A 144,179-nucleotide genomic window follows, 5' to 3' on the forward strand; every position below is an offset into this window, starting at 1 on the left:
TGTTCTTTATTCGTATATTTGCTTCCCTTCATGTAAAGGTTTTTGTATTTTATTACATATATATATTATTAAGTATCTGCATATGTCATACACTTATAGTTTTATCAAATTGGTAATGTATTTAAAAAAAACGTAAGTCTGTCCTTATGTATTTAATTTTGACCTTTATAGAATTGCTTTGGTTTAAGAAGTAATATTTTCCATTATTGAATCAATTAGCTTCAACAATGCTCTTGACTATAAATGCATACATACATAACCAGTGAAGAGTGAGATATCACCTTATCTCGACTACCGTTCCAAAAATTCGAATCACAGAAAATTCAGAACCTGCTTCTAAAACGAGCCAGGCATTAATTCAATATATTTTGAAATAGCAGCGGCTATATGAAAAGCATTCTGAGATGGAACGTTTCTGAACTGGCTGATGTGTTAGGGTGATTTCTACTCAACAGTCGATATCGTCACCTAAAAAGCAAAAAAACGCAGATATCATTCTCACATATTTGGTTTTTACATTGTAGTCTGTCATTCCATGCTTTTATTTATCTAGTGATTAGTATTTGTGAAGAAGTTCAAGACTTCAGTGACGATGGTTGATTCACCCATGCATTGAAAAACGATACAAATATTAATCTTTGAAATGTATGAAATAACTTTCTTTTCAAATTTACTTATTAAATAAATAAATAACAAGTAAGGAAGGTTAATTTCGTGTGTAACCGAACATTACATACTCAGTTGAGAGCTATGGTGACAACATAAGGGAAAATAACCATGTAGGAAAATGAACCGAGGGTAATCCTGGAATGTGTTTGTATGACATGTGTATCAAATGAAAGGTATTAAAGAGTATTTTATGAGGGAGTGGGCCATAGTTCTATAGGTGGACGCCATTTAGGGATATCGCCATAAAGGTGGATCAGGGTTGACTCTAGAATTTGTTTGTGCGATATGGGTATCAAATGAAAGGGGTTAATGAGTATTTTAAAAGGGAGCAATCCTTAGTTCCATAGGTGGACGCCGTTTCGAGATATCTCCATAAAGGTGGACCAGGGGTGACCCTAGAATTTGTTTGTACAATATGGGTATCAAAAGAAAGGTGTTAATGAGTATTTTAAAAGGGAGTGATTCCTAGACCCATAGGTGGACGCCGTTTCGAGATATCGCCATAAAGGTGGACCAGGGGTGACTCTAGAATGTTTGTACGATATGGGTATCAAACGAAAAGTGTTACTGAGCATTTTAAGAGGGAGTGGGCATTAGGTCTATAGGTGGACGCCTTTTCGAAATGTCGCCATTAGGGTGGGCCAGGGGTGACTCTGGAATGTGTTTGTACGATATGGGTATCAAATGAAAGATGGTAAGGAGTATTTTAAAAGGGAGTAATCCTTAGTTCTATAGGTGGACACCTTTTCGAGATATCGCCATAAAGGTGGACCAAGGGTGACTCTAGAATGTTTGTACGATATGGGTATCAAACGAAAGGTGTTACTGAGCATTTTAAGAGGGAGTGGGCATGAGGTCTATAGGTGGACGCCTTTTCGAGATATCGTCATTAGGGTGGGCCAGGGGTGACTCTAGAATGTGTTTGTACGATATGGGTATCAAATGAAAGGTGGTAATGAGTATTTTAAAAGGGAGTAATCCTTAGTTTTATAGGTGGACGCCTTTTCGAGATATCGCCATAAAGGTGGACCAAGGGTGACTCTAGAATGTTTGTACGATATGGGTATCAAACGAAAGGTGTTACTGAGCATTTTAAGAGGGAGTGGGCATTAGGTCTATAGGTGGACGCCTTTTCGAGATATCGCCATTAGGGTGGGCCAGGGGTGACTCTAGAATGTGTTTGTATGATATGGGTATCAAATGAAAGGTGGTAATGAGTATTTTAAAAGGGAGTAATCCTTAGTTCTATAGGTGGACGCCTTTTCGAGATATCGCCATAAAGGTGGACCAAGGGTGACTCTAGAATGTTTGTACGATATGGGTATCAAACGAAAGGTGTTACTGAGCATTTTAAGAGGGAGTGGGCATTAGGTCTATAGGTGGAGGCCTTTTCGAGATATCGCCATTAGGGTGGGGCAGGGTGACTCTAGAATGTGTTTGTACGATATGGGTATCAAATGAAAGGTGGTAATGAGTATTTTAAAAGGGAGTAATCCTTAGTTTTCTAGGTGGACGCCTTTTCGAGATATCGCCATAAAGGTGGACCAAGGGTCACCCTAGAATGTTTGTACGATATGGGTATCAAACGAAAGGTGTTACTGAGCATTTTAAGAGGGAGTGGGCATTAGGTCCATAGGTGGACGCCTTTTCGAGATATCGCCATTAGGGTGGGCCAGGGGTGACTCTAGAATGTTTGTACGATATGGGTATCAAACGAAAGGTGTTACTGAGCATTTTAAGAGGGAGTGGACATTAGGTCTATAGGTGGACGCCTTTTCGAGATATCGCCATTATGGTGGGCCAGGGGTGACTCTAGAATGTTTGTACGACATGAGTATCAAACGAAAGGTGTTACTGAGCATTTTAAGAGGGGGTGGGCATTGGGTCTATAGGTGGACGCCTTTTCGAGATATCGCCATTAGGGTGGGCCAGGGGTGACTCTAGAATGTGTTTGTACGATATGTATATCAAATTAGAGGTATTAATGAGGGTTTTAAAAGCGAGTGGCCCTTAGATGGTTATGTGAAGGCGTTCTCGCGATATCGACCAAAATGTGGACCAGGTGATCCAGAAAATCATCTGTCGGGTACTGCTAATTTATTTATATATGCAATATCACTAACAGTATTCCTGCCAAGATTCCAAGGGCTGTTGATTTCGCCTTGTAGAACTTTTTCATTTTCTTCTACTTAATATGGTAAGTGTCACACCCATTTTACAAAGTTTTTTCCAAATTTATATTTTGCGTCAATAAACCAATCCAGTTACCATGTTTCATCGCTTTTTTCGTATTTGGTATAGAATTATGGCATTTTTTCATTTTTCGTAATTTTCGATATCGATAAAGTGGGCGTGGTTATGGTCGGATTTCGGCCATTTTTTATACCAAGATAAAGTGAGTTCCTATAAGTACGTGGGCTAAGTTTTGTAAAGATATATCCGTTTTTGCTCAAGTTATTGTGTTAACGGCCGATCGGTCGATGAAAATGGGCGGAGGCACGCCCATTTTGAAATTTTCTTTTATTTTTGTATTTTGTTGCATCATATCATTACTGGAGTTGAATTTTGACTTAATTTACTTATATACAGTAAAGATATTAAATTTTTTGTTAAAGTTTGAATTAAAAAAATTTTTTTTTTAAAAAGTGGGCATATTCTTCATCCAATTTTGCTAATTTTTATTCAGCACATATATAGTAATAGTAGTAACGTTCCTGCCAAATGTAATCATGATATCTTCAACAACTGCCAAATTACAGCTTGAAAAACTTTTAAATTACCTTCTTGTAAAAGTGGGCGGTGCCACGCCCATTGGCCAAAATCTTACTAATTTTCTATTCTGTGTCATAACGTCAACCCATCTACCAATTTTCATCGTTTTAGCCGCCTTTGGCAATGAATTATCGCATTTTTTCGGTTTTTCGAAATTTTCGATATCGAAAAAGTGGGCGTGGTTATAGTCCGATATCGTTCATTTTAAATAGCGATCTGAAATGAGTGCCCAGGAATCTACATACCAAATTTCATCAAGATACCTCAAAATTTACTCAAGTTATCGTGTTAACGGACAGACGGACGGACGGACGGACGGACATGGCTCAATCAAATTTTTTTTTGATACTGATTATTTTGATATATGGAAGTCTATATCTATCTCGATTCCTTTATACCTGTACAACCGACCGTTATCCAATCAAAGTTAATATACTCTGTGAGCTCTGCTCAACTGAGTATAAAAACATAAATAATATATTGGCCTTAAAAATATGTCTTTAAATTACTTTCGCTTGCCTAAACTAAACTAGACTAAGCTTAACTTTTACTTGTTTTATAGATAATTCTTTTGCTAAATATTTATCGATTCGGAACCCTAAATTCTTGAGCCGCCTACAGCAGAAAGCATTGAGAATTCAATTTGTATTTTTTTTTTTATTATTTTAAAAAACTTAATTAATTATAGTCGTGGCTATGTTAAACTCTAAAACTGAATAGATTTTATTTTTTAAATTCCATGGATAATTACAGTGCGAATTTCGTAGAACTCAAGTTTTTTCCTTTGTTGCCAACAAATGCAGCGCTTTTTCAACTCGCGAGCCAACATTTCGACATTCATCATCGCAATTTATGCCGTTGCTTTCCCCTATTATGTTGCCATGGCCAATGAGGAGTGGCCCGTTTTTATTATATTTCTTGTTGTAACTCCAGTCACCGGTGAGGTGACAAGTCTCACATTGTTTTTGTGCACTACTAGAGCAAAGAAATTTCTTACTCATCTGTCTACTGATTTTAAAGTTTGTTAACGGCTGGTTGTTGTTAGTAGTCGCCACATTGTCGAATGTCGGGGTTGTTGCTTCAGCTGCCTTTACGTACCTGCCGCCTTGCACCCGCTGTACAATGTACCGTTGTAACGCCGATGCAATAATTTTCATTAGGATAATAAATGCGGTAAGTTTGTGGTGCCAGTGTTGTACGAAAAGTGTTAGGAAAGCGATTACCCACTTGTATTGGTCTCCCACTTTTTTTTTGCTGCTTACACCAGAAGTTATTGCCGAAGCAGAGTATTCGCCTACAATCAGATGACAAAAAATTCAAAATGTTCATAAACAAAGTATGTACAAAACATAATGAGAAATGTACAATTAATCCTAAACATCATCCTAAATATGGTAAAATAAAACGAGCAATTATAAACCTCGCCAAAAACCATATTAGTAAATACAATTAAATCCTTTCCCTTCAAACAAAATTTTAAGCAACTGATTCAAAGTCAAAAAATTAAATTTATTTTCATTTCATTGCTTAGGTATCGATTAGTCGAGAAAAGAAATCACTTTAGGAGGTCAAGATTATCGGGTGCTATAAATTAAAGAGTGAACAACAAAGTGGAAAAATAAATCAGATCTCTAGTCTTCCCGTTTTTATTAAGATGTATTAAGATAATAACCTACAATGGAATAGCAACTTAATAAAACTTAATCCTACGGAATGGTCCAAAATAAACAACTTAAGGGCTATGTGCCACAAATTATCTCAGAAATTAATTGAAGTACTAATATAGAACCACACGAATTTCTCCTCCAAAGGTAATTATTAGCTTATTTTAGTAGAACGTTACGCTTGGATTTGTTAAAAATTTGTTGGGGTTTTTAAGACATTTGCCCTATTTTATTTAAAATTTAATGCACTTTGCATATGTTTTCACTACCATCTTGTGAAGCAAATCATTCAATATTATATCAACTTGCCACTCAAAATATGAAAAACGGCCTTTGTTCTAATCAGTTCTAAGAAATGGAGAACTGGCTTTTCTATTCTTCGATCAGAGTATCACTTAAGTAAAACTTTAACTTGCATTCGAAAACCGACAAACAATTTATTTCATTACGCAATTAACCAGGTGCATTGTATCTCTTAAATTATGGTCTCGTTATGGTCTGTTCCTACCTACAATAGTCTGCGGATGCTATATAAGCAACTATTAACATTCCATTAGAAATAATTATTCCTTTGACTGCAGTCCTAGAAGATTGCAATACATTTTTGTTGGTCCGTAATAATGAATAAAAAATTTAAGTCATTATTCAGAAAAAGGAACATGCCACTTATATTCGGGGTGCAGTAAAAGTTTCTTTCGATGTAACATGAAAATCCAGGAGCAAACAAGATCAGGAGAAGTATTTAAAATATTGACCTGACAAAATTAAACTAAAAACACAAAGTAAAGTTTTTCAGATTTTCCATGGTATTAAAAGAATGATATGAATTTGCATATCTAATAAATCAAGCTCAAACTATTAATATTACGAAACTAACTAAGCTTAATTATGTATGAATTATGTATGAATTACGTAAAGTGAATTTAACAAAGGAAGATTGACAGCACGGTTGCCACACCACGTTTTCATTTGGGACCAAAATTGAAAGGAAAAAAAAAAAGGACCAAATTTTTGTTTTATTTTATTTGCATATAAAGAGCTATGCAAGAGTGTCGTATTCGTTGTAAAAAACTTTAGGATATTTCCATGGTTTCCTATATAAAACTTTACTAGACAGTAAATACTTTGCTTTAATTCAAGGAGCAAATAAAAATAAAATGTAGTTCATGGTATTATATTTTCACATTTCTAGAATAAGTGGTTGTCGTTCACAAACCTCACGTTCTGAAGCTAGTTTTGCTCACAAAGCTTTTAGTTCCGGTATTATGTTGTTGATTGCAATAAAATAAAATGTATAGCGCAATTAAGCTTTAGTAAGGAACGGTTCAAAAATTTGCATTCTGGTCAAAATATGTGGAAAATTCAGTAGAGCATAAATGAAACTAAACAATTTTGTTAGTTCTATTTCTATAGACGCTTATCTACTTTTTCTCTTAACGTTTAAACTTTATATCATAACCTAGATTCAGTAAGTGTGAATTTTGATACCAGGCCTCAGGGGTTAAAGGGTTCTGCTAGCACCTACGGGGATAATTTCACACAAAATATTTCTACCAAAATGAAATCTCTTTTGCATTTGCTTTAAAAGCTGAATATAAAAATAAATTTTTTTAATCGCATTCGTTGTACATTTATAGACTTATCGCCTTCAAGAATAATTTCTTTTTTCCAGTTAAAATATTTCTTGTGCCAAGATACTTAGTTTTAAAGTACCTTGCGTGGCTTAATCCAACAAAAGTCCTGGAATTCCTTGAACTCATTGAGCTGGGTGAGAAAGATTTAAATATCGACGTGCCTTCACAAACTCTCAATATCTCTCGGTATGCTTGAATTAAGTAAGCGGCAAGTACACTTAATATAAAATAATTTAGTTTCATTCTTTTACTTAGTTTTCAATTCATTAAACTTCACGTTTCATCAGTTGCAAGCCTAGTCCAATTTCTTAGAGGGCACGTGCATTTGAAATACATACTTTTGGCTCTACCAGTGACAAAAATCTTTCACTAGGTGTTTAATAACCGATTGAAATATCTAGTCATTATTATTATAGATATTAAACAAGAGTTTTTTCATAAGCCGCTTTTTGCTATACCACAGCAAAATTATTTACCATACAATGGTGTATTTTACAATCCCTGTTTGAACAGTCGAATCAGTTATTTTAGAAATTAGAGCTTTGAAAATGCTTCTTAAGATTTTAAGTAAGCTAGGCGGCCGCCGTGGTGTGACGGTAGAATGCTCCGCCTAGCACATCCAAAACCCTGGTTTCACGCCCGGGCAAAGCAACATCAAAATTTTAGACACAAGTTTTCTCAATTAGAAGAAAATTTTTCGAAGTGGGGTCGCCCCTCGGCAGTATATGGCAAGCACTTCGAGTGCATTTCTGCCATGAAAAGCTCTCAGTGAAAACTCATCTGCCTTGCATATTCCGTTCGGAGTCGGCATAAAACAAGTAGGTCCCGTGCCACCAATTTGTAGGAAAAATTAAAAGAAGCACGAAACAAATTGGAAGAGAAGCTCGGCCTTAAATCTCTTCGGAGGTTTTCGCGTCTTTCATTTTTTTTTTTATAAATTGAGATTTTGCATGCGTGACTTCAGCATATTTTGCTTACATGATTCCATCTTGGGCCGTTTTACTTTCTGAGAACATAACAGCAGTATATTTCGGGTATCTCTCCCAATCCTTTTCAATAATTTTAGATAGCATTTATATTTTTTTAATTTTCATATTTAAATCTTTCATGAATGAGAATTGACTATACAGCCTTTCTCCAATTCCCATACTTCGCTTAGTTAATCCTCAATAAATTATATAGGCATCGATAGCAAGCGCCGAATAAAAGATGTTCCTTTATCTTTAAGAGGGTAATAGGAGATTTTAAAATAAGGGCTTCGTTGAACCCAAAATATTGGTTTTAAAGTTGCTTATAATAATATTAATAAAAATAAGCATAACAAGGCCTAACGGTTTGCCCTCCATCCCACACAACCGACATGTCTGGCGCAGATAAATACTTTTCTATATAACACGTGGCACCGCTCCTTAATTAAAAATGTCTCCCCATTTCCTCTTACAATAAAACTTGATAAGTGAAATATCATTGATTCAAAACTATTTTTGCTAAGTTATAGCTTATTATTCTAGTCTACGACCAATTTAAACTTGTTTTATATCTAAATTGCCGTGGTCTTAACTGACCCCTCCATTTTTACTAGAAATATTTTCTGCTATAAGAAAAATATGTGTACACAATTTCAATACGATATGTTAATTTTTCTTCGAGTTATGGCCCCCGAAACATAGAAAATTTCTTAGTCATCACAGGGGCGGTGCCACGCCTGTTTTTATTTAATTTGAAGTTTTTCCTATTTATTGTTATAAATCCACTAGCGAAATGAAATACCACTAATTTAAAGCTCTTTTTTGCAAGTATATAGCTTTTTATTCGCCCACGACCCTTTTAAAAATCTTTCATATAAAAGTGGGCGTGGTCCTTAACCGATTTCGTTAATTTTTCTTCGAATCTTCCTTATAGTAAAGGCAACCTCTCTGCCGAATTTTGATTTATGATTAATAAGTAATATTTGTAAAATTTTAAATAAATTAAAAAAAATTTTTTTTCAAATTTGTATCAAGAGTCTCAATATCAGTCCACATTTCAACATTCTAGGTGTATTAGTTACTAAATAATTAAGTTTTTTGTGTTTTCCAAAATGTGTTGTATATAAAAAGTGGGCGTGGTTATCATTCGATTTCGCTCATTTTCTATACCAATCTATTCTGGGTCCAGATAAGCTCGTGTACCAAATTTGGTGAAGATATCTCAATATTTAATCAAGTTATCGTGTTAACGGATGGACGGACATGGCTCAATCAAAATTTTTTTTTTTCGATATTGATGAATTTGATATATGGAAGTCTATATCTATCTCGATTCCTTTATACCTATACAACCAACCGTTATCCAATCAAAGTTAATATACTCTGTGTGCAAAGCACGCTCAGTATAAAAAAAGTTTTTTTTTGTTTATGGTAAGAAGCGATTCCGAAACATAAATTGTGCGTGGTTGAATTGTGAAGTCCTTACACAAGCACTAAAAAAGTGAATTTAATTATAATTAGCCCTGCATTGTTTAAGAATGATAAATTTAAAATCTGTCGAAACTCCGATAGGCACATTACTTCTTTCAAAAAAATGTGGACATAAAATTTATTGGAATAGTTTAGCCATAAATATTACATCTATCATTTCTTTTCCCTGGCAAGGGATAGAAGATTACTAAGCTCTAAACAGAGTTGGGTCGTTTCGTTCTGAACTTGTTCAATTAACCGGGTATCTCAACTGAATAAGTGAATTAGATCTTCGATTTCGATTCTATTTGTTCTTTTAGTCCGTTTTATCTAATCTGAGTCTTTCTCTCTTCTCGTTCACGAACATTGTATACATATACATACATACATACTAATAAATTCACAGGGAGCACAAATGTCGATGATGCCAATTACACTAAAGATATGTGTGGCACTGCTACGAAAAGATATGTGTGCACTATTTATGTAAAACATCCTTTGCAAGAAACTAATTATTACATTTATTAAACTTGAAAAGTTCCTATTTAAAATTTGTGTCTGTACTCTTTCAACTTCCTAGATATTCCGAAATTTGTAACTAACATTTAAATATACCTACACAAAGCATTGCTGCATACACACCCCCATCTACACTTGTTGACTTTTTTCGTTGGTGTGAGCTGCAGCGAACAAATTTGTTTGAAAAAAAAGGAACTGATGAACAAAAAGTACAACTTGTTCGTTCATCAGAAAAAGGATGAAAGAACCGAATCTCTGAAATGAACGAAAAAGCACAAGGCTTTTCATGGCAGAAATACACTCGGAGCGCTTGCCAAACACTGCAGAGGGGCGACACCGCTTAGAAAAATTTTCTTCTAATTGAAAAACCTTATTTCTAAAATTTTGATGTTGCTTTGCCCAGGGTGTGAACCCAGGCCATACGGTGTGGTAGGCGGAGCTCGCTACCATCACACCACGGTGGCCGCCGAATATATAGAAACAATTTTATTTAAAGGGATCAAAAATTGAGGATTAACGGATTTGTATTTCACAGAAGCTTACGGCATAAAAAAATTCGCCACCACTTTCAGCAGATAAAAAGCCTTTAATGTTGTTACAATCTTACTTTGGTTATGCAAGTTAATTTAAAATGTCATATTATTATTGTGCACGTAAACAGATAAACGCACATAAATATGTGTGACCTTTACATGTGTCCAAAAGAACATACATAAATGGATAGATATGTGCATATGTGTTACACTCATTTTTTTCCCGGTGTATAAAAAATGTATGACTTTTTGCCTTCTAAAGTTATTTTCCGCGGTACATTCAGTATTGCAACAATTGTAAAAGTAATTTGATTTCGAAAATTTTTTCCTTTATCAGTTAAAAGCATCGATGCCTACATGTACATATGTATACGTATGTATGTGCTACCGAAACTACCCAACAGGAAAAGAAGCTAATTACGAGCTAACTACAAGTTGGTTTCTAATTAGCCAACGTGCACCATTATCTTCTTATTTGCTTTGAAAAAACTTACAGAGCATATGGCGATGGCCGCAAAGTAGTCCGAAGTGGATATTTCTGCACTACTCGACAAATAACTAGTAGTCAACTAATTTTTGTCGAAATATCGGGGGTCATTCAAACTTTTATACGCAACTGTTAAATAAAAATACATGTCCGATATGCGATGCATCACTTACAAATTTGATCATTGAATCATATATTTTTCGCTGTTTTCAAGAAAACAATTTATCTCTACATGCTGGCGTTTGATTTACACATATATATTCTTATGATAAAATATACTTTTTTGCTAAGACTCGCGGAAAACTATTTTTTTTACATTTGACTTTGTATACAATTTTGTCCATACACAAGAATGGTGAGGTGATTTTTAATTTTATTTATAATTACGTTTTCAATAATATCACTGATTTTTAGATTATTGTATTGTCTATCACCGAATATCCAGGCTGTCCGGACTACCAGTGAAAATGGAATATTAGAATTTGTTTCCATGGCTCTGTTAGAGTGGTCGCTATGGCAACGGTAAAATGCTTTCCAATAAGTTAATACATACGTTTTTATAGCTCAGCAGAAGGCAGTCACCTTCTGGAATCACGTAAAACAAGCAAATAATAGTTAGATTTTTTTTCTGCATGGTACATACATCCAATATTCAAGCCCAGCGGGCATAGGGTTTTTTGTTTTTGCTTATTCGCAGAAGCTTGCGCTTTATTTATGCCACATCCAAGGACCAACAACAATTAAACAAAATATTTTATATACAGATACATGTATGCATATATTTTTAAATATATTCAGTATGTTGAACGACGTAGATGTGCGTAAATTTAATGTCAATTAGTGAGGGCTCTCTCTCATCCATCGGCTATAATTTAATATCTGCCAACGTTTTGTTTCTTTATCGCGCGTGACTTTTATCAACCACAACAACAAAAGTAGCACCAGTGCATCGATAACATTATTAAAAGTTGTTTTTAACTACAAGTCATAAATGTCACATAAGTTAACACGTTCGCTCAATGTACAACAATGGAAGCGTTGAAACGCAGGTGACTGCAATGACGTCTGGCAGTACGTCAGCTGATCGCTTATGAGTACTTTTATATTTGTTGGCGAAAATATGTTCAGCATCTACGTATGTACTCAGCAAACGTATCTATGCATTTAACTGACCTAAAGACCCCGAAGAGAAGTCGGAACTAGACCTAAAGTGCCAAATAAGTACTAGTTCGTTAGTAGCTGCATATGTAGATTTTCTGCAGTTATAAAATTTTCCATACCAGCTTTAAGGAGCTTTGACTATGGGTATGGCTTTTTTCGCCACACTATCACACGAAATCGGAACTATCGAAAAAGGGGATAATATCGTACTAGAAGCAACATGTAAAATTTCGGTCGGGTTCGAAGCCAACGAAATAGTACCAAGAAAATAACTAGATCTTAGATGTAAGTTTTTACACTTGCTCGAAACTGTGGGAAAAGTGCCAACAAGGAACTAGATTTATAGTGGAAATGTGTATCTAGTTCGGAACTAGTGAAGTGCAGCTTGGAAAATTCCCACCGCCAGTTGAAAGCATGTAAAGAGATAGATGTCGAACTATATAGTCGTGGTTCGGAATGCACTTGAAGGGCACCAGTTTTGAACTAGAGATTTTCCCTACAGGGGATATATATTTACACATAAATGCTTGTTCAGTTGATTATTGATTTATTTATTTTCCACACCAAGCAGCGGTTTCACTTAATTTTCTTAATGTTGTGGCTTTGACCTGAAATCTCATCATGTCCTCTACAGCTCACTCAACTGGAAAATTATTGTACAATAATTTATTCTTTAGATTTGTGTTTAATTATAATGTACTTATATGCTTCTTAAAAAAGAAATCCACAAGTAATTATAATTTGCATTTTGTTTCAATTCGGAAGAGCTTTTCTTTAGGAGCTGAATAAGATCATATATTTTCCGTTTCATAATTTTTTTGCTGCAGTCGCAATGACCAATAAAGCACTAATTCATGGTCCCATAATAAAAAGTTTCTGATTTTTACTAATAATTTTGAATATCCGTTTTCCTTGTTTAGTTGTATTAGCTCTGAAACGAGCTGACAAAATTTTTTGTCAGCTGATGCGAAATAAAACCGATGCGACAATTATGATGTGCTAAAGTAGACTGATAACTTTATTTTTGACTTTCAGAATTCATGTTCAAGTTCATACCTTTCGCATATGAGAATATATATGTATGCTTAGTACATAATTGGTAAATTTATTGTTTTACAAACTAATGACCGTTACCGTTATCGGTTGGCCTAATGCGACAAACTGAATTTATTTATTAATACCTTCAGCTGTTATAAGTGTGCCCAACAAATTGTATGATACATACATATGTACATATGTGCATACAGCAATGCATATAATGAAACAATAGAAATATAACGTTGAATGTGGCAAATGATGGGAGAGGATGACTACAAAAAAAGGTCGATGCACAGGCATATTTAACTTTCCATGGGCAGCAATGCTTAACCCTTAACAAGTTCCTATAGCTATTTAATATCTACAAATTCATGTGTTTATTTATGAAATTAGTTTTGACTTATCCGTAATAAGATCTGAAATGTTTTGGCCATAAATAAATTTTTATGAGTTCAGAATTATTGGCTTTTTACAGGTGTTTTAACATAACAACAAAGTCATAATTATTATTTTAAAAGGTTGATTTATTTGTGAGGTAATAAATTACATTTCGTGCATATGACACCAGCAGGCCGTTCAGCGGAGCAGATAATTGGTGAATTAAATACAAATTTGAATGAATGAGTAATTAACCAACAATTTGTATTTTTACTTGCGTTTATTTTTTTAATTTTTATATATACCGAAGGATTATTTAAATTTGCCGCAGGCCTTAATACCGACAATTATTTTAACCGTAATTTACAAAATCTGCTGCTTGCAGGATGTCACAATAGGAAGAGTTGTATCACCTGACGATGTTATGTTTGTTACATGCGCTTTTTGTAAATAATTCTGTTAAAATTTTAAAACAAAAAACATCTTCATCACAGCTGTTATTATGCTGTTAAGAAAAACCTTATGTTGCCTGTTTGTTCATTAAAAACATTTATAGGAACACACAAACAATTTTTGGTGTCAAAACCGCACTTTTTGGTGTTGTTCTATTTAAAAACCTAAATTTTTTTTTATATATTCCAGTAAATTGAGTAGCTTTATTTTAAAGGAAGTAAAATATATCTGCCTAAAAGATAGGACAGAAAGATAGCTGGCGTCCTTCTTCACCGTCTTACTCGTCACCTCTGCACATGGGGCCTGAGGGTGCCAATGATTGGAGACCTTGCGGCAATTGTCAAAAACTTAACGTATTCAGAACTTCAGACTATTTCGCAAATGCAAGACATTCCGAATTTTCTTGAGGACTGTATAACTTCCCAAAAATACATATTTGTGGGAGGAGGACATATACAGTGTTGGAAACTGTTATACGAACAATTTACTGCCAAATATTATCCCAATTATATCAGCAGTCATTCAATGTGTTTCTTGAAAAGGTGCACCCTATAAAAATAATAGTTAAATAATATTCGTTTGCAAGATATTGTATCCCGCTTATTTGCATTTTTGATCGAAAAACTAAACTAGTCCAAATTTGGATTGTCAAAATATTGGAGGATTTAAGAATGGCATATTTCTTTTACATTTTATTTGCGTTTTGGAGTTAGGTAAGGTCAAACTGATCCGCGAAGACCTAGACTGAGTCAATAGTGTTACCAGAAGTTTGCTGAAAGATTATGGTTTAAAATAACTCCATTCTCTTCGCAAATACTAGAAGCTTTCTGGGAATTATGCTGCCTGCTGCTTCAAGAACTGATAGCTGTGTCACTTCTTATCCTTGAGATCGCAGGGCTGGAGCACCGCTCGTTTCCTCCTCCAACACGCATTTCCTACATCTGATATTACTCGCAAGGCCTTATTTAAAAGCAGGTGGCGCCTGAGCATACAATCCCCTCTTGTTAATGATAAGAGTAACTTTGTTAGTCTAAGGTTATAAGGCCTGCACATTCTTCGGACGATTGGGTGGCTTTTGGAATATTTTAGAGAAAAAAATTCGGGACGGGTCATTTTCCGGTCCGTAGCGACAAATGATGTATCGAAGAAGGTTTAGGTCATTTGGTTATAGTACACGGAATAAAAGCCAAAATGATTCGCTTACGAATCGATTTTTTTTAAAGCAGACATTCGGAAACATTTATCGTGTTATGCTTAATTCAACCGGCAAAGTGTTGGTCTCGATTGATTCTCAATCAATCTAACTGATGTTTCTTTTATGACTGATTTAATTGGTCATTATGAATTGATTTCATTGAATATTTCGACAACCACCAATTGTCAGTACAATGCAACTACATCAGCCAAATTTAGAGGAAAACTTACGCTAACGGCACTAAATACGCCACAGAAATATATGCCTTATCAACAGTCCTCACTAATATCCTATTTGCGACGGAAATCTTCTATTTTAACATTAACTACTGTAAGTTTAATGGAGCTGTTGATATGGCTTTTTCATGATACTAAAATTTCCGTTAATTTGACTATTGAAGCAGTAAATTCAGAATGAACAATTTGCCCGAAGTCGACTCGACAGCTGCGATGGATAAAAATTGGTAGGCAGATCGGTTGAATTTACCCGTTATTCGGTTGATTTTGCCAGCTTTCCTTTCAGTGTAGGACAAAGTAGTAGATCTTCACTGAGTTGGGAGTAACAGGTAGAAGAAGTCCTGGACTCCCTTGGAGCGTCCAATTGGCGTCGATTATCGCGAAAAGGGAATTTTTGGCGTGACTTGTGACGCAACTTCTAAAATTGCCCATTTAAAAGTTCTAAGTTCAGGTAGACAATTAAAGGAAATACGAATTACAGGTCTCGTTTGCAACACTTTCGGTCGTAAGTATGAAGTCTGCGCTATAAAAGACGAATACTTTTTTGGAAATTACATATTTCAGAAGAAAAGTGCTGAGACGATTCTCTTGGTGAGGCATTACAAACCAGCTTCTAGGTAAACTAAATGCACATCGGTGCACTGAGATGTATGTTTTTCGGAAGGAACTGGTGAGGGGTTGTACCTAACGAAACGAAATCATGTTATGGCTCTTTAGACACCGACGAACCGCTTCTCTAAAGCTTTTATTTATACTTATTTCTCCCTCTCTTTTTCACCTGGATTATTTTGTCATATTAATTTTTGCTGTTTGTGATGTTTATGTATTATGTTAACCGAGAAATGTACGAAAGTCGTTCGTTCAGTCGATGTTTGTGGCATATTTAAGTTAAATTATTTAAATTAATTAGTTTATAACAGGCATGCTTAACGAACGAAACTATATCATTTCGTTACGATAATCAACGTTAATAAACGAAACGAAGTGACTTCGTTTCGTTTATTAGCGTTGATTATCGTAACGAAATGATATCGTTTCGTTCGTTAAGCATGCCTGGTTTATAATGTGTTGTAATGCAATTTTATTTAATATTTCATTTCTTGTCTGTAAAACACATTTTTAATTTGATTCGCATATCCGTGTAACATTGTTCGCATTGTTGATCTGGTTTGTTTTGTGGCTGTTGCCCGCATTGTTTCAGATCATTGTTAATATTTTTTTATACTCAGTTGAGCAGAGCTCACAGAGTATATTAAGTTTGATTGGATAACGGTTGGTTGTACATATATAAAGGAATCGAGATAGATATAGACTTCCATATATCAAAATAATCAGGATCGAAAAAAAATTTGATTGAGCCATGTCCGTCCGTCCGTCCGTCCGTCCGTCCGTTAACACGATAACTTGAGTAAATTTTGAGCTATCTTGATGAAATTTGGTATGTAGATTCCTGGGCACTCATCTCAGATCGCTATTTAAAATGAACGATATCGGACTATAACCACGCCCACTTTTTCGATATCGAAAATTTCGAAAAACCGAAAAAATGCGATAATTCATTGCCAAAGGCAATTAAAGCGATGAAACTTGGCAGATGGGTTGACGTTATGACGCAGAATAGAAAATTAGTACGATTTTGGACAATGGGCGTGGCACCGCCCACTTTTACAAGAAGGTAATTTAAAAGTTTTGCAAGCTGTAATTTGGCAGTCGTTGAAGATATCATGATGAAATTTGGCAGGAACGCTGCTACTATTACTATATATGTGCTAAATAAAAATTAGCAAAATTGGATGAAGAACACGCCCACTTTTAAAAAAAAAAAATTTTTAAATTCAAATTTTAACAAAAAATTTAATATCTTTACTGTATATAAGTAAATTAAGTCAAAATTCAACTCCTGTAATGATATGATACAACAAAATACAAAAATAAAAGAAAATTTCAAAATGGGAGTGGCTCCGCCCATTTTCATTTAGTTTGTCTAGAATACTTTTAATGCCATAATTCGAACAAAAATTTACCAATCCTTCTCAAATTTGGTAGGTACATAGATTCTATGACGGTAACTGTTCTCTGTGAAAATGGCCGAAATCGGTGGAAGCCACGCCCAGTTTTTATACACAGTCCACCGTCTGTCCTTCCGCTCGGCTGTTAACACAATAACTTGAGCAAAAACCGATATATCTTTACTAAACTTAGCCCACCTACTTATCTGAACTCACTTTATCTCGGTATAAAAAATAGCCGAAATCCGACCATAACCACGCCCACTTTATCGATATCGAAAATTACGAAAAATGAAAAAAATGCCATAACTCTATACCAAATACGAAAAAAGGGATGAAACATGGTAACTGGATTGGTTTATTGACGCAAAATATAACTTTGGAAAAAATTTTGTAAAATGGGTGTGACACCTACCATATTAAGTAGAAGAAAATGAAAAAGTTCTACAAGGCAAAATCAACAGCCCTTGGAATCTTGGCAGGAATACTGTTAGTGGTATTGCATATATAAATAAATTAGCAGTACCCGACAGATGATTTTCTGGATCACCTGGTCCACATTTTGGTCGATATCGCGAGAACACCTTCACATATACATCTAAGGGCCACTCGCTTTTAAAACCCTCATTAATACCTTTAATTTGGTATCCATATCGTACAAACACATTCTAGAGTCACCCCTGGCCCACCCTAATGGCGATATCTCGAAAAGGCGTCCACCTATAGACCTAATGCCCACTCCCTCTTAAAATGCTCAGTAACACCTTTCGTTTGATACCCATATCGTACAAACATTCTAGAGTCACCTCTGGCCCACCCTAATGGCGATATCTCGAAAAGGCGTCCACCTATAGACCTAATGTCCACTCCCTCTTAAAATGCTCAGTAACACCTTTCGTTTGATACCCATATCGTACAAACATTCTAGAGTCACCCCTGGCCCACCCTATTGGCGATGTCTCGAAAAGGCCACCTATAGACCTAATGCCCACTCCCTCTTAAAATTCTCAGTAACACATTTCGTTTGATACCCATATCGTACAAACATTCTAGAGTCCCCCTGGCCCACCCTAATGGCGATATCTCGAAAAGGCGTCCACCTATAGACCTAATGCCCACTCCCTCTTAAAATGCTCAGTCACACCTTTCGTTTGATACCCATATCGTACAAACATTCTAGAGTCACCCTTGGTCCACCTTTATGGCGATATCTCGAAAAGGCGTCCACCTATAGACCTAATGCCCACTCCCTCTTAAAATGCTCAGTAACACCTTTCGTTTGATACCCATATCGTACAAACATTCTAGAGTCACCCTGGCCCACCCTAATGTCAATATCTCGAAAAGGCGTCCACCTATAGACCTAATGCCCACTCCCTCTTAAAATGCTCAGTAACACCTTTCATTTGATTCCCATATCGTACAAACATTCTAGAGTCACCCTTGGTCCACCTTTATGGCGATATCTCGAAAAGGCGTCCACATATAGAACTAAGGATTACTCCCTTTTAAAATACTCATTACCACCTTTCATTTGATACCCATATCGTACAAACACATTCTAGAGTCACCCCTGGCCCACCCTAATGGCGATATCTCGAAAAGGCGTCCACCTATAGACCTAATGCCCACTCCCTCTTAAAATGCTCAGTAACACCTTTCGTTTGATACCCATATCGCACAAACATTATAGAGTCACCCCTGGCCCACACTAATGGCGATATCTCGAAAAGACGTCCACCTATAGACCTAATGCCCACTCCCTCTTAAAATGCTCAGTAACACCTTTCGTTTGATACCCATATCGTACAAACACATTCTAGAGTCACCCCTGGCCCACCCTAATGACGATATCTCGAAAAGGCGTCCACTTATAGACCTAATGCCCACTCCCTCTTAAAATGCTCAGTAACACCTTTCGTTTGATACCCATATCGTACAAACATTCTAGAGTCACCCTTGGTCCACCTTTATGGCGATATATCGAAAAGGCGTCCACCTATAGAACTAAGGATTACTCCCTTTTAAGATACTCATTACCATCTTTCATTTGATACCCATATCATACAAACACATTCTAGAGTCACCCCTGGCCCACCCTAATGGCGACATTTCGAAAAGGCGTCCACCTATAGACCTATTGCCCACTCCCTCATAAAATGCTCAGTAACACTTTTCGTTTTATACCCATATCGTACAAACATTCTAGAGTCACCCTGGCCCACCCTAATGGCAATATCTCGGAAAGGCGTCCACCTATAGACCTAATGCCCACTCCCTCTTAAAATGCTCAGTAACACCTTTCATTTGATTCCCATATCGTACAAACACATTCTAGAGTCACCCCTGGTCCACCTTTATGGCGATTTCTCGAAAAGGCGTTCACCTATAGAACTAAAGCCCATTCCCTTTTAAAATACTCATTACCACCTTTCATTTGATACCCATATCCTACAAACACATTCTAGAGACACCCCTGGTCCACCTTTATGGCGATATCTCGAAACGGCGGCCACCTATGGACTAAGGATCACTCCTTTTCAAAATACTCATTAACAGCTTTCCTTTGATACCCATATCGTACAAACATATTCTAGAGTCACCCCTGGTCCACCTTTATGGCGATTTCTCGAAAAGGCGTTCACCTATAGAACTAAAGCCCATTCCCTTTTAAAATACTCATTACCACCTTTCATTTGATACCCATATCCTACAAACACATTCTAGAGACACCCCTGGTCCACCTTTATGGCGATATCTCGAAACGGCGGCCACCTATGGACTAAGGATCACTCCTTTTCAAAATACTCATTAACAGCTTTCCTTTGATACCCATATCGTACAAACATATTCTAGAGTCACCCCTGGTCCACCTTTATGGCGATTTCTCGAAAAGGCGTTCACCTATAGAACTAAAGCCCATTCCCTTTTAAAATACTCATTACCACCTTTCATTTGATACCCATATCCTACAAACACATTCTAGAGTCACCCCTGGTCCACCTTAATGGCGATATCTCGAAAGGGCGTCCACCGATAGACCTAAGGCCCACTCCCTCTTAAAATGCTCAGTAACACCTTTCATTTGATACCCATATCGTACAAACAAATTCTAGAGTCAGCCCTGGTCCACCTTTATGGCGATATTCCTAAATGGCGTCCATCCATAGAACTATGGCCTACTCTCTCTTAAAATACTCTTTAATACCTTCCATTTGATACACATGTCATACAACCACATTCCAAGGTTACCCTAGGTTCATTTTCCTACATGGTGATTTTCCTTATTTTGTCTCCATAGCTCTCAACTGAGTATGTAATGTTCGGTTACACCCGAACTTAGCCTTCCTTACTTGTTTTAATTTCTCATAGCATAAATTATGAAAATATTTGCGCGGACATGTAACATAGAACACATGTATGTATGTATGTATCTGTGTTTTATGCACTAATATTTGACATTGTAATTGACAACGTATTTGATATTTAAATAAATTAAATAAACATGATCTCAATGACATTGCGAACATTATTTACTCGAAATATGCTCAAGTAATTAAATAGACCAAACTTCGTGTTAACTTTAGGGTACATGCTCTCAAATAAAGGTGGATAGCTAATTTTTGTTCTTTTTTACTCATATTAGAGAAAAAGTACAAAATTTGCACTCGACTACAGTTACTTGGACATGCTAGCTTTTCGTGTTAAACTCGAAATCCCCAACATTCATTTTTCATACCAGTGTAAAAGCAGATGCCTCTATCCACTCAGCCATTTGAATGCCCCAATGAACGATTTATAATATGTCTGTGAATATTGCCTTTTTGTTGCTATTTTTTAAATTTTTTTAGTTAGAAATTTTATGTATGAATATTTTTCTATTTTGGTGACTTCTGACGAACGCTTTCTCATTATCCCACAAATTTTAAGATATTCTTCACAGGTTTTTTCATATAAAAGGGCCTAGTTGGCTTTAAAACAAATTTAAAGGAGCAGTTTTTTATAAGCACCCTAGCAAATATCGATCAGCGAATTTTCAAAGCTAGTAATAATAAATATTTAGGCATATTTAAGTAACTGAGCTCATCATGTAATCAACTTATTTGAGTTAATCTATTTAAGCTTTGGACCAATTAAATAGTTATTTTCTTTTTTAGTCGAACAAGTCCGGCTCAAAAAACTACCTTAGCTGAAACTTTATGGGATCCCGGTTATACTCATCGCATTTTCATGACGAATCGTGCATCTTTTTTTATTTGTCGGACGTTTCAAAAAAAAAAAAAAAAAACTCCACAAATAAAAGTAAAATCCGGACAGTTATCTTGTAATCCCGAAGATAAAACTTGAATTGGTGCTTTTATTTTTTAAAAATAAATAAAATGTCGCCCCTAAAGCTGTGGAATAGCTTATCCAAATGAAAAAAATTTTTGTTGGGTTTTTTGCGATCAGTTCAATAATTTTTATTTTTTATGATTTGTAGGCTAGTCTGATCTAATTTATGCTGGTGCAAATAAAACGATTAATTCACCTTACGCCCGACGTTTCGCTGAATATTTCAGCATCCTCAGGGGCAACAAACAATATCGGACAATATTAACATTTACTTATCAGTACCACCTTGTGTGGTAGTCTTGTCATAACAAAAAAATGTTTACCAACAGATTCTTCTAAATGCCTAGATTTGAAATCCATTTGCTTATTTGAATGTTTTTGTTGATAATACCAGAAATCTGTTATAGTAAAACTAAAATCAACCCTCATAGTAGTATTCTTATACTTTTCTTTTCATCCAATTGAAATCTGATTACAGCTTTCTGTTGAAGCAAGAAGTATTCTGTATGAAAAAAATCGTCTCATTTGGATGAGCCGTTCCTAAGCTGCAGGGCCGGACCTCTATTCAGTCCCTAAGAAATAAAAGTGCGTATTTAATTTTTTTTGCGAACTTATAAAATAAAATTACAGATATAATAATTTCTTCCTGACTAAAACATTAAAGTTCCGTAAATAATTTTTTCTGAAGAATTTTTATAATAGAAGGAATAACAGTTTGGATGTCTGCATTGAAGGGATTCAAATAGTTTCTTAATTTAATAATTATTTTTTTTTTAATAAAGAGCGTAGATTGCTCGAATGCTGGACGAGAAATAAATAATTTATTGCATAAAGACTGTTCCGAGAGGAAAGTGCTCAATTTTAGTTTATTATTCCTGGAGGTGTATATGTCTGATCATTATAGGTAAAGCACTGTTAGCTTAGCTTCTTCAGCGATAGAGTTTTCACAGTTCTCGCTGTATCGCCAATTGAAGAACTAGACCATGAAACAAGTGTACAGTTACCTAAGCAAAGATTTTTATTGAGAAGCCGCTATAATTGTACAAGATGACTGGTAATTAATAATATATGTATGTAAAAGTCTGGCAATAGGCGTACGTTTTTTTCGAAAAAAAGAAAAAAATTGTTTCGAGGATAACGGGCATGAAGGAAGATAGGAAGCTTAATGCATAAAAATAAATCAATATCAGTACGAAGCTTAGCGAAATATCGAGAACCACTGACACAATGATAGAATTAGTTAAAAAAAAAGTAAGGACGGGACTGTCGGCTGTACCGAAGACTTCAGAGCTTTCTTGAATGGGGCTGAAAAATAATCTTATCGCATTCGTAGTATCCAAATAATTGGCTGTATAAGAAAAACAACAAGCACAAAAATATCTAGGAACGTTTCTTGAAAAAAAAATTTTTGTAAATAAGAACGGATAAAGCTACATAAGAATGAATGAAAAAATTCCAGCATTTTCCAGTTTTGTATCAAACCGACTGGTGACACTCTTTTCCTTCTAGTTTGAATAATTTGAATAACAAATTTGGTATTAGATGCCAAAGGAAAATATGGATAAAAACAGGGAGGGTGCCAGGTTAATTAAAACAGGAGAATCTACCAGACTTCCCAGAATTGCGCCCAATAAAATGCAGACAACATGTCCAAATAAAATTGAGTTGTCCACACTATCACAAAACTTGAAAAAAATATACGAAAATAAAAGATTTATTTTCTAGAAGCTTTAAAAAGCCGGTAAAAGCAAAATTGGATGAAAATTTAAAGAATTTTTGTTTTCTCTTTTCAATTTAAGTATCCTTCTTTTGTTATAAGAAATGTTGAGGAAAAAAATTCCAACTAGTGGAATAACAAGCAAAATAAAATGTCCACCTCCATTTCGGAACAGGCCTCATTTTAAAATATATATTTATTGATCTCATTGAGATTATCATACTATCTAGTCAAATAGTGGCTTAGTTCATCTCCAGTTCAGCTCGTCAGGGCTTATTGGCAACTTGAAGTTTGTGTATGTGTGTTTTTTTAGTGCATCGTAGTTCTAATGTGACAATCTGAAAATTTCGAATAGTAAAAACAACTCTGCTGTATTGTGAAAAATGAAACCACCATTTTAAATTTTCCATGGGATCTTTACATTACTTTTTCTGTTGGCTAGACTGAAAATTACACAATACAGCAAAAATCGAACTTTTTCTTGCAACTGAATAACCGAAGTACTTTTCAGGTCTCAGCTTTGTTTTTGTTTGCTCCTATAGATTAAGTTGTCACAATAGGCCTTTAGTCAAGTTGAAACACTTCTGGAAAAAATACAGCTTTGGTCCTAGAAAATATTTCTCCCATAGCGTGCTACCATTTCAATTCTCCACCGTTATTCCTTGCATTACTTTTATGCCCCAAAAGTAAACCTTTATCGAATCCTGGCAACTAGTTCTAGCGCTCGGGAAAAACTGGAAACAGTGCTGGAAGCAAAAATTATGATGCTTCCAAGTGCTAGTTTGACATATTATTTATTTTATAAAGACCAATATACTTTTAAAACCGAAGCTCAAGCACTTTAGGATACTGCACACAATGCCAAGAACTCTAAATGCAAATTAAAAGTAAACTATACGAGCTGGAATATACCTAAATTTGCTCAAAAAAAAATCAGAAAAGTAGCATGGCTAATTTGTCCCCTCTCTGGAGAAAGTGAATCGAATATTTTTTTTGCAAAATCGAATTTTAGGAACGCTGTTCGATCAAAAACTGAAGTGGACTTTGGTACCATTATCAATTTTAAAGCAACCTTTATTTACTCACATCAATCTTACAGATCATCACTTCAATCAAGGATTAATTCACTCCTGTGACACACATACATAGGTACAAGTGTATATATGTATATAAATATGCCGCCCCCAAATAGGTTATTGTTCTAGTTTTGTAACCAAACTTTGAATTCAAATTTTTTGTGGTTAACCTGCAGCAATGAAAGCAGTGTCCACGTCAAATATGCTCCAAAAATCTTCGATGACATCGAAATTCAAGTGACACCAAAACAACATGACATGTCATGCACATTTACATATGTATACAAAATATATTCAGACACATGTTTGTAGATATGTATGGGGTATTCCAACCCATTTTGACCAATTTTGAACCCAACCCCTTTAGAATTGGCTGAAAGTTTTTCTTCTTTTTCTAGCTTACGAAAGACGTTTTTCAGAATTTTTTCAAATTTTTTCATCCAACACAAAAAAGTTATGAATTTAAAAAAAACATCGTTTTTTGTTTTCAAAATACTATAACTTTTACAAAAATTGACCTTTCGGGATCTTTTTTTTTTTTAATTTGTTTTTAAATGTACTTTTCGGAAAAAATACAAAAAAAATTTTAAAGTTTTTTTTTTTGTAATACTTTGCCATATTCTCAAACCGGTACATATCATACAGTTTTTCGAGAGTCTTTTTCCATCCGATATGAGTTAAAGATTCATGAACACAATTTATAACCGACCATCTTAGGGTGCGAGGAAGGATTGACAAACACTTCGTTCTGCCGTTGCGTTGTATAATGCGATGTAGCACACCTGACCGCAGCTCATAGGTTTTGGATAAATTGTCGCTAAGCTTACCATTTTTTAAACCAGAAACTATTTTCTGAATTTCCTCAGCAATTAGTCAGTTTCCGGAAATATCCGCAATGTTGACTTCTTTCCTTTCAACTTTATCTACGTGATTGTTTAAAGTACATTGTGGGTTTCTTGAAAAAAAAAAAATCAACGTGGGCCATACGATCGCCATTCCTATGTATGATATCAAAATTAAATGATTGCAGAAATGCCCACCATCTGTGTACCCTAGGTGTCAAGTACAGCTTGCTACGTGCCGATTTCAGAGAATTACAGTCTGTAATTACAATAAATTTCCGACCATATAAGAAATGCCTAAGGTGCTTCAGAGCATTTACAACTGCGAGAGTATCCAGTTCATAAGAATGGTACTTTGCTTCTACAGGTGTGGTTCTCTTACTAAAATATGCCACAATACGAAGATTTTTGTCACTTCTCTGCATAAGGATTGCACCATATCCTAAAGCGCTTGCATCAGTATGCAATTCAGTAGGATTTCCTTTACTTAAACTCGTTAGGGCATATAAGGGCGACATTACTTGGGAAAATTTTGGAACGAATTGCTGAAAATATGAAGCTAAACCAATGAATTGGCGTAGTTGAGTCACCGTTTTTGGTGGAGGAAGAGTTACCAAAGCTTCTATTTTTTTGGATTGGTTCTAATTTGACCATCACTCACTTCATACCCAAGGCATTCTACCTTTCGCTTCGAAAATATATACTTCTTAATATTAAGCGAAAATCCAGCGTCGGTAATTATTTGTAAAACAATGCCAATCCGTTTTATACTTTGTTCAACATCTTCTGTTCCTAATACCAAAATGTCATCCATGTAAACTACCACATAAGAATGAGCTAGCTCCCCAAGAACTTTCATAACAGCCCGTTGAAAGACTGTTGGAGCTTTTCGCAATCCAACCGGCATGACCAGGTACACAAAGTGAACTTCTGGTGTTATGAAAGCCGTTTTTTCTACAGAATCTGAATGCACCGGTATTTGATGATAACCGCTAACCATATCCAAAGTAGTAAAATAATAGCTTCCATGAAGTCTATTAATTTGGTCTGATAGCGGCCACCGTGGTGTAATGGTAGCGTGCTCCGCCTACCACACCGGATGCCCTGGGTTCAAACCCCGGAAAGCAACATCAAAAATTTTAGAAATAAGGTTTTTCAATTAGAAGAAAATTTTTCTAAGCGGGGTCGCCCCTCGGCAGTGTTTGGCAAGCGTTCCGGGTGTATTTCTGCCATGAAAGGCTCTCAGTGAAAACTCATCTGCCTTGCAGATGCCGTTCGGAGTCGGCATAAAATCATGTAGGTCCCGTCCGGCCAATTTGTAGGGAAAATCAAGAGGAGCACGACGCAAATTGGAAGAGAAGCTCGGCCTTAGATCTCTTCGGAGGTTATCGCGCCTTACATTTATTTTTGTTTTTTTATTAAAGACAAAGGAATAGCATTATCATTTAATTGGCGATAATCTACACACATGCGATCTGAACCATCTTTCTTTTTGACCAGTAAAATGGGGCTAGCAAAAGGAGAGCAGCTGGGCCAAATTACTCCCACCCTTAATAGTTCATTAATATTTTCGCGAACAATGCCCTGTTCTTCAAAACTTAGTCTATAAGGCCGTCTACAAACGGTCTTGTTCGGATATTTAAGGCGTATTTGCATAGGAGTAACAGCAGTAGAGGTACAAGGCGTGCCTGCCGTAAAACTTTCTTTGAACCTGTTCAAAATATTCACCAATTTCGATTGAAATTGCAATGGAATATCAGTATTAAGGTCTTTAATACTGAAGATTTTTATTTGCTTCTTACAATTATTTACTGAAATTTCGACTTTACTAAAATAATTCCTTACAACTCATTTTGACGCACACGCCCTGGTTTAAAGTCTCACGACCTATCATGATATTGTATGACAAATGTTCATCTGACATTGTTAAAACGCTTACCGCAAAATTTTGAACCTATAGGGTCTTTCATAAGTGAACACTCCGCTCCAGAATCGTAATAAAAAGTGTATTGCTCACCTGACTGTCGTAAAATACCTGATGGCGACTTAAAAGCACAAATATCGACTCTACGATTTGCAATACCGCTCGATGTTTTGTTTTTAAAATTTTCGGTTGCATTTGGACATCAGGAGGCGTAATGCCCCAAACCCTGACAACGATAACACTTCACTGATGCCTTGTTTGGATTAAAAGAACTTCTATTTGGTAATTCCTTCTTGGGTGGTAATTGTGTGGCTTTATTCAATTTATATTTGCACATCACCGCTTTGTGTCCTGGTTTACCACAGATGAAACATTTGACAGCAAATGTAAGTGGGGAATGCTTCTGACGTTTGGTATCAATTCATTCACATCCACTGTTCATTGATGAAATTTTCCTCTTGATAAACGACATCGAATTTAGTTCTTGCTGTAAAAGCTGTCTTGTTCCCACGTTTTATGTGAAAGACAATCGATGAATACGAGGGTCGAACTAAGCTACAATTTTTCCATTTGGTCGATAATGACGTCATTATTGTTGCTGCATAAAATGCAAGGCACTTCTTTTGGTTTTTTATTACTTAAATTGATAAGGAAAGCAGAATTTGTCTCCGAAAAGTCGAATCTTGAAACGAAAATATCTCTGAACTCATTCCAAGTCATATCGTGGTACAAAATGTGTGTTAGCCAATTTGCAGCTTGTCCTTTTAAAGCACGACTAAGAACCAACATTAAAGATGCACCCTTTAAGGGCTTCTCTGCCATGCACATATCTGCGGTGGCTATCCAGGATCCTGCACTTACATTAAATCCATCTGGTTCAAATTCCGGTAGCTGCACATCACTATTTGGACTGGAAGTCGAACCAAATGTTTTTAACAACGAAACAAACTCTTTATTCTGTTGTTCGTATAATTTTTTCCATACACTATTTTCACTATTTAACTCTTCTGGCTCATTGCCCACTTCTGATGACGCAGGATGCGAAGTCATTATCAAAAGTCTAAGAGGAATTGACGCGCACGCACTTTCAATCAATAATAATTTTACTCTGCCTCATATTTTTTACTACTCAAATATTTTCATTATTGTTTTTCTCGCCTACTAATTTTTAGTATGTAAACTTACAACAAGTGTTTTATGAAACAGTGCGCGTCACTTCATCAAAGTATGTCCCAATACTCTAAACTTATTGACAGATCCGACATACATTTGGCTTTCTCAAAAGACTATTCTGAATCAATAAAAGCAAGTACATACAAAGATAGTATCCGAAATTTTTATACTGAATTTTTTGGGGGAACTGTTGCGAAATGACTTAAAAGCTACTTTTCACATTACAGCTTAATATAATTACAAATATAGAACATACGTATGGGCACACCCAGAAAAAATGCGAGCTTTTTATAAGTCAATATTAGCCGTGTTTTTTTTTTTTTACTTTTAGATACGTTTACGCTTAAACGTTATATGGACTGCTAAGCGACTATATTTAAATACACCTCTGAAATTGCTGCACATAAAATTCGTCCTACTAAATTTCTATACGCATAATACTCAGATGTAACTGAAATGTGTGTTTTTGTTTCACCCCCTACACTAATTCTATGTATTCTGTGCGTGTCCACAATTCATCGCAACTGATTCAGCTATATGTTATACACAGAAATACATCAGAGGGTTGTGTCTCCGCTTTTCGGTACATCCTGTGCTGTTATGTTAGTTATTTAACCACTGCCGCTAGTTGGGTCTCCTAAGCATTATCTAAGCGAAGATAGGCGTTTTTTTTCACGCGCAAACGAAACGTGTACGCGTGTAAAAAAAAAACACGGCTAATAATTCCTAGAAATAATAGCCGCGTTTTTTTTCTCATCTATATACGTTTACGCTTAAACTTTATATGGACTGCTAAGCTTTAAATACACCTCTGAAATTGCTACGCATAAAATTAGTACTACTAAATTTCAATACGCATTATACTCAGATGTAACTGAAATATGTGTCTATGTTTCATCCTCTTCACTAATTCTGTGTATTATATGCGCGTCCACTATTTATCACAACTGATTCAGCTATATGTTATACACAGAAATACAACAGAGGGTTGTGTCACCGCTTTTCGGTACACCCTGCTGCTGTACCTAGTCGTTTAGCCACAGCCGCTAGATGGGTCTCCTAAGCATTATCTAAGCGGGGATAGGCGCAAGCGAAACGTATACGCGTGTAAAAATAACGCGGCTATTATATGGTTAACATTCTTTTAGCATGATGTCTTAACTCTTAGAGTTATATCGGTTGTTTGGAACATCATTTATAAGACTTTATACACTGAAAGAAAAAGACTGGTAAATTCAACCGAAATTTCTGTCAATTTTTATCCATCGCAACAAGATGTTGAATCAACTGCGCATAAATCGTTGATTCGTAATTGACCGTTTTAGTAGTCAAATGAACAAAAAAGTTGTAAATAAATGTAAGGCGCGATAACCTCCATATAGATTTTAGGTCGAGCTTCTCTTCCAATTTGCGTCGTACTACTCTTAATTTTCCCTACAAATTGGCCGGACGGGACCTACATGTTTTATGCCGACTCTGAACGGCATCTGCAAGGCAGATGAGTTTTCACTGAGAGCTTTCACTTGGAGCGCTTGCCAAACACTACCGAGGGGCGACCCCGCTTAGAAAAATTTTCTTCTAAACGAAAAACCTTATTTCTAAAATTTTTATGTTGCTTTGCCCGGGGTGCGAACCCGTATGCCCTGGGTGTGGCAGGCGGAGCACACTACCATAACACCACGGTGGGTCTTACTAACCGAACGTCAATTTGGCTACATCAAATATGCTGGCACACATTAAACATTATACAATTTATTATTTTGTTTTATTAAACGCGCTTTCACCAAATTTTATATCCTATAATTTATTTAATTTACAGTTTTGAGCTTCGCTTTGCAAATAGAAATGAAAACAGTAGTCACAAAACTGATTCTCAATTCTTTCAGTTGCAGCTTAGCTCATTCTCAATTTTATCTCTCGCATGTAGTCGCCACACTTGATTGTTTCGAACAAAACTTGTAGTATATATATTTGACGTAACATTTTAAAAAGAGTACTTGTAAGTTATAGAAAAGTAAGGAATCAAATCGCAGGAAGTAACTTTACATGTAATTCGGCAAGTTTAATTTTCGTAACACTTTAAGTTGAAACGATTCCAAAACAACTCAAACTTTTATGTTGTCGGACACATCAACATTAAAAGAGGATGTTTTTTATTATCTAATTAAATTCGTTCACGTTAGTGAAAATTCTTAAAAACTTGAACAAAATGTTACTAACTTTGGAAAAATCCTGTTCGTTCAAACAAAACTTTTGCAAGAAGAGGGCGAAATTTTGCATTTCGCTTGGACGAGAAGTTGCAAAATTGTACCCGATAGATAGGTGTCCCGGTATCTCATAATTTTTGCACAGTATATTCAAAAAAAGGGTTTTTTGTTTTGTATTGATAACTGAAAAACTAGCTTTTTGCTGTTTTCCCATTTTGTGTGTTTTTTCGATTTGGTGGTTTTCTTATTTTGGTGTTTTTTTTTTAACAAATGGCACCATCGTCATAAGTACAAAGTAGAGAGCGCAGTGAGCGTAAAATTATCTTTGAAATTTGCTAATGTATTGACAGTTGATCGCCGTTGAAATGATCTGTAAAATCAGTTGTGTTAACAGAAAAATCAATTAGATTGACCAGGAATCTGTCAATTTTACAGAATTTTGTTAACTTAAGAGCAACAATTTCTCTTCTGTTGAAATGACTAAACTAATTCGATCAATTTCACCGAATCTCCGTTAAGTCAAGAACAACAGAACTGATTTGTTGATTTTACTAGCACCATTTCTTTCAGTGTAGTATCCGAATCGGCTGCATAAGAAGTGTAATATATAGAGAACTGATATACATAAACAACATTTTCGATATATATGAAATAAATAATATATCCGTAATCCTCAAACAAAATTTCACGTTTCTTGTTGCCTACATAAATGATCATGAATCTCTTATCTGAACAATAGGTTGTATGGGAAATGTAAAATATATAGACCGATTTTTTCAAACATTAATAAATGCCATGTACGTAATTTATAGTAAATTTGAAGCTTCTCACTGATAAGTTGAGGAAGATATAACGTTCGGAAAAATCGACTGTATGGGAGACGTAAGCTTTTGTGGTCCGATTTGACCGGTTCCGGCAAATGTCTAATCGTCCACCTGAATATACCCACTCACAAAATTTGTATCAAGATTTCTCAAAAATTTAAGGACGGGTGTGCGTTTAAACAGACAGGCGGTTAGACTGATAGACGGAGATGCTAAATCAAGCCAGACTGTCTTCACTAAGGCACTCCGGTTTACTGTCACTCACTGAAGTAAGTGAATGGTTTAACATACGAGTTTTGGTTCAGACGACAAAATATGACTCGTCGCTTTGCGTTACGTTATACATTATTTGCCATTTGTTGATATGATTTTCGAAGGCTTCCTGAACAAAAAGTGATATTTTTTAAAATTCGTGCTGTTTCGTTGGTCACTTGAACACAAAACTAACCGTACAGACTTTTTTAATTACTTCACGTCCACTTTTTAACGGCTACTCAAATCAAATCGGAATAACTAAACCTTTCAAATCGGTTATCGAACATGGCCAATTGATGAAAGAATTTGGGAAATGGCTGATGCCAACGTAAGATGATCTCGGAGACGCTTCCCAAGGCAGCCGGTTTTATGTACCTCAGCGACTCGGGGTTTTTCCCGACAAGGGCTGTCATTTCAGTGTAACGCCATTTAAGCACACATGGAAGCACCAAATTTCTTCGTCGCTCCTATTGGAGGGGGCGAAGCACTGCTACAACAACAACAACAATATGACCTCGGAGAGTTTTTAAGACAATCTAATTTGGAAAAATCATGGAAACAATAAAATAATTTAAAAAAAATTTTTAAGTTAAACGGTTTTATTGAAAACAATACTTACATGAAATAATAATAATACGAAAAGCTAGAAAATAATTAGGTAGGTCCTAGGTACTAGTCATCCCACTCCTTATTAATCTAGGGCGTTGATCAGACAATTAAATAAAAACGTTGGCCGCGTGAAATTCCTAAAAATGTGAGGCGTAGCATAACCTGATTAAGGTTCAGTTGGTTTTACTTATGACTATCAATAGAAATATGACGCGTCCAACGCTTTTATTTAATTGTCTGATCAACGCCCTAGATTGATAAGGAGTGTGATGACTAGTACCTAGGACCTAACTAATTATTTTCTAGCTTTTCGTATTATTATTACTACATGTAAGATTGTTTTCAATAAAACCGTTTAACTTAAACAATTTTTTTTTATTATTTTATTTTCAAGTTTTTAGTCTTTATTTAATTGCCTATTATTTCTCATTCTATTAATTTATTTACTTACTTACTTAATTGGCGCTTAACCGTCTAATTTAATTTATATTTATTTAGTGACTCATTATTACAAGGACTCTTTCCTGACAATTTGCTACAACCTAAGTCCTCAATACATACTCCTTCCAAAGACTTTACTCGACTCTGCGCCACGTATGCTTGTCCCTCCTCCAACTCCAAAATATTTTTATGTCACTTCTACTGGACTGTATGCAATATTTGTTCCAAATATGGACCAAATCAAATCGGACCACAAATATGATTTTTGTGAATACCTCGATCCTAGCGCCACCTAGCGGCGATTTTTTTTGATAGGTCGCTTTCTATTCTTGTATGTATTATGTGTTCCAAACATGAGCCAAGTCGGACCACAAATACGATTTTTGTGAATATCTCGATCCTTGCACCACCACGTTTTTTTTCATAAGTCGCTTTTTATTCTTGCATGTATTATGTGTTCCAAATATGAGCCAAATCGGACCACAAATACGATGTTTGTGAATATCTCGATCCATGCGCCACCTAGCGGCGATTTTTTCACATGTTGATTTCTGTTCTTGCATGTATTATGTGTTCCAAATATGAGCCAAATCGGACCACAAAAGCGAATTTTGCGAATATCTCGATCCTTGCGCCACCTAGCGGCAATTCTTTTCTTATTATTGCATTGTCATCGGGTTCTGAACTATATTCCAAGTTTCAAGCTTGTAGCTTATCGGGAAGTTACTTAAATTTCAATTACTAGAAACAAAACCGTTTAAAAAACACAAATTCTGTAGGTTCATCATAGAACATAGGGTACATGTGGGGTTCTAACACGGTAAATGGGGCTTACATATTGTAACGAATTTACTGAATTCCGCTTATTTGCAACATTCCACTAACGTTCGAATCACTAAACTGTTGAATAAATAACTCCACTATTCAATAATGCAAATTCGGCTTTATTAAAGTACTTCACAATAAACACTTACACTTCGCAACTGATTGATAGCTTGCTTAAATCAAACTGATTGTCGTGCCTCTACTGTTGCCGCTTTTATACTGTCCGGTTTTGTCGCCGGCATATTTCTAGGTGCTTCTATTTCCAGAATTTACTAGTTAGTTATCACCTATAAATTTCTCAGCTATAACTTCAGATGCATAATTTTTATAGCTTCTCTCATAGCCCTTGCGCGTGTATATGTGAGTAATACTTGCACACTTATTGCATACTTTCAGGAGTATCTCAGATATATGCATGTGGTTGTGCGTTGCTTCTCCGCTGCGTGTACGTACATATGTGTAGACATAATGATTAATTTGGTTATGTGCATACAAGACACTGTTCAGTATCGGCTTAGAGGTGATAGTATCCCTTAATGTTGCTAGTATTCGTCACAATATGTTCATTTATAAACTTTGAGAAGCGTCCTATTTCGCTGAGCACGATGTCTTTGTGTTACAGTTAAGATTATATGTATTTCGTTCATTACAAGACGTATGATGTGCTATATCTGTGGACGCAAGCGATAACAGCCTAAGTCGACACAAAAAATGCGCATAGCGCAAGGCTTACTTGTATAAAAAGCATCACGTTTTTGTTAAAGTTCGTTGTACTTATGTATATTTTTTGTTTTATGTGTTATTAAAAAATATTTACAACTTAAGATGCCATACCTCTTTGCTATAAAATCCTGCATTTAAAGTATTTTATTCTGAGTATTTCTTAAGTCGGCTTATGTGGTTATCGCTTGTATCCACAGATATTTACCTTATAATAAGGTTAATTTTTCAGCAGCGCAGCCATAATGTTCCTTATTGATTACAATCACTCATTCTTTTTTTGATGGATATAAAAGAAATGTATGCATACATACCTGGTTATAAAAATTGGTTGTGTATGTATGTATGGAAATGAAATGGAATGTAAATGCAAGCAAATTCAATTAAAATAGAAATTCAATCCAGTCCAATGCGCTCCACTACACAAGCAAGCACTAACGCACACACACGGACGTATATCATTCATGTAAACCAAGTGACTTTAGAATTGAGTTGTACTAATTTCTGTTTGACCCGATTAATTGAAAGGAAGTTATACTCGATAATGCCTCACGATAAATCAGTTGTTAGCCCCATTAGAAGATACAAGTTGAACAACCAATTTTGCTATCTTACAAATACTATTTTAGTGTTGTCTAATAAATTTATGATACCGTCGCAGTTTTGGCAATGGTAACTCCAATTTGCTTTATAAAAAATAGCGCAATATTGGTTTAAATGGACTAGTGAAACTTTACTCCAAATAAAAGTCCATGAACTTTGGTTATTTGACCTATGATGCCATCCAACGTTTTCCTAATAAAATCAAAGCATCACACAAAATAAAAATAAAAATAAAAATAAAAAAAACATGATGAAATGCATTTAATTCGATTTCTTTCGAAGATATGCGATTTGAACCAAAATAATGATAAAAAAAATAATCGTGATGAAAGTAGACCCAAAGTAAAAGCTACAAACAAGAATAAAAATACAAACTTGCATATAGTTTATACGTATGTCTATATGGGGTATTCCATCCCATTTCGACCAATTTTGAACCCGAAGTTTTTCTTCTTTTTCTAGCTTACGAAAGACGTTTTTCAGAAGTTTTTCAAATTTTTTCATCCAACTCAAAAAAAGTTATGAATTTAAAAAAAACCACCGTTTTCGTTTTCAAAATGATAAAACTTTTTCAAAAATTGACCATTTGGGATTTTTTTCTTTTTAAATTTCCTTTTAAATGTACTTTTTGGAAAGAATTCAAAAAAATTTTTAAAGTTTTTTTTTGTAATTTTTCAGTTTTTCGAGATTTTTCGAATTTCGCCATTTTTTTTTTCTCATCAAAAACTTCAATCAATTCTGCAATCATCCCCACTAATCCCGGAGTGGGCCGAGATTTTTTATTTTTTTTTTTATTTATTTGAAAAAAAAAAAACTTTTAAATTTTTTTTGTATTTTTTCCGAAAAGTACATTTAAAAACATATTAAAGAAAAAATGATCCCAAACGGTCAATTTTTTCAAAATATTTAAAACTTATTTTGAGTTGGAAACGGTGTTTTTTTCAAAATGCTATAACTTTTTCAAAAATTGACCGTTTGGTATCATTTTTTTTTTAAACATGTTTTTAAATGTACTTTTCTTCTCGGCCCACTCCGGGATTAGTGGGGATGATTCCAGAATTGATTGAAGTTTTTTTTGAGAAAAAAAATTGCGAAATTCGAAAACTCTCGAAAAACTGCAAAATTACAAAAAAAAAACTTTAAAAATTATTTTGAATTTTTTCCGAAAAGTACATTTAAAAACAAGTTTAAAAAGATCCCAAACGGTCAATTCTTGAAAAAGTTATAGTATTTTGAAAACAAAAACGGTGTTTTTTTTAAAATTCATAACTTTTTTTGAGTTGGATGAAAAAATTTTAAAAAATTCTGAAAAACGTCTTTCGTAAGCTAAAAAAAGAAGAAAAACTTTCAGCCAATTCTAAAGGGGTCGGGTTCAAAATTGGTCGAAATGGGATGGAATACCCCATATGTACATACAAATATATTGAATGAGTAAATTTCTGAATAAATTGTAATTTACCATTGAGCACATGAAGGACAACAGTTTTGGGCGCACTGTTGGAGGGGCTGCAAGTGTAATTGCCAGAGTCCTGCTTTTCCACCGATGGTATTATTAATGATGCCGTCTGTAATTGAAATTGAAAGATAAACATTGTACTAGTTGTTGTCGTTGTAAAGTATGTGGTATGTGGTATACATGTATATGCTGTTGTTGTCTCTACTCGTTTAGTTTAGTTTCGGAACTTTTGTTTTGATGGCTGAAGGGCGACGATGTGAATTTTTGTCTTTTAGTAATTTTGACTTGCCAAAAATTGATAGAAAAACAAGCAAATAACAGATGTTCAGATAAATTGCTACTCACTACAGTATTGCTGTTACTATCAATAAAGGAAATATATCATATTTCAGCGGGTTAGAATATACTCATGGTAGGTATGCTTGTCGAATGAGGTGAGTAAAATACCAAATTGATTCAAGGGGTTGTGTAGCGCAACCCTCTGAAGGTGTTTCCAGCGCAATATATAGATTCTCCAACCCAGTTTTCAACATCACCTACCCGTGGCGAATATTGTTTCATTAATAGCCGAGGTTCTGGCGACCCCGAAATCTTGATGGATCTAGGGGATGGGAAGTCGGTATGTCTTAGAAGGTTTCATGTGGTTATACCAAATCGTTCCCAAGATGGTCGGGCTAGTACCTTTATGGTGCTTGTTACCGGATAATACTGGATCTGCATCCGGCAAAGGAACATCAACATCGCTAACACTCCCAAAAGCCCTCGGGGAGTGTCCTTATCACTACAACAACAACAAAGCGTGCCAGGATAATTCACAATATTTTTTAAGTAATCACCAATCACACAAACAACTCTGCAATGTGCAAAGTGATGTCAGCTTCTTCTGATGTACGGCTTGCAAAAGTTTTAAACTTTCTTCTCCAAAATGTTGGCGGTACCGCGCCCTGTTTCCAAAATTTGACTTAACTTATATTTGCGTTATAAAGTTGCATGACTCCGCCAGTATCTGTTAATACATTGTCAAATTTCCCCATTTTTATACTCAGCTGAGCAGAGCTCACAGAGTATATTAACTTTGTTCGCATAACGGTAATCCGTAACGGCATAAACTAATCGAGATAGATATAGACTTCTATATATCAAAATGATCTGGGTGAAAAAAGAAATTCATTTAGCCATGTCCGTCCGTCCGTCTGTCCGTCCGTCTGTAAACACGATAACTTGAGTAAATTTTGAGGTATCTTGATGAAATTTGGTATGTAGGTTCCTGGGCACTCATCTCAGATCGATATTTAAACTGAACGAAATCGGACTATAACCACGCCCACTTTTTCGATATCGAAAATTTCGAGAAACAGAAAAAGTAGGTGAGTTGAACTTATGACGCAGAATAGATAATTAGTAAAATTAACCCTAATGGCGATATCTCGAAAGGGCGTCCACCTATAGACCTAGTGCCCACTCCCTCTTAAAATGCTCAGTAACACCTTTCGTTTGATGCCCATATCGTACAAACACATTCTAGAGTCACCCCTGGCCCACCTTAATGACGATATCTCGAAAACGTCTTCACATATACAACTAAGGGCTACTCCCTTTTAAAATCCTCATTAATACTTTTAATTTGATACCCATATCGTACAAACACATTCTAGAGTCACCCCTGATCCACCCTTAATGCCATATCTCGAAAAGGCGTCCACCAATAGAACTAAGGCCCACTACGTTTTAAATAATCATTAACACCTTTCATTTGATACACATGTCATACATACACATTCCAGGGTTACCCTAGGTTCATTTTGCTAAATGGTGATTTTCCTTTATTTTGCCTCCAAAGCTCTCAGCTGAGTATGTAATGTCCGGTTACACCCGAACGTAGCCTTCCTTACTTGTTTATACTGTAAAAGTTGGCGAGGTAGCTATCTGATTTTGAAAATTTGTAACACAAAAACATTTTAGGTTTAGACAAGCCTTGTGTACTAAATTTTTTGAAGGACGTACGGTTGGATGTGAACAGCAATCGTGGCTTCCAACCGATTTTTCTCATATATATTGGTAGCAGATTGTGTCATATAAACATTTCCTATGCTAAATTTCATTATGATATTTCGATTTTTGTTCGAATGTTATATAGAAATAACCAAAAAAAAAAAAATCACATTTTCAAACTTTTATGAATGTTCATGTTTTCCTAATTCATATCATTACTGAGAGGAAATACTTAGTAGATAATTTAATAATATACCGCAGAAAGTGTTGCGGTTTTTTTACCACTAGACTTTGAAAATAGAGAGTGTATTTATCCGAGGCTTGTTGGTATATTTCATTGGAGTATGGTTTTACGTGGCGAGTCCCAAGCCAAGCGCACAAACCGCTCAGCGGGGGTGAAAATGTTACTTGCACATTTATATAGCGAGCCGCTTGCCCCAAGACAGACGCCCGCTGGCAGCCGCACCTAGAGCGGTGCAGACGCTGCCGATAAGATCTCCGCGGCTAGCCCTTAAACCGGTTATATCAGAGTGGCCTAGCCAACTTGACGGCTTGTCACATTAGCTCACCGCCAAACGCATGTTTAGCGGCTACCCAGAAGATACTTGGCCGCAAGCGACCGGCAGTGGTAAGCTGCTTGAACCGCATGCAAAAGAATCGCTCTGGCCATTCCCAGGTGAATGGCGGTCAGGAGCTCTCCCCACTTTCGTGGACTTCTACACCCGGCTCCACCCACCACTGAAATCCAGCGAAGAACCAATCTTGCCAATAAATGCTACTTTGGAGTAGGTAGACAATTGAAAATTAAAATCCTCTCTCGGCGAACGAAGATCATACTCTACAAGTCACTTATCGCACCCGTCCTGCTATATGGGGCAGAAGCATGGACCATGACAACAGCAGATGAAGCAGCTTTGGGAGTGTTCGAGAGAAAAGTTCATCGAAATATTTATGGACCTCTACGCGTTGGCGATGTCGAGTACCGAAGAAGATTTAATGATGGGATCTACGAGCTATACGCAGACATCAACATCGTCCAGCGAATTTAAACGCAGCGGCTGCGCTGGCTGGGCCATGTTATGCGAATGAAAGATGATGCTCCGGTAAAGAATGTTTTTCTATCCGAACACGCCAATGGAAGCAGAGGCAGAGGGCGGCCCACACTCCGTTGGAAGGACCAGGTGGAAAATTATTTTAACTCCCTTGGTGTGGCAATTGGCGCCGATTGGCGGAGCGAAGGAGCGACTGGCGCGCCTTGTTGGACGGCCATAACCGTTTAGACGGTTAAGTGCCAATTAAGTAAGTAAGACTTTGAAAAAATGTTTGTGTGAATGGCCTATAAAATGTTAACCTAAATTACCAAACTCAATTTGTTTCTGTTCAACGAATAAATTTTACAATTAAAATTCTTTTAAGTAACTTACCGTTATTTGTCGTACCTCCACGGCTGCTAACGTTATACTTGTTGTTTTTGTTGTTGCTGGCCAACGCATTATTTTGGTTATGGTTGGCATCGCCGTTGACGTGGTAACCGCAGCTGGCACCATAGCCGCCAGCAATGGTAAAATGGTATTGCCATTTCCGAAGCCAACTGCAAACGAGCCATGAGTTGGTGCATTGACCAGGGATATTGTTGATGTTGTTGTTGCAATTGTCATGCCTTTGCCAGTCACAGTAGCCACCCCTGTTCCATTTTGTTGTATATACGTTTCGGCCTCTCCTTTCAAAGTATCGCTGTCAAAGTCATTTGTTCTTGTTGTTGCTGAAGTGGCCGTTGTAGCTGCTGCATTTACTTTTAATACAGTTGTTGGTGCCTCTTCAATTTGCTCTCTTGTTGGTTTTGTTGTCGTGGATACTGTCGTTGTTCTGGTTGTTTTTGTCGTTGTTGTTGAAGGATCTGTTAGCGGTAATTCAATGCGTTCGATTTCCGTACGCCAATCCCTTCGGCTATGCAAATAAATCTGCTTCTGATTGTGGAACCAATTAATAAAAAGTGGCGGCTCCAGTGCTTGGCTAATTATGCAACGCAGTTTCACTTGGCTGCCTGCCTTGACGTGACGTGTAGGCTCACCAATCAATTCCGTTCTTGGTTCTACGCCAACAAGAAGGCGGCGTTGGCAGTGAAGGCGGAAATGTTTTTGTTGATATAAATTTTCACGCGTCCCAGCGTTTTGCGTGCATTTGCATGTTTGTATTATTTTGTTTGTATGTATTTGTGTTTGTTATTGTGAATAATTTATGGTTGTTATGATTTTGTATGTTTGAAGGGTGTATGAATGAAGGTTAATTTATCGGTGTTTCCATTTGAAATTTATTCGATGAGTTCAGTGTTTGCAGAAGATAAAGCAAAATTAAGCAGGAAATTTAGATAATACCATTTGGTTCAATACAATTTGAATATTCTCAATAGCTTATATTAATTAAAATATACCCAGTAGGAAAATCTTTACTACACGGCTATGGAAATTAACCCATGGAGTTCGTGGTTAAAATTTTTAGTCACATTTGGAAACCCTAAAAATCACAAAATATTTACAAAAAAGTCATAAGTACTAAATTACGGTAATTCCTAACGTATTTAGATATTTGAATCGAGTACCGATTTAATAAGGATTGCGAAGTGGGAACCGAGCTATGTATTTATATTGGGTTTACTTTTGACTCGGCCTCAAATTATTTTAATACTTAAATTAGGGTTAAAATAAAGCTACATACATTTCTACAGGATTTCCGGTCATGGACAAGGTCGATGAGTTGGCAACAATAACAACTCCACGGTAGGTGCCTCAATCTGTGTTGGGAGAAATCAAAGGAGACAGAAGTTGCATGTGATTAATCAAGCAGGAATGGCGTGAACAGAAGAGCGAAGGTGCAAAGTTTCTAAGTTCATATGAAATTTCTACGAAATTTTTACGAGAGAAGACTTATAATGGGCATACTTTATGGGAATTGCCTTCTGGCGTCACATGCCTGTAAGTTAAGATTTGTCAGAGAAGCAGATGGTGAAAGTGCGAGCTGCAGGAAGAAATGGTTGAGCACGTTTCGTGTTCGTGTCCCGCGCTCGCCAGAAATGGACAAGGTGCTGCATACCAATAATTTCATAGAAAGTACTTCATGTAATCTGAAATGTTCACAGTGAGTTGCACATCCCGCTGAAACTACCGACGTTGCTTTTCGAAATAATTTAGCCCCGTTTATTCTTCGCAGCTCCCTCGTAAGTTGATATGTTTTATCCATTAAATATTCCCCATGAAGAAGGGTACAATTATCTACGAATTCGGCCCTTTCTCACAGTGTTCAAAAACGACATAATATCTGCTGAAATACTCACCAACAACGCGCAGTGTGACAATGGCACTGGATTTTGGTTCTGTGGATACTTGACACTCGTAAGTGCCTTCATCCTTAAGTTGGACATATTTGATTTGCAGTGACCAACGTTCAGGATTTGATGCATAAATAGATTGAAATCGCTGGTCGGCTATAAAAGTTGTCTGATCAACCGTCAAAATATGCCCGTCGCGGACTCGCAACCACGAAATTGGCTTCTTCACTAAATGCTTAACCTGCAGAAAAAAGAGAAATAAATAGAAAAACGCGCAGTCAATATCAAAACAAAAAACTGAACCAAAGACACAAAAAACTAAGTCAAAACAATTTATTTTGATTCCAATTAACTTTTTTTTATCTGCTTCTTAAATTGGTTTCTTACATTAAATCCTTTTATTTAACTTATCTCAAAATGTCGAAGATCAGATTATTTATGTATTATTTTAGCAAAGGAAAAAAATGTTTACAAATTTTATATAACTTTTTTTTCAACAGTTAACTGCTATTACGTTTCACACGTTGACTTCAACGGTTGTTATATACATGTACATTAGAGTGATATTGAAAAAAGTTTTGTGACTTTTCTTTTAAGTTTTGTTTGGTTTAAGCCATACAGCCGCCAGGAGTTTAGGGGCAAAGATAAAATTACTAAATAAGAAACTTGTCGTCGGATTCCACGTGATTCGAAGGCACGACAACAGCATGATGATTGTAAGGGCATATGAAGTTGTAAAGTAAAGTTTTTATAATAAAATTTATTTAAGTGAATTTATGGGATAGTCACCAGGGCATTTGGCAGATAAACAACTGCAGATCCCTTAACCATTCGTATTGATCAATATCAGTGTAAGGAAAAGGTGATGAAAATATTTATAATGTTATACTCCTAACAGTTCGAATTTCTTGCAAACGACCAAATTTGTGAATCTATAATTTGAACGGACGAATATAAAAATTGTTTTATTTGAAGTCTGGAAGTAAAACCGAGGTATCAAACCACTGGTCAATCCCTAAACTGTCAGCCTATTCAAAACTTTGTGAGAAAGTAGTAAAGGAAAAGCAGGCATTTGGTTTTAAAGGAATAATCGATTCATGTCAGCATGGGTCTGTTGCTTGTCGTTCAACAATGGCAAACCTAGATGTGTTTTCTCCATTCTATGTTTCCGCTTTTAAGGATGGGTATCAAGTTGATAATATATATTCAGATTTCTTTGAGGCATTTGATACAGTTTCACACAAAATGCTTCTTTGGAAAATTTAATACATGGGTTTCCATTCAATCTTTCTGTCATGGTAACAGTCAAAATGGAACATAAGCTGGGGAGCCGCAATGTAGTATTTTCGGTCCAATCTTATTTTTTATTTTCGTCAATGAAGTCGGCTTATATTTAAAGCACACAAATTATTAACTTTATGCTGATGATTTAAAACTGTTTACGCGTCTGCATTTGTTGCATTGCTCCAGCTGAAATATGTGAATGCTCTTATATTCTGTGCTCTTAATAATTAGCTGCGACTTTATAAATGTTGGCATATCATGTTTTCTAGATCTACTAGTGCGCTTAAACTGTTTTTTTGTGTTTTGTTCTTACGAATATTATTCACTCTCAAATCATGCCTATTTTTATTGCTGAAAGTTCATATCAAATATATTACCTAAGAAAAATTATGATTTTGGGAAATTAGGGTTCAGCTGGGACACCTAATCTTTTTTTAATAGTTCTGTAAAATTAAATATATAGCATATGTCCAAAAAATATCAAATATTCAAGAATTGGAAGCAAGCCTAATATAAAAATGTTAGTTAGAACAATATTGGTGCGCCTATCATGAACTTAATAATTACATACAAATATATCGCTTCTGTGATAATATATTGGCCAGTTACGTAAATGGTCATTTACCTAAATAGTATTTTAGCCAGTGCGTACATCAAATTCATGACCATAGATTTGTTTCATAGCAGCCATTTGTGTATTTTGCCCCACATCAGCCGCTGTACGCCACTCGGACCCTCGCCGCCATCGGTTGCCACAATGACAAAATGCTGCATTTAAGTTCATGAGCACACGTAGTGACACCCAAAGCCGGCCGGACGACACCAACACCAACACAAAAAACAACAACAACAAGCACATCCATTCATTGCTGCCAAAAATGGCAATAATAATTTAGAAGCAAGTTTTATAAAGCTCAACTATGCCAACAATTTGCCATCTGAGCTTGTATGTAGTATTATTTGAATTTGTGTTTGTGTGTATTTCTAGTGTCGTAGAGCACGAAGTGAATAATACAATGAAATTCATGGCGGATATAACTAACACATACAAAGCTACGAGCGAATAAACAAAATACGTGCTTGCCTGTGTGTCACACATAAATATACACACACACATGTATATAACGGGTACGGGTGAGAATACACAAGTAAAGAGAATTCTGCTCACTTTATTGGTGCCCTCTAGCGGAAGACAAAAAAGAAAACGAGGTCAAAATTCACTCACACATACATATATATAGTATATTATAAGGCGTCTCATCCAAGTGGCATGGATTCACTCTTTATTTTTGCATGTATTACATGACAGTGGCAGTGAAATTCAAAGCGTGACAGTAGATGACAGGCACATTGACTAGGCCGGTGTGAACGTTTGGTCAGATGCCCGCGTGGGTGTCATTGTTTGTTGGTCGTTACCTACGTTTAAACAGTTTGTCAATGGGTCAAATGATAGCCTTTCACTGTAGCGTTGTTGTTGGTTGTTGTCGTCTATTATATTGTTGGGTGTCGCCACTAAACGATGTCATGATGAGATGCTATAATCATTTGGAGTCGTTGCTTTACGCCGTTTTTGTTTTTCTTTTTATTTCTCAATGCTGCCAGGTATGCTTTTAATGTTCGAGTGGTTATGTGTGACTACAGGAAATCACATATGCACACATATGATTTTAAATGGGCTATCAGTAGAGTAGAAAACTCTCGATAAATTTTAAATGGTTGCACACAAATCATCTTACAAGTAAAGCAAATTTGTTGAAAACATGCTTATGATTAATTAAGCTTCTAAATATTCAGTAAATTGCCATGTTTGCTTTAAATCTTTAATGATAAATTATGTGGCAAAGTATTGAATTATTGCCTTTTGGCATCAACAGTTTTTTATTATTGATGTTGAAATTGATGATCAGTTGTTGTGGTGTAGCGGCAGCGTGCTTGACTAGTGCATAAAAGGTACCTAGTTCAAGGACGGAATATAAAAGTCGTAAGAGTCCTTCATCTGATTTTTATGAATTTCGTAAGTTGATACATTTAATAGTTAAGAGAATATTTGAAGGTAGTGTGCTGATCTACCAAATCGAAGGTACCAAATTCAAGTACGAGACAATTCACATCAAAATACTTAGGATCTCATTCTCTGTTACGAATCGAACGTTCGTTTCGCCTCAGAGACGAATCGCTAGCGTATGTGCACTATGTTAAACGATAGAAACATATCATTTGACAATTATTTTCGCCTCCCTCCATGTTTGATATAAAGTAAGACACGTATAGGTCGAACGAAAATCATAAATAATACCATTGCTAGGGGAAATCGTTTGGAGGCGAATCGTTCGTCTGACTAATCGTTAGCATTAAAGAATAAAGCCCTTAAAGACATTTTTTTAAACAGTTCGGCCCTTCAAAGTGTGTTAGAGAAATTTTATAAGGTCCTGCCAATCCTGAATCGAGAAGGCACCTATTTCCTTTATAAATGACTTCCAGTTACTTTTTGTTGGTGGTATTCGGGACAGTTGACGGCCGCCGTGGTGTGATAGGAAAGCGGGTTCACGACCCCTCCAAAATATTAGAACAAATTTTTCCAATTATAAGGAAATTTTTCTATGCGGGGTCGCCCCAGTGTTTCGCAAACATTCCGAGTGTATTTGTTACATAAAAAGCTGTCGGTGAAAACTCATCTGCCTTGCTAATGCCGTTCGGAGTCGTCATAAAATAAGGATTTAACGTCCCTCCAATTTGTAAGAAAAATTTAAAAAAAGCACGATACAAATTGGAAGAGAAGCTCGGCCTAACATCTTTTCAGAGGCAATCGCGCCTTACACTTATTTATTTATTCGGGTCAGACATACACAAATATACACCGCGGAGCAGAGTTTTGTCTGGTTGTGACAGTGGTAAAGAACTGTAACGAGACGGTGACTGTTGGGAGGGGATAGAGGCATATGATCAATGGATAGAATCTGGCTGTTGGTGAAATCGGTCGATAAGTATATCGGTTGATGGACATATTATCCTTGCTGATGGAGTGAGTGAACGGTGACTGAGTTTTTCAGTTTCCTATCGACCAGTAGAAGGATGTATTGGGGTTAAGTTAAGGGTTAAGTGACGATACACGAATTTCGATTTCCAAATAACCTATGGTTGGTGTAGTCGATCCCTGGTGACCCGTAAATGATGAATCGATGGAAACCGATGAATGAAATGTGGTGAAGCGGTGAATGGCAATGACACATACATATGTAGGTAGAACGGCTCTCCCCAGGAAACGGCCGTTTACGGAATCGATACCTGACGAGTCGCAAATGTCGAATCGGCGGATCGATTCCCAAGCAACCGATGGTTGGTGAAATTGATGGACGAGGCATGCCAGGTGGTGGGCTGATGGAAATATACTCAGGTAATTCATCTAGTGGTGGTCGAATGTGTATCCTGGAAAAGTGGAAGGCAGGTTCTTTCACGTCGAATCTACGGACACACCAAAAAGTTGAGGGTCGGTCACCTATTGATCAAAAGCGGGGGGCCTGTTTAAGATACATATTTTTACGTAGAATCTTAACTTTGAAGACTCCCCTTACCGTAGGTTGCGGTTTCGACTGTGCGAATGAAATGCTTGCAAGTGAATAGTATATTTTGTCTGTGCATTCTTGTTCGCTTAGTTATCACTTCCAGTAAAATAGTTGAATCCTTTGTAAGGTTTATAACTCACTAAGAATCGGGCTAACATAAGGCATTGCAATAAGGCAAGGTAAGGTAGAACAAGGTAAAAATGAAAGACGCGATAAACTCCGAAGAGATTTATGGCCGAGCTTTTCTTCCAATGTGCTTCGTGCTCCTTTTTAATTTTTTCGGAAATTTGGCTGGAGGGGACCTACATTTTTTACGCCGACTCTGAACGACACATGCAAAGCAATTTTTTTTTTCATTACACTCGGAGTTCTTGCCAAATAACTATCGAGGGGCGACTCCGCTTAAAAAAAATTTCTTATAGCTGAAAAAACTTGTTTCTAAGGGGTAGAGCACGCTACCATCACACCACGGCGCACAATGGCATTTTTGCTTGGTTTAGACGCGAAAAAGTAAACATTTTCTAGTCGTTTTTTTTTTTTATTAATTTGAATGCAGTTTGTTTTTAAAATGTCCACAGTATATAACGGTAATTATCATTTCTTATAAGTGCTGTTCTTCATTGCATAATCTGCTGTCAAACTGGGAGTTGTTGATGATGCGCTAAATATTGCACTTTACAGAAGAAAATTAAATAAAACTTTGTGGTGAAACAAAAGGTAAAATATTTTTTGGTTATTTAAAATCAACACGTAATTATATTATTTTGCAAGTCTTCAAAGTTTTTTCGTTGATTGTTTTTTACGAAATTAAGGGTTTTTAATGTGTATTATTTTTGTGCTGAAAATATATAAAACCGTGAAAAGAAGAGCCTGCCAAAAGTTTGAACCACGCTGCACCACAATAATTTTTGTATTTATGCAATAACAATATAACTCAAATGATTTTTCATCCCCGTAGGTGCCCGTTTTGATATAATGACGATAACAAAGAAGGAGTTTTGTGAGATGTGGGTTGCAGAACGTGGCCAAAAGCAAAAGGATAAAGCCGTTTTAGACCACGTGTGTACTGTTTTAGGCAGGGAGTAAATGGAGACGAGGGATTGTATGTTGAATGCAGCTGGAAAGTTCGAATTTTTTATCAAAGCTTCGTATGAAATGGATTCAAGTGAATTACACCAAAGTTAATTTTCTTGGAAAGTTTGCTTCATGGTTTGTAGAAGATAATTTTAGTTTAATTTTAATTTAATTTATTTGGATTAAAGTCGACATAGACAGAATGCGGTCGACTACTAAGATATACAAAATATAAAATTTATGTGACAATTAAAAATAATTAAATTCAACCATACTTATGAAAGAAAGTACAAAATATCAGGCCAGACGTGACAGTATTGAATTATTTAATTCGGAAAAAGAACATTCAAAACTGATGCAGTTATACAAGTTGTTGTAGTGCGAACACCAGCTTCGCAGTAGATTATTTTTGGCAAAATTTAAATATAGGTAGCCTTGTGAACGAGATAAGGCTATAGAACGTTTTTGTTTGGGGTTGATTAGAAATTTTGGGAGGGTGGTCCAACCGCACTCGATCAAAGTGCAAAAGCCTTTTCCTGCTCCACCTGTGCATTCTAATGGTGCTGTTGTTGCTGCTCACACTGTTACTTCGATTGCAGTATTGCCTGGTAATAATACTGGTTCTACTGATTTTGATACTAATGGTTTGTTGCTGCTGCCGCTCTTACTGCTTACTTACCGCCTGCTGTTAATACGTGTTTAACTGGTTCAGCTGATAACTCTAATGACGTTGCTGATGCTGTTTCCGCCGCGCCTGCTACAATTACTGGTTTGACTGGTTCTGTTTAAAATGAGGCTGTTACTACTATCGCGACTAATACAAAATCTATTATGCATGCGGCCGTTAACCATACTTCTAAATTTCTTTCTGCTGATTTATTAACTACGCCTTGTGCCGAAACTGGTTTGGCAAGTATTAATTCAGCTCCTGAAGAATCATCAGCTGATGGTGCACAGTGGTCTACTGTTGCGAAAAAACATGCAAAAAGGAATCCTGAACACAGGCGTCGCATAATTGACTCCAACGATGATACCGAGCTTGGCGTAAAGATTCGACGCAAATGGCTGCACCTATCATCGTTCCTGCCTAATGTTACGTCTGATGATATAATTGCTTATGTTGCTAAACATGCGAATATCGATAGTAATTCGATTTTGTGCTCTAATTTAATTAGTAAAGGTAATGATCCTAACAATATTAAATTCATAAATTCTAAATTTGGTGTTCCTCAAATGTATTTTACCAAGCTGTTGACCACTAATATGTGGCCATCAAACGTTGCTGTTCGTCCTTTTGATTTTTTTTTCAAAAAGCCGTTCATTTCCAGCCCAAAAAATAAATAGCTCCTACGCTACTGGTGGTAGTAAATTTTGTTTTTACTATCAAAATACTTCCAGCATCAGAACTTAAACCGAGTCTGTCTACATACTGTCCTCAGAGATAGACTATGATTGTTTCGCTGTTAATGAAACTTGTCTAAATGAGATTTTTTTTGATGCGGAGTTTTTCAATCCGGCTCTTTTTGATGTATTTCGCAAGGATAAAGACTATGCTAAAACTGGTCTTAGTAGAGGTAGTGTTGTACCCTTTCCTGCACGCAAACACCTTCGAGCTTCATTGTTTCATTTACATAACAAGGATCAACTATGCATTAAATTGCAAGGCGCTTGTGGTTTCCAGTACATTTGTGTGTCTTATATCCCGCACTGAAAGAGCCTGGTAAAATTAACCGAAATACGGGTCAATTCAACCGAAATTTCGGTTAATTTTTATCCATCGCAACAAGATGTTGAATCAACTGCGCACAAATCGTTGATTCGTAATTGACCGTTTTAGTAGTCAAATGAACAAAAAAAGTAGTTGCGACAGCTTTGTACGAAAGTACCTATGGTGCCATATAAATAAATAAATGTAAGGCGCGATAAGCTCCGAAGAGATCTAAAGCCGAGCTTCTTTTCCAATTTCCGTCGTGCTCCTCTTGATGTTGCCCTTACGAACCGAACATCAATTGGACTTACATCAAATATGCTGGCATTTAAACATTATACACTTTATTATTTTGTTTTATTAAACGCACTTTCACAAAATTTTATATTTTATAATTTATTTAATTTATAGTTTTGAACTTCGCTTTGCAAATAGAAATGAAAATAGAAGTCAGAAAACTGATTCTCAATTCTTTCAGTTGCAGGTCAGTTTATTCTATACACACTTGATAGTTTCGAACAAAACATTTCGAAAACAACACAAACTTTTATGTTGCCAGAAACATCAACATTAAAAAAGGATGTTTTTATTAGATTCGTTCGCGTGAGTGAAAATTCATAAAAACTTGAACAAAATGTTACTAATTTTGGAAAAATCCTGTTCGTTCAAACAAAACTTTCTCAACAAGAGGGGGCAATTTTGCATTTCGCTTGGAGGAGAAGTTGCAAAATTGTACCCGATAAATAGGTGTCCCGGTATCTCATAATTTTTTGCACAGTAAATTCCAAAAAGGGTTTTTCGTTTTGTATTGATAACTGAAAAAGTAGTTTTTTGTTGTTTTCCCATTTTGTGTGATTTTCGATTTGGTGGTTTTCTTATTTTGGTATTTTTTTTTTTAAACAAGTGGCACCATCGTCATAAGTATAAAGTAGAGAGCGCAGTGAGCGTAAAATTCTCTTTGAAATTTGCTCATGTATTGACTGTTGATCGCAGTTGAAATGACCAGTGAGATCAGTTGGGTTAACAGGAAAATTAGTTAGGTTGACCAGTAATCTGGCAATTTTACAGAATTTTGTTAACTTAAGTGCGAGAATTTCTCTTCTGTTGAAATGACTAAACTAATTTGATCGTTTGACAAAGAAATCGGTCGAATTAACCGTAAATCGATCAATTTCACCGAATCTCCGTTAAGTCAAGAAAAACAGAACCGATTTGTTGATTTTACTAGCACCATTTCTTGGTGCAGTGAAATAACTCCCAAATGGAATAACTCCCAATGAAATAAGTCCCAATAAAAATGAACTAACTCCCAACTTTAATAAATGAAATAACTCCCAAAAAAATGAAATAAATCCCAAATCAAAATTTGAAATGGTATGTTTATACTATATAATCAGTTAAAATGAGATTTGAAAAATACAGCAAACTATTATGTACATATGTAAAAGTTACAATTACAAGAAAACTTGAATAATGTCGTCGAAGTAAACGAAATTTATTTAAAAAAATCGCATTTTTTTTATGAAATTAACATAATTTATTAAAAGTAAAAAATAAATGGAACAAGTCTGCGTAGAAAACCTTTCTGCATAGGCGGTTTTCGGCCGCTTATGCAGAAAAGTGTTCTACGCAGAATTACTGTGCATCGCGCGATTTTTTATTCCAAATTTTCTATTTTTTTGTAAAATAAATAAATAGAGTTGAATGAAAAAGGTAAATTTTCCTCGTGGTACTATTTAAAAATTTTTCATTCCTTCGAACAATTTAAAGCATCTGGTAACACCAAGCAAGCAGTGAATTAAATAAAATGGCTGTATGCTTGTGTTCGCGGAAAGTAAACAAATAAATCATTAAATTTTACAATAATAAGCAAACTTAAACAAATGAAAATAGTTGATTGTGGTTTTATAAACATTATAAGGTGTACTTATATATAAAATTCTTGTGAAAGTGTTCGTATGTAGATAAAAAGTGATAGTTATACTATGGTAACTACTAATTACTAGTAAATTGTTAGTAACAATTAAAAATTACTTACTGATTCTCGTTGGGGAATTCCCTGGGAAGCTATGTGCAAAATTTCAAAGTTCAAACCCCTTTGGTTTACGAATAAAACCAATTGTTCCCTTAATGTATAGCCGACCCATAGAAACTGTTAGAAGAACGTCAAAGTTTGATAAAATTGTATTTTTAAGAAAATGAAATAATTCCCAAAAAAATGAAATAACTCCCAATGCCTGAATTACAAACAATGAAGTAAGCCCCAATAAAAATGAAGTAACTCCCAATCTCAAAAAATTATGAAATAACTCCCATAGACATTTTATTGGGGATTATTTCATTTGGGAGTTATTTCATTATGAAATAATTACCAGCAAAAATTATGAAATAAGTCCCAATGAATTGGGAGCTATTTCATAATGAAATAAGTCCTAATTTGTATGGAAAATATTTGGGAGTTATTTAATTTTTTTGTTGGGGGTTATTTCACTGCACTCCATTTCTTTCAGTGCGCCGGGTAGCTCTGATATAGCGCACGTGGATAATATATTGACTATGCATGATACAATTGGTGACAATCAACTTTGTATTCTGGGGGATTTTAATATGGGTAATATTTAATGGAGCTGTTTGGATGGTAGTGCGTCCTAACTCCATCGAATATTACTACTGTCTCTGAGTCATACCTTATTTATAACTTTCAATGTATAGAACTAGTACAAATCAATAGATTTTTAAACTTACTAGACAGGGTCTTAGATCTAATATTTGTGAGCTACAATATTAACCATAAGCTATCGGTAGCAGCTAGTTACATCTCCCCTCCAAATCAACATCATAGCCCAGTGATGCTGGAGCTTGAGTTTTATCAATATTTCGAACTACCAACTTGTGATAATAAAGCGGCCTTTAGCTACTCGCGATGTAATTTTAATGAGTTAAATATTTTGTTTAACTTGAATTGGGACAATCTTTTTGGAAGTGCAGATGTAACTGGTTGTTATGATAATTTTAAATCAACAATTTATGACATCTGTGTGAATAGCATCCCTGTTCATAGAGCAACAAAAAATAAACGTCCGTGGTTCTCCAAAGAACTCAAACGGTTAAGGAATTTAAAGAATAAGTTCTATAAAAGGATAAACGCTCTACCAATGCCAATGTTCGTGAGCGCTACATATTTTACAGAGCTGAATTTAATAAGCTCAATAATTAAGTCGAAAAGAATTGTTCGGATATTCCGACATCGGTCCACTTTAGAGGTGTTTCGGCCAACTCAATTTCGGAAGCGGCTGACTTATTCGCTGAATTATTTTCCTCGAATTTCGTTACGGATAATAGTAGTGGAGTTTCACCTGAATATCTGCCAATTGTACATACATCAATTTCGGGAAGCTATGCTTGTCTGACTTGGACATAGCTAATGGTATTGAACAGCTAAATATATCAACCACAATTGATGCAGATGGCCTCTCAGCTGTCCTGTTGAAAAGACGTTCATCTTTTATTTAGTAATTTGGGAAAAATTTAAACAACTTGACATCAGGACGGACAAGGCGACAGCCCTTTCGATTATACCTTGTAAAACTTTTCAAAGCATTTTCTCCCTCGAGTGGGATTTGAACCCGCACTCCTACGATGGTTGAAGTGTTACAAAATCATTCAGCCACGTCAAGCCTTAGCTTTTTTTAAACCTTATCCCAATTGCCTTCTTTGCATATTTTCCTTTTGCACTGTACATACTTCGTATGTAATCATGTGTTAAAGATATGCCTGTTGGTAAGGCGGTTTCAAAGAAATTTATAATTTATTTTGACATCATCCCGTTCATCTTTGATTGTTCCGTTAAGGCACATATTTAATATGTCACTATCAACCGGAGTTTTTGTTGATGCATGAAAATAGACTTTTATTACGCCCATCCTTTAAGGGTGGTAACGAAAATGATATCGAAAATTATAGGCCGATATCCAAACTTTCCACTGTATCAAAGCTATTTGAGTGTATAGTTAAGAATAAAATTTACTTCTCCGTGAAATATCTACTATGTCCTCAGCACCACGGGTTCGTTGCGGGTAGATCTGCCATAACTACTCGGGCTGTTTTTAAGGAAGACCTTTTGGAGTCCTTTCAAAAGGGCTACCAAATCGACGCGGTATATACTGATTATTCTAAGGCTTTCTATAGGGTATCGCATCGAATACTACTGGCATAACATGAATACTTGGGCTTTCACTCTGAGTTTCTGAAGTGGATCTCTTCTCACTTAGAGAAGAGAAGTTGTGTCTTTCGTCTAGATAATGTGTCATCTTTTCCATTCGTCCCAACTTCTGGTCTCCCCCAGGGCAGCGTTTTGGGTTCGCTACTATTTGTCATATTTATTAACGACATATCATCTTGCTTTTCAAGGTGTAAGTTTCTTCTTATGCGGATTAATTAAAAGTTTATCATGAAATCAAGTGCTTGGATGATTCTTTAATCTTACAAAATGAGCTTAGAAACTTATACCATTGGTGTGTCCGTAATCTTCTATTCCTAAATATTGGTAAGTGTCATTTTACCACTTATGCTAATGGTTCTGGTTTAGTTCCTACATCGTGTAGTATCTCATATGTTCAATTATAAAAGTTAACTGAAGTTAAAGATCTGGGTGTGTATTTTGATACCAAGCTTACTTTTACCACTCACATAAGCTATATAGTTTGTAAAGCGTACGCGATGTTGGATTTTATCCGCCGTAACTGCTCATCACTTTCAGATCCTTATACTCTCAAACTATTGTACACATCTTTAGTGAGATCGAGGTTGGAGTATGCGGTATTTGTTTGGAGACCTTTTCATGCTGTTTATGTCAAGAGGTTGGATTCTGTTGAGAGAGCTTTTGTGCGCTTTGCGTTGCGGTCGATGAACTTTGTAGACCCTGTTCCATCATATCACTCTTACTGTTTACTGATAAATTTTATATCACTAGACTCCAGGCGAACTCTGTTGTCAATGTGCGTTGTCTTTGATATCGTTTCGGGCTCAATTGACTGTTATGAATTGACTCATGAAAATTCGTTTTAATGTACCCTGTCGTAACTTTCGCTGTAACGATTTGTTTTATATGGGTGTAGCTGGAACGGTTTATGCAATGAATGTTCCCCATAGGAGGACACTTTCTCAATTTAATGCTTATTCCTATTCCTAGGCGTTTGATTTTAGTTGTAGTAAATTTATATTTGAGAACCAGATAATCAGATACTTGTCATAAAGTTAACTATACTTTTTATATAAGCTATGCAAACTTGAAGTTTTGTATATTAACAGTCTATAAACACCTTGTTTGTTGATTAAATAAATAAATATAAATATAAAAATGCCACTGTGCGGGCCGTCAGGATAAGGAATTGTATACCATATTGTTACCTTATTATAAATTTAATTGCATTTATAAAATCAGGCTTGAATAGGACCTATTTAATTCATCTTTATAATCACCAACACATTATTTAAGTTTAGACTGGTAATCTATCATAGAAAATTCATTTTCAGTTCCTACGTTAAAGTTACGGAAAAAGTAACAATAAAAATCATTTTTGAAAGTTGTCTTAAACAAGGTGATTCCGCGGCAGTGGTTCAGACATCCCAGCGTATATAAGCCATGAAAATATTCTGTTCAAAAATGCATTTGCAAATCAAATACAACTATTGGAGCCGTGCTATTTGCCCCAAGAAATTCTTAGGAAATATAAAAAGGCAGTTTACCGAAAACTTGAAAAAGGGCTGCTAAGACAAAGGGTTCTTTGAAAGGACAAAAATACATTTACGTATTGAAACTAGTTTTATCTGCGTTCCTATTTGTCAAATAAAAAGATAATCCGGTTTTCTTAAAAATATTACTAAGTTTATCGAATATAGTTAGGTTTTATTTATCATGTATCCCGGTTAAGTTTGGCCAAAATTTATTTTTTGCTTTTGTATTTGCTTGTAGCAATTGTAGCATTGTTGGCATTATTATAAGGTGTGCGAAATGCTATATTTACCTTAGACAGATGACAGAGAAACAGCTCTAAAATTTTCTAGCCCTATGATATCTTTAAGAATTTTAAATAAGAAATAATTATCATAGCTTTCTATCTTTATATTATGGGAACTCTTCTCGCTTCCACTCTGTCAGTAGCCTTCAGCCAGGGTTTATCTATCAGAAGTAAAACCAGTATTCCTTACTGCTTACAACAGCTTATAACGGTTTTTGCTGGACTATTTTAGTGGGGCTCGAAGAAGCTCGGCCTAAAATATCTTCGGGCGTTATTCGTGCCTTACATTTATTTTCTTTTATTTTATGGGGGCTGTATAGAGTTGTAGCTATAGGAATGTGGGGTTGTAATGCAACTGAAAGCTGCATTACAGCTTCAAAGGCTCCTATTACCGTTATTAGATCACTTCGGAGGTTATCGTGCCTTATATTTTTTTCTTTCAACTTGCGTCTTGCTCCAATTTTTCCTACAAATTGGCGGGACGGGACTTACATGTTTTATGCCGACTCCGAACAGCATCTGCAAGGTAGATGAGTTTTCACCGAGAGCTTTTTTTTCAGTGTGGTAGACGGAGCACGCTACCATCACACCACGACGGCCTCCGTTAGTTTAAGGTAGAAGTAAAAAAAAAGTATTAGTAATGGAATCGAAATTTTGTGCAATATTTCCATTTATGTTGTGGAAATAAGAAAACAATAAACAATTTGACAAAGCACGTGTTTTTGAAGCTGCGATATACTTTTTCGAATTTCCTTAAAATTTTAAGTATCAAAAACAAATATTCATACCGATTAGAATGGAAGTTATTCTACATTTCAGTCAATTTGCCAATACGAGTCTTAATCTACAAGATGATGGCAAAGCCAATTCAAATCTAATTCGCCGTACAATTGAATGTAATTTTAAAATAAAACTTATGTTAACTGCTTTTAAGTCGTAATGGAAACCAAAAAAACGAGCTCTCCTCCTAGCAGTCTGATTTCGCCTTGTAACCTATTTTAATTTGTGATTTATGTAAATTACGTATACGGCTGTCTTATAAAGACTGCTAGTGTGATATCCCACAGCAAACTGTTTGGGAATAACGCATTATGAGATAGTACCAGTACTTATTCTGATCCCTCGCAGTGCATTCAACATGACACTTTTAACATTGTGATGTCCCATAAAATGGCAGAACTTTAGAACGCGTACATAACCACAGTCGTAGGTTGTCCAGGCGCAATACTGCTTGGCAATCCTATATATAAGGGAGGGGAGTAGACGGAAGAGAAAAGACGGAAAGTGTCAAAACATACATTAAATTAGGATGCGAAGTTGTAGAGAAACCGAAGATGAGGTAGGACAATGAAAGGAAAACGGAAATGAAAACGCAGGTTTTTATGAACGATATAAATAAAGGGAGCGAGGAGAATAAAAAGATGGAGGAAAACGAAAAGAAGGCGGAAAGGCAGGAAGATAGAAAAGGAAGGGAGGATAATATTGAAATGAAGATCAAAACGAATGGAAGGAAAACTAAAAATTGGGAGAAGTGGAAACGCTGTGGAAGTCGAAATGGAATATTACAAGTATAATAAAATAAAGGTGGATAACAAAAGAAAGAGAGCGAAAGTTGAAATCTAATTAGAATATATTAAAAATTTTAAGTAGAAAAAATAAAGGAGTCGAAGAGAAATCACAGAAGAAAATAAAATCGGAACAAACGGACAGAGAAAGGAATATTCCAAACCAGGGAGAGTAGGAAGAGCAGAAAATTGTGAAAAATTTAGGTGCCGATGAAGAGAATGGCATAGCAAAAGGGAAGGGGATGTAATCAATGATGATCGCATTTAAATGGACCTAGAAACTTTGCTTATTAAACAAACCGTCTTATACTCGTACGACATACTCGGCTTATTATGTGGATATATTGATTGAACAGAGCAAAGTGCTGTAAAAACTTCAAAAGCTACCAGTAATTTCAGGTACTAGCTCCAATATCATACAATTTAGTTAGTATTACCAAGTGGCCTCTTAAAAATGTATTGAATTTGGAGTGGCATTGCCTCTTTTAAAGCATATTTATGTACGTACATAAAAATCATCAGAATCTAATGTATTTACCGTTCTCCGTAAATTTTTAAAAGAAACAAATTTACCTTAAACAGGAAGGCAAAATATTTGCTTCTCAATATCTTAACCACAAGCTAAGCCAACTTCTAAATGTTTCAAAACCATCAAATCTGACACACAAACACACATACACGTTGTGTGACTTATATGTAAATGCCCTGCATTGATGCTGCTTTTGTGTGGGAATGAAAGTATAGAAGGACAAGCAAAAGCATAAATGAAATTAAAAGTTTGCTGTGTGAATCTCATTTAGCAATGCAAATGCGATGAAACGTAACAAGAAAGCAAACTATGCTAGCAGTAACTATGCTTTCTATCCTCCCTTTTTATCTAAGAACTAACAAACGAATTAGATTTGCTTCATTCCCGGGTGAGTCATATAAAATGTGAGTATTGTTCTGTAATTAACGTCATATTTTCCTCACCACTTTTCTAATATTCCCGCTTCTGCTTCATCATATCTACACTCTGACCTCCTTAATGCTACTTTTTGTACTTGAAATGCTCAAAATGTTTAGTTTTTTTTTTTTGGGTCACAGATGATAAAATGTTGGCGAAACTTTTAATTGGAAAACGCTTTGCTTATGAAAATAATGAACTGGCAGCTACCAGCATAGCGTAAAACATATTTTTGGAGCGGGAAAACATTTATTATTTCATTCAGCTCAAAGTGCGTGTACTCTTCCATTTCCACAGCTTAAAGCGGCCATTTCTAAAGACTGCAGACTTTTTCTATTATTTTTGAGGTTAAAAGTGCCTAAATAATGCGCGGCAGAAACATAAATATGCCAAAAGGATCTTTATGATATTTGGCGCTAAGCAAAAGTTGCCCCTTCCAATCCCTCAGTCTCTACAGCCTTCGGTATTAATGCACAAAATATATAAACATACAAATTTCTTATGAGCTTAAAGGCTTTAATACATACAAAGTCAAATATTTGCTCACCTTAGCGGAAGGTTATTTCAATATACCAGCGCTTAATTACTCCAACTAAACTTTTCACTTTTCGTGTAAGGCTACGTTTATGATCGAGCGTAATCGCATCGCGCGATGCGACGAGAATCGCTGTTAGCGATAAATTATATAAGTGCATATGGAGATGTTTATGACAAAGCGATTTAGCGTAAAGCGAATTGAGCGATTACAAGCGACAAAAGCGAAAAAAATTTGCATTCAAAATATTTTGATTCAGTTAAGCGAAATTAGCGAAACAGTACGGATGTGTTTATTAAAAAGGTACCTGACAAGCAGTGTTTCTGGAATACATGTGAATGACGGAATTCATCACATTATTTTCTTTCCTTGGCGATTGGATGCACTTGAAATTTGTCTTATATATAATTTTTAAACATTTTTTTCGTAACAAATTGCTATTTTCTAATAATAAAATTTTACGAGTTAATGTACACATGTTGCTTTCTCTACACTGCCACAACGTGAATAAAAAGATTTTGAGTTTTATTGTTGGTCATTCCATCGCTTGCGATTTCGCTCTGCTATAAACACTCAATCGCCAGCGACAACGCTAGCTAAAATGTAAGAAGCGATGGAGCGTTTCTCGTCGCATAGGGTGTTGCGATTACGCTCGATCATAAACGTATCCTAAGGCGTGTAAAGGCCGGCGTTTACGTTAATGCAATTTCCCTTACAAACGCGAAAACAGTGAATTATAATTAAAAAAGAAAACTAAGAAGTGAAAGCGTGCATCAAATTGGGTGAGTGGAGCTTTGCAGTGGCGGAATTAAAAAAACAAAACATAACAAAATAATATGAATTGCAAGCAAAAATGTGAGCTGAGTACGCTGTGCTGCAATGAATCGTCAGCTGCGAAGCATCGAGACGGCAACAGCGCTCAAAATTCCTACCGAAATATTTTCAAATCCAAGCAACAGAAAAACTTTAATTCAAGCGTTTTTAGTTGGCCATGAGCATAATTTTATACGTGTTGATATACATATGTATGTATATATGTGTATGTGGATTTGTGTGCGCACGTTTGTGCATTCTGATGCGGTTACGGTGTTGTTGGTGGGGGCAGTAGTACTTTTATGCTCCGGATATGGGCCAATGTGGCGTACAGTCAAGGAAATTGATACTGTAAATACACTGACTGACATCGGCAACCAAGCGAGTAACCGCACGTGCATACATTCATATATACATATGTACATACAAACAGATGGGCACGCAAAGGTTTTGCTGTGTTTTGCGCTTACTTCTCAACTTCCGACAGTCGTTCATTTAATTTCTTCTCAAGTCCATCCTTCACCATTATGCACCCCTCTGACGTTGCTATAAGTGAGTGCGGTGACTTTTTGTTTTTGTTTTTCATTGTTGAGCAAAAAGTTTACTCGTACATTTTTGTGGCCAAGTTTATGCGAAAAGGATAGGAGATAAAGGATAAAGGAAAACACCATTCCATTTTCAGTTTTTGGTTGCAGATGTTCATAAATACGATGCTGACTGTTTATTTCGTTTTATTTCTTAATTTAATTTTTTTTTCTTTTTTTCAGTTCGCTTTTGCTTTGTTAACGCTTTGTGCGGGTATGTGTGGTGGCTTGCGTGGCTTTCTCGGTTGTAAGTTTGTTGAATTTAAAAGGATTTTGTGAATGATGTGAAAAAGCTCTTTTGAGTTATATTAAAAACACAAACAGTAAATGGTTGCCACAATATGCACTCTGCTGTTAAGCATTATTTAAGATTGTAACCAAATGGTTCTATTCTTTCTGAAAATTCCATTTACATTTCACTTGATCATGTTGAAGTGAAGTTTCTTGGGGGTCAAATCGTGGGTTAACAACACCTATTTTAAGCTTCGACATCTATAAAAGAGTATAAATATATTTCAGTGAAAAAGTGTTAATAATTTGCTTTTAAACTTGAAATTTATTTGATGTTACTAGATCTTGATTAATATCCTCAATTATTTTCAGTTAAGCCGATAACCTAAAACAATCCACGATTTTAGCAGAAAAAACGTTTAAGTAACTTTAACAGCAAAATCGCAACACAGTAACCAATTAATTATCTGAAAGGTGACATCCCACAAATAAATTTTTCTAAAGAAATTTATGGACTATTTAACGTAGTTTCCTTGTAACTTTCAATTAAACTGATCACAGGGTGTCCTTCGGCCATGCGTGCAGAGTCCTGAATTACTTAAGACTTGGTGCCTGAGGAACGTCAGCTCTTATAAAATAAGTAACATTTTATACTAACACTTGGAGACTTCATCATTTCTCCTTCCGCCAGATTTTCCATTTTCCAAGAGAAGCAGAAAAGTTGCTAACTGTTGTTGAAAAGGATTTACTCGACATTTTTACGTATGACATTTCTCAAATTGTAGGTCGTGTATACAAAAACTGCAAACAGAATTTCGAATCCACCCCCGAAATTTAGAAAAAGGGAGCCAAAAACTTACTCTCCATACGTTGTAGCAAAATTTGGCTTAAAATATTATTACTACATATTGCACGAACACAATTTTTTTTTATTAAAAAATCATATTTCGGCACTTCCAATGTGTAAATGTTTTTTCACGAATAGAATATCTGAGGAAAAATGCAAAATATACAGAAAGTTTAAATTTTTCTTGCAATTTTTCATTTTGAGTAAGCCTTTTTCGACTACTTTGTAGATTAAATTTGAATTAAGGACGAGTTCCTAGTCAATGTTGTTTCAATGAGGAAAGAACCTCAAATATTCTTTTAGGTTAAAATTTTGTTTTCAACTTTTTCATATCAAAACGAAACAAAAAGTAGTGGAAACGTCTACTTTGCCTTTTATACCCACCGCGCCCATGTAAATATGGCTATTAAAACTTCACTAGGATTACGACAGTACGTATGCTATAGAGGAATCGATATAGATATAGACTTCGTTATATCAAAATTATCAGAATCCAAAAAATTTTGATTGAGCCATGTCCGTGGGTTCGTTCGTCCGCTTTTTTCCGCACAGAAACCGCATGATAACCACGCCCACTTTTTCAATATTGAAAATTTCGAAAAGTGGAAAAAATGCAATAACTCATTACCAAAGACCGACATACTGAAGAAAATTAATATGTAGGTTGACTTTGTGGTAAGAAATAAAAATTAGGAAGTTTTTTTGGAAAACGGGCGGGGCACCAAATAGGAGAAGAAAATTTGGAAGTCTTCTAAACCATAAACCCTATTATACATCGAAGATATCATGTTGAAATTTGGCATGGACGTTTTTCTTATTATCGTACATACATTCACATTATGAAAATTTATAAAATCGTTTTGGCAACAACACTTGTAAAAAAGACATCGATATGGAAATTTCGAAAAATAGAAAAATAAATTATACCAACGACCGGTAAATTAATATTGATAAGTATGTGAGTTGACTTTATGACGATAGCCGAGGTACCGCCCAGACAGAATTAAAAAAAGAAAATTTAAAATTTTGCAAGCCATAAGTCAAAAGCCAATGACAATATTTGAAGATATTTGTTTTGAAAATGTTTGAAATCAAATATAAGGAACGCCTGCGTTTCAAAAAAAGGGAGAATGCATAGAAAAATACAACAAAACCTGGCAAAGTGATGCATTTGGGGAGTGAAAACTTTCATAAAACAAAATATAAATTTAGTAAGCTTTTGGGAAATGGGTGTGGCACTGCCACCACTTAGCAGAAGAATATTTAAAAGTTTTAGAGATTTGGTCAGAAAATTATATTTAAGGCAGTAGCTGTTTTATAGGTGCTTACGGATGTTCGTAGCATTTCTCTTTAAATTCAATATATCGTCGGCCCCTAACCAGAAGCATGAATATGAATGTGCAATTTTTCCGTTTTTGTGTTATAGGCCTCGTTATATTACCCTTTAGATTATCTAGGTTCTACTTGAATCTAGAGCTGTGCTAAATCTCGGAAAATAGAAGGGACGCGAGCAGATTAATTATCTCAGTTGAAAGAGCATATTGTGAATATAATATGTAGACACTTTTACATTAGAAGCTAATTCTTCTAAGTTTGAGGGAGCAATAAACTTTGAAACTGGATATTTCCCAACATTTTCATTTTGGCACATTCATGCTTCTGGCAAGCGCGCGACGATATGTATGTGTATATGAGTATATAATATTCGGTATCGCTAAGGCTTGCTTACTTGTTTCTATTGAATTGTGTGATATTTGTATAATGTTTGGTGCAGTAAAAATATTTGGTAGCTAGACCTGGTAAAAGTAAAATATCACCGACAAATTTCTTCTTAACAAATACTTTACTGTATACAATGCACAACAAAACAGTCCGTTATGAAAAACCAAAACTTTATGTATGTCTCTTAAAAAGTGTACTAAATATGTGAGTGTGCGCGCACATAATTCTAACACAAAAGTAACAGGTTAAAGTTGCCCGTTAAAACATGCTTTGAGTGGGACTTTCACCAAATCACATTATGCGACACATATATATGTATGTACATGTTGAATTAGATCGGTTGGTGAGAAAAGCCAGTACTTACTAGCATTATTTAACTACGGAAGTTATTTGTCGAAATGATTATTGACTGCTGAATAATATTTTAAGCTGTCAATAAAGTCATGCTGATAGCTGCAGGATAAGTAAAGTTTAATCTTTTCGTGGTTCAACCTGCAACAAATGAATAGCATATCGCACAAATAGATCTAAGCTGTGATCGGCATAAAAACTAAGGACCATAATTAAAGAAAACGGTGTTATGAACAACTTCGAAGCTTTAAATTTGAACCAATTGTAAGTTTAAATATATCTAGATGTGTGGATGGACTTTTGTAATTAACTCCAGTCATATACGTGGCATTCCCAATATACCTTTTCTAGTTTTGTATTTAAATAGCTCACATACAAACAAGGAATTTTTGCTGCTTTGAAATATTCTTCGAACTTTGTTCGTCCGAAAATTGTTTAACCACATATTTCCTTATCTTGTTGTTTTTTGAGGGGTTCATTTTATGCAATGAGAAAATCTGTCCGGTGTAATCAGTCTAGAAACATTCTAAAATAATACATTTTTTTGGCTTTAATTCTAGTCAAATGCACTTCGGCTCATATTCGTCGACTTTTTAAATTTTGCTACAAGTTGGCGAAATCTACACTGCCGCGCTTAGCAAAAAGGCAGTAAGTGGTAAACGTTAGATCAGAAAAATTAGATGTTTCAATTTTAAATTCGTTGTAGAGAAAAAATAAAAATTAATGGGTACTGAGTTTCCGATTTACATAATTTAGGATAGCTTTCATGTTTCACTGGTCTATAATTCGTTTCAGAGCCTAAAATAAGACACAAGCTGCCTTCATGGTTGGCAAACATAAAAGCAGTAAAATGTGATATGCAGTAATTTTTTTCCAATTTCATATAATTTTTTTAATTTATGGTTCTTTCCTGCCTTGTTTGTTTAAGTGGGTTATGCTCACTCATATATGTAACACTCCTATATTGCTAATAGAAAATGCTCGCAATGTTTTTAGAATTCAAAATCAAAACAAGACAACCTAAAAAACTTTTGTGATTGTAGCAGCATAAGTGTGACAAGAAAAAATTTAAATTTAGGTACATTCGATCATGGCGGAACGATACAAGGTGGCAGTATGGGACAGCTGATTATAAACTGTTTTTATTTGATTTGGTACATCAACTTCCGGCGCACTACGATTTTGACATTTGTCCATCGAATTTACAAAAGCAAAGTAGATGGAATTTTTATTTACATTTGTAGGTATGTCACCATGCTGCCACTTTGTATCGTTCCGCCATCATTCGATTATCGAATACAAAAACAAAAACGCTTAAACAGGAATATATAGGCACTCTGATGTTTGGGAATGTATCTAGCCTTTTGAGCAATACAGGAGTATTACATATATGTGCTCACTGCTTTTTTTGGTTGGGAAATTTAAGATATTCCAAATAAACAACAAAAAATTGTAAACGTTGTTTTGCTTTTGAAGAATTTTTTCTACACCTTTTACAGTTCAAGTTCAGAAAATTACAATTCAAGTTCAGAATTTCCAATTTTGATTTAGAAATTTAAAATTCAAGTTAAGAAATTTACAATTCAAGTACAGAGTTTTCAATTCAAGTTCAGAAAATTACAATTCAAGTTCAGAAATTCAAATTAAAATTCAGAAAGTTACAATTCAAATTCAGAAAATTACAATTCCAGTTCAGTAAATCGTGAATTCAAGTTCAGAAAATTGCATTTCAAGTTCACAAAATTACAATTCAAATTCAGAAAATTATAAGTAGGGTGTTATTTTAATTTTAAAAAAGTTATTCCAATTCATACTAAGTAATGTTGTCGTTGTTGTAGCGATAAGGTTACTCCCCGAAGGCTTTGGGGAGTGTTATAGATGTGATGGTTACAGACCCGGTACGCTCCGGTAAAACAGCTCCATTAAGGCTATCCCCCCCTTCCCATCTCCAAGTTCCATGAGGAGCTTGGGTTTGCCAGAGCCTCGTTTTTTAGTGAAACGGTATTCGCCGCTCGAAGATGAGGTTGACAATTGGGTTTGGAGAAGCTATATATTGCGCTGGCGACCTTAAAAGGTGGCGCTACACAACCCCTTGAATCTGGTATTTTATTCGCCTAACTAAGGCAAAGCCCGATTTTCCCCAGTGCTTTTCATTGTGATTGCTTTAAAGAACTTCTGGAAGCGAAGCAGCAAAAATTTAAGTAAGCGAGCGCCGTTAGCTCTAATTTCTGACTTCAAAGGCACTCATTTTTGTTTTGTTGTAATTGATTTTTCAAGGTCTAATGGGAGGTGTCCACTCTATTATTTTATGAATACATGAGCTTATACAAGTATGGGAGTAGTGTGCTATCCAGCCATATCGAATGTGGCAGGTTCATTTACTCATTTACTTAGTATTTTGCCCTTCGACAGCGGTTTGGCAAAGCCATTTAAAAATTTATTTGTGTCATGTAAACTCTCTCGTCTTCCCACCGTTCCAAGTCGGCATTAAAATTCTAGGTTCCACCGATTTGTAGAAAGAATTAATGGAAGAGCTGTAACTTTAATAAAAGTATATGGATAAGGGTGGGTCAATTTGTATGGACGAAAGTTAACCGGAATCGCGCCATCGATTTTTCGATAGGATTTGGGCTCAGGAAAAAAAGTTCCACTACGCATACCCAAAAAAATAATTTTCGAGGCTGCGAAATTTCATTTCTTTGACTTTTTTTCGACTTTGATTTTTAAGGTTTTTTTCATGACCTACTAAAAAAATTTTCATTTGATTGTTCGACCCAAAAATGTCCGCTAAAAACGTTGTCGATAACAGTTTTTTGAAAAAAATAATAAATTTTGACGAGCGTATTTTTTTTTTCAAAAAACTGTTATCGGCAACGTTTTTAGCGGACATTTTTGGGTCGGGCAGGGTATACATACGACAATTTTTTTAGTAGGTGATGAAAAAATCCATAAAAATCAAAGCAGAAAAAAAGTGAAAAAAATTAAATTTCGCCGGCTCGAAAATTATTTTTTTGGTTATGCGTAGTGGAACTTTTTTTCCTGAGCCAAATCCTATTTAAAAATCGATGGCGCGATATCGGTTAATAAATCGGCCCAACCTAATATGGATGCTCAATATGAGATCATCAATATTTTTAAATCACTTGAGAACTTATTCTTGTAAACAGACAAAAAAATTTGACTTACATTGCATGGCAAATAGGCGTGTGTACCGGCTTGACTGATGACAGTTTGATAATCGTCGATTGATGGTGTTGGACGTGGTGTTGTTGTGGGTGGTGGACGTCGTGTGGTTGATTTCATTGTTGTTGTTGTGACTGTGGGAAACGCCGAGGCATTAGTTGCGGTATTTCCGGCATCGTGCTCATTCATTGCTGCTGTCGTCTGTCCAACTACCGTAGAACCAGAGTTGATTTCCATTGTTGTAAGCGACATGTTGTTGGCGTCGTGTGATATTGCTGCATCCAATTTTTGTTTGTTTTCGTATTTTGTTGCCTTTGATTTATTCAAGTTTGCGTCGTTTAGTTTTGCATATTTATCGTGAATCAGATTATTACCAAAGGCTGGGAATATCGCAGCTGTTGTGGATGATGTTGCCAATGGCATCATTGCTGCTATGTGATAATGTTGTTTTTGCTGTACTTGACGAGCATATTGTGGGCGTGGCTGGTGTTGCAGCAATTGCTGTTGTTGATTACTGAAGTAATTGTTGTTGCTATTGTATAAATAGTTGTAATTGTTGTTGATGTCGCCGTTGCTATCGTTATTGCTTTTCTGTACTTTCGGACGTGGCAGTGGATTTGTTTGCCTTTGTTGTGTCCCTCGGCGTTGATGATACGAGCTACTTAAGTTTTTCCTGCCGGCAATAATATCAATTTTACTTTTGTCATTTTCATCGTTTGCATGTATGTTCCATGCAGTCTGATTATAACTGTAATTGGATACTTTGTTGTTGTGATTGCTTTCTGCCGCCAAGGCGTTAATTCCTTTCGTGAAATTTCGATAATTCTGTTCTGTGTATTCATCCCTTGAAGTCGACGCCCAAAGCGTTGTAGCCAACAATTGTACTGTAGATGTTGGTGTTGCTGTTGCTAGTGATGCTTTTGTTGTCACATCGTTCTGCGTTGAACTTAAGGCTGTGGGAATGGTTGAATATGCACCTACTATTGTTACCGGCGTAACTATTGTTCTGGCTTCTGCTGTTGGCATGTCAACCTTTGTTGAATCAAATCGACTTCCGGCTATCCGAGCATCTCGCTCACCTGTGGCACTTCCACCGCTGGTCAACTTTTCATGTGTTTGTGTGCAATTGAATGCTGCTTTTGTTCGCTTCATTGTCATATCAGTTTGTTTTGTTGTTGTTGTTACCTGCGCTGAACTTCTGCTCATATTTGCTGCTGTTTTTGTCGCTTTAGTTTCTGTAAAATCAGCTTGGAGTGTTGTTGCAAATGTTTCTTTCCTTTTTGTTGTTGTTTTTAAGCAACCAAACTCTATATCATCAATAGCAATTGTCGCTTCAACCGCCTTAGAGGAATCGCTCCGATCATTCTTAGCAATGTTACTTTCATCTCTCTGCTTCGTTGCTTCAGCCGCTTTTATAAATTCTATTATTGATGACTTAGTTGTTATTTCGGAACCCGCCGTCCCAGCACACCCCGCTTCTTTTGAATTAATTGAATGAATATTGGACGCGTTTGTATCATTGTTCATAGTTAATGGTAGTGCGGTAACTGTTGTTGTGAAGCTTTCTTCATTCAAAGTTAAAGCGAATATCTTCGTTGCCATTCCTGTTGGCAGTGTTTTCGTCGTTGATGTCGTTTTTGTTGTTGTTGTTGTCATTTTTGGTATGCTCGCAAATGACTTTGCTGTTGTCGTTATAGCAGCGCTCTCGATAACATTCAATGTCGAACCTACGACAAAATAAAAATGAATATACATAAATTAATTATACTCTTGGGGGAGAGCTTAGAATAAATAAAGAGGGGAGAATAAAGTGGCTGTCATTCCCATCGACCTCAAATACTAAAATATTTGGCTTGCCTAGCTTTCATTCCTTAAGAAAAATACATATAAATATTTGTAAATATAATAGGTCAGTTGACTCATGAAAGTCAATAATGATGTTAAAAAAAATGTCTGTTGCTGGAATGTCATTGAAGCTATGATAAGCAGGAAGAAATAAATGAATAAACTTTCTTTGAGGAAAATGTCTTGGGTACCCACTCTCATCTGGCGCATGTTGCTAATAATCTCTGATTTAATATGAAAAATGCTTTTGTATTAAAAGTTGAAGAAATAAATATGTGGCTTTGAGTTTGTGTTTGAATAACAAAAACTTATTTTATTTCAAAACAAAACATATCGCTATTTGTTTATATGTGTATATTTTCCCTAATAAGAGGAAAATAAGAAAAAATAATTTGTAGGCGGTAAAAATCATTGCAGAATAGACCTATTTCAATGACTTACTGCTTTCCTGCTGAAACTTAAATTTTTCCTCAAAATTCAGTAAACATTTTGGGTGAGTGCAACGGCGTGATTAAAGATTAAAAAACATATAACAAATAAAAAGGAAACCGCAATTTGTCCAGGTAAAATCTAGGAAAAATGGAGCCAACTTTTTTCAAAATGAAATAATTTTCCAATAAATTTTCACGAATCTTTGACATTTTTAAGATGTTTGGTTTTGTTAAAATCACGGATTCGACCAAGTAAGCGACATACTCATGTGATTTGGTAGAGGTCAACTTCGCATTAGTTCTAAGCAATAATCTGGATCTAAAATTGTGAAGTCTCAAACCAAATTAAGCATCGTTCACATTAAATCTGCAGTTTAGATATCTTTACGAAATTCGGTATACTAGCCTACTAGCTACTAAATGCAGAGCTTAGTTTTGAATATGGACGAAAATATCATGTTGAAATTCGGCATGGAGCATTTCACTGTAAATATGTAGTATACACTTCACAAAGTTAGCAAAATCGGTTGGTGACTACGCGCTCTAAAAAAATTTTTGTTCATAGTCTAATGGAAAAAAATCAATGTTTTGATAGCATATAACTAAATTATATAAAATCGGCCGCCACCGTGGTGTGATGGTAGCGTGCTCCGCCTACCACACCGAATGCCCTGGGTTCACACCCCGGGCAAAGCAACATCAAAATTCTAGAAATTAGGTTTTTCAATTAGAATAAAATTTTTCTAAGCGGGGTCGCCCCTCGGCAGTGTTTGGCAAGCACTCCGAGTGTATTTCCGTCATGAAAATCTCTCAGTGAAAACTCATCTGCCTCGCAGATGCCGTTCGGAGTCGGAATAAAACAAGTAGGTCCCGTCCCGCCAATTTGTGTGAGAAATTAAAAAGGAGCACGACGCAAATTTGAAGAGAAGCTCGGCCTAAAATTTCTTCGGAGGTTATCGCGCCTTACATTTATTTTTTATTTTTAACTAAATTATAGTCAGAGTTGGGCAACATTTATTCGAATAACGAATAATATATAAATTATTTTTTTGTTGATTGTTCACGAATGCAGATAATTTTGGATATTCAAAGAAATTTCATTTTCGTTGTTTTTCGAGTAATAAATAAATACGAAAAAAAAAACAATTTCAGTTAGCATTCAAAATAATTGTTTTCCACTCAAATTTAAATGAATAAACTGTGAGTATTTGAGAAGAATTTTCAATCGCTAAATTATTATTCATGAATAAATTAACTTAGAACAATTTTCTTAGTGAATATTTTCATTAAAATAATTATCCAAATACAAATTTATTCGAATAATGTCCAACTCTGATTATACCGATATTTCAATTCACTTTTAATATGGAGAAGCAAGGTTTGACAATTAAAAATATTTTATTTCTGTAATCTCTCAGTAATACTATTAATTCCACGAAATTTGATATAAGGATTGTTTTTATGACAAATACCCTGCAGGAAAAGAAGCTAACTACGAGCTTAGTTAAACTTCATACTGATCATAGAAAGGCCCAAGGACTTGCTATCCAGTAAAGATTAATGGCTGCAAAAATGCACAACTATTTTGAAATTGGCAACAATTCTCAGATTTTGCGCTAGGGATTGTCTTAACTGAGCATAGGGAACGAGAATGCACTCGGAATTTTTTTTCCACCTGATCCTTTGTGCAAGTTCCTTTTGTTATTAACGGACCTTGGACCTATATAAGATTAATACATATAGTTTGAAATTACTATTAGGTAGCAAAAAAGTAGAAGATAATCACAAAAAACTTACATTTGAAACAATTTTCTTCTAATTCATTACAGCGTCGACAACAAACTTCTATTCGATTCAAAATTAGATACACAACGAAAATTTCGACAGCAATGAGCTGTCATAATGCGAATTTGGAATTCGTTTTTCGATGCTCGGTAGCCAACGAAGATCGAAAGATGTTCATAATAAGGGCCTAACTAATTTTGAATGCAACGGGTGTAAAACGTTTGGAGGTGACTATTTCTCCAGTACTTCTCAACTATTATTTCTTAAAATATAAGTAAGGCTATTGGTAAAAACATTTATTTTGAAGTTTTAATTAAAGTTTTATAAAAACTCTATGCAGAGCGGCGTGAAAAGACAAAAATTGTCTTATATATAACAATTTTTTCCACATACATACGTATAATCATGATGTAATAATTAAGGTGATGTCAATAACATAACCTCACTTTTCGGTAGCTCTATCATCCTGTATTTACTTTTATTACAAAACTATTAAATTTTGATTGCTTCATTTTTTGTACAAAATCGCCCAAAAAATTAGTTTTGTGCAAAAATGTTTCTATAGTCTTTTGGGAAACACAAAGTTACGTTAATCTTTTTGGCTAAACAATTCTAGTAGCGGCTTATATAGTTAAAATATTTCTAAACGTATTGCTAAATCTACTCCGATCGTAGTAGAACTCAAAGGCAGTTCTGTATGATATATAGAACCTCTAAAATATGCATGCCGAACTTGTCAGAATAAGGGAAAACGTCAACGGGGTGAGAACACCTGAATATTCATTTCATCATGCTTATAATTTTCTGACTAAAGCTCCCGCGCATACAAAGTAAGTCATTGAACTTGACTTGGAAGTCTGTTAATTTTTGATTTTCTACATAAGTTTTAAGTAATTTTGGATGCTTTTTATGTTTTTAAACTTTATTTTGGTTTTTATTTGAGCATGTAAGCATGTATTTGTGATCAAATGAGTTTATTTGTCTTCTTCTTTTAATTTGACTAAAAGCAAGCACAATGCAGATCATATGTATGTGCTAAGCAGGGACGGAAAATAATATTTTTTTTTTCCGAGTCGAAAAAGTCCGGACCAAAAAATTGTCGTAGGTGAGAATGTTTGAGTTCTCAGGTATCCCTATGGCAATATCATGGCCAATCATACATCCTTTTTATTTTTCGAACTTTTCCATAAAAGTCCACATATAAAAGTGAAATCCCTATTTTTATTTTTTCAGTCCGAAAGAACTAGTTAAACTCGTACTTTTAAAAATAAAAGTCCGGAAATAAAAGTTAAATACGGACTATTATTTTTTAAGGCCAAAATAAAAGTCCGGCTTGATAACAAAGAAACGGCTTATCCGAATAAAAAAAATGTTTTCCGAAAATAATTTTTATCTTGATCCAAATATACTAAATTTCCAAAATTAATAGTTTTGCAAGGAATTATATTATAAAAGGAATAACAGTTTCCGCCCCTGATGCTAAGCGTTATATAATCAAGGCTAAGTTGCCAAATTCAAACCAAGTCAGGTCCACTCTAGTCATGAGAAATGGAAGCTTTACAATAATTGCGGATTGATTTGTTATATTTCGATGTTACAGTGGTTGCCATGGCAACGTTGCACGACTTTCCAACTAGTTTATGCTTTATTTTTTGTGGTTAAATAGAAGTGAGTTACACTCCGGAATCTCGTAAAATAGTTACTCTTAGTTAAAAAGAGTTTAGATATCTTCAACAAATTTAGTACACGAGGTTTTTGAAATAAGAACACATTTGTATTTAAAAAAATTGAAATCAAATGATAGCAAAAATGTGGAAAAATGGAACGAAGCATTAACTAATACTGATAAAGTGATAAAACTTGGTCAGTGTATTAAATGTATAACTAAAAATTGGGCGTAAAACCGCCCACATTAGGTAGAACAAAATCAAAATTTTGTAATCCGTAAATCAAAAGCCGTTATCCTAACTTTGTAGTTTTATAGAATTTTGTTTCTTTAGTATTATACATATGTATATGTATATATTATTTTATGTTTTTTTTATATAGATCTGAGGAAATTTGGTTAACGACCGTGCTGCATTTTTTACTGAATTGCTTAAAGTTTTAACCTCAACGAAATTAGCAATGTGTTTGTGTCACGTGGTACCCTTTCTCTAGTTAAGCCCTTCAAAGAACTTCCAATACTAAAGTCGGAAAAAAGTGGTCGATTTTAGAAATAATTGGGGAGAACATTGTTTCTATAAAAGTAATTGTTTTACAGCTTCTTACGGAAGACCACATTTGCATATGCATCAGTAGAACATATTACTTTTCACGTTATTTAATTTCGTGATGTTTCTACTAAAATGTATCTTTAGTTCCCTGAGTTAATAGCTTTGGTCAAAAATATAGATAAATTCCTAAATTATAGCGTAATTTATTACGGACACAAACTTTTCCGTTGTAATTCCATATTCTTGCGAACACTAACATACAAATGTAACCAAATAACCACAGTCACATAACTGTTGACATTCAATTTGTTATTCACCTTCAAATATGTACAAAATGTCTACATCAAAAAAGAGCTGATAACATCAAAGCATCTGTGATGTAAAGAATGCCAACAAGAATAGGAATGTGCAAGAAAGTGATATAATTTTCGTATCTCATTTCGAATAACTAACTTAATAAGGTAAAGTCATCAAAAGATAATGGCTTTTATGAAATTTCTGAAACAATTGCCAGGTAGATATAAGTTTTTGTGTATAATATCAAGATAAGCAATAGATGTTTATCTACGTACCTGCCTTTTTGTCATACATACAACATACGTAAGTACTTTATATTACATTTTTAATTAGGCGAGATCAACTTATCTCAAACTAAGTAACTTTCATTCCACTTGGCATCCTAACCTAACTTGAAATTAGAAAACTAACTCGAAGTTTTTATTAGGTTGTTAGAACAAATGCAAATGAGCAAAGAATGGACTCAGTTTAACCCAATTAGGACATCTTAGCGTGCACAAAGTATTAGCATCATTTATGTAGGGCAAATTTTCTTCATTATGCATAAAAAGATTTAAAAAAGTTTACTACCACTTTAAATGGCTGCTAAATTATGAACTTCAAGTATAATTTACTAACAAGTTTGTTATAATATATATGTTATTGTGTTTTCCTCATGGTTTTTTAATTATTCATATATGGGTGATTATTTTACAAATGGTACGGATTTGTAGAAACAAATTTTCACTTTTTTCAAAAACACCAAATTTATTTCTTGGAATTTTTTCACAATTTAAATCAATACATATATCAGGATTTCCTCGAAAAATTTGTTTTTCAGAGATCTGCGTGTGCTCAGATTCGATGGGTAAGCAAACTTGCCCACATTCAAAATGCTATATCTTTGGTTCCACTCGTCGCATCTTATTAATATTTGTTTTATTTATTACTAGCAGACCCATCAGACGTTGTTCTGCCCTAAATTTGGTCTATCTCCATACATTTTAATAAGCTTTTTCCGTCTAGCTCTTCCCCCTAGCTCTCAGCAACAACTTTCATTTGATATCCATATTACACACATATTCTAGGGATCTCCGGGTCCAGGTTTTGTCCATATCTTGAGACCCTAGTCACCCAGCGGTATAAAAATGACTATGTACTAAAGCACTCATCAACAGCTTCAATTTGATACCCATAATGTAAAAACACATCCTAGTGTTACCATGATGCACGTTTTGGCCTATATCTCGAGACCCTTCACAAATAGGTATGAACACTACCCTGTACTAAAGCACACATCAAAAGCTTTCATTTGTTATCCATATTCTATGAACACATTCTAGGGGTACCCGCGTCCACGTTTTCGCTTATATCTCGAGACCCTAGTTACCCGCGGGTACGAAAAATACCCCGAATCAAAGTGCTCATTCGATACCCATATTGTACAAACATATCCCAGGATTACCCACGCCACGTTTTGATCTCAATACCTTATCCAGAACGGGATACAAATTAGCCTATGCCTGTCTCCTGGTTCTAAGCTACCCGTCCACCAATTTTCAGCCAAATATGTTCATCCGTTACTTCCTCTTAAAGAGTGATATCTATTAAAAAAAGCGCATCAAAATCCGTTGCATATTTTTAAAGATTGAAGCATTCAAAGGGACATAGGGACAGAAAAAGCGACTTTGTTTTATACTATGTAGTGATGTACATCCATACATACCTATAAACCTACGTCGCATCAAGCCTCACTCAAAAGCAATTAGCGCGGACAGTTCACAGCGAACAAACACACATACGAATTTTTTGATAAAAATGTTACTTTTGTTTAAACAATTTGGCTGATATAAGAAAGGAATCAAGTATTTTTTTTGATGCAGATCGAAGGTAAATATTTCAAAGTTTTACTGAAAAGTAGATTTTTTGAAATCCATCCATCCGTTTATGAGTTATAGCTGTGTAAACAAAAATTTTATGATTTTTTGCTACATTTTGGCAATTTCCCACGCCCCTATAATATATATCTTCAAATTACACTGTAACCATCTCACGTAGCTAAGCTTTCAAATGCTAAAACCCGTTTTAAAATCGGAGTATTCTGTGTGAAGTTATGTGCATACATGGCATTTATCGACTTTATTTTATAAGATTTATAGATTTATTTATTAACATTTGTTTTATTTTGAAGGTAACAATATTTACTTTATAACTGCGTTAAAAAATATTTCATTTTATAAAATCAAAATAATGAATAAAAAATGAATTTTTTAAAATAATTATTACATATTGTTTCCCCCAAGAATATTTTCGAAAAAATATATATAATATGCGATACACTTTCGTCTAAAAAACACTTTTCATTTTAGGTTGGACAATTTTGTGGTTCAAAAGATATTAAACCATTTCTGACCTGAACTCGAGCAACTTGCTTACATTTACTTGCAGCAGGTACGTGCTACAATTGTATACAGCCAACGCCTGCCTGTGTATGTATGCATGGTCAACTTAACTACTACATACATACATATGCGGCATTCTATATGAAAAGATAGGTCGACCTATCCGATTTTCTTCATATTCGGAAGACATGTAGTATTTGGCGGCTAGAATAGTGTGTGCAAATATTTTTTTAAAATTTTAAATATTTTGGATTATATTGACAGTGGAAAATTTTTGAAAGCTTTTCTTTGAGGTAAAATATCTTTTAAAGTATTAATTTTAGAAAAAAATCTTTTACCATAAAAATTCTTTAAAATTATTGGAGTTTATAAAAAAAATTTTATGTTCTCAAAATTTTGAAAAATAATATGATTAAAAAAAAAAAATTTTTTTTTTTCAGCGTAAAGTAATGAAGGATAGCACCGATTCTCTTTAAAAAAATCTGAAAGAAACTTGAATATGTTCTTAACCTACCCTTCAAATTTAAAAGAATGTTTTTTTTTTTGTTTCCGAGAAAAAAAATTTGAAAATTTTATGTTGAATAAATCTATGATTTTTACGCACAGTAAATTTGTGATACAAAATTTTTTATACTATATAACACTTCGAAAAGGCATAAAGGTAGCTTTATATTTTAAATTAGGTCCGATTTTTTATTACTTTTAAAATTTTTACAAGTCGATACAACTTTACATTTAATTTCGTTGCTTGAAAAGGGTATAAAGCTCTGGAATGACCGTGTGTCATTGATTGGAACAGCTGTAGCGAAACGACCCTTAAGAAATATTTTTCTTTTTGGTAATCAGCTTTGGGACAGAAACCAAATTGCATTGTTTTAAATTCATTTTTGACAGTATTAAAAAATTCAATTGGGGTAGTAATTGGTGTGGAGTCAGGACGGCTTAAACTTTCTCGTCGAACAAATCTTTTAACAGTACCACCGATTCCATCACAAGCGTTTTTACCATGCGATGTGGCAAAAAAGTTCCATTCCGCTTTTATACTAAAATCCTGAAAGTGATACATTAAATTAATAAAATTGTATTTATTTTTATATTGCGAAACTCCGCCATCTGAAAAGTAGCAAATTTTTTTAACATTGTCGTTATTATATATTATTATATACAAGCCAATTTATCATTAATTTTGGAAAATGGGCGTGGCACAGCCCACTTTTAAAAGAAGGTAATTTAAAAGTTTTGCAAGCTGTAATTTCGCAGTTGTTGACTATATCATGATGAAATTTGGCAGGAACGTTTCTACTATTACTATATGTATGCTTAATAACAATTAGCAAAATCGGAGAACGACCACGCCCACTTTAAAACAAATTTTTTTTAAGACAAATTTTAACAAAAAATTTAATATCTTTACGGCATATAAGTAAATTATGTCAACATTCGACTCCAGTAAAGATATGGTGCAATAAAATACAAAAATAAAAGAAAATTCCAAAATGGGCGTGGCTCCGCTCTTTTTCATTTAATTTGTCTTGGATACTTTTATTGCCATAAGTCAAACAAAAATTTACCAATCATTGTGAAATTAAGTAGGGGCTTAGACTCTAGGACGATAACAGTTTTCTGTGAAAAAGGGCGAAATCGGTTGAAGCCACGCCCAGTTTTTATACACAGTCGACCGTCGGTCCTTCCGCTCGGAAGTTAACATGATAACTTGAACAAAAATCGATATATCTCTACTAAACTCAGTTCACGTTCTTATCTGAACTCACTTTGTATTGTTGTAAAAAATTACCTAAATCCGACTATGACCAGGCCCACTTTTTCGACATCGAAAGTTACGAAAAATGAAAAAAATGCCATAATTCTATACCAAATACGAAAAAAGGGATGAAACATGGTAATTGGATTAGTTTATTGCTGCAAAATACAACTTAAGAAAAAACTTTGCAAAATGTGTGTGACACCTACCATATTAAGTAGAAAAAATGAAAGAGTTCTGCAGGACGAAATCAAAAGCCCCTGGAATCTTGGCAGGAATACTGTTCGTGGCATTACATATATAAATAAATTAGCGGTACCCGACAGATGATGTTCTGGGTCACCCTGGTCCACATTTTGGTCAATATCTCAAAAACGCCTTCACATATACAACTATCACCACTCCCTTTTAAAATACTCATTAACACTTTTCATTTGATACCCATATCGTATAAACAAATTCTAGAGTCACCCCTGGTCCACCTTTATGGCGATATCTCTAAAAGGCGCCCACCTATATAACTAAAGGCCCACGCCTTTTTAAAATACTCATTAACAACTTTCATTTGATACCCATATCTTACAAACAAATTCTAGAGTCGCCCCTGGTCCACCTTTATGGCGATATCTCGAAAAGGCGTCCACCTATATAACTAAAGGCTCACGCCCTTTCAAAATACTCATTAACACCTTTCATTTGATACCCATATTGTACAAACGCATTCTAGAGTCACCCCTGGTCCACCTTTATGGCGATATCCCTAAACGGTGTCCACCCATAGAACTATGGCCCACTCCCTCTTAAAATACTCTTTAATAACTTCCATAGAGTTACCCTAGTTCCATTTTCCTACATGGTGATTTTCCCTTATTTTGTCTCATAGCTCTCAGCTGAGTATGTAATGTTCGGTTACACCCGAACTTAGCCTTCCTTACTTGTTATTCATCATTTTGATTTTATAAAATTAAATATTTTTTTTAACGCAGTTATAAAGCAAATATTGTTACCTTCAAAATAAAATAAAAATTAATAAGATACGACGAGTGGAACCAATGATATAGCATTTTGAATGTGGGCAAGTTTGCTTACCAATCGAATCTGAGCACATGCAGATCTCTGAAAAAAATTTTTTCGATGATATCCTGATACAGTTATTTGCTTATTTCGTGCGAGCAACTTAAAAAAAAGTTTGAGCCGAATCAAAATTATGAAATCTCAAAAGTTTATCGATTTGTAAAATAATGACTCATATGTACTAAGAAGAATGGCGTATGTACTGACTCGAAAAATCATAAACAAGTTAGAAAATTTAGCTCTAAATAACGCATATTCCGTGGTCAGTCAGTGACCGGGTATATTTCTACTATGACAAGATTTTCATTGAAAAGGCATCTGCCATCTGCCTTGCAGATGCCGTTTGGAGTGGACGTAAAAGATGTAGATCCCATCTAGCCAATTTTCAGGATAAATTAATATGAGCGCAACGCAAATTGGAAGAGAAGCTCGGCCTTAATCTCTTTGGAGACATATTGCGACTTATACTTTTTTCTTAATATAAAATCTTGGTAAACTCGGCTGTACCGACTAGGATAAAGCTTAACACGCTATATCTCCGTAAGGATTTATATCACCTTTGCAATATCTATTATAAATTTCCATGTAAAAGGAAGTACTTGTAAGACTGTGATATGTAAGATAGCGAAAGAAAAAAAGGAGACAGTAAAAGGTAGAAGACAAGTTAAAGGAAGATGAGAGGGTTAGAGACCTTAACCATGAGCAATTTGATTGTCATTGACTGTTTAAACATTGCCTTGAAATTGCCCTACCATATGGCGAATTAAACTTTATCATTGTTATAAATAAAATTAAAAGGTTCAGAATTGTAAGAGAAAACATGCGATCTAGTGGCCCAATTTCGCAGATTCAAATCTTTAAACATAGTAACACAGGGATATTTTTTACGGGCGACCGAAATGGTATTGTTTCTATGGTCGATGTGTAAAGTGGCGGGCAAACTTTCAAATTTTTGGAAATCGTTTTTTCAATTAGAAAAATTTGTTTTTAATCCAGTTTGCCCCTCGGCAGTGGTTTGGCAAACACTCTTTCTGCCATTAAAAGCTTTCCAGTGAAAATTCATTTGTCTTGCAGCTGCCTTTAATAGTCGGCGTAAAACATAGAAGTCGGGTCCTGCCAATTTGCAAAGTAAATTAAGAAGGAGAACTACGCAAATTTTAAACGAAGCTCGTCCTAAATTTCCTCGGAGGTAAATCAAGGAAGTATTTGTTCGTTCATTTTAATAAATTCAAATTAATTTAGTTGCAGAAATGTTCACAACAAACAAAATATTTTACCCATATCACACAGCAAAGTGGTTAAGATTTATTCTAAATTAAAACTATATTCGTCTGCTTGTGTAAGTAGAATGCTATGGTAGTAATTAAATAAAAACTTTTAAATGCACTTAACGGCAGCACTGCAATTTCTAGCAATTTCTAGGAATTATTAGCCGTGTTTTTTTTTTACACGCGTATACGTTTCGTTTGCGGTTGAAAAAAAAAAGCCTATCCTCGCTTAGATAATGCTTAGGAGACCCATCTAGCGGCAGTGGTTAAACAACTAGCTACAGCTACATGGTGTACCGAAAAGCGGAGACACAACACTCTGTTGTATTTTCGTGTATAACATATAGCTGAATCAGTTGTGATAGATAGTGGACGCGCATAGAATACATGGAATTAGTGCAGAGGGTGAAACATAGACACATATTTCAGTTACATCTGAGTATAATGCGTATTGAAATTTAGTAGTACCAATTTTATGCGTAGCAATTTCAGAGGTGTATTTAAAGTTTGTCGTTTAGCAGTCCATATAAAGTTTAAGCGTAAACGTATATAGACGTGAAAAAAAACCACAGCTATTTTATTTCTATATACATATATAAAAATGAAGTGTCGTTCGTACGACCGCGATGCCTGCCCAAACGGTTAAGCCGATTTCAACTCTGTAAAAAGTAGTTTCTTGGGCCTTCTTTGTGGAAGGCTTATAGAAAAAAAAAAATTAAAAAATGTGTGATTTTGCGGCCGAAAAATGCGGAAATCTGAGGTCTCACGATTCCGCTTTTTTTGCGTTTTCAATACATTGTATGCCACCAAACTACCAAAACGCTGAACCGATTTGGTTTGTGTTTGGAACATGCGTCAGCGCTTTAAAGAAAAATGCTCCTACCATAAATTTACTCCCGGGGTGGCGCTGGAGTCCCGACCCCGGCTTTTGGAGATATAGGTCATAAAATATCTTTGTACGATATGGGTATCAAATGATAGGTATTGATGAGAGTTTTAACAAAGAGGTGAAACCGGGTTCACACGAGAACCCATTCCCGGAATATCGACCAAAATGTGAACTAGGGGTGACCCTAGGATGCTTTTATACGATATGGGTATTAATAATATATGAACTTTTTAAAGAGATATCGACCAAAACGTGGACCAGGGCTGACCATATGATTTCGCAATTTTATTGCGTTTTCAGTACTTTGTATGCCACCAAACTACCAAATTGTTGGGCCGATTTGATTTGCGTTTGGAACATGTATCAGCGCTTTGAAAGGAAACGTTCCTAATGATAGATACCTCATCTCACCCCACCGCACCTCTCCACACCTAACCACAGCTCACCTCACCTAAAAACACTTCACCCACCACAAGTAACAGTAGATAACTGTCATGCATAATTCGTCGGGTTTGCGTTTGTTCTTCTTTCATTGCAATTAGCTCGCGTATTAATTAAAAACTAAGTACGTATGTATGTACATGTAAACCAGCGGAAACTTAAAAAGAAAATGCACTGATTTAGATATGGTTAAAACATAGTAAAATATTAAAAAAAAATCATAAACTTTGGATTCAGTGATTGACAGCTATTAAAAAAGAAAAAGTGGATTGTGTTTTCGTGCTGATAATAATAAATTTTTGGTTCTGATTCTCAAGTTTAAAGTTAATTTTTCAGTGAGCACTAATTATGCCTTCAATACGACGCAATATCGGTCGTCGTACCCGTAATGATAGACGTTTGTCTAATCGCTCAGAAGAACAACGCGAACGATTTAATGTAGGCAGACATGACCGATATGCAAGGTTACGTTCTGTTCGAAGTGAAGAAGAAAGGGAAGAACGTAGTAGAAGAGATAGATTAAGGATGCAGCGTAGTGCGGTTGGTTGTAATCGATCTAATGATAGGAGTGAATGATACAATTTGAATGTTCGTGTTCGAAGACAAAGCCGTGTTCGTAACAATTTAGAACGTTTCGCGTTCGAATACGATCCTGCAGTTGATTACGGTTAACACACAGATTTAATTTGATATCCATGTTCATTGGCACAATGAACAAAATTTGTCAGTATTGTGGTGCGAAAAAATTCAAAAATGAAACAGTGGGGTTGTGCTGTGCAAACGGAAAAATTAAACTGCCGGTATTGCAAGCTCCACCTGAGCCTTTGATTTCATTGATGTCCGGAGCAACAGGACAATCGAAAAAATTTGTAAAAAATATACAAGCATATAATTCGTGCTTCCAAATGACGTCAATTGGAGCAACTAATATAATACATAATGACTTTATGCCGACTTTCAAGGTAATTTAGTAGCGTGATGTCAGCTACATTATTTTCGGTGAATGTGTGAAAAATAGCAGCAAGTTTTAAATTTTTTTCCTCGATAAATTTAATATCGGTAATTTTAGAGTAAATATTCAATGAATAGATACTTTAAGGCCCACATCCTGAATGGCAAGTTAAATTTATAGCTCAGAGTTAATTTGAAAATTTGTCAAAAATGTATGAATTTAACCCCTCGTTTGACGTCAATAAAGTACCACATGGGCAACATCCAGGTAGATTTAACGCACCTACAATTGATGATGTTTCCATCGTAATGGTTGGAGAGGAATTTCCATCACGCGACATTGTTTTGCATTGCCGAAATAATCAGCTGTAAAGTGTTTGTGAAACACATCGTTCTTATGATGCGTTGCAATATCCAATATTTTTTTGTCGTGGAGAAGATGGATATGAATTTAGTCTTCTATTGATAAATCCCCAAACCGGTATGAAAAGTTGACATTTAAATAAGCATTTCTGTGGCTGACTTCCATACATCATTTACAAAGAAAATTTGCAAAATATTATACTTTATAACGCATCAATAAACTTAATAAAATAGCCATGTGTAATATTGATGTAGGTCTAAACAAGAGGGCACTGTTGTCAAATAGCATACAATTTTGCAATAGTACATTTAAGAAACCAGCCCGATTTATTTTTTGTATTTTAAGTAAATATAAACATTTGACATTATCTCCTTACCAGGTGAAAGTATTCCAAATAAGAAAGTGAGCGCAATGAATTACTATTCATACCGATTAATGCTACGTGAAAATGAACATAACCATATTGTTAATTGTCGAGAGTTATTTCACCAATTTGTTGTTGATATGTATGCGAAGATTGAGACAGAGCGTTTAAATTTTATAAGATTCAGTCGGCAAAAGTTAAGATCGGAAGAATACATTTATTTGCGTGATGCAATAAATAATTATGTCAGAATTTCTAAATTCACTCGATGTGCCGGGGCTGCCCGTACATAATTTAGAGCTCAAAATTGGGGACCTGTTATAATGCTTCGTAACACTAATCAACCAAAACTGTGTAAGGGCACCAGCCTTGCAGTGAAAAGGCTTATGAATAACATCATTGAAGCCACAATTTTAACTGGAAAATACAAAGGTGAAGATGTATTGATTCCACGAATTCCCATGATACCAACTGATATGCCATTTGAGTTTAAACGCCTTCAATTTCCCGTGCTATTTGCTTTTGCCATAACGATTAATAAAGCGCAAGGCCAATCTTTCCAAGTCTGTGGATTAGACTTGGAATATTCAGTTTTTCCCACGGACAGCTTTACGTTGGATGTTCAGGAGTTGGTAAGCCTTCATTCATTTTCAGTCAAGACAGAAAAACCAAAAACGTCGTTTATCAAAGAACATTGCAATGATTTTTTCTACATAATTGCTGCTGATGTTGTTCTAACATGACTGCATATCCATCCATATTTAATTTGATTTTCACAAGCCATTTTTTTAATAACTTCTGTAATTATGTAAGCTTTTATAAAATAAAATAAAACCACAATGAACAATTTAAAGTTGCTCAACAGGATTCAAAAAGTATTTCAGTTATATCTAACTTATTTTCGGCGAAACGAAGTTCACGGGGTCTTTGCTAGTCTATAATATAAAAATAATTCCGGTTTTCCTTCCTGCCACTATAACTCCAGAACGCAAAGAAAATTCAGGATCGACGTATAAGGTCTCGAGATATAGGCCAAAACGTGGACCCGGGTACCCCTAGAATGTGTTTATAAAATATGGATATCAAATGAAAGCTGTTAATGAGTGCTTTAATAAATGGTAATTTTCATACCCCTGGGTGACTAGGGTCTCAAGATATAGGCCAAAACGTGGGCCCGTGAACGCCTAGATAGTGTTTTTACATTATAGGTATATATGGATAGCAAATTGAAGCTGTTGATGTGTGCTTTAGTACAGGGTAGTTTTCATACCTATTGGTGACTAGGGTTTCGAGATATAGGACAAAACGTCTCTGGGACTGACAATAAGATATGAAGAAGAATGAGAAAAACTTGAGAGAGAGAAAAGAGAGAAGGAGACTGAGAAAGAGATAGAATGAGACGAAGATGGAGATATATGAAGCGAAAAATACGGAGGGAGGAGTGGATACAAAGATTAGAAACAAGTGTAGAGGGGCGGGGGCAGCGTTAGACGGAAAAATCTTATTAAAATGTATGCAGATAAACCAAATTTAGACCAGAGCAACGTTTGCCGGGTCTGCTAGTTGTTTATAAACAGATTTCTCTTACATTTGTTTACTGGTTTTCACAGCACACAAATATAATCTATGCAATCACATTTCCATATGTGCAGCCAATGTTGCATGACAAAAACTGTTTTTATATAGTTCAAGTATATACATAAGTATGTAGGGATGACACATTAATTAATTTTTTCTATCCCTGAATTTTCGGGATAACTTTGTTATATAATTTTTCGAAATTCCTAGACCTAAGTACTCACTGTCAATTGAGATACATTACGACTGGTTCAGTTCAGTTGATCGTAAATGGATAGTTTTTCTCTAGATCTGGACATATGTATATATCGACCATCTCACGGCTTTTGCAAAAGAAAAACGATGAAATCTCTGCATTCACGGTATTAGCAGCTCTTGTTACTACCTTCGGGTAATTTTTGTATGTAAATATTTTTCAACCACACCTTTGGCTATTTTAAGAGCATAAATATAAAACAAGTTACAACAATCGCGCTGTTAACGTCTTCTGGCTGTATTTAATCCTGGTATTTATAAAATATTGTTAAACTACATAGCAGCAATTCATTTCTATATAAATTTTTTATATTCAGATATTTGGGAAAGCTTATGTCACAGCTCGTCAGTTGGTTTAGTAAATTTGCTCTTTTCAGTACTTTCTTTCTTCCTGTTCATATTACAATTTTCGTTTTTTGCTTTGTTTGGTTGTAGCACGATTTATTCCTAATTACTAACAACGTTCTCGAATCGACAACGAAATTTCGTAGCTAAAACTCCTCTTAACAACAATTGTTTGCTGTAAGTCAAACATACATTGTGGAGAAATAAGAGCCCCGCCCCTCCGCCCTATTGCATGCTCATTCCGAAAAAGTAGAATAATATGGTGAAAGATCCGATTGGATGCGTAAAGAGAAAAAAAAAAGTGTCGCGCACAGGGATAAACGATATTGGCAAAATGGAAATTTATTCAACAATGTCATAAAAGCCAAGTGAATGACAATGAAGTGTTATGCTAATGTTGTTGTTATACTCGTAATGTAATATGTAACTGGTCGTGCGATTTACTCGTGAACAAATAGATATAAACTTTGTTATTTCGTAGTTCGTATTTCGGATTCATTACCTGTTTGCATTAGCAATATCTGTTCACATTGTTGTTTCATTAAATTGTTGACTTTATTTCACTATAACCATTCGTACAAACTACAAATCTCATTGGATACGTGGAAATGTTGACAAAAGTTGTTTATGCATTTTCAAAAGAAAGCTGTGCCATGTTTCATTAGCTTTACGACTAATTCTAGCCATCCTTGAATGGGTGTCGTTACGTCGCTCGTAACTGTTTACTGAATTACATAAATAGGAAGAGAGTTTCAAGGATACATTGATAAAACGAAGAACTAGCATGTAGAGGCATGCATCCGTCATCTTGTATGCGTTAAAGGAGAGCCTTGATTTTGAAAATTTCAATAGAGTAAATCTGGGGCTATATGAAATATGTATATGAATACCGAATTTGGTCAAGATACATCAACTGGCCTTAAATTTTTTTCGTTTGGTCCTCAAACAAATTGTAGTAGCACTATGGACATACTCAGTTTGTGTAAGGCCTTTTTTGACCGATCAGTCCAACTTTACTGGTCTTCGAGTTTGTCTCCCAAAACGTGAGGAAATGCTTGGTGAAAAAAGTGGAGGTTCCACGCCCAGTTCCAACATTTGTCTATTTATTCATTTTCCGGTTGATGTGTAAAGATCTTTGCTAATGGTATGTGGAATCCTGAAGGTAAGCATACGGTTCAAGCGTTAGTGCAAGTGTAAGCGAAGTCTTTGCAAGTGTTATTCCATATCGTGCATACATATAGAATGTTAATTCAGCCGTAGTGGTAGAGTGGATATGAGCGAAATCAAACAACACATAACCTACATATAAATTAAAGCCCATGAGCATAAAAACAATTTTTAAGCATGAAAGTGCTGAAAATAAAGAGCCAGTGCCCCAGAGGCAACTCGTGAAAACAGTGCCCTCAAAATTTATTGGGACTGGTCTATTCTCACAGATTATAGTACATTAAATTTAAAAAACTTGAAATAAAGGCTTGCATTTCACTTCACAAAATAAATTTAGTTATTGACGCTGCATTTTTTATTTAGTAATTAAATTTGGTGTTTTCCAAGTTCTATTGTATATAAAAAGTGATGGTTATCGTCCGATTTCGTTTCCTTTAAAAACCGATCGCAGATGAACTCTAAGAAGCCCTCGTACCAAATTTGAAATATAGAACTCAAAAATTACTCAAGTTATTGTACTCAAAGGCGGATGTTATAATCAAGTCCTTTTATCACTCTAATCATTTCGTTATATAGAATTCTTTATTTACCTCGACTAGTCTATGCCGTTATAAGATACCGTTTCGCGGTCAAAATAAATTTACTTCTTGAGCTTTGCTCGCATTGAGAGACGGTAATAGCTAATGTCTCATTGCACTGTTTTCAGAAAGAGCTTACGATTCCTTCGATTGATAAGATTCAATAAAAGTTCCAATGCAGCGAATAATTCAATGTCAAGAAGCTCCCAGCGTAACGAGGATTTCGCAACTCAAAAATCTCGCGAGAACCCGATACTAGCGAGAAATTTCTTCTCGAACAAATTCGATAAATTTTAAGCTGATATTTCCACAGTTGTTTATTCTAAACTCAGCTTAGTTTAATTTAAAGGTCAGGTAGAGATTTTTGCTATACGAATGGAAATTACCTTTATGAAAAATATTGTTGAAAGGAGTTATTGGAAAGCAATAAAAATATTAATTTTTTTGGATGTAGCGTTTATGGCTAACCATGCTTTGAAATTGATGCCTTGTAAAAGTGGGTAAATTACTAGAGTTCCATATCGAAGGCCATGATGTTGGTTCTAAAGGCAGGTCTTATCAAAAAGATTAACCGCGCATGAACGGGCAAACGGGTCTAGCGCAGTCAAACTTTTTTTCGACACTGATAATATTGGTATACGGAAATTTATGTCCATTTCGAGCCAATTACACCATAACACCTCTAAGTTATGCGATTAAAGTCATAATTTTCTATGCTCAAATTAGGTATGAAAATTTGTTTCGTGATAGAGAAATTTTCAAAATGAGAATGAATATCATTTGATCTAGGTTTCAAAGCGGGCTTTAATGTCATATGTTTACCATATTTAACTCATTTTCGGCTAAATTGCTGATGCAGGGTATTGAATATAAGACGACGAAATACTTCTTTCGCCACTCCAACATTTATCTTCTAGCAATATCTGCACATCGGTTCAACCCACTTGCAGAAACCATTTATTATATTTTGATCTGTACAAAATAAAAAAATACCTACATTATTTTACATGCCAATAAAAGCTGTAATACAACAAAATTCAAGTAACAATTATGTATATGTCAAAGACCTTGAACATTTTTAGTTTTAATCGCAAAGCGACTTTCAAAACTTTGATCCTGAACAAACACAACACGGTTATGAATAAAAGCAACTGTTTCCCATTTAACTTTACTTTACTTTATGTCGACCTTAACCTGCATAATTCAACTGGATGCTTAATGAAAAACCACTCAACAACTTGTAATTCGCCATTTTTACGCTGATTACTTAGTAGATCCTTACTTTGTCTTGAACTCGAAATTTCATGTTTTCAAAGTTCAAAGTGCCTTTAAGTGTGGTAATCAAGTCGGCTCATACCGTTAAAACTTTACAAAAAATATTTATTTGCTGCTTATCCGATGCCTCTTTTACTTTTTTTTTGTATTTATTGGTACCATATTTACATTGCTTTTGTATTTACCACTTTTATATGAGTTTGGAAAGAATAACTTTGTTTGTGAGAATGTTTTACATCACCACGAAGTTAAGCAAAGCCCAAATTCCACTGAGCAGCAAAGGCAAATTGGGACGTGCGCTGTGCTTGAGCAAAAGCGCGTTCCGATGGATGGAAAGTGTATGCGGCGGTAGCTTTTAAAACATCAACAACACAAAATGGCTGCATGAGAAAGTTGAAATAAAGTTTTACGCTTTTAACACAATTTTACACAACAAAATGTTTGAATAACGCTTGCAATTTTATGTTCGACTACCGTTACGATTTGGTCCACGTGCTGCCAGAACTCTCCTCCAACAAAATTTAAATGAAACACTTTAAGTATGGCTTCACTTTTGGTGCGGAAAATAGCGTTTTCCATAGCTATTTGTTGTTGTAGTTTCTGTTGTTATACCTTTCCGTTAGCTTTGGAAATACTTAATCGAATTTGTTACAAAGTAGAAATTGGCGGCAGGGGGATGGCAAATGTTGACTATCGAATTTTGGTGCTGTTGTTTTAATCGTGGTATATAAATAGTTTAAGTATTGTCTCGCTTTGATAGCTTTTGCTAATATTGTACTAATAAAAACCTGACAAGAATATATATTTATGAGTTCATGTTGGTGTTGGTTTTATAAATACTCTAAATTAAAACTATCAAACGCTTATTTATATATCTGTATATTAGGGTGGGTCGATTTGTATGGACGAAAGTTAACCGATATCGCGCCATCGATTTTATTTGGGCTCAGGAAGAAAAAGTTCCACTACGCATACCCAAAAAAATAATTTTCGAGCCTGCGAAATTTCATTTTTTTACTTTTTTTCGACTTTGATTTTTAAAGTTTTTTTCATGACCTACTAAAAAAATGTTCATATGTATACCCTGTCCGATCCAAAAATGTTCGCTAAAATCGTTGGCAATATTTTTTTAAGATTCTAATCCGGGATTGCCCGTATTGCTTTTTTGTTTTTTTTTCAAATGTATGAAAACATTTATTTGAAGCAATTTTTAAATTTTATAATTTATTTAATAAAATAAAAAAAAAATAGCAATACGGGCAATCCCCGATTAGAATCATACAAACATACAAAATTGGTTAATTCGTTGTAGTTCTATAAACAAAAACAGCAACAAAACCAAAGTTTCTTTGAAAACCGCCGTACCAAGCATAGCTTTAACACATAATTGCATACGACGTATGCAATGTGTAAAAGATTAAAATATGCAAAAAGAAGGCAATTGGGAAAAACTTTACAATAAAAATGAGGCGTGACTTAGCTGAATGCGTTTGTAACCATTTCAACTATCGTAGGAGTGCGTGTTCAACTCCCACTCCCGGGAGAAAAGGCTTTGAAGAGAAACAGCTGTGTCGCCTTGTCGTTCCTGATGTCACGTTGTTTAAATGTTTCCCAAATTATTAAATAATTTTTTAATATTTTTTTTTTTTTTTTCAAAAAACTGTTATCGACAACGTTTTTAGCGGGCATTTTTGGGTCGGACAGGGTATACATGAAAATTTTACAATCAAATGGTCATAAATCAAAAAATCGATGGAGCGATATCGGTTAATAAATCGACCCAGTCTACTCTATATACATATGATGAATTTCATATCAAAACCGATATGCATTGAGCCCGACCCCCTCATATTTTGATGAAATTTTGCATACGGGTAAACTCTACATATACAACACAACCTCATTTTTAGAAATTGCATTTTTGTGGGCGTGGCAAGGTGTCAAAATTGAGAAAAATGTGTGAAAAATGACGGTAATAGGTACTTTTGAGCTGTGATAACTACAGAATGGATCAACCGATTTCAAGAACCTTGGTACGATTGGAAAGGTACCGATTATAATGGCTATCGAAATCGTAAAATGAGAAAATTTTTATTACACTGCAAAGCACTTTGACACCTTGCCACGCCCACAATTTTTCAAAAATGCAATTTCTAAAAACGAGTTGGTGTTTGTATAGGTAAAGTGTAACTCTGTGCAAAATTTCATCAAAATCTGAGGAGTTTGGATTCAAAATGTGCCGTTTTGTATATGTTTTGATATGAAATTCATCACATACAAAAAGTGGGCGTGGTTATCATCCGATTTCGCTCATTCTCAATACCAATATATTGTGGGTCCAGATAAGCTGGTGTACCAAATTTGGTGAAGACATCTCAATATTTACTCAAGTTATCGTGTTAACGGACAGACGGACGGACGGACGGACATGGCTCAAACAAATTGTTTTCGATACTGATGATCTTGATATATGGAAGTCTATATCTATCTCGATTCCATAATACCTGTACAACCAACCGTTTTTCAATCAAAGTTATAATACCCCGTGTACAAATACAGCTGTGTATAAAAATGAATGTGTGGGTGTGTGACCTATGAGCATCCAAAGTACTCAAACCGATCTTGAAACAAATTTCAGAGTAGGTTCATCTGGATTTCTGGCTATATAAAATTTTTAATAAGTGAGTGGTGTCAACCCCTAATAGTAAATATGTAAATTCGTTGTATCCCCTTATTATTTGAGGCAGGTATCCAATATTTGTTATAGAAGTGAGAGTGCAACAAGACTTTTAACCTGCTATATTTACTTTAGTATATAATATATATATTCCGTATATGAGTTTATTTAGGTGGGAGGGGTAGAAAGAGTGAAAGTGGGAGTAAGGTTGGAAGTGGTAAAGGGAATGAAAGTCGGAGAAGAAGCAAAACCAAAATTTTAACTCTCTATATCTATTTAATTATCTTAAGGAGGTATACAATATTAGATATATAAATTTTATATATGAGGTTGTTCAGGTGGAAGAGGTGAACGGCTTAGGAGTGGAAGTGCGAGTGGTAGGAGAAATGAGAGCGTAAGTGACAAAAATATTTAAATTTGCTATATCTACTTTACTATTTGAAGGAGGTATGCAATATTTGGTACATATTTGGAATCTATAAATAGATTCCATTTATGAAGTAGGTGGAAGAGGTAGAGGCCGTAGAAGTGGGGGCAGAAGTGAGAATGTGGATGAAATAAACATTTTATTCTCAATTCCTTCGTAACTTCTTGACCGAGTATCCAATATTTAGTATAATTATTCAATGTATGAAGTAATTTAGATGGGAGACATACAGAGTGGAAGTAAGAGTGGGAATGAGACTGGCAGTTGGATTAAAAGTGGGAGTGGGACTGATCTTGGCAGTGGGAGGAAGAATTAAAATGAGAAAAGGGTAGAGATAAAGGAAATAAGAAGAGGACAGGCATAAAAAGGGAAAGTTTTAGTATGTTCAATGATTTAGAGAGTCATAGAATGAAGCGAACTCTACTTTCCAAATATAGGGCATGGCAACATCTGCTGGGTACGCTAGTGTACTTATAAAAATCAAATAACTTATTAATGGTCGTTGTTGTTGTAGGTTACATGCACAAACATTGCTTAAGGTTAATATAAAAATTTTCTTGTAAAAATTAATCAGATTTACAAATTTCATTTCAAATGTAAAACTGGAGATCTTCCGTAGATTTTCTGGAGTACCCCCTTCTACAATCGAGTAAGAGCCTGTCATATTGTGTATTTTTTTTTTCACCGACAGTGTTCTATTGAAAAATTCTTTTTCACCTTCAACTTAAATAATGTTGGTGTCTTGAGACTGTCGCCTTTTAAATCTTGTTTTTTTAGTGACTTTATTTATTCCGAAACTTTTCCCTACAAAGTATAATTATATCTCAAAATTCAAGTGAAAAAATAGAGATTACCGCATAAAGGCCCACGAAAGCAACTAAGATACTTAATTAAAAGTTTCCATGAATTTTAAAATTTGTCGAATAATCTATCAAACAACAAAACCAAGCCAGACTATAAAGGCAATGCGCGGAATAATCTAATAATTCATTGCAGACATGAAGTACTCTTTTATGGATCACCTGAGGAGTCCCATTTCAAGTTCGGCTGAGACATTGCCATGTAAGATTTAATTACCTTGAAGATGCAGTTATATCAAGTTCCATCTAGCGTGCTATGCGGAAGACTGAAGCCCATAGTCAACGAACTGATTGTAACTTAATAAAATCTGAAGATAGTGCATCGAATAAAAACACAAATTCTTCACTGGCTAGGTTATGTTAAGCGGATGGACGAAGTCCCTAAGGCCAAGAAAGTATTTCAGTTTACACCACAGTTTGGAAGCAGAGAAGGGGAGACCTCCACTGAGTTGGGAGAGATATGTGGAAAACTTGACCTCCCTTGGTGCTCCCACTTGGCGTCAGTTATCGCTGAATCTATATACTTGTTATGCATAAGAAAATGAATAGCAGTTTAGTTTAGACAAGACTACTAAAAGAAGTGGTACTGATGTAACTAGTTTTCAGCTTTCATATAAGTGTTTAATATTGGAGTGAGTAGCCCGTAAATTCAAGTGCATTGCATCTGTTTATGTTGTTTGTGCCAATGTATAATTCATATATGTCTTTTGTTTTTCAAAAATAAACAAAGTCGCCCCTGATGGTGCTGAAATTTGTTAGCGACACGTTGGGCAGAATGGTGAATTGAATTCTTTCATTTGCGCCAAAATAAATGTATCAGCCAAGCCTGAAGTAATTCATACAAATCTAATTTGAACTGATCGAAAAAATTACAACAATGTGCTCCTTTTTAATTCTAATTACAATTTGGCCGCTGCAAGTAAGCTGGATTTTAATTGAGAAGCTTTTCATTGAGGAGTGTTTGCCCCGCTTAGAAAAACTTTTTTCTAAATGTTTGAAGTTGCTTTCCCTTACACTTGAACCCAGGACCTTTAGTGACTAAGCGGACCATGCCACCACTACTGCGGCCATGTGAATGGGAGAGCGTCAAATGAAAACGTGAAGCGTCGTGTTTATTTGAGAATAGTATGTTGGAAAATAAAAGGTGTTAAATTTGAATGCGAAAGGGTTTTTTGGAAATGAGAATAGTCGGGTGTATATGAGAAAGCATAAAGTGAATGTTCGCTTATTTGTGTTGTCAAGAGGTCCATACATGCATTTAGAATGCGTGATATCAGTGGCTGGAGAAGTTCCTTCAGTATGAACGTACGAGCTGATGAAAATTTCAATTTTTTCTTTATGCGTGTTCTCACTAAATGATGAACTTCAATCATACCTGAATGCCTAGTTGCTCACAAATATCATAAAAATCGGTTGACCGTAGACAAAAAATTACATTAAAAAAATCTTTCAAAAATGGTAAAAGCGATTTAAAAAAACGCGCTAATTTATACCCACTTTTAGCAAATTTCCAATTTTTTCCAATGTTCCTTAATGTTGATGGATATAATCTTAAGAATGCATTGAAAACAGTAAAGCCTAAAAACTTAAACTAAAAACCGAGCATTGCATACCTAGATAAATTATTATTATTCCAAACTTACCAGGAACGAGCATTAAAAGAACAAACAAAATCATCCAATTCAGCGTGCGCATCTTTTTTGAATCCATTAAATATTTTTTTAAATTTGCGAGATTTAGAAGAGCCAGTTGTTGCAGCTCCTCTCGAATTGTGATACTCGAGTTAACGATGGCAGATTCTTCGAAACTTGCACAGCTCACAAACAAATATGAAATCGGCTAAAAGCAAGTTGATCATGATTTTCGATTTTTATTTTATCCTTACATTGGCATATATGCGACTTCAAATCGATTGCATATATACTTTTTATTTTTTTGTTTGTGTGCAAATCTATTTTCGGGCACAACTTTTGCCATACCGGTGCAAACAAAAAAGAAAAAAATAACAACAGGTTCCGATTCTACTTTTGCGAATATTTATTTGTATCGAACTGCGAATATTTGTTTATGTTCGTTTGTGTGTATTTGCATGGCATTGTACACAATCGAACGACCGACCGACCGACCGACCAATGGACAGACTGAATAACTTGTAGACAGTATAGACTAAGTTAGTAGAACATTGCCAACGCCTTGGGTGTTGTTGTTTCTTTCTTATTTTTTTGTTGTTATTGATGATTGTGTTGATTTGTTTTTTATTGCCAAAATATTGCAGCTGTTCATGTCATGATTTTAGTTATTGTTGTTGGTACCGCCTTTTTCCACATTTTGCTAACATTTCTTCAGCTGTTTGCACTCACATACACACACACACACACCCATAGTTGTCGATGGCGCGTTTCGAAGGCGTTATGTTGCTGGTTATTTCTTAAGAGGATAGAATTTGTATATTTATGATTTGTTTTGTTCGTTTGTTCACATTCGTTCGCTCCAATTCTTTTGATGTTAGTCCACAATCATTCCAATTTTGTTTTGTTGTTGTTGTGGTTTATTTTTTGTCATTGCTATTTGCATTTGATTTAATTCAATTCAATTCAATTGTTTATTATGCATTCGTTTTTATTTCACAAATTGTTTATGTATTTATGCAAGTGAAAAAGTATTTGTTGTAGGAAGTTTTTTGGTGCTCTAACAAAATTTATTTATGCGATAACTTATTCAAGCAGAAAGAAAAGAAGAAGACACTCATACGCCCCGTTGTCTCAAATGAAAACGAATTATTTGACACGGATATAGAGGGTTAATGTTATTCGGAAGTATGCGGGTCACAATCCAGGTATGTAAGTATGTATTTAGCTAAAGACGCAATGTTTGTTTGTATGTGAGAATATAGAGAGAGAGTTCTACTACATAGCACAAATTTATGTAAGTGCGATCAAATGTTTGCATATTTTATAGCCAAAAAAGAAACAAAAAAGAAACAAAATCAAAATTTGTGTTAAATTTTGTAGTATGCGATATATTTTACCAAGGTCTCTTACAAAACGAATAATTACAAGGTAATGGCGCAATGCCGAAACCGATTCGAAACAGTTAGAGTCATCGAGAAATCTGTGAATTTGCCAGGGCATTACGACATTGGAGCGCCATCAATAACTTTTAAAACTGAGGTTGTCTGCATAGCTCTTTTAAAACATGAAACTCAAGGCTCTGGAGCACAGATTAACCATGCAGTTCGACAATGTAAGGGCGAGAGGTTCTGAATTTTGCGTACTAGAAGTAATCGAAATCAAGAAAACCTTTAGAGCAAAAGTAACGAGGGTAGTACCATAGGTTGATGACACAGTGATTCCGTGATTCGGGGGTTGTTATGCTCAATATAAAGCTTTATATTTTCACAGCCTCTCCAACCCAACTATTAACCTCACCTGGACGACTCTGATCTTGGCAAACATATTTAGCCGGTGAGGCTCAGGCGACGATTAGTTCCAAACGGAGATAGCTGTTTATATATAAAGTTGTTACCGAGACCTGTGGACTAGTACCTTAATAAATCTAACTCCCCAAAACCCTCATAGAAATAAGATACGTTGCGGTTTTCGCAAATTGGGGGGCTGAACCTTACATAAATGGATCTGTCCTTCGTATACTTACCGAAATTGAAAGCACAAAGATATATATATATCTATTGTGAAGCCAGACAGATTACTATAATTTTTGACTCCAAATTATGCTAAAGGAACGACCTTGGAGAGAAATTAAGAAAAGGTTTTGCTGAGTTGTATTCCTCCAAGAACGGGGAACTGTCAACTAATTTATTCAGGAGATACTAACGTATTGCGCTCTAGTTTGCTGAAAGACGGCGGAATAAATCAGCAATCAGCAATTCAGAATTAGTCTTGTCCAATGGTGATGGAGGAAACGGCCTCCTTACACCGACAGTTTCTGCAGAGCGAAACTGTTGGAATGCGACATCGTCGACGCATCGGTGTAAAATATGATGGTATTGGTTTTTCAATCATCTATATAATTTTTGTGATTGTGCAGCAAGGTTCGATAGTAATTCCTTTACGAATAAGTACTCCAAATAGAATCAGAGGGAAGGCCAAATCTTTCTCGATATTTTTTTCTTTCAAATAAGTGGAGGTCTTTTCTAGTCAGGGTCGAAATGATATCAGACAATAGCGACGTGGTTGCTAACACATGAATACGTCGCCAGCATGGACTTGGTCTTGCCTTCCAATTAGACAAAGCAGACTACGCATGAATGAATGATCATTATCTATTGTGAAGCACCTTTTCTAAAGTCTAACTTGATTTCAAATGATTACGTGGGACCCTTTCCAATATCGGTAGATCCAATAGTGCTACTCTGCGTTCTCTGGCATATTCAAGGAACTTCTTCCCGTACTTTCGGAAATTGCTGTAGTATTAAGCTGGCACTAGTTGGCTTATTCTCAGGAATCCCTCTTTAAAGGATGGGGTTAGCACGCTAACGTTCCATTCTGGAGCTATGCACTCATTTCGACCACTTTTTGCATAGGAATTTCTCTTTGCGAACCCTTCTCCTCGGTTTTTAAACGAGGATATTGCGTTTCCAGCTTCATGGTGTTGGCCAACTTAGGACTATTTGTTTAGAGTATTCACAAAAGCCACACAATACAGAAAGGTGTTATATATAAAAAAAAAAAACACTATGGATATAGACCCAACTTTGGAGCGTCCGGACTAATTTTTCGTTGGTTATACATATTTTGCTTCGTGAGTTATTACAATACTGGGTTCGTCGTTAGAAGAGAATTGTTTAATATATATAACGTATTCCTATTGTTCCTTCATTGTTCCTTCATCCTGAGCATAATGTCATTTATTATTTAGTAATCGGAGTTCTTACTTTACGCAGATGACCTAAAAGTTTTCTCCAGTATTAAAAATAGTGACGACGCTCAGCGTCTGCAAGAAGACATAGATAGATTAGCAATTTGGTGCCGTAATTCGCGTCTATCTCTCAATCTCAAAAAGTGATTTCATGTCACATTTTCCAAAATTCGCAATGTTTTACCAACGATATATACGATCTCGGGTACTCCCCTTCACTTCCTTGATGATATTAAACATTTAGGGATCATCTTTGACTCCTCGTTCTCTTTCAATAACCATATTAACTATGTAATTTCAAGCGCGTATGCTTCCTTAGGTTTCGTGAGGCGTAATAAAACCAACTTCTCAGATCCCTATACCTTGAAATTGCTATACTCATCGCTTGTTCGTTCCAAACTGGAATATGGTGTATTTATTTAGAGACCTTATCACAAGTTTGCAATCGACAGGATTGAGGCGAGTACAAAATATATTCCTAAAATTTTGCCTAAGATCCTGACATTTCTCAGACCCAGTCCCTTCTTATCATTCCCGCTTGCTGCTAATTAATTTGAAACCGTTAGAGCTCAGAAGGTCAACCCTTTCCTTGTCTTTCATTTTCGGAGTTGTTAATGGAGATATTGATTGCTCCTCTTTACTGCACGCGATTCATTTTCTTATTCCAACGAGGTCTCTTCGTTCTCATAACCCCTTTTATATTAAACATAAGTCTACTAACTATGCGGTAAATGCTCCATTGTCGCGCTCTCTACGTGAACCTAATGAGATCTCGAATTCTATTATGCTTGATTTTTCTTATCCAAAGTCTATTTTTCTTAATTTACTTAACTCTGTTTGGTAGCTAGGCTTAGTTATTCGTTTTAGTCAGTAAGAACCATTGTTGTTTTTGGATTTTCGAAAAATATAAAAAAAATAAAAAAATAAAAATATAAATAATTCAATAAACCCTCATCAGAAGCTGTCCCACTCACACAATTCGGTTTTATGTTTTCATCTATCTAGGCATTTATTGGTCTCTGCTACCGTAGCATTGTATTCGGTCATTTTATCCGAAGCTATGTGAGAAATCTCTATCTATCCCTATCTTTAGCTAGGGACCTTGTAATAGTGGTCACAAGTGCGAGAACCACGTTTTCCTCTACCATCGTGATGTTTCGAGAAAAACGATAACAAGACGGTCACAAGTTTTAAATATTTTTAACAAAGCCCAGAAAACGACATTTCCTATTCTTATAAACGATTTGGGGAAGGGATCTTCCTTTCTGAGCAATTTTATTTTCAACCTTACTATCGCATTGGCTTGCGTAAAGTACACTCTTTCAAACGAGATTTCTTCACGGAGAACTATGCAAAAGAACATGCGGAAAATCTTCTGCTTTTCACATAACTGAGATGCTTGATTGCACTGGAGTGCCTTACATTTGTCTCAAGAATGGTGTTTTTTGATGTTCATAGTAATAGGTCCAGCCCTTTTGTATTGAACGATTTATGGATTTTAGTCAGCCACTTCAAAAAATGTGTAAATACTTTTAAATCATTTTATCTTAATATCGCGTATGAAATGATTTGCGCATACATATTTATGTATATGCGGATAATAGCAAAATAAAATTATTTATAAAACTGGACTTAGAAAATGTCAATGGCCTTTTCACAAACAAACACAAATCCTGAAAAAGGCTTAGAAAAAGATAAACGAAACAATCCAAGCACAAATTTGGAAAAAGCATGCTACATTAAAGGAAAATAGGTAGGCAGAAATAAACAGAAAATTGAATTCATTGAAGCAAAAATCTAAATATTAAACAAATGAAATGTTCTGAATGAGCAAACTGTGAATGAGCGAATGTTGAGGAGGCACTTTCGCTGTTCGTAAATCTAATCCCAAAGTTGGCATCATCTCATCTCACACAGCCATTGTTTATCCCTCTTATGAGAGCAATGATAGCTTGCGTTGCTTTTAAAAATATCTAGAAACTGTTGCCGCAGGGAAAGGGGTCAGGAGAATATGGCTAACTTTTTACTAACGCGCTGCTTATGTTGTCAAACGAAAATGCCAGCAAAGGAATAAATGAAAAAAAAAGAAAAATTTATTCAGAGAAAACTCAGCACTAAAAAGAAAATAAAATAAAACTTTGATTTAGGATGAAGTTTGCATTGTATTGACCATTGGCCAAGTTGTCAAATAACGAATGATTCGATATCGGGTTGTTCTTACATATTTGGCTAAGGAATGATTATTTGTTGTATGTATTTATACATGTAAAAAAGGGGCGCTTCCGGAAAATTAATAACGTCTAGTCAGTGATAGCAGATGTAAGAAGTGCAGGTTGGAGCAGAAAACAATCGTTTTAGAGGAATCCAGCGCAGCCGTCTGCTGGGATGAATTTAAAAGTCAGCACTTCTGACCCTCGGATGTTGTATAGAATTATTCCGTGGCAAATCTGAGTGCCTAGTTTAAACAAAACAGCAACTTTTCCCACCGGTGCTGCGCAGATCGGTTGCGCGTATTGGCTGTACGAAGCACAATACCGAACGGCCAAGTTCTTCATACGTCTTAAGAATTTTTTATTCATTTTTCCAAGTACTCTCATGCGACTTGAAGATTTTGTTGCGACTTTGTACTTTTTAGGCGGTCGCAGATGCAAGTGTGTTGAATCGTAGGCTATGATCTTACGTCATACCAAGAAGTTTGGGTATTCCATAGTTGGTAACGTTGTGCTCTTAACGTGGATATTCAGTTGTTGTAATATATTCGAATGCTCCGTCGTGAAGAATGTGGCCGTAGATTTAATCAGTGACAGCGTAGAAGAAACAAAAATGAGTATTGTTAAATTTTGAGTATAACATATCTATGGGAAGGGGCGGCCCCGTTGCTTTTATAGTGCAGTCGTTTGCATAAGAAACTTTGGGTATTAGTGAAGGGAGTTCAGATAAATTATAATTAAACAGAAGTGGTGCCTCATATCGTGTACTCATGTCTTATATTTTTCCTTTCAAAATTGTACGGGCACTTCTTCGTTTATAACATAGTTGGTGGTCAATATTTTAAGTCAAGAGGGAAGAAATAGAGAAGAGTGGCGCGATTGTCTGTGTAAACGAATTTTATGGGTCGAGCGCCAAGAACACTATCCGGCAGTCTAGTTTTTATTGAGCCGATCTTTTATCCAATATTAGCGTTGCCTTTTAAGGAGGTCATGATGACGTGTTTCCAATGGTAGGCTCGCGTTTAAGGAGGGGAGTAGAACTGTCGCAAACTGTTCGCTACTTGTAACAGGAGAGATGTCCGGTTATAGAACTACCCGGGCTTGGCTGATTTTGTAGCTTTACAGCCCTCGTCTACTTAAAATTGTAAGCAGTGATCATTTTGGCAATGGTCGCAATGTTGGTTTCGCGTCTGTTCACCCGGCTTAGGCCTTGATGGGTTTGAGAGACCTTCGCAGTTGATCAGAGTTTACTACCACCAGCAGAGATTTTATAGCTTTAGTTCATTTGTGTTCACCTATTTAAAAATAAAAAAATAAAAATGCAAGGCACCATAAACTCCGAAGAGATTTTAGGCTGAACTTCTCTTCCAATTTGCGGCGTGCTCCTTTTTTAATTTTCCCTACAAATTGGTGGGATGGGACCTACTTATTTTTATGCCGACTCCGAACGGCATCTGCAAGGCAGATGAGTTTTCATGGCAGAAATACACTCGGAGTGCTTGCCAAACACTGCCGAGGGGTGACCCCGCTTAGAAAAATTTTATTCTAATTGAATACCCTTATTTCTAAAATTTTGATGTTGCTTTGCCCGGGGCGTGAACCTGTATATATTTCTTGGAGGTATGGTTTCCACGAAATCGACAGCTGTTTTGACGTAAATACGATCTTTTTCTAATTCGTTTTCAAAACCAAATCTACAGAGATTAAGCTAAAAAGACAAAGTTGTAAGAAAGATTCGTTTTTTCAAATATCTATAACTCAAATATTTGGTAACGGTATTTCGTTTGACAGTTTTGGAAGTGGCTTTCGAATTTATACAGAACTTAAGCTCCAGATTTGATTTGATTATTGACTTCCCTGTAGGGTAGTTGTTTAGTTCTCTTGTTTTGAGTGTATGGTAAATTGTGAGATTTGCAATTTGCCGGTTATTTGCTATAATTTTTTATTTTCACTTTTCCTTTCCTCTTTATAAAATTTAACATACTTCCGAGAACATATTCAATTGACTACAAATAAATCAATGACACAACTAATTCATAACATAACAATGTCAATATTGGGGTATTTAGGCAAATTCTAGTTTAGAAAAATAATACGGAGAACGTATCGATTAAGAGTAGGCAAATGGCAAACTCTTGTCACTTAATTAATTGATGGCATTTTTTTATTTATTTTTTTTTTTCTCTCTCACATTATCTTTCAATTTTTCTCAGCTCTTACATACCACATACAATATTTCTATTTGATTTTGGTTTTACAATAAAAAAAATGACATTTGCCCCTTCACTTTTCTTATTGCGAAAGTCTAACTATTTCAGCTGCTTATCGCTGTGATTGTGCTTCACTTTCACCGACACCATCAATTTCGTCGATTTATTACCAATAAAACTCGTACGAACAATCTAACCGCATTTTCCGCTCGCATCAACTCAACTCGTTAAATATCGCCATCTCTCTGCTGGCAAAAGGTTTAATTGTTATTTCACTGTGACCAACGTGTCGTATACGTAATGACAGATTACGAGCTTGTTATTGCATTCGATTATATTAGGGGGACTCATGTAACCGTATAAATGCCTTATAAAGTGTGTAAACGTATAAATTTATCTAGTTTACGCACGAGCTGTCAAATTTTGTATGAAAAATCATTTACACAATTTGTATAAATTTACGCGCACATTTCATTGTGTAAACGCGGTAAACTCAAAGGAATGCAACCTTGCAGACATTACAGCCGGCATTTTCATCAGAAATCTCCAACATCAGCAATTAAAGGCGTTTTAGTTTTGATTTTTCACTTAATCTTGGTATTTTTTAATTTGTATAACAATCAAAAAATTTTTTTTGGCAATAATACAGCTGAAAAACAATCAAGTTTATCAAGAGTATTACTAGGTTTTTTTTTTATTACTAGGTGCGTTCATATAACCGCGTGTGTAAATGGATATAATTTTACACCTTATAAGTTTATATGCTATCATGAGTCCCCCTATTGTAGCCCGTGCTTAACGTTGTTATTGTAGTTAGTTTGTAGTGACACAATAATTTCAAATCTCACAACACAAATTAATTTGCAGTGCGTTACGATGCTTCAGCGCGAGTTGTTCCTCGTTCACTGATAATAGCAATCGGCTGCAGCATCTCATGGAACCAAAAAGAGGCTTACTAAGATTTCAGCTGTTATGAAGAGCAATCTGCAGTCATTTAACAGGCACATGTTATTTGAGTATTCTGCATACATTGGGCGTTTTCGCTCAATTCTGTTAACATCACAACTTCTGTTAAAATCTTGGCGGAAGTTTACCAGCTTAGTCCCTCAGTTCCCTCTTCGCGTTGGGGCCATTTTTTCCACGGAAAATTTTGATTTTGGTTTTGCATTTGACATATAAATTCCTTTTTGTTTACGGTGATGATACGGTATATGCGAGCAGCGTATCATAGTGCCCCTTCGTTTTACTTTGAATTGAAACCATTCTGTGTTTAAGTCAATTATCTTATTTATCTATTTTATTGATATAAATGCAGTTGTGGTGGATGTATTTTCAAACAACCTGCCCGAATTATTTTAGCAATTCACGCGAGCATGTTTATTATGTTATTTCCTTAGATGGTTATATTGTTTACTCTATTACAAAAACAAAATGTACTTGACAGAAATAGTTTTTAAACAGATAAACTGATAATTATGGTGACATGATTAGACACATATTTTTTTAAAAAATAATTGAAACAAGTATAATTTATATGTGGTATATTCTTTTTAGTAAGGAATGTCTAAGGGGCATGAAAATGAGTGTAATGCATATTGCAGTCCCAATATATTAAACACAAAGCCTCGTAAATTTCAAAATCCAATATATTAAATGTGCTTAAGAAAAGTAATTGAAACTGAAATATTTCCATGCGACTCTGTAATATTGGTAGGCGTATACGTTAGGAGGAAGATTCCACTCGAGATCCCAAGGAGGGGGGCCCCTAATGCAAAGAGCTGGAATTATTTTTGAACTGACTTCAGTTTATCATTGGCTGGTTATCTGTACCAATTTGTGTGAATGATCTTCCATATAAGACGCATTTTGTGTCCCCGCGAAATAATTTCAATTTTCTTTAATCTGGCTCAACTTAATCTCAAAGTCTCGAGCACCTGAAGATTGTTCCCCAGGGTGCAGTGTATGGGAAAGCAAGGTGGCTGCCACTTAACTTCCCCACCATTTCAGTGCCAAACAAACTTTGAATAATGCATACTTTTCAGTTTATGTTATGAGATCGCGTAAGAATAAGATGATATTCAAACTTCATCTCTATATTTATACGACAGTTTTTAAAGAAAATGGTAGAGAACAGCTGTTGCGGCCGTAATCGCATTATTAAGTTGTATTAATTCATTCAAGTCGTGCACTTTTCCTTTCGTACAAACTTTCTTCCAGAAGACAGTTGGCGAGTGGCTTTGGATCTGTAATCAATCATTTTCGGTCAGAAAGCGGTATGCGACTCTCGTCCGCTGTAGTTTTTCCCTATTCAGTCAAAGCGAATAAAGGAACTGTTGTTATGTATACTAACCTTGCCGTGGAACGATTTTTGCACCTCGAACTTTCGGTTCTTTAGATTCAAGTCGACTGTTACGAAAGGTAAGTAAGGATTTAGTAATAAAATACAAACGACATGTTCGACATGTGGAAATTTGTGTGTCTCTCGAGTAGTTTTATATGCCTGCAACATTTCAGAAGCTGCTAGTATCTCAAAATGATCGCAACGTCCAAAGATTTTATTGATTTCTATTAGCCTGCAAGTTGTGTGGTGCATGGCGGACAACACAAGCCTATGCAGGAGCTCTTGGCTTGATCTTGCATATACAAGTTGGTGCAGTGCAATAACGCCCGGATAAGCAACACCCACGGAATATCTTGAATTGAAGTACGTTGTTAATCTAATTGTGAATTACTATTACCCTAGTTGTTTAAGTAAGGAATGTTTTGCTATGCCGAATATTTAAGTTATTTATTCAACAGTTCAGAGATTTGAATGATAACACGAGCTGCAAAATAATCAGGAATTTGCTTAAAATCGTTACAATCCTATTATGGAAACCGAACGAAAGTAATTTGCATCGTGTTTCAAAAAAACTGAAATTATTAATTGGGACCGTTACCTAATCTGATTATATTTATTTCTTTGTATTTCCACTACTATGTCGAAAACGGTTTAACCTATTTAGGTGAAATTTTGTACTTAGACAGAGTGTTATATTTGACGACTCACAAAGTCGTCTAGATCTTGTTATTAAGGACGTGATTAAAGTTGGTCCCTAGAAAGATTGTCACATTCTTAGGCTGAATACCTAATAAAGTGTATTACTGCACTATTCTTGTAACACATTTGAATACAACTTTTTAGGTACTGCATTCACAACTTTTGCACTGAGGTGCTTTTAGAGAACATCAGCTCACAAGGTTTCTTCCTATTTGAAATTTTTAAGCCATTGCGAAAAACCAAAATCTGAACCAAACGAAATGAATATCCCATAATTATATATTAGCTCACATGTAAACTGTGATATTATAGAATATCTGAGAGTAGTTACGCTAAGCTAGGGCACCTGACTTACGAGAATAATAATTTGGCGTGATATATCCCCGATGAAAATTTCTCCCTCATTTCGATAAGTGTCAATTTAAATATAGCCTACATCTAATACGAGGATAACTGTTTGTATATTAAAAATACATTAGGAGAGTTTGCCATTGTATGAATCGCGATTTCGTTAGCTCATTGTTTAAAAATTCTTGTCCAAACGCAAAGACGGTTGACCATGTAACTGAATGTATCTCTGGATCACCCTACTCTGCTGAATAAATGAAAAAACCTTACAACAAGCAACAATAAAAAATTTGTTTTATTGCGATTAAATTGCTGTTAAGCGCGCATTCATCGAATAACCTTCTGTAAGATTATAATGTGGGACAGTGTCGTTAATTGTGACTTAATTTATTATGCGCGGTGTTCAAATTTCCGTTTGCTCTTCCTTTACATCGCTTGCTCTCATATTCTCTTTTAAGCTATCTCATTTAACAGTGTTCAAATTCTATGTTGAATACTTTTCATAAATGAAAGCCAAGTGCTAGCTTTTGGCTTAGTTGTTAGATTAAAATACTGGAAGTATTTCCGCACCAGCTCAGTAGATTCAGTATGAGTGCTGTTGGCCCAACTGCGTCTGAAGCTAACTTTCGCCAAATCCAATCACCTTTTTACCGCCCCATGGCATCTGTTGTGAAGGCTATTATTATTAGTCGTAGCGCTTTTCGCATGCAATTCATTTGACTTATTTAAGTAGGTGTGTATGCGTATGCGTGTGTGTATGTGTGTGTGTGTTAGATGTATGTAGACTGACTGTTTATCATGCATATGATGAGCTAACGTAATACGCCTATTCACATAAACAAACGACACGAACATGGATGAGTGCGACATATGTGCAAAATTACGTTGTCGTTAATGTTACTTCAGAAAAATTGCAACAATAACAGCAAAAAATAACGACAACGAAAAATGTAATACATCATGGCATTTAAATATGGCTCAAGTTGCTCCGGCTCGCAACGAATTTTTCATATATGGATGTATGCATGTGCTTGTGTAGGTATTTACAGATGTATGTCCATAAATATTTGCATTCTAAACCATTGCAACCCAAACGAGTAAATATATTTTGCCGGAATGCCAACGTGGCAATATTGCATCCTGCATGACGTTGTATCATTAGAAGCCGCCACCGACGCCGTAAATGTTAATAATGCAAATTCATGAATTCAAAATTGAATCTCCATTCGTTGTTGTTGCTACCCCCATACTTTTCCTACATAACGTACATATTTATGTATGGCCACTTAGGTGCTTAAACCAGTCGACAACATCCGTTAGCTGATTTTGGCACTTGTGTCCTTGCTGCAGCAGTTTGTTGCTATTGTCACGCGCTGCACTTGTTGTGGTTAACGCGGCATAGTCTGCTCATGGCATGAATGACTTTCACCGTTAAAGTCATAGTCCAGCAGAACAACGTTCGCTGTGGCCTTTAAAGTCAAACTGTCGACCGGACATACTCTTTACTTCCTTTTTGCATATGCATATGGCACATACTCGTAGCTGACTTCACAGCATATATATACATATGTATTATTCCATGTTTGTACGTATATACATTACCCGGATCGATTTGTATAGACGAGAATTAACCTATATCGCGCCATCCATTTTTCGATAGGATATGGGCTCAGGAAAAAAAAGTGTCACTACGCATACCCAAAAAATAATTTTTGAGCCTGCAAAAAAAAAATCGATTTTTCGACCAAAATTCTTCTAAATCTCCATAAAAGAATTTTTTTTTCAAAAAACTGCATTTACCAAATTTGCTTTTGCCAATTGACACGAAAAAAAATACATAAAAGATGATTTCGGGACTTAAAGATGAAAAAATGCATAAAAAATCGAAAAAATCGTTGAAATTTTGCAGGCTCAAAAATTATTTTTTTGGGTATGCGCAGTGACACTTTTTTTTCCTGAGCCCAAATCCTATCGAAAAATCGATGGCGCGATATAGGTTAATAAATCGACCCAGTCTAATATACATATATTGCTGAACATTTAACAAATTTCATATCCGCTTATGCATAGCTGTGTGGAAGCTGCACTGAGGCAAGGTGGGCTGGGAGGCGAGACATTTGGCGCTATATCAAATAAATTTAAGTTAATTGAGCTTATCTTTGTGAAATTTTGAATATGGCTGCGGTTGCAACTGCGGCAATGTGTCCGTTGCGGAGAGCAGATAGGAAGGGCTTGCTCATATTTGTCGGTTGCTGTGTAGCATTAGAAATTAACTGTGGCTGGCACAATATTACATGTGTCGCTGTGATTTTTCGATGAACAATTCATGCTGCACGAACATTGTATTCAAAGTCTATTCTATGGCTTATGATACATATGGGGCCATCAGACAAGATGAAAATGTATGCAAATACATATGTGTGTAGGTGGTATGAACACAAGCTTAATAGGTAAACCATATGCACGCAGCGATATGCAGACTAGCCTATTTCCGAAAAACAATTATCTCTCTACACTTTAGCAGGATTTTCTCATGGTAGTCATAAAAGACAATAAAATGTCTTATTAATAGATATATTACACGACTCTACCAAAAAAAAAAATTTTTGGTCCTAAAGTTTATTTCATGATTTTCTGTTTTATTATAAACAAAAACGAAAAGAAAATTCCTTTTTTTTGGTATAAAGTTTGCTTTCGTAATAGATATAGTAACAATACTCATGGCGCTAGGGGTGTTTTGTACAAATCTAGAATAACCTAAAATGTCGTCGCGAAAGTCTAAATATGAAGCTGATGCTTTTTTTTTATATATGCAGGCAATATACTAAAGGTCTAAATAAATTAAATACATCTCTTATCCGCTGTGAAGCATACGAAGCATATTTTGGCTGTCCTGTTTGGAATCAATACAAGACATAGGCTCCACATGTTGCTTGTAGTTATTGTAAAAGATGTTTGGAAGGTAGGCAAATTTTATTTAAATAGTAAATTAAATAAAGTAAACATATTGATTTCTCTTTTTATATTTTATGTTGGTATCGAGGTGCGAAAAGATCTATAAAATTTGCAACACCAAGAATCTGGCGAGTACAAAAGAGCACGTTAAAGACTGCTACTTTTACATTGTGTATCCGAGTAAAAGACGTAGAAGTAAAAATGCAAAACCTATCGAATATAGTGATTTTGAACCTTCTTCTGCTCCAGTCGCACACGATCTGACACGAACAGTACCAGAGCCACAGAAAAAATTATAACAGAGAATTGGATCATCTCTTAGTTCTTATAAGAGCCATGCCGATAAGGAGTTTTTACACAATATGTTTACTGTTACTATTTTGAAGATCGGGGTTTATTAGTCAACTACAAAAGTAATCAATACCTCAATGGCGTTACACGATTTATGATCGAAAATAATTTTCTCAATTAGATTTGCTCTAAACCGATTAATCGTAAGTCCTATTTAATGCTTTACTAGATCTCGACCTTTGTTTTTGTTAAAGAAAGAAAGGATTTTAGTTGTGTTATCGATGTTGATGATTCTATTATTGGATATAGATTTAGGAAGTCCCAGAATCAGCATTTTAAGGTACGGACCTGACAATTTCCAGAGCGATTTCATATGACCACTTTGAGCTTTCTGAGTCAACCCACTTCTTTCCTTAAGCAGCTGTGTAAAAAGACGCTCATATTTATAACAGGATTTGCCTCTCTTAGTTGAGACTGGCAACTGGATTGGAAATATGTATTCAAATATAATCCCGATATAGTCCCCTCTGACTTCTCAATTTTCCCAAATTGCTTTGATCTGGAATTGAAGGATCTACGGACTATTGGCTGTCGTGTGCCAAATTTCATCCACATCTTTTGAGCCGTTTTCGCGTGGTTGGATTTAAAAAGCAAATATCAAGACATCAAAGCAGCCAAATTTTCTAACAAATTTAAGTCGATTCTATTGAAAAATAAACAGGTTTTAAAATATGTAAATATGAAATTATGTATAAATTTCTGAGACCTCGATTACAATTATTTAGAATGAGTTTTACTTTCCAAAAAACAAAACAAAAACGAAAATTCAATAAAGATAAATCTACAAATCACATAAGATGGACACTTTATGAATAATATACATACATTCATATATATGTACTCGTATGTAGCTATAGCATTACACTTACTTCTCAGACCACAAATTTATTAGGTAAACTTAATTTGTGAAACGGCTTAAATTGCAAATTGCAATGTGGCTGCCAAAAGCTACCAAAATCCATAAACTTTTGCTCAAACCAAACAAAGCAGAAAAATATAAATTTTTGTAAAAGCAGTACGAGTTTAGTGGTTCATAATTGTGCCAACTCACGACAAACATATTTATATAGGTAAGTACGTTAATAATTTGTAATACATACTTAGCACTGGCTAATAACTGAAAGACAAATTCAGCAAACCAAATTATAAAGTTTGGGAATTGATTTGACCGTATGCACACACACCCACACACGATCTACCACACACATGCATATGTAAATAGAATTCAACACTAAAACAAAAGTTAACAAAACACTGACAATGACTAATATAAACTTTTGACGTAAGCCCAGCGTAATAAAGTTAAAATTCAATAATTTCCCATGCAAATAATCCACTGAAATAAGCTTTGTTTCAAAGTTATGTCTATGCTAGTATAGCATACATATTCACCCATTACTGTGCGTGTACACATACGTACATACATGAAACAATTTCTAGTAGAAGTAATTGGTCTTTCCAAAAGTAGTCCTTTTTTCAGCATAAATTTCATGTCAGCGAAGTCAAATGCGAAGAGAAGGCGATAGAGAATTTTTTGCCCACCAACACAATGACAAAGTAGTACTCCGTAAAAAAAATTTTGCTATGCACTATTCAAACAAAAGAAATCTGTTTCAAGATACCCTTTTGGAAATTGCATTGCAGTTTTTTTCTAATATTTACTATAATTGTTGTTGTAATTATTTTTTGTATAACAAATATGTATTATTACTATGCTATCATAGGACTTATGTATAAACTCTGGTTACAGCTTTGAAGCAAAGTTAGTTTAATTTCATTAAATTGAAAACAATAAATACCTTATTTAAATTACTAAACCTTACTTAAACTTTGAATTTTTACTTATTTTCTTACTTGATACACTGGACACTGAAGGGTTAAACATTCTCTTAAGTTCTGCAAAATTACAAATTTTGTAAACTGTTTTACACAAAAAATTTCTTATCTGCCATAATTTCCATTTGGATCACTAAAATCATATTTAAAGTTCACACATACATATGCATCTACAGTTACGGTTGCTCCCGGTATGAAGATATATTTATGTGTAAGTGAATTTTTTTACGCTGCAACTGCGCAACACTCCAAAGTGGTAAAGTGAAAATTGCAGTAAATTTTGTAAAAATTTACTTACATTGGGATTCGCACTTGACAGTCGCGTGAAGCTGGTTGGTAGACACAACTACAACAAAAAAATGCTAACAATGCCAACTGGAAAGCTCAGTCTGGTGGCATGCAAAATAAAAAAAATAAAAAACTACAATAAAATACAAAATAAATATCTATGCAAATGTTTAAAAAATAGATAGTCAAAACGTATTTCATTTACGAAAGCGGTGCAGCAAGCCAAAAGGAAAATGTTAAAACTGCAGGAGAGCAAAATAGCGTTTAATAATTCTCTAGGCAGCAATTAAATTCATTTTAGGAGAAATTGTGCTGTCCGAGTGGTTAAAATAAGTAGAATCGTTTAAAAATCGTAACAGCATTAAAAACTTAAATTCTTTAAGAGGAGTTCCTAAAATATTTGGTTTTCACACACATTGACAATAGACATCATATGCATTTAAATTTGTTTAAAGTATACAATATGTTGTTTCTTTAACAGCAATTTAACAATATGTTTTTTTTAGAAAATTGCAAATTAGTATGCGCTCAACGAATATAATGTTAAATCCTCATTACGAAGTCGAAGTAAAGGGCCATTTTAGAATTTACCAGTACTGCTAAACTCTAAAATGGGCCATAAACGAATACATTTACATATGTTTAAATATAAATATGTTTCACTATAAAAGTCAGTTTCTTTTTCTAAAAGAACTTCAAACTATGTGACGCCTTGAAAAGGTTTTAAAATAAATCATTCGACGTTTACATATCGACTTTTGGGTGTATTTTACGTTTATAGTTCTTACGTTAAAATGCATTGAAATTACTCTCAGGTACCGCCTTCCACTTTATTCTGAGAAAGGGAGTTTTTTTAAAAAAACCCTGTTATAGGAAGACTCCGAAACAGCAGCTGAGACAGTACATTCGATCAGTTGATATATTGCTGATCTTATTTAACAGCAAACACTCCATACCCAGGTTTTCTGAAACTATATTTAATCTTATTGGCCCCAAATGCCTTTTATGTATAATTATGTAGTTAATAAATCGCAGATTTGATTCTTGGTAACGGTTGGTAACGGTTTTCTGGTTTATTCTTGGTTTTCTCGATTATATACGGAAGAGAATTCTTAGGTTACGAAAAATGAAAATTTCTATTTGATTTGAAGAATGTTTTTTTATACTCAGTTGAGCAGAGCTCACAGAGTATATTGACTTTGATTGGATAACGGTTGGTTGTACAGGTATAAAGGAATCGAGATAGATATAGACTTCCATATATGTTGTTGTTGTTGTAGCGATTAGTTACTCCCCGAAGGCTTTGGGGAGTGTTATCGATGTGATGGTCCTTTGTCGGATACAGATCCGATACGCTCCGGTAACACAGCACCATTAAGGTGCTGGCCCGACCATCTCGGGAACGATTTATATGGCCACATTAAACCTTCAGGCCATCCCTCCCTCCCCACCCCCAAGTTCCATTAGGAGCTTGGGGTCGCCAGAGCCTCGTCTGTTAGTGAAACGGGATTCGCCGCTCGAAGGTGAGGTTGACAATTGGGTTGGAGAAGCTATATATTGCGCTACACAACCCCAAATCAAAATCATCAGTATCGAAAAAAAATTCGATTGAGCCATGTCCGTCGGTCCGTCCGTCAGTCCGTCTGCCCGTTAACACGATAACTTGAGTAAATTTTGAGGTATCTTGATGCAATTTGGTATGCAGGTTCCTGGGCACTCATCCCAGATAGCTATTTAAAATGAACGATATCGGAAAATAACCACGCCCACTTTTTCGATATCGAAAATTTCGAAAAATCGAAAAAGTGCGATAATTCATTACCAAATATGGATTAAGCAATGAAACTTGGTAGGTTAGTTGAACTTATGACGCAGAATAGAAAACTAGTAAAATTTTGGACAATGGGCGTGGCACCGCCCAATTTTAAAAGAAGGCAATTTAGAAGTTTTGCAAGCTGTAATTTGGCAGTTGTTGAAGATATCATGATGAAATTTGGCAGGAACGTTACTCTTATTACTATATGTCTGCTTAATAAAAATGAGCAAAATCGGGGAACGACCACGCCCACTTTTAAAAAAAAAATTTTTTAAGTACAAATTTTAAAAGAAAAGTTAATATCTTTACAGTATATAAGTAAATTATGTCAACATTCAACTCCAGTAATGATATGGTGCAACATAATACAAAAATAAAAGAAAATTTCAAAATGGGTGTGGCTCCGCCATTTTTCATTTGATTTGTCTAGGATACATTTAATGCCATAAGTCGAACAAAAATTTACCAATCCTTGTGAAATTTGGTAGCGGCTTAGATTTTAGGACGATAACTGTTTTCTGTGAAAAAGGGCTCGCCGCGGGAAAGCCGCTCGGTCATTAATACGATAACTCGAGCAAAAATCGATATATACTAAACTCAGTTCACATAATTATCTGAACTCACTTTCTATTGGCATAAAAAATGGCCGAAATCTGACTATGACCACGCCCACTTTTTCGATATCGAAAATTACGAAAAATGAAAAAAGTGCCATAATTCTATACCAAATACGAAAAAAGGGTTGAATTGGATTGGTTTATTGACGCAAAATATAACTTTAGAAAAAGACTTTGTAAAATGGGTGTGACACCTACCATATTAAGTAGAAGAAAATGAAAAAGTTCTGCAGGGCGAAATCAAAAACCCTTGGAATCATGGTAGGAATACTGTTCGTGGTATTACATATATAAATAAATTAGCGGTACCCGACAGATGAAGTTCTGGGTCACCCTGGACCACATTTTGGTCGATATCTCGAAAACGCCTTCACATATACAACTTCCACCACTCCCTTTTAAAATTCTTATTAATACCTTTAATTGGACACCCATATTGTGCAAACACATTATAGAGTCACCCCTGGTCCACCTTTATGGCGATATCTCGAAAAGGCGTCCACCCATATAACTAAGGCCCACTCCCTTTTAAATACTCACTAACACCTTTTATTTGGTACCCATATCGTACAAACAAATTCTAGAGTCAGCCCTGGTCCACCTTTATGGCGATATCTCGAAAAGGTGTCCACTTATAGAACTAGGGCCCACTCCCTCTTAAAATACTATTTAATACCTTCCAATTGATACGAATGTTATACAAAGACATTCCAGGGTTACCCTAGGTTCATTTTCCTATATGGTGATTTGCCTTTATTTTGTCTCCATAGCTCTCAACTGAGTATGTAATGTTCGGTTACACCCGAACATAGCCTTCCTTACTTGTTTCGTATTACATGGGATTCGTCCAAAATGTATATTAAATTTTGGAAAAATGGTACATTTCACGCCCCTCTTTGACTTATCCGGCTTCGCGTGTAATTTTATAAAACTGTTATTTCTCCAGCATTTAAATTAAACCTTACTTAGGGAAAAATGTGCTACATTTGCCTTTGTCTCTATCGACATCAACTTTGAGAAAACTTATACAATATACTAGTTGTTCCCCTTTTAAGTTTTTGGGGTTGTTTTGGGGCATTAATATGTAAGAAATAATAAAACAACCATAATAATTTGCTTCTTGCTATATTTTGAGTTATTTTTACGAATTGCATTTTCGATGTGAACGTGGAGTGCATTTTGAGTGCTTTCCCGACCACTTCCGAGGGACGACCCGACTTAAAAAAATATCGCAAGTTATTTGATGCTACTTTTCGTGGAACTTGAGTCCAGGATCTGTGGAAGCTTCAAAATAGTAAAAAATTTAAATTATAAAATTTGATACTATTTTAAATTTGAAAAATATACTAAACTGATAAGATAAACAGATGGGGTCCGTGATGTTAAGGAGTGCTTTAAATATGTCTCAGCAACTTTTCTCGCATGAATTTTTATGACAAATTGTAACATAAATATTGAAAACTGTAAATTGAAAAACGGAAGGTGATTTTTCAAATTTTTTTCAGTTTTTTTTTTTTTAATTTTTTTCGAAACATTTTTTTCTTTTGCTTAAAATCAATTTTTTTCACAGGATTCAGAAAAATACTCTCCTACTCCGATAGGGCCTTTTTCAAAAATCACTTATCTTTTTAGAACGTCCGGAGAGTTTTCATGAAAAAATATTTTTCACATTCTACTCTTGAACTTATCAACGAGCATATCAAGAGCTCCAAAGAGAGTGAAGCGAAAGTGAAAGTGGAAACATTATAGTACAGTGAGCAGAAAACGAAAACTCCTAATCAAGGAAGACTAAAAAGGGGAGACTAAACGGTGTCACGAGCCACCATAGCCTTCGGGAATTGATTCCGAAAAAAATTTCAAAATTATCAGAAGTGCAAATGCTCGCAAAACATGATTTCAAAGCATGTGAAGTTCTTCTAAACCTTGTTTATTCTCCAATGTTGTCAAGATATTGCTGACTTGATTTGTATAACCAATTCCTCAGAAAATGCATGACAGTCAAACAAATTTTAAACGTTTTCAAATTCCAAACATTGTGTCTGTGTTTCAAATAATCATCGAAGTCCACAAACCCGTTTTGTCGGTAAGGCTGACTCGTGGGTAGTTTGCGGTTGAACTTATTACAAATTAATTTAATATTATGAATCATTTTTTCTACTACCATAAATGAGGTTAAAGTCGCATATGCAGCAAAATCGCAATTGAGGCTCATGGAGTTGTAGCCTAAGTGCTTAGTAAGGGCACAACATACTTAAAGCAGAATATAATCACCATCATATACATACAGCAGCGAAAAGAAAAGTAGCAGTGGCAATTTTTACAAAATTCCATCAATTTAACTCTTTTTAAAATCTAAGTAACTTCCGATAAGCTACAACCTTGAAACTTGGAATATAGTTCGGAACCGGATGACAATGCAATAATAAGAAAATAAACTCCGATAGGTGGCGCATGGATCGAAATATTTCAAAAAATCATATTTGTGGTCATTTTCGCTTATTTAATAAAAAAAACTCCTAGGAAGTATGTAACTGAAAATATGCAAACGAATTTCCAAACATTTTCGAAAAAACCCGAAAGTTTTGTAGCCCCGTTTATTTTTGTCTAATTAAATTAAATTAATTAATTGTCTCAAAGTTTGTATTAATTTTTAACTTTCTGATTTTTAATTTTTTTCGAATGGTGTTGTAGATTTACTTGCATGGAAATAATGAAATTTCTTTTAGTATGTAAGAAAATCTTAAAAAGAACTTGTAATGCTTATTTGAAGAGCTATAACTTGTAGCGTGGTCCGCATGCCACACCGAAGAACCTGGTTTCTCGCCCCGGGCAGAGCAACATCAAAATTAAAAAAAAAAGGTTTTTCAATTAGAAGAAAATTTTTCTAAGCGGGGTCAACCCTCGGCAGTGTTTGGCCAACACTCCGAGTGTATTTTGCCATGAAATTTCAGTGAAAATTAATCTGTCTTGATGACGTTCAGAGTCGACATAAAATAAGTAGGTCCCTTCACAACAATTTGTAGGAAAAAAAGAGCACGACGCAATTTGGAAGAGAAGCTCTGCCTAAAATCGCTTCGGAGGTTATCGCGCCTTACATTTATTTTTATTTTTATAACTTGTACTTTGTTAGACTTAAATTGATTGAGCTACAAAGCTGCATTCCCAAAAAAATTCAAACAACTCTAAATAAAAAGTATTTTCAATTCTTTTCGAAGACGTTTTGACTTTGGTTTGCATAGTTTCAGCTACAAAAATCAGAGCACTTTCTTCTTAGAGCATCGAAAAACAAACAACTTAATTTACGAGATTATATAAATATGTAATGCCACTGCTATTTTTCTCTTCGTTGCTCTAGTAACGGTCAAGTGTTTCTTTGGTTTTGTTTTCCTTTAGGCAGCTTTTCAATATAACCATCATGAATTTTCTGAGTGAGTGCCGCTCTATTTGGTACGCTGCCACTCCTCCGTCACTTATAAGAGCAGGGAGTTATTTATTTATTTCAAAATTAATACGTGCAATACGAGTTTAAGCTAAAGTTTTACTAAAGTTTGAACTGGACGATCAATAAAGATCTCACATACTCTGAATGTGTCCATAGCTTCTCCTTAGACCTTAACTCATTTGCTTTTAAAATGACTTATTTCAAAAAAAGGTGCTTTATTTAATAATTATATAAACTATAGCAAAAATCTATCGATTCACCAATTTCTTTTAAATAAAATTGAATAGGTTTTTACATTTACGAACTTTCCCTAGAAGAAATTAACAATCATATTTACATGCAACTCCAACAACAACACTTGCCTCTATATGGAACTCTCATCAAATTTACACGGACATATGGGAATTGCGTGCGTGTTCGAAACGCAGTTAATGCTGCAATGAACACAAACATATTTACATGTGGACAAACAACCGTTTCCAATGTAGGATGGTTTCAATAAATTTAAAAGTACACCAAAAAACCATAGTATCATAGGCATTTAATGAACAATTCTGTAACTTTACAGCTGTGCGAAAACCAAAACCAAAATCACCATATCAACTCGCTTTTACAGACGCCTATTTATATACGCCCCAAACACACACACATTCACATATTTGTAGATACCCTGCAGTCAAACCAACTAGTTGTTCACTAACAGAGCAGGGCAGCCAATTTATTAGATTGTTTCATATAAAAAAAGGTATTTTTAAAGTCCATCATTTCGTTAGGGTAAAAAGGTCATATACATAATTATATTTGATTCTTCAAAGACTTGGTCAGTGGGTCAGTGCTGGAACCAAACATTATACAATTACCAATTACTATACACAACCCACACAAGCATAAACACAGCGCGTCCCCTTTTACCATCACCGCCAAAGAGGTTGAAGAAGCCATCGAACATGCTAAACCATCCGAAGCAGTAGTCCCAGACCCCGTCCATGCCGATGCTTAAAAATTTCAGTTAAGAAGGATTAAAATACCTAGCGCTAGTTTTCAACCTGTCTCCGTCCACTTTCGTCATTCTTGAAAAATGGAAAATGGCGAGGGTACTACCTCTACTAAGGCCTTGGAAACCAGCCATCGTAGGAGAATCCTATCGGCCAATATCTTTACTACCGCCAGTACCCAAGACATTTGAAGCCGTCCAGCTTCTTTATTTCAACGTAAATTTACGAAGTGCCACTCATCAGCATGGCGGTGGTGGAACACCGCGATAGCCGCCATCGTCACACAGATAAATTGTGGACTGAATCAAGACCCCAACATAAGAAGAGTACTCGTAACGCTAGACTTATCAAAAGCCTTTAATACAGTCAACCGCCTCACGTTGCTGAACGACTTGAGAGTTTGCGCTTCCTCCTAGTCTCAAAAGGAGAACAGCAAATTATTTGTGTGATCGGCGGGCTCGATGTACTTCAGGAACCTTAACATTTTGAAACAGAATAAATAAACAAGGGGTGCCTCAAAGTTGTGTGCTAACCGTAATTTTGCAATCTTATTTACAACGAGGACATAGTAAATATCGGCTACGTTGGACATCCACGTCGATGGCATTACGCAACCGATTGTCTTACAACCGTTTAGGCCAGCATGCAGCCGCAATTGTACCCAATAGTTTCTGTTGAATACCCAGAAATCTGGGCTTCCAAACGGACATCTGATTGTAGAGGGCCCACCTCCGAGGACCTTAAGTAATCATCTCCGTGCACTATGAAGAAATCCGGCACCTAAAAATTAAACCCTTTGAAAAAGAGGAGCAAGACGAGGTCCTCAAAGACATCCATAAAAAGGAGTAGGACCACGGTGCCAGAGATTAGCGGTGAACCCCTTTCTTAAAGACAAGGAAAGCAACCTCCCCAGTGAGTCACGCGTCACTCTAGCTCAACTTCTTTTCTATATACTGTAATAGGTTAAACTCCTACTTATCCAGAATCAAATACGTCATATCCAATGTATGTCCTGGTTGTAATGTGTCTCAAGACGTTCGGTGTCACGGCTCTCTCTCGGAATCCTGTAAGATGAGACTGAAGACAATTCATGAGTGGTCGCACTAATTGGGTGGGGCGAAGCACTACTACAACAAAAATAGCAACTCAAAATACTTCCAGCAATAACTTGTCGTTTTTTCTCGGAAAATTATCCCTATTTTTGAACTAGTTCCACTTTAGAAAGAATATTCTAGTTGTGAACTAGTGTAATTTCAATCGACTCTCTTGTTTAACCAGTTGTGTGATAATGGCACTGTTTGATTCACGGCAATGAGCCAGCTGCATTGCATTAAGCCAACTAACAACTACAGCACATAATTACGCATGTGTACATATGTACATAAATAAGCACATATGTAGGTGGTTTAGTAAATGAATGTATTCGCCACTGGCAGTTTATTTAAGTCAACTCAACGACATTCGACATTAGCACTTATCTATCGCTCATTTGGAAGTTAACACGCGATGCGCTTAAAAAGTCACGATAGCCATCCCCTATATAACGAGGGTTGATATCATTTGGAAGCACGAAGCAACACCAAATCTTTCTAAACCTTTATCTCAAAAATCGAGTAAGATCTCCCTTGCTATTAAAGCAAAGGTGTCTAAGTTCGGGTGTAACCGAACATTCTATACTCAGCGTGAGCTTTAATTGTACATTTCATTTCAGATAAATTACTTTTCTACATAACATTTGGCACCGCCCGTTTAAAAAAAATGTTTCCCCATTTCCTCTTACAATACAACTTTAAAAGTGAAATATCATTGATTCAAACCTATTTTTTGCTAAGTTACAGCTTATTATTCAAGTCTACGACCCTATTAAACTTGTCTTGTATCTACGTTGCCGTGGTCTTTAAACGATCCGGTCCATTTCTACTAGAAATATTTTCTGCGATAAGGAAAATATGTGTACACAATTTCATTACGATATGTTAATTTTTCTTCAAGTTATGGCTCCCGAAACATAGAAAATTGCTTAGTCATAAAAGGGGCAGTGCCACGCCCATTTTTTAAAATGTGAAGTTTTTCCTAATTATTGTTATAAATCCACTTGGGAAGTGATATAAAGCTCTTTTTTGCAGAGATATAGCTCGTTTTTCGTCCACGACCCTTTTAAAAATCTTTTATATAAAAGTGGGCGTGATGCTTAACCGATTTCGTTATTTTTTCTTCAAAGCATTCCCTATAGCAAAGGCAACCCCTCTGCCGAATTTTTTTACGATCGGTTTAACGATTTTTAATTTATGATTAATAATATTTGTAAAATTGATTTTATCACAAGTGGGCGGTGCCGCGCCCATTTTAAAAAAATATTTCAGATTTTTATCAAGGGTCTCAATATCAGTCCACGTGTAAAATTTAAACATTCTAGGTGTATTATTTACTAAATTATCAGGTTTTTGTATTTTCCAAAATGTTATATATATAAAAAGTGGGCGTGGTTATCATCCGATTTCGCTCATTTTCAATACCAATCTATTATGGGTCCAGGTAAGGTCGCGTACCAAATTTGGTGAAGATATCTTAATATGTACTCAATTTATCGTGTTAACGGGCGGACGACGGACGGACATGGCTCAATTTTTTTCGATACTGATGATTTTGATATATGGTAGTCTATATCTATCTCGATTCCTTTATACCTGTACAACTAACCGTTATCCAATCGAAGTTAATATACTCTGTGTGCAAAGCATGTTGAGTTTAAAAAAAAAGTTGGCGGAAGAATAAAAAATGATTTAGACGTTTTACCATAAGTCTCTAAAATAGAGTAGAAGTTATTCCGTCCTCAAATGATTTCCCTCAAACTTTTGCACGGTGTTATTGGCATTCCGAACGAAGCTAATTTTTGAGCAGCAAATTGGCGAATCAAATATTTACTGCTAATGGCATAAGCGAAAACTAATTCAGTATTTTGTTGCATAGGAAAGTACTTGAAATATAACGAAGGCAAATGTAGAGTGAGAAAATTTCAAGTGAAAGTGTCAGCCAATTAATAACGCAAACGCAGCTGAATTTCATTGCAACATAAGTACAACAAATCAGAGCTTCCCTCTTCGCATTCCACCCAAATAGAGTCCTTGTTTAAAAGGAGATTTAATTCTCTCCCCGGCTTGATGACGCATTTTGTGCGAGCATTCGCAACTTGACAGTTTTTAATTGCAACCCAAACAAAAACAAGTAAGGAAGGCTAAGTTCGGGTGTAACCGAACATTAAATACTCAGTTGAGAGCTATGGTGACAAAATAAAGGAAAATCACCATGGCGGAAAATGAACCTAGGGTAACCCTGGAACGTGTTTGTATGACATGCGTATCAAATGGCAGGTATTAAAGAGTATTTTAAGAGGGAGTGGGCCATAGTTCTATTGGTGGACACCTTTTCGAGATATCGCCATAAAGGTGGACCATGGGTGATTCTAGAATTTGTTTGTACGATATGGATATCAAATGAAAGGTGTTAATGAGTATTTTAAAAGGGAGTGGGCCTTAGTTCTATAGGTGGACGCCTTTTCGGGATATAAAGGTGGACCAGGGGTGACTCTAGAATGCGTTTGTACAATAAGGGTATTAAATGGAAGGTGTTAATGAGTATTTTAAAAGGGAGTGGGGCTTAGTTCTATAGGTGGACGCCTTTTCGAGATATCGCCATAAAGGTGGACCAGGGGTGACTCTAGAATTTGTTTGTACGATAAGGATATCAAATGGAAGGTGTTAATGAGAATTTTAAAAGGGAGTGGGCCTTAGTTCTATAGGTGGACGCCTTTTCGGGATATAGTTATAAGGGTGGACCAGGGGTGACTCTAGAATTTATTTGTGCGATAAGGATATCAAATGGAAGGTGTTAATGAGAATTTTAAAAGGGAGTGGGCCTTAGTTCTATAGGTGGACGCCTTTTCGGGATATCGTTATAAGGGTGGACCAGGGGTGACTCTAGAATGCGTTTGTACAATAAGGGTATCAAACGAAAGGTGTTAATGAGTGTTTTAAAAGGGAGTGGGCCTTAATTTTATAGGGGGACACCTTTTCGGGATATCGCCATAAAGGTGGACCAGGTGTGACTTTAGAATTTTTTTACCATATGGGTATCAAATGAAAGGTGTTAACGAGTATTTTAAAAGGGAGTGGGCCTTAATTCTATAGGTGGACGCCTTTTCGGGATATCGTTATAAAGGTGGACCAGGGTTGACTCTAGAATGCGTTTGTACATTATGGGTTTCAAACGAAAAGTGATAATGAGTATTTTAAAAGGGAGTGGGCCTTAGTTCTATAGGTGGACGCCTTTTCCATATATCGCCATAAAGGTGGACCAGGGGTGACTCTAGAATGAGTTTGTACGATATGGGTATCAAATTAAAGGTATAAATGAGGGTTTTAAAAGACAGTGTTGGTAGTTGTATATGTGAAGGCGTTTTCGCGATATCGACCCAAATGTGGACCAGGGTGATCCAGAAAATCATCTGTTGGGTACTGCTAATTTATTTATATATGCAATACCACGAACAGTATTCCTCCCAAGATTCCAAAGGCTGTTGATTTCCCCCTGCAGAACTTTTTCATTTTCTTCTACTTAATATGGTAGGTGTCGCACCTATTTTACAAAGCTTTTTTCTAAAGTTATATTTTCCGTCAATAAAACAATCCAATTACCTTTACATATTTCAACCCTTTTTTAGTATTTGGTATATAATTATAGCACTTTTTTCATTTTTCATAATTTTCGATATCGAAAAAGTGGGCGTGGTCATAGTCAGATTTCGGCCATTTTTTATACCAATAGAAAGTGAGTTCAGATAATTGTGTGAACTAAGTTTAGTTAAGATATATCGTTTTTTGCTCAAGTTATCGTGTTAATGGCCGAGCGGAAGGACAGACGGTCGACTGTGTATAAAAACTGGGCGTGACTTCAACCGATTTCGCCCTTTTTCACAGAAAACAGTTATCGTCCTAGAATCTAAGCGCCTACCAAATTTCAAAAAGATTGTTAAATTTTTGTTCGACTTATGGCATTAAAAGTATCCTAGACAAATCAAATGAAAAAGGGCGGAGCCACGCCCATTTTGAAATTTTCTTTTATTTTTGTATTTTTTTGCACCATATCATTACTGGAGTTGAATGTTGACATAATTTACTTATATACTGTAAAGATATAAAATTTTTTGTAAAAATTTCACTTTAAAAAAATTTTTTTTTTAAAGTGGGCGTGGTCGTTCTCCGATTTTGCTAATTTTTATTAGGCATACATATTGTAATAGGGGTAACGTTCCTGCCAAATTTCATCATTATATCTTCAACGACTTCCAAAATACAGCTTGCAAAACTTCTAAATTACCTTCTTTAAAAGTGGGTGGTGCCACGCCCATTGTCCAAAATTTTACTTATTTTCTATTCTGCGTCATAAGCTCAACCCACCTACCAAGCTTCATCGCTTTATCCCTCTTTGGTAATGAATTATCACAATTTTTCGGCTTTTCGAAATTTTCGATATCGAAAAAGTGGGCGTGGTTACAGTCCGATGTCGTTCATTTTAAATAGCGATCTGAGATGAGCGCCCAGGAACCTACATACCAAATTTCGTCAAGATATCTCAAAATTTACTCAAGTTATTGTGTTAACGGGCAGACGGACGGACGGACGGACATGGCTTAATCAAATTTTTTTTCGATATTGATGATTTTGATATATGGAAGTCTATATCAATCTCGATTCCTTTATACCTGTACAACCAACCCTTATCCAATCAAAGTTAATATTCTCTGTGAGCTCTGCTCAACTGAGTATAAAACAAGTAAGGAAGGCTAAGTTCGGGTGTAACCGAACATAACATACTCAGTTGAGAGCTATGGAGACAAAATAAGGAAAATCAATCTGGGGTAACCCTGGAATGTGGTTGTATAACATGTGTATCAAATGAAAGGTATTAAAGTGTATTTTAAGAGAGAGTAGGCCATAGTTCTATGGATGAACGCCATTTAGGGATATCGCCATAAAGGTAGACCAGGGCTGACTCTAGAATTTGTTTGTACGATATGGGTATCAAATGAAAGGTGTTACTGAGCATTTTAAGAGGGAGTGGGCCTTAGGTCTATCGGTGGACGCCTTTTCGAGATGTCCCCATTAAGGTGGACCAGGGGTGATTCTATAATGTGTTTGTACGATATGGGTATCAAATGAAAGCTGTTAATGAGTATTTTGAAAAGGAGTGATCCTTAGTTCCATAGGTGGACGCCGTTTCGAGATATCGCCATAAAGGTGGACCAGGGGTGTCTCTAGAATGTGTTTGTACGATATGGGAATCAAATGAAAGGTGTTACTGAGCATTTTAAGAGGGAGTGGGCATTAGGTCTATAGGTGGACGCCTTTTCGAGATATCGCCATTAGGGTGGGCCAGGGGTGACTCTAGAATGTTTGTACGGTATGGGTATCAAACGAAAGGTGTTACTGAGCATTTGAAGAGGGAGTGGGCATGAGGTCTATAGGTGGACGCCTTTTCGAGATATCGTCATTAGGGTGGGCCAGGGGTGACTCTAGAATGTGTTTGTACGATATGTGCATCAAACGAAAGGTGTTACTGAGCATTTTAAGAGGGAGTGGGCATTAGGTCTATAGGTGAACGCCCTTTCGAGATATCGCCATTAGGGTGGGCCAGGGGTGACTCTAGAATGTTTGTACGATATGGGTATCAAACGAAAGGTGTTACTGAGCATTTTAAGAGGGAGTGGGCATTAGGTCTATAGGTGGACGCCTTTTCGAGATATCGCCATTGGGGTGGGCCAGCGGTGACTCTAGAATGTGTTTGTACGATATGGGTATCAAATGAAAGGTGGTAAGGAGTATTTTAAAAGGGAGTAATCCTTAGTTCTATAGGTGGACGCCTTTTTGAGATATCGCCATAAAGGTGGACCAAGGGTGACTCTAGAATGTTTGTACGATATGGGTATCAAACGAAAGGTGTTACTGAGCATTTTAAGAGGGAGTGGGCATTAGGTCTATAGGTGGACGCCTTTTCGAGATATCGCCATTAGGTTGGGCCAGGGTGACTCTAGAATGTGTTTGTACGATATGGGTATCAAATGAAAGGTGGTAATGAGTATTTTAAAAGGGAGTAATCCTTAGTTCTATAGGTGGACGCCTTTTCGAGATATCGCCATAAAGCTGGACCAAGGGTGACTCTAGAATGTTTGTACGGTATGGGTATCAAACGAAAGGTGTTACTGAGCATTTTAAGAGGGAGTGGGCATTAGGTCTATATGTGGACGCCTTTTCGAGATATCGCCATTAGGGTGGGCCAGGGTGACTCTAGAATGTGTTTGTACGATATGGGTATCAAATGAAAGGTGGTAATGAGTATTTTAAAAGGGAGTAATCCTTAGTTCTATAGGTGGACGCCTTTTCGAGATATCGCCATTAGGGTGGGCCAGGTGTGACTCTAGAATGTTTGTACGATATGGGTATCAAACGAAAGGTGTTACTGAGCATTTTAAGAGGGAGTGGGCATTAGGTCTATAGGTGGACGCCTTTTCGAGATATCGCCATTAGGGTGGGACAGGGGTGACTCTAGAATGTTTGTACGATATGGGTATCAAAGGAAAGGTGTTACTGAGCATTTTAAGAGGGAGTGGACATTAGGTCTATAGGTGGACGCCTTTTCGAGATATCGCCATTAGGGTGGGCCAGGGGTGACTCTAGAATGTTTGTACGATATGGGTATCAAACGAAAGGTGTTACTGAGCATTTTAAGAGGGAGTGGACATTAGGTCTATAGGTGGACGCCTTTTCGAGATATCGCCATTAGGGTGGGCCAGGGTGACTCTAGAATGTGTGTTGTACGATATGGGTATCAAATGAAAGGTGGTAATGAGTATTTTAAAAGGGAGTAATCCTTAGTTCTATAGGTGGACGCCTTTTCGAAATATCGCCATTAGGGTGGGCCAGGTATGACTCTAGAATGTTTGTACGATATGGGTATCAAACGAAAGCTGTTACTGAGCATTTTAAGAAGGAGTGGGCATTAGGTCTATAGGTGGACGCCTTTTCGAGATATCGCCATTAGGGTGGGCCAGGGGTGACTCTAGAATGTTTGTACGATATGGGTATCAAACGAAAGGTGTTACTGAGCATTTAAAGAGGGAGTGGACACTAGGTCTATAGGTGGACGCCTTTTCGAGATATCGCCATTAGGGTGGGCCAGGGGTGACTCTAGAATGTTTGTACGATATGGGTATCAAACGAAAGGTGTTACTGAGCATTTTAAGAGGGAGGGGGCATTAGGTCTATAGGTGGACGCCTTTTCGAGATATCGCCATTAGGGTGGGACAGGGGTGACTCTGGTATGTTTTTGTACGATATGGATATCAAATTAAAGGTATTAATGAGTGTTTTAAAAGCGAGTGGCCCTTAGATGTATATGTGAAGGCGTTCTCGCGATATCGACCAAAATGTGGACCAGGTGATCCAGAAAATCATCTGTCGAGTACTGCTAATTTATTTATATATGCAATACCACTAACAGTATTCCTGCCAAGATTCCAAGGGCTGTTGATTTCGCCTTGTAGAACTTTTTCATTTTCTTCTACTTAATATGGTAGGTGTCACACCCATTTTACAAAGTTTTTTCTAAAGTTATATTTTGCGTCAATAAACCAATCCAGTTACCATGTTTCATCACTTTTTTCGTATTTGGTATAGAATTATGGCATTTTTTTCATTTGTCGTAATTTTCGATATCGATAAAGTGGGCGTGGTTATGGTCAGATTTCGCCCATTTTTTATACCAAGAAAAAGTGAGCTCAGGTAAGTACGTGGGCTAAGTTTAGTAAAGATATATCGGATTTTGCTCAAGTTATTGTGTTAATGGCCGAGCGGAAGGACAGACGGTGGACTGTGTATAAAAACTGGGCGTGGCTTCCACCGATTTCGCCCATTTTCACAGAGAACAGTTACCGTCATAGAATCTATGCTCTTACCAAATTTGAGAAGGATTGGTAAATTTTTGTTCGACTTATGGCAATAAAAGTATTCTAGACAAACTAAATGAAAATGGGCGGAGCCACGCCCATTTTGAAATTTTCTTTTATTTTTGTATTTTGTTGCATCATATCATTACTGCAGTTGAATTTTGACTTAATTTACTTATATACAGTAAAGATATTAAATTTTTTGTTAAAATTTGAATTAAAAAAATTTTTTTTTTAAAAAGTGGGCGTGTTCTTCATCCAATTTTGCTAATTTTTATTTAGCACATATAGAGTAATAGTAGTAACGTTCCTGCCAAATTTCATTATGATATCTTCAACGACTGCCAAATTACAGCTTGCAAAACTTTTAAATTACCTTCTTGTAAAAGTGGGCGGTGCCACGCCCATTGTCCAAAATCTTACTAATTTTCTATTCTGCGTCATAACGTCAACCCATCTACCAAGTTTCGTCGCTTTATCTGTCTTTTGTAATGAGTTATCGCACTTTTTCGGTTTTTCGAAATTTTCGATATCGAAAAAGTGGGCGTGGTTATAGTCCAATATCGTTCATTTTAAATAGCGATCTGAGATGAGTGCTCAGGAACCTACATACCAAATTTCATCAAGATACCTCAAAATTTACTCAAGTTATCGTGTTAACGGACGGACGGACGGACGGACGGACGGACGGACGGACGGACGGACGGACGGACGGACGGACATGGCTCAATCAAATTTTTTTTCGATCCTGATTATTTTGATATATGGAAGTCTATATCTATCTCGATTCCTTTATATATGTACAACCAACCGTTATCCAATCAAACTTAATATACTCTGTGAGCTCTGCTCAACTGAGTATAAAAAAAAACGAAAAGTTACAGCGAATTACAAACAACAACAAAACAACATTTCTTTTGGAGGAAAAATAAATGCAAACAGCTTGTTCACAATATTTTTGACAATTGTCAGGCGACGTCGTAATGCTGCAAAAGACAGGCAATAACGATGAGCTGAGCATGGGGCAGAAGGTAAGGGGGGCGTGCAGCTTTAGATTTGTCAACATTGGCCGTTTAAGCCGATGATTTGTTGGGGCTTGTCATTGCATGGAACGTTGGCAGAAAATAAATTTCTGCATGTGTTGAAAGATGCTTCACAATTATGCATTTTAGTTAATTGTTGTTGTTTTTTTTTTATATTTGCACAGTTGTTGTATGTCATGCAGCTGTCTGCGTGTACAATTTTAATATTTATCAACAACACCACATTCTCGCGTGCATAGAAATGAAAGGAAACAAAATGGGGTATTAAAGAAATGGCATTGCATTGTTTTTACATTTGAAAACTGCGTAAGCAACAACAACAACATGCACATAAGGCAACCAAGATATTATATATGTACATTCATGTATCTGCTATGAAAAATTATTTGCTGACTAAACAGTTAAATTGGAAAATTAATTACCATCTCGATTGCAGACTTACGTATGTGTGTGTGTTTATTCATGTTTTGTATCACTGAAATGACTTCGCAGCTATACAACCAGCAACACCAATTAACAGCAAGTTTTCGAGGCTAGAATCAAAATTTTTGTTTTATTAAAATAGCTTAACTCGATGTGTATCAAAGTGTTAAAGTCTCTTAAGTGAGGTTAGTAAAATGCTGATAATTCGCTCCATTCAGCGTACCCAGTTAAATACCAATCCTTCTGTTATATTAAATTTGTTACAGTCAATTACACGAATTAACGATACGACGTTAAGTATCAAATGTATATGTTTTAATAACGCGAATTATCAGCTTTTTAAAAACTCGACTAAGTTAATTTTAATATTATGTTAGATATCGAGTTAGGATACTTTAACAGACAATCATATGCATGTACGGTTCTTTTTGTATAAATATTACAAAATAACTCCCGGAACAGCAATATTCGGCAAAGTATTAGGTTTGAGTGGAAAACGAACTTCAAACAAACAATATTTACACTAGGGCGAGATAGTTTATTTTGCGAAATGGTAGAAGCAGCTTTCCAAACCAAGCTAGTGGAGAGGCGGAACAACAATGTAATTTGGATTTTCAATATAAGACCTGGGGAATATCTCAGGGCGGACGTCATTGTGGATTACTTTAGTCGTGGGTTGGGTAGAGCTCGGCCACACCATAGGAACAACAAATATCGTTATTATAATAGCAAGAAACACTCCCCAGACGTTTTTGTATGAATATGGGCATAACACCTTCTGATACTATTTATATTGTTGCCCCTCGAACCTTGTGAACTATGGATTTTAGTCAATTCCTACGACAGGCATGCCAAGGTGTATTCTAGAAGCCTTCACTACCTAAGGCATGCAAAGTGGGCTTTTGAAAAGTGTCAGTTGAACTGAATGAGAGCTAGAAGAGTATCTTAATGTTATAGCTCAGCGCTTGTTCGAAACTTATGCGATTCGGTAAAGGATACCTTCATAAAATCTTTAAAACATATTGAGTACTCTTGGATTTTTATAGAGCACTCTTTACATGCGCCTGTGGAATCCGTGGGTATTTTGCATGCTACTGTAATTTTCTTAACTTTGAGTTTTCTTTAACTCTGAATTTTCTGCTTATATGCGTATATGTTTTATTTAATTAGCTCAACACGATGTATGTATGTAAGCGAACATTATTGTAGGGCGGGTGCCGGCAAACGCAGAAAACACCTGCTTCTGTAATGATGCTCCTAATAAGCATAACTACATACATATATATGAAAATACGTATGTGTGTATGAATGTATATGTTTTTCGTAGAATTTGATGTTTCCCTCTTAGAATGCCTTTTCAAGTATTTGCATAATTAATTAGCTGAAGTCGATGATTCCAAAGCAGTTATAAAGAGATTAAAAACCAACATTTATAAAGCTGACGTGCTGTAACTTACAAATAATCTTAATTAACTGCACTTTAATTACTTCGATATGAAGCTAGATATCAATTTATGGATATGTATTCATTTGATTCGGTGAAATGTGAACAGCAATGGGAGAAGGGTTCGGTGGGCCTGGGGCCTGGAAAAATATGGCGACTAATCCGGTGGGTATTATTATTATTGTTATTTTAATTATAATCAATTATAATGAAGTAGTACCAGGGCTACTGAGCTAAATTCGACTTGATTTGCCTTTGCCTCTGAAATTCTACATGTTCCACGATCATACACACATTTGTTTATTGAATTTAAATTATGTTACAACCAAATTTTTATTGAAAAATATCTCAAATACCCTTCATTTTATGGTATGTATCATTTTATATATGGTATATTTCATTTCACTTTTAGTTTAAAACTGCTGTGGTAGGGTGGTTGCTTCGCCGACAATGCTGCAGATCCTGGGCTTAAGTCCCGGGCAAAGCGACATAAAAAATTTGGAAACAAGTTTTTTTCAATTTTAAAAAAAGGTTTCTAAGCGGGGTCGCCTCTGTGTAGTGATTTGGCAAACACTCCGTGGGTATTTCTGCCATGAATAGCTTCTCAGGGAAAAATCGTCTGTCTTGCAGATGTCGTTCGGAGTAGACGTAAAATATTTAGGTTCCGTCCCGCCAATTTGTAGGAAAAATTAAAAGGAGCACGATGCATATTAGAAGAGAAGCTCGGACCAAATCTTTTAGGAGGTACATCGCACCTTGTATTTATTTTTATTTTTTTGTTTAAAACAACTGGCAACCCTGTATTTCGTTAGTAGCAAACGTTTAGTGAGTTATGTATACAGAGAAATGTATACAATAAGGTTGGATGGCAACCCTAATTAAATTTATTTATACTAATAGCATATCTCCACCTATTTTCGGGATGGGACATCCGAAAGGTATAAAGTAGGATTATGTGGTATTGCCACTTAATTTAACTTAAATACTTATGTTGGAAAACGACGTAGGACTCTGTTCACATTGGCTTACCTAATTAAGCCAAAAATGATAATTTAAGTATCTTGCAAGTTTATACAGCTAGTTCAGCTGACCCGTTTCCAAAATATTAGAAGATAGCAGCGTCTATGTAGATGTTATTACAGCTATGATTTGTTGGTTTTTAGAGCTGTTTAGCTACTGGTACGAAAGTCACAAATTAAGGAGTTTAGCGTTAAATTAATATAATGATTATATAAGTCAAGCAGGTACATATGTATGTTTTTGGGATCCTTGCCTTCGAATTTTTATAAAGCTTAAACTTTATTGTTCTGGCCTCTAATAATAGCAGCAGCATTCATTTGAATTGTTAATTTTTTCCAGCACATTTCTCTATCAAAATTCAAACAATTCAAAACACACAAAGTAGCCTTGCCCGTATGAACAAAATATTCTACAAACATAGCACCATCATATTTCCTATAGAAATCTGCCTTAAGCTTTTTTGTCAAAAGTCAATTGGAAAACTTCGCTTTTATTTTTTGGTGTTATTAAAACTTGTAAGATTTGCGCTTTATCTACTATTCCGAATTAGAGAACTCACATAAGAAACAGAAAACTTTTAAATTTTTTTTTTTGTATATCGCGCAATACTCAAAAGAAAAAAGGAAATCTTGACGAAGCAAATCAAAATACAAACATAATAAGTGGGCGAACAGGAAAGACTCGGCGAAAAAGGAAAACTAAATAAATGCAATAAAATAAATTGCAACAATTCCGCTAGAATGAGTCAAAAGGGGGAAAATAATGTAGTACCGAAAAATGAGAAAAGAAATGTTACAAGTGACAAAATAATAATATCATAAACATTTTTTGTTTGGACTTTGCTCAAGTTGATGGTGTACGTTGGCGGTCTACAATGGAAAAACTACCCTTATATAAAAGTATGGGGCTTTCCATGCTAACTAAAACTAAGAATGGATTTTGCACTATCGATTTCGATGAAAATTTTAGCAGCTCTTCGGAAAAGTTTTTAGGACATTTTTATACTTGTTTTTGAGCAAATCAGAGAATATGAATTTGCGAACAATTTGGAAACCTTTAAGTCTTTTCATATCTTTTCTTTTTAATAATTCGGTGAAGAAATGTAAAGAGGTTATAATTTTGATCGGGTGACGGAATTTTTCCTGTATAAAGCAATTAGTAATCACAATGACCACTGTCGATTAAGATTTTGATAAATCTATGTCCGGCCATCAGTTCTCTAATACTACCGTCTGAGCAAAACCTGAAATAATTATACTAAATTTGTTAGATGAACTTGTTTTGGCCTAGAACAGATTGATAATTAAAATGGTCAAAATCAGGCGAAAACCACGCTTACTTTTTCAGTGTCGCATAATGGAATAATTCATTACGAAAAATACATACAGACAAATTAAAAAAAAAATTAAATACATATACAAAAATTTTTTAAAATGAGCTTGGCAAAAACAACGTTAACAGGAAAAAAAATTGAGTTTTACAAACAAAAACAATCAATTCTGAATTCTTATAGTCTTAGCTTAGCTAAGCTCACAGACATTACGGTAGATTGTAACGATAACTTAAGCAAATTTTAAGATAAATTGAAATTTGGCAAGTGGGATCTCACAAGCCTATTTAAATTAAACGAAATCGGACACCAACCAAGCCCACTTTTTATATAAATAAAATTTTGAAAAACATTAAAATCTAGGTCTCTCAGTAGTTTCCAACTTTGTAGTACCTACTCCTAATTTAAATTTTTTTAAATTTTTAAAAAAGTCTGGCTCCTCCCATTTCTGAAAAAAAAAAAATTTTTTTAATATAATTAGGAATAAATCAAAAACGTTTTAAATTGTCATCAGAAAACTTATTAACTTTGTCTTAAGGAATGAGTCAGGAAAAAACTGTCGACATAGGGTCATACCTACTTTTTACATGGATCACTTTTAAAGTGATTTTAGGTGAATTTAATAGTCAATATCTTTGCGAAAAATATATTTATACCAATTGTATTTTTCTTCTAAATTGTTTTATAATAAGAAAATGAAGAAATTAAAAACTTCTTTGGTAATAGGCAGTAGCGTCCACTTCTCAACAAGAATTTTCTCATGTTTTTGAAGCCATATCTCAGAAACCCAGTTGATGAGTCCTGAAAAAATTCACGTGTTTGCATATATTTTTGCACATAACCCTCAACAGTTTTGCAAAAAATGGACGAAACTGGATAGGGACCATGCCCGTTGTAGTATTAGAGAGGTTTAAAGGGACCATGTATAAAGATAGCCGAGCAATTATTTTCTACGTTTCGTAAACAATAACGAGAAAAAAATTATTTATCGCGAAAAAACTCTGGGCAATCTTTTCCCTTACAAAGAGGTATATTTCTAATTCTTTCAACAATTCTAAAAGTGGTCAAAATCTTTATGAAACACAAACACGCAACAAACGTAAAAAAACTGATAATTGAGCTGATTTTCATAAATTTATTTAAAAAATGTAGGTACATATATGTACAAAAAATTTAACGAAGTTTTCTAAAATCATATCTTGTTATTGGGTGAAAAAAATGTTGGTATTAAAGACATTTTTTCGAACGCAACAAAAAGATGTCCAAATTTAAAAGAAATAGCTCATGATTTTCCAAAAGTGTCGAGTGGGACATTTCAATTGACTTTGTCTCAAATTTTAGGTAATTTCTTTTTAACGAGTACTCTAATAATGTTTAAGTTTTGTCAATTAAAGGTGAATATTTCTATGATCCGTGACGAGTGGAATTACGAAATCACCCGCCTCTTTAAGTGAATGAACTGCCTTACTTATCTCAGACTAGCTATCAAATTGTGTTTTAAATTTTCTGTACCATGTAGTTTAATGTGAAACCAAGATAAAATTTATTCTTCAGTCTACCTGGTTTGCTTTAAAAATAAAAATTATAAGATTATTTTAGCTTATGATTAAAATACGATCCTTCAATGCCAATTTTTTACCAGAGGTATTTTTATGTGCGGTATTGATAGGTTCAGTTTACGTGCAAAGCCTCATTTACAATAAGGTGGGTAAGTTTGTATGCCATAACTATAACTTTATCATAGCCACACAGCGGTTAGCCAAATAATTGAAAGTCACCATCACAATTTTAAATAGCGGTAACACAAAGCATGGGGTAGCGGCCACCCAACCTAACCTAATCTAAACCTCTTAAGCAATGTAAGCCAAATTCTAAATTCCAGATTGTATAGACCATTGCATATTAAACGTTATTCAGTGTAACTCTGATACCCATATTGGAAATTTTTGAAATTTGCTTCAGACCAATCGTACAACAGATTTCTTCATATAATTTTTCCTAGCATTTGAATCTGCTCGGAAGGATGTCGCTAAATATTTGATGACCGTAATATACATATACGTATACAATGCTATGTATATACAAATGTCTTACACTGTAATGCATTATTATTTTGTTGTTTTTGTTTTTTTTTTTTTTTGGGCGCCAATGTCAAAACTGTTGGCGGTACCATGAACTTGACAGAAGTTTAGCCAATATTTGAAGTGCTTTGACCACTTTTCTCACCCTCCGGCTGTATAATCGCAACGGAAATTGCATTTGAAACAGTTTAGTAAAGCAAATACAACATTTTATAACAATTGTTGTGCCTCAGCGACCGCCGCGGCTATGTTAAGTCAAAACTGACAACTTGAAAAAATGTTGGACCTACAAAGCGCTTAAAACAAGAGATTGCAAGCAACGAAAAAAGGCTACACACAAACTAAAATGGAATATAATAAAAGCAAGAGAAGTTTGCAAAACAATACTTGATGATGCAGGTAGCTGCGATGAAGGACGAAATACAAAACCATAACAATACAAAACACACCATCAGGAGTATGGTTTTAGATGTAAATATGTGAATGTAAATGTGTTTATATAAAAACCATCCGACAGCAACAGCTTTGTCTGCAGCTAGTGCAAGTGAAAAAACTTAAGTGCCGGAAAATTTCCCAGAGGCCTAATGATGAAAGTTGGACGACGCTATACCATCTTGGCTTGGCAATGCCACACCAAACGCCAGAGGGCTGTTGGGCGTTTTTACAGCAGCAGCAGCAGCGGCAAAGCCGTTTCATTGTCATACCACTGACTCAGGCCGATCCTGGCGCTTGACTTACGACAATGGCCAACAGCATTGTAAGTTTAACCCTTTTTTTCTCTTCCTCACTTTGCTTTATTACATTCGGCATAGGCTTGTGCTTAGTTGTTGTTATAGTAGTTGTTAATATTTTTTGCTTCTTATCATCATTTTGTTATAAATGCATTACGATAGTCAAGGTAATTTGCGTAAAAGGCAAAAGTAATCAAAGTAGAATTAAAAATGAAGTTGTTTAACTAACTCTTAGCTCACAGGGGGCCATTCATATTAACCAAAAATGCTGTGTTCGCGTTGACCGTGCCACATGAACTGACGGTACGCCATAACCGGAGTCTTTCAGTTTATTGCAATTTTACTTAACGCTTAAGAACTTAAGTGTTCGCCTTCATTTAAAATGCTAACAATGTAAGTAATAAGCAAATGGCGATTGAGGCTTTACACAAGAGGATATCGTGACATATTTAAATCGATTTTCGAGCGATTATGACCGTCAATGGCGCTATGGCGTGGGTTGCACACAACAACGAACAACAACGTTCATTAGATTCTGTTTTTATACTCAGTTGAGCAGAGCTCACAGAGTATATTAACTTTGATTGGATAACGGTTGGTTGTACAGGTATAAAGGAATCGAGATAGATAAAGACTTCCATATATCAAAATCATCAGAATCGAAAAAAATTTGATTGAGCCATGTCCGTCCGTCCGTTAACTCGATAACTTGAGTAAATTTTGAGGTATCTTGATGAAATTTGGTATGTAGGTTCCTGGGCACTCATCTGAGATCGCTATTTAAAATGAACGATATCGGACTATAACCACGTCCATTTTTTCGATATCGAAAATTTCGAAAAATCGAAAAAGTGCGATAATTCATTACCAAAGACGGCTAAAGCGATAAAACTTGGTGGATGAGTTGAACTTATGACGCAGAATAGAAAATTAGTAAACTTTTGGACAACGGGCGTGGCACCGTCCACTTTTAAAAGCAGGTAATTTAGAAGTATTGCAAGCTGTAATTTGGCACTCGTTGAAGATATCATGATGAAATTTGGCAGGAACGTTACTCCTATTACTATGTGTATACTTAATAAAAATTTGCAAAATCGGAGAACACCCACGCCCACTTTTAAAGAAAAAATTTTTTTAAAGTCAAATTTAAAAAAAAATTAATATCTTTACAATATATAAGTAAATTATGTCAACATTCAACTCCAGTAATAATATGGTGCAAAAAAATACCAAAATAAAAGAAAATTTTAAAATAGGCGTGGCTCCGCCCTTTTTCATTTCATTTGTCTAGGATACTTTTAATGCTGTTAGTCGAACAAAAATTAACCAAACCTTGTGAAATTTGGTAGGGGCTTAGACTCTAGGACGATAACTGTGAAAAAGGGCGAAATCGGTTAAAGCCACGCCCAGTTTTTATACATAGTCGTCCGTCTGTCCTTCCGCTTGGTCGTTAACACGATAACTTCAGCAAAAATCGACATTTCTTTACTAAACTCAGTTTACGTATTTATCTGAACTCACTGTGTAATGGTATAAAAAATGGCAGAAATCCGACTATGACCACGCCCACTTTTTCGAAATCAAAAATTACGAAAAATTAAAAAAATGCCATAATTCTATACCAAATACGAAAAATGGGATGACACATGGTAATTGGATTGGTTTATTGACGCAAAATATAACTTTAGAAAACAACTTTGTAAAATGGGTGTGACACCTACGATATTAAGTAGAAGAAAATGAAAAAGTTCTGCAGGGCGAAATCAAAAGCCCTTGGAATTTTGGCAGGAATACTGTTCGTGGTATTACACATATAAATAAATTAGCGATACCCGACAGATGATGCTCGGGGTCACCCTTCACGCCTTCACATATACACCTGAGGCCAATTCCCTTTTAAAACCCACATTAATACCTTTAATTTGGTGCCCATATCGTACAATCACATTATAAAGTCACCTCTGGTCCACCTTTAAGGCGTTATCTAGAAAAGTCGTCCACCTATAGAACTAAGGCCCACTGCCTTTTAAATAATCATTAGCACCTTTCATTTGATACCCTATCGTACAAACAAATTCTAGAGTCACCCCTGGTCCACCTTTATGGCGATATCTTGAAAAGGCGTCCAGCTACAGAGCTAAGGCGCACGCCCTTTTGAAAAACTCATTAACGCCTTTCATTTGATACCCGTATCGTACAAACAAATTCTAGAATCAACCCTGGTCCACCTTTATGGTGATATCTCGAAAAGGCGTCCGCCTATATAACTAAGGCCCACTGTCTTTTAAAAAACTCATTAACACTTTTCATTTGATACCGATATCGTTCAAACGCATTCTAGAGTCACCCCTGGTCCACCTTTATGGCGATATCTCGAAAAGGAGACCGCCTATAGAACTAAGGCCCACTCCCTTTTAAAAAAGTCATTAACACATTTAATTTGATACCCATATCGTACAAACAAATTCGAGAGTCTCCCCTGGTCCACCTTTATGGCGATGTCTCGAAAGGCTTCCACCTATAGAACTAAGCCCCACGCCCTTTTAAAATACTCATTAGCACCATTCATTTGATACCCATATCGTACAAAAAAATTCTAGAACCACCACTGGGCCACCTTTATGGCGATATCTCGAAAAGGCATCCACCTACAGAACTAAGGCCCACTCCCTTTTAAAAAAATCATTAACACTTTTCATTTGATACCCATATCGTACAACCAAATTCGAGAGTCACCCCTGGTCCACCTTTATGGCGATATCTCGAAAAGGAGTCCGCCTATAGAACTAAGGCCCACTCCCTTTTAAAAAACTCATTAACACCTTTAATTTGCTACCCATATCGTACAAACAAATTCTAGAATCACCCCTGGGCCACCTTTATGGCGATATTTCGAAAAGGCATCCACCTATAGAACTAGGGCCCACTCCCTTTTAAAAAAATCATTAACACTTTTCATTTGACCACCTTTATGGCGATATTTCGAAAAGGAGTCCGCCTATAGAACTAAGGCCCACTCCCTTTTGAAAAAATCATTAACACCTTTCATTTGATACCCATATCATACAAACAAATTCTAGAGTCTCCCCTGGTCCACCTATTTTAGCGATATCTCGAAAAGGAGTTCGCCTATAGAACTAAGGCCCACTCCCTTTTAAAAAAATCATTAACACTTTTCATTTGACCACCTTTATGGCGATATTTCGAAAAGGAGTCCGCCTATAGAACTAAGGCCCACTCCCTTTTGAAAAAATCATTAACACCTTTCATTTGATACCCATATCGTACAAACAAATTCTAGAGTCTCCCCTGGTCCACCTTTTTTAGCGATATCTCGAAAAGGCATCCACCTATAGAACTAGGGCCCACTACCTTTTAAAAAAATCATTAACACCTTTCATTTGATACCCATATCGTACAAACAAATTCTAGAATCACCCCTGGGCCACCTTTATGGCGATATCTCGAAAAGGCATCCACCTATAGAACTAAGGCCCACTCCCTTTTAAAAAAATCATTAACACTTTTCATTTGACCACCTTTATGGCGATATTTCGAAAAGGAGTCCGCCTATAGAACTAAGGCCCACTCCCTTTTGAAAAAATCATTAACAACTTTCATTTGATACCCATATCGTACAAACAAATTCTAGAATCACCCCTGGTCCACCTTTATGGCGATATCTCGAAAAGGAGTCCGCCTATAGAACTAAGGCCCACTCCCTTTTAAAAAACTCATTAACACCTTTAATTTGATACCCATATCGTACAAACAAATTCTAGAATCACCCCTGGGCCACCTTTATGGCGATATCTCGAAAAGGCATCCACCTATAGAACTAAGGCCCACTTCCTTTTAAAAAAATTATTAACACTTTTCATTTGACCACCTTTATGGCGATATTTCGAAAAGGAGTCCGCCTATAGAACTAAGGCCCGCTCCCTTTTAAAAAAATCATTAACACCTTTCATTTGATACCCATATCGTACAAACAAATTCTAGAGTCTCCCCTGGTCCACCTTTTTTAGCGATATCTCGAAAAGGCATCCACCTATAGAACTAGGGCCCACTACCTTTTAAAAAAATCATTAACACCTTTCATTTGATACCCATATCGTACAAACAAATTCTAGAATCACCCCTGGGCCACCTTTATGGCGATATCTCGAAAAGGCATCCACCTATAGAACTAAGGCCCACTCCCTTTTAAAAAAATCATTAACACTTTTCATTTGACCACCTTTATGGCGATATTTCGAAAAGGAGTCCGCCTATAGAACTAAGGCCCACTCCCTTTTGAAAAAATCATTAACAACTTTCATTTGATACCCATATCGTACAAACAAATTCTAGAATCACCCCTGGTCCACCTTTATGGCGATATCTCGAAAAGGAGTCCGCCTATAGAACTAAGGCCCACTCCCTTTTAAAAAACTCATTAACACCTTTAATTTGATACCCATATCGTACAAACAAATTCTAGAATCACCCCTGGGCCACCTTTATGGCGATATCTCGAAAAGGCATCCACCTATAGAACTAAGGCCCACTTCCTTTTAAAAAAATTATTAACACTTTTCATTTGACCACCTTTATGGCGATATTTCGAAAAGGAGTCCGCCTATAGAACTAAGGCCCGCTCCCTTTTAAAAAAATCATTAACACCTTTCATTTGATACCCATATCGTACAAACAAATTCTAGAGTCTCCCCTGGTCCACCTTTTTTAGCGATATCTCGAAAAGGCATCCACCTATAGAACTAGGGCCCACTACCTTTTAAAAAAATCATTAACACCTTTCATTTGATACCCATATCGTACAAACAAATTCTAGAATCACCCCTGGGCCACCTTTATGGCGATATCTCGAAAAGGCATCCACCTATAGAACTAAGGCCCACTCCCTTTTAAAAAAATCATTAACACTTTTCATTTGACCACCTTTATGGCGATATTTCGAAAAGGAGTCCGCCTATAGAACTAAGGCCCACTCCCTTTTGAAAAAATCATTAACAACTTTCATTTGATACCCATATCGTACAAACAAATTCTAGAATCACCCCTGGTCCACCTTTATGGCGATATCTCGAAAAGGAGTCCGCCTATAGAACTAAGGCCCACTCCCTTTTAAAAAACTCATTAACACCTTTAATTTGATACCCATATCGTACAAACAAATTCTAGAATCACCCCTGGGCCACCTTTATGGCGATGTCTCGAAAAGGCATCCACCTATAGAACTAAGGCCCACTCCCTTTTAAAAAAATCATTAACACCTTTCATTTGATACCCATATCGTCCAAACAAATTCGAGAGTCTCCCCTGGTCCACCTTTATGACGATATTTCGAAAAGGAGTCCCCCTATAGAACTAAGGCCCGCTCCCTTTTAAAAAAATCATTAACACCTTTCATTTGATACCCATATCGTACAAACGTATTCTAGAGTCACCCCTGGTCCACCTTTATGGCGATATCTCGAAAAGGAGTCGCCTATAGAACTAAGGCCCACTCCCTTTTAAAAAACTCATTAACACCTTTAATTTGATACCCATATCGTACAAACAAATTCTAGAACCACCACTAGGCCACCTTTATGGCGGTATCTCGAAAAGGCATCCACCTACAGAACTAAGGCCCACTCCCTTTTAAAAAAATCATTAACACTTTTCATTTGATACCGATATCGTACAAACGCATTCTAGAGTCACCCCTGGTCCACCTTTATGGCGATATTTCGAAAAGGAGTCCGCCTATAGAACTAAGGCCCACTCCCTTTTAAAAAAATCATTAACACTTTTCATTTGATACCCATATCGTACAAACAAATTCTAGAGTCTCCCCTGGTCCACCTTTATGACGATATTTCGAAAAGGAGTCCACCTATAGAACTAGGGCCCACTACCTTTTAAAAAAATCATTAACACCTTTCATTTGATACCCATATCGTACAAACGCATTCTAGAGTCACCCCTGGTCCACCTTTATGGCGATATTTCGAAAAGGAGTCCGCCTATAGAACTAAGGCCCACTCCCTTTTAAAAAAATCATTAACACCTTTCATTTGATACCCATATCGTACAAACAAATTCTAGAGTCTCCCCTGGTCCACCTTTATGGCGATATCTCGAAAAGGCATCCACCTATAGAACTAAGGCCCACTCCCTTTTAAAAAAATCATTAACACCTTTCATTTGATACCCATATCGTACAAACGCATTCTAGAGTCACCCCTGGTCCACCTTTATGGCGATATCTCGAAAAGGAGTCGCCTATAGAACTAAGGCCCACTCCCTTTTAAAAAACTCATTAACACCTTTAATTTGATACCCATATCGTACAAACAAATTCTAGAACCACCACTAGGCCACCTTTATGGCGGTATCTCGAAAAGGCATCCACCTACAGAACTAAGGCCCACTCCCTTTTAAAAAAATCATTAACACTTTTCATTTGATACCGATATCGTACAAACGCATTCTAGAGTCACCCCTGGTCCACCTTTATGACGATATTTCGAAAAGGAGTCCCCCTATAGAACTAAGGCCCGCTCCCTTTTAAAAAAATCATTAACACCTTTCATTTGATACCCATATCGTCCAAACAAATTCGAGAGTCTCCCCTTGTCCACCTTTATGACGATATTTCGAAAAGGAGTCCCCCTATAGAACTAAGGCCCGCTCCCTTTTAAAAAAATCATTAACACCTTTCATTTGATACCCATATCGTCCAAACAAATTCGAGAGTCTCCCCTGGTCCACCTTTATTACGATATTTCGAAAAGGAATCCACCTATAGAACTAGGGCCCACTACCTTTTAAAAAAATCATTAACACCTTTCATTTGATACCCATATCGTACAAACGCATTCTAGAGTCACCCCTGGTCCACCTTTATGGCGATATCTCGAAAAGGAGTCGCCTATAGAACTAAGGCCCACTCCCTTTTAAAAAACTCATTAACACCTTTAATTTGATACCCATATCGTACAAACAAATTCTAGAACCACCACTAGGCCACCTTTATGGCGGTATCTCGAAAAGGCATCCACCTACAGAACTAAGGCCCACTCCCTTTTAAAAAAATCATTAACACTTTTCATTTGATACCGATATCGTACAAACGCATTCTAGAGTCACCCCTGGTCCACCTTTATGGCGATATTTCGAAAAGGAGTCCGCCTATAGAACTAAGGCCCACTCCCTTTTAAAAAAATCATTAACACCTTTCATTTGATACCCATATCGTACACACAAACTCTAGAGTCTCTCCTGGTCCACCTTTATGGCGATATCTCGAAAAGGCATCCACCTATAGAACTAAGGCCCACTCCCTTTTAAAAAAATTATTAACACTTTTCATTTGATACCGATATCGTACAAACGCATTCTAGAGTCACCCCTGGTCCACCTTTATGGCGATATTTCGAAAAGGAGTCCGCCTATAGAACTAAGGCCCACTCCCTTTTAAAAAAATCATTAACACTTTTCATTTGATACCCATATCGTACAAACAAATTCTAGAGTCTCCCCTGGTCCACCTTTATGGCGATATCTCGAAAAGGCATCCACCTATAGAACTAAGGCCCACTCCCTTTTAAAAAAATTATTAGCACTTTTCATTTGATACCGATATCGTACAAACGCATTCTAGAGTCACCCCTGGTCCACCTTTATGGCGATATCTCGAAAAGGAGTCCGCCTATAGAACTAAGGCCCACTCCCTTTTAAAAAAATCATTAACACTTTTCATTTGATTCCCATATCGTACAAACAAATTCTAGAGTCTCCCCTGGTCCACCTTTATGGCGATATCTCGAAAAGGCTTCCACCTACAGAACTAAGCCCCCCGCCCTTTTAAAATACTCATTAACACCTTTCATTTGATACCCATATCGTACAAACGCATTCTAGAGTCACCCCTGGTCCACTTTTATGGCGATATTTCGAAAAGGAGTCCGCCTATAGAACTAAGGCCCACTCCCTTTTAAAAAAATCATTAACACTCTTCATTTGATTCCCATATCGTACAAACAAATTCTAGAGTCTCCCCTGGTCCACCTTTATGGCGATATCTCGAAAAGGCTTCCACCTACAGAACTAAGCCCCCCGCCCTTTTAAAATACTCATTAACACCTTTCATTTGATACCCATATCGTACAAACGCATTCTAGAGTCACCCCTGGTCCACTTTTATGGCGATATTTCGAAAAGGAGTCCGCCTATAGAACTAAGGCCCACTCCCTTTTAAAAAAATCATTAACACTCTTCATTTGATTCCCATATCGTACAAACAAATTCTAGAGTCACCCCTGGTCCACCTTTATGGCGATATCTCGAAAAGGAGTCGCCTATAGAACTAAGGCCCACTCCCTTTTAAAAAACTCATTAACACCTTTAATTTGATACCCATATCGTACAAACAAATTCTAGAACCACCACTAGGCCACCTTTATGGCGGTATCTCGAAAAGGCATCCACCTACAGAACTAAGGCCCACTCCCTTTTAAAAAAATCATTAACACTTTTCATTTGATACCGATATCGTACAAACGCATTCTAGAGTCACCCCTGGTCCACCTTTATGACGATATTTCGAAAAGGAGTCCCCCTATAGAACTAAGGCCCGCTCCCTTTTAAAAAAATCATTAACACCTTTCATTTGATACCCATATCGTCCAAACAAATTCGAGAGTCTCCCCTTGTCCACCTTTATGACGATATTTCGAAAAGGCATCCACCTATAGAACTAAGGCCCACTCCCTTTTAAAAAAATTATTAGCACTTTTCATTTGATACCGATATCGTACAAACGCATTCTAGAGTCACCCCTGGTCCACCTTTATGGCGATATTTCGAAAAGGAGTCCGCCTATAGAACTAAGGCCCACTCCCTTTTAAAAAAATCATTAACACTTTTCATTTGATACCCATATCGTACAAACAAATTCTAGAGTCTCCCCTGGTCCACCTTTATGGCGATATCTCGAAAAGGCATCCACCTATAGAACTAAGGCCCACTCCCTTTTAAAAAAATTATTAGCACTTTTCATTTGATACCGATATCGTACAAACGCATTCTAGAGTCACCCCTGGTCCACCTTTATGGCGATATCTCGAAAAGGAGTCCGCCTATAGAACTAAGGCCCACTCCCTTTTAAAAAAATCATTAACACTTTTCATTTGATTCCCATATCGTACAAACAAATTCTAGAGTCTCCCCTGGTCCACCTTTATGGCGATATTTCGAAAAGGCATCCACCTATAGAACTAAGGCCCACTCCCTTTTAAAAAAATTATTAACACTTTTCATTTGATACCGATATCGTACAAACGCATTCTAGAGTCACCCCTGGTCCACCTTTATGGCGATATTTCGAAAAGGAGTCCGCCTATAGAACTAAGGCCCACTCCCTTTTAAAAAAATCATTAACACTTTTCATTTGATACCCATATCGTACAAACAAATTCTAGAGTCTCCCCTGGTCCACCTTTATGGCGATATCTCGAAAAGGCATCCACCTATAGAACTAAGGCCCACTCCCTTTTAAAAAAATTATTAGCACTTTTCATTTGATACCGATATCGTACAAACGCATTCTAGAGTCACCCCTGGTCCACCTTTATGGCGATATCTCGAAAAGGAGTCCGCCTATAGAACTAAGGCCCACTCCCTTTTAAAAAAATCATTAACACTTTTCATTTGATTCCCATATCGTACAAACAAATTCTAGAGTCTCCCCTGGTCCACCTTTATGGCGATATCTCGAAAAGGCTTCCACCTACAGAACTAAGGCCCACTCCCTTTTAAAAAAATTATTAGCACTTTTCATTTGATACCGATATCGTACAAACGCATTCTAGAGTCACCCCTGGTCCACCTTTATGGCGATATTTCGAAAAGGAGTCCGCCTATAGAACTAAGGCCCACTCCCTTTTAAAAAAATCATTAACACTTTTCATTTGATACCCATATCGTACAAACAAATTCTAGAGTCTCCCCTGGTCCACCTTTATGGCGATATCTCGAAAAGGCATCCACCTATAGAACTAAGGCCCACTCCCTTTTAAAAAAATTATTAGCACTTTTCATTTGATACCGATATCGTACAAACGCATTCTAGAGTCACCCCTGGTCCACCTTTATGGCGATATCTCGAAAAGGAGTCCGCCTATAGAACTAAGGCCCACTCCCTTTTAAAAAAATCATTAACACTTTTCATTTGATTCCCATATCGTACAAACAAATTCTAGAGTCTCCCCTGGTCCACCTTTATGGCGATATCTCGAAAAGGCTTCCACCTACAGAACTAAGCCCCCCGCCCTTTTAAAATACTCATTAACACCTTTCATTTGATACCCATATCGTACAAACGCATTCTAGAGTCACCCCTGGTCCACTTTTATGGCGATATTTCGAAAAGGAGTCCGCCTATAGAACTAAGGCCCACTCCCTTTTAAAAAAATCATTAACACTCTTCATTTGATTCCCATATCGTACAAACAAATTCTAGAGTCACCCCTGGTCCACCTTTATGGCGATATCTCGAAAAGGAGTCGCCTATAGAACTAAGGCCCACTCCCTTTTAAAAAACTCATTAACACCTTTAATTTGATACCCATATCGTACAAACAAATTCTAGAACCACCACTAGGCCACCTTTATGGCGGTATCTCGAAAAGGCATCCACCTACAGAACTAAGGCCCACTCCCTTTTAAAAAAATCATTAACACTTTTCATTTGATACCGATATCGTACAAACGCATTCTAGAGTCACCCCTGGTCCACCTTTATGACGATATTTCGAAAAGGAGTCCCCCTATAGAACTAAGGCCCGCTCCCTTTTAAAAAAATCATTAACACCTTTCATTTGATACCCATATCGTCCAAACAAATTCGAGAGTCTCCCCTTGTCCACCTTTATGACGATATTTCGAAAAGGCATCCACCTATAGAACT

General features: G+C 35.7%; 1 protein-coding gene across 1 annotated transcript; it reads right to left on the reverse strand.

The window, feature by feature from the left end:
* Window positions 1-3,945: 3,945 nt before the first annotated feature.
* Window positions 3,946-93,507, reverse strand: dpr15 (defective proboscis extension response 15). The gene is made up of 6 exons (XM_067763833.1): window positions 92,807-93,507; window positions 65,937-67,660; window positions 41,514-41,748; window positions 39,607-40,274; window positions 36,194-36,299; window positions 3,946-4,735 (listed from the first exon to the last, which is right to left on the reverse strand). Exons 1-6 carry the CDS (start codon window positions 92,871-92,873, stop codon window positions 4,212-4,214), a joined length of 3,324 nt encoding a protein of 1,107 aa, XP_067619934.1. The 5' UTR covers window positions 92,874-93,507; the 3' UTR covers window positions 3,946-4,211.
* Between the last annotated feature and the right edge of the window lie 50,672 nt (window positions 93,508-144,179).

Source organism: Eurosta solidaginis, chromosome 1, assembly GCF_040869045.1.
Source record: "Eurosta solidaginis isolate ZX-2024a chromosome 1, ASM4086904v1, whole genome shotgun sequence".
Lineage (NCBI taxonomy): Eukaryota > Metazoa > Arthropoda > Insecta > Diptera > Tephritidae > Eurosta > Eurosta solidaginis.

Coding starts and splice junctions, on each gene's coding strand:
- dpr15 (XM_067763833.1), bottom strand. CDS start 92,873: ATGGATTCAAAAAAGATGCGCACGCTGAATTGGATGATTTTGTTTGTT. Junction 41,749..65,936: donor ACGCCTATTTGCCATGCAAT/GTAAGTCAAATT, acceptor TTTTTTCTGCAG/GTTAAGCATTTAGTGAAGAA. Junction 40,275..41,513: donor TGTCACACTGCGCGTTGTTG/GTGAGTATTTCA, acceptor TTGTTGGCGTAG/AACCAAGAACGGAATTGATT.